Below are 144,179 nucleotides of genomic sequence, written 5' to 3' on the forward strand. Positions count from 1 at the left end.
CATACTCATAGCGAAACCTAAATCGATAAACATACCATGTATATGTAGTCAGTTTGCTACAATTAATCGATAATTGAATATTTTTGTAAAGAGTCTTTCATGTTCTAACAATTTCTCCAACATATTTGCGATAATATCTTCGAGTGTTACTATGCTACTTCCTTTCCTTTTGCTTTCTTCAATAACCGACGTATTTATATTAGGTATAGTAGATTTAGTGAATGTGAGAGTAAAAAAAAATACGACCAAAGATCGCACTTGATAAAGAACATCCTTCTTTATTAATAAATTATCAATTAACGAAATCTTCGTACAATTCTATTTCGGAAATTCCGAATAACATCAAAACCTTATGGAATGTCCTTTACGGGACCGTTAGCAGAATGATTACATCGCGTTCAGGAAAATAGAAGGAGAGGGACAGAGAGATAAAAAGACAGAAATGGAGAAAGGAAGAGAGAAAGAAAGAGGGAAAAGAAGAGAGAGAGAGCGTGCGAAATTCCAGTCGGTCGATGCACGTCTCGAGTTTGCTGTTTCTTAACAAGCAAAAAAAATGGTGGGTACAATGGGAGGAACGAAAAGTCGGGGGCAAAAACGCGGAACAGTAGAGGTGGTAGCGGTTAGGCGGAAAAAAGAGTAGGAATGATATCGTCGGTCGGAGAGAGGATGGCGCAGTGGCGAGACTCGGATGCCTGGCTCTCTCTAATACAATTGCTTCTGCAGCAAGTTTCTCGTGTATAGAATGGCGGGCTGAGCTGGCTATAGAGGTCTGGCCTTTTCTCCGCGAACGATGCTCGTTGCATCGTGACTCGAGGTATCTTGCCAGAAGTGCAGTTACACTGCACGGTCTAACGGCGTGCTGCACTCCTTATTAATAGGTGCACTTGGAGAACTGTGCACGCCACCGCCGGACTCCGGCAGCCTAGTCTGCCGAGCGAAAGGTTAACAATGGACCTGTACCAACCGGAATAGAGGAGGGCTCAATGGTTCTCGCCATTATTTATAACACATCGTTTGAGCCGAGAAATGGCCAGAACTCGCAAGTAAATCGTTCTGTCGTTTATTAACGTTATCCATGAATTCATAGCACCCCAGTGTTTGATGAATTTTCGTGCCACTGACGCGTCTCTATTATTTCTCTCGATTCATCGCACAATCCCGTTTATGGAACGCTGCTAGTTTTTGCTCGTGAAGTATTTGTGGAATCATTCTAAATGGAACGTTAATTAAGAAGGAAACAACGGATTCGATTTACTCTTGCTTTCTTATTCAGATTTTTCGTGGTTCGTCGTATTTACATGACACGCTAATAAAACTCGCGCTACTTGATGTTCAAGACATGCACAGAGAGGATTGGAATGAAACAGACTCTAGGGATATTGCCTTCAGATATTCATTAATCCTTTTCGTCGCGCAATCTCTCTCGCCGGGGTGCCGTAATACGGTTTACCCCAGCGGTGGTCCAATTTATTTTAACAGACGTACAAACCGCCCGCGCCTGTAGCTGTACTTACTGTCCAGACCGGGTCTCGCAGCGGGGTGGCTTCTTATTAATAGCTGTGCTTAGAATCCGAAGGTCCCTTGTAGCACCTTGTACCTTTGCTGGCGTTAACAATAGGTACCGAATAGAACGGTATAATGAGAGGCCACCAGGGCCAATGGCAGCGTTACCAAGAACTTACGTAACAAAGAGAGCGATTTACAGGTCAATGTTTCAACAGAATTTCACTAGAAAGTCTATTATTGATGGAGACGTGTCAGAAACAGGCTGCTTTGTCTTTATTATTCCAACCAATTTATCAGATTATTCTGACGCTTGTGTAACTTAATGCCACATAATACGCCCCTCTGTATATCAATTTTAATAAATTATTCAAGTTTTCGTTATGCGAATTTGATCATAGCTGGTTTCCGTCTACATGAATTTCATTTATTTGAACGCAATTTTAGTCAGAGTTCGATAAGAGATTTCTGCACTATACTTAAACTAATTGTCAATATCGGAAAGTAAAAAATCTTCCCTTTCAAACACCGCTTGAGTTATTTCGATACGACCATTCGTTTCTGAGATATAGCAGTTCCAAGTGAATCATAACTTTTGAAAGTTTACTCAACGCTATTGATCTACTTGAGCTCAATGCCACTGACGTATCTCAAACACCTGTGTGCTGGTCAGTGACAGACATTGAGTCAGCATTTTTTTTTTATTATTACTACATGCGACGCACGCGTTTTCAGGAAAAAATGTGGGTCACGTCGTTCTGGCTCCGATTGATGTGCTTTTTTGCGCGCGCTTTGAACGTTCAGCTTCGAAGCACCATAACTCGAAAATCGTTTAAGATACCGACGCAAAACACACGAAAATTTCGAAAGAAAGTTTTGTTCCACATTTCCTGAGTTTATTTGTTTTAAAATTTTGTTTCTTTGTAGATATACTCGCTCAAAATTGTTCTTTCTTGTTATTACGAATAAATCGGTTCATTCGTAATCTGTAATATTTCATTCGTTTTATTAATGACTTTGTTACCGTTGGATAAGAAAAGCTATTGGTATCGTCTACTTATGTCATGAAATTCAAAAATTAATAAAAAGTGAAATTTATCGATTAGGTTTCTGAGAGACTCATTTTGTGATTTACATTTTATGACATTGCATTTTATATAAATCGATATAAAATGAAAAAAATCTTCTCATTTAAGAAAGTTACTTTTTACTCTTTACTTAAAATAACAATGAAAGACGTTCCCTATATATAGTTTATAGGATATAGGTGGCGTGAGTTGAACGAACTCTCAGAGTTAATTACGCTTGGTAATTGCAACTCGGGTCTCAGGGCACTATTAATGTGCAAGTTTTGCAGGGATATTCTTTCACGAGCTTTGAATCACGCCGCTTTCAGGCTACTTTCATATACCGGCGTCGTACGTTTCATCGCCGTGTCGGTTCTTCGTCGTCCGGCTCGACACGTAATTTAATTCGACAGCGTTTGTGACCCGTTCGAAAAATCCAATCAGGAAGTTACTATTTGTTGTTGTCGGATCTTTACTCGCGGTCGCTATCATGAATTTTTGTTAATTAGACGTGGAATTCCAGGTACGCGATTTAGCTCGCGAAACATCGAGTATTATTCCAGTTAATGAGAAACCGTGTTTCATAGCTTTTGCAATTATAGTAAATTTAGCAATTGTAAGGAACAATCACAAGGTTTTGTAACGAATGACTGAATCGTGTAACCCCTTAAAGAGCTCGACACTATTTATACTAGCGATTAAACCTATTTTTTTATCGGAATAAAATAAAAATGTGATTCCTATTCGTTTTTCGAGATTTTAATAAATGGGACATCTCTGATTTCTCGTTTCATCGTGGTTGGAATTAATTGCTCATAGGTTGAATGATTCAGTATAGACTCGCATTGAAGCGGGTATTATTGAAGCGAGCAATTCGATATATCCCCGAAGCGGATTGTTTTGGTTTCGACGTGCCAGATCGGAACTGATTGACGCTCTGGGATGTACTCGGCCTGACCCGGAGTTAATTACGGAACCTAAGCGAGCCACAAGCTCACTCTAAGCTGCTCCGACCAAGTTCCCATTATAATTAATTAATTAGCCGTATGAGATGTGACTTAATGGATAGTCCACTGTATACCCTTGAAATACCATTTGGTTTGATTGTCGGTCGAATAGGTAATTACCTGTATAATCATGGTATCTCATCATTGAAGCATAAGACGCAAAGAAAATCTTCCGGGATTTATCAGGAAATTTTCCCCAAAGAAATGAAGTTGCTTTAATTTATGTTTTTATAATTTACACTTGGTACTTACCAGAGTAATGGCGTCTTTGATCGATAGGCTAAACGTCTCGAAAGGGCGCTCGATAAAGCTATTAGCATGTAATGGAATTTATTCCACAAACGCTAGCTAGATTATCGTTCGATTGAATCTTGATTGGGCCATGTCTGCAAGGCGATTGAACCAGCTAGTGTAAATTCAGCCTCAGTGTAGCGTATCTTCGTATCTGTCAAGGCAAGCCTCAATAGTCGAAACACCGGATAAGGGCGTTCAACGTTGATGGGCAGTAAGGTGAAGACGATCGATAGCTTTGGTGTATTTTTATTAACCGAAAGCCTATGCTATAATAAAGAATGCTATGTGTATACATATCTTCTATCTATATACAATAAATCCATCTTCCACAATGTCACCGTATAACACAGTTGGCAACTCGAAACCGATTCTCCGTTCTCTCGTTTCTTGGCAGGAGTGACGCGCCACTCGGTCGCGTTTATTCGAGAAAATTCCGTATGCCGGACGATCGACGACACGCGGTGGATACACGAGAGTACAGAGATAAAGGGTTAGAGAGAGGCAGAGGGAGAGAGAGAGACAGACAGAGAGAGGGAGAGAGAGAAAGAGAGAAAGAGAGACAGTGAGGGAGGAAAGTGAGACAGAGCCGCGACAGTTAGGATTTTTCCGATAGCGGTGGAGAAAAAAATACTTTGAACAAACTCGCGTCTTCTAAAAGACCGCCCTCTTAATTAACTTTAGTGCTGATCGTCGGGACTATCGATTAGAGTAAGTGTAATATTGCTTGCGCAGCACTAGAAGGACGAGTATCCTCGCGGTATATTACGAGAGCATCGTCAGTGTGAACATCGTTTCTTCTTTTTAAGTCGCGATATTTTATATGCTATTATTTACAAAAAATCCTCACGTATCGTACACACAATATATAATACGAGCATCGAAATGACGGGAATACTTTTTGGAGGATGGTGTGATTGTGGATGTTTGGAGAAACGGCGTTTAAAAAATCAGTCTTCCTAGGAGAGATTCGAATGTTTCAAAAGGGGTCGTTTACATCGTTGTTCGGTTCATACGAATGGTCGAGAAGGATCGGTAATTTGTTTCCTTTTGTCCGCTTTTGTTTCTTTTGTTCCGCTTGTTGTCTTTTTTGTTTCTCGTTACTGAGCAATACATTCGCAAGTCCTTTGAAAAGAATTGTATCTCTTTTCGACCCGCTTCGAATATCTTTTTGGCACGTGTTCACGGTCTCGTTTCTCATTGTCAGATCCATTCACGCACGCGGATTAACAGACACATCACGACGATCCGCGGAAATCAGCGACCAATCGAGACTCTTTGTTAAAACCTATGCGCGTCAGTTTTGGCACTTTCCTTAATTGAATTGCCTGCATCGATCATTGACGCCCCGCTCGATCTAGTATTTAACGGATTCTTTCTAAAACTGAGCAACCTATATCCGAGTCGTGCCCGCAAACGGGACTAAAAATTAGCGCCATGTTGACTCGTTCTTCGACGCTTCTTTTTCACAGGACTTAGTCGTCGTTTCCATGATCCTGACTAGCCAAAGATACCTACACAGCTGGGTGAGTTCTTCATTTCGATTCCACGGTGCTCAGCCTCTTTTCGAGACTCCTTTGGCTTGTGCTACGAGTTCAACGGAGTGGTGCCGATATTGCTGATGAAACTGGGACACGCGTTGTCCGCTCTGTCTCCGCTTTGCAACGAGAAATGCCTGTAGGACATGTACGCTTGCGGATTGGACGAAAGTGGCTGGTCTCTCTTCTCGGTGGACCTCTGCTTCTTCATCTTCATGTAACCTAACACGGAGATCAACACGATGAACACCACGAAGCCCATACAACTGCCAACTATCAGACCCAGTCTTCTGGTCAATATGTTCGCCAGACTTCCTCGGTCGCTCATTGTTCCGTCGCCGACGATCGAATCAGGCGCGTCTAGGGTTCTAACCTCCGTGCACTGACTGGTGAGCGAGTTCACCATCGCGGGACGGGCCGAGCCCTCGATCACGTCGTCGTGAGAAGCGTTCCATTGCCAAGAGCCAATGTCCTCTGGGATTGACGTGCCCCAGCTGCCCAGTCCCAGCACGCAGATCAGGTACCGGGTGTCCGAGGCTAACTTCGTCAGCCTCACCGAACGTGCTTTAGGATCTAACAGCTTGCCTCGCACCTAGAAGTTGTATCGAATGAGGAAATTTAGTAATTTATTTTGAAATAAAGACTCGGACTACTCACAAGGGATATTTGTGACTGATACACTAATATTTGTCATCGTTTACGATTTAGGAACATTTAGATACAAAGATGAGTCGGATAGAAGGATCGCAAGTGGATTTTTTAAATCAAGAATACATTACACATGGTGCAAGAAATAGTGATTCGATACTAGTCGATGTGAATGTCTTCCTGATAGATTCCATATTAGTAAGTGAAACTCGAATACAGCAGATACAAGGACTATATCAGAGTAAAGCACAACGTACAGACCTCAAAAAGATTTAGAAATTATACGGTGTCGAAATGTGTATAGTAAGGAGGAATTCAAATATCTCTGCATGATTTATCGAGACTTTCATGCAAGCGGAGAATAAAGATGTAAGGTTACCTGGCAATTTATGGGGCATTCACAATAGAACAATGCACAAGGAGAAAACGTACCTCATCGACGTTGTCCAGCGCGTGGTAGGCCACTTGGTAGCCATGAAGGCCGGAGTGGTTTCTGCTTTGCCAGGACACGAGGACGGAGAACGGTTGGATGTCCTGAATCGCGAGCTTGAGAATCAACGGAGCGGAGCAGAACTCGTGGGGGTCGAGATCCAGGAAAACCAGACCTTGCAATTCCGGCGGCTGTTGGCACTTGAGGAGACCGTCCTCTACATCGCCGACCCCGACACCGTTTCTTCCGCGACCGCGACCGCCTCCTACTCCACTAACCAGCTTCTGGTGGTCCCTCAACCATTCCCAAAGCTCTTGAGACTCGCAGCCGCAGACCAGAGGATTCTCTGCGGGAAGCGATGCGAAACTTGAATGTTAAGAATTGCAGTTGATAAAAGAAATACAATAACACCATAGAATAGGGCAAAAATCTATTTCTTTCAGTTTGATAACTTTAGATGAAATACATTGAATATCTGGACTGGATACTTTAGTGAGCAATTGTATGTTAAAGCAAATTGTCTGTGTTGTACTTTTATGTTTTATTCCATTCATAGATGATTATTTTCGTGTTTTTGAAATTTTGTAAATATAAAGAAAGTTTGCTTTGTGAATATAGAATTTATAGTATAGGAATCACATGATAGAGACTTGAACACGATCATAACAGAGCAAGTTTGACGGAGAACTATGAAAGCATTGATTGAAGACAGCACGTGAACAGAACTGTGTTGCACAACTGTGTGCCGATTAAATTTGAAAATCTTTGATAGTCGAAACAGAGCAGGATTAGGGAAGGTAGACGACAGACATTATACCGTAAGGGACCAGTTTGCAGACTTGAGAAGAGAGGATGAGAGAGAATGGTAGAGTGTGTTTGATTGTTCAGATGTTGAGTATCGATTCGAGGCGATTGTACGTGACCAGCGATATGATTGGATTTCTAACACTAGTAACTCTATTTGGATCGATAGCGTATAGAATTATTCTCTCTGCGTTTAGCTGGTCGCTCGTTCAACAGAAGTTATGCGAGTAAATGAAATATTGATACTGCGTTAATTCTTTCTCGGATTCTTTTTCTTTACATTTTTCTCTTGTTTTCTTAAGCACAATTTTTGTACAATTTTTTAACCCATGTATAGACGTTAGCTCGAAATGTAATTCAAACTATTGGATGAAATAATCTGAAACGAACCATCTCCGATCATTACATTACCTTCGGCGCGTAGACTCCGAATCTGCGTCTCGAGAGGCCTGAACGCATTCAACGGTAGGTTTTCCAAGTAATTTCTACTGAGATCCAGCAATCGTAGCTTCTTGAGCGGTCTGAACGCCTCGCTGGAGATGGCGTTGATCCAATTACCATAAAGATGCAGCTCCACCAGGCTGACCAAATTCTTGAATGTCACCTTGCCCACAATACTGATCTGATTGTACGAGAGGTCCAATATCTGCAAGGACTTCAAGTCCTCCGGGAATTCGTCCAGCTCTTTCAGTAGATTGTGGGTCAGATTCAGGATCCTTAGATGCTCCATCCCTTGTAGCCTCTCTTTCGGCAAAATGTCCAAGTTGTTGGTTCCCAGATGCAGGGTTAAGAGGTTAGGCAAACTTCTAAATGCCCCTGGTGACACCCTCGATATGCAATTCTGGCTCAAATACAAATGCAATAGAGCAGGGAACGCCTCGAAATCTTGCGACGTTACTATGCTGAGATTCGTGCCTGATATGTGCACTTCTTGAAGAAATGGGTATTTAGCTTCCGAAGGGAGAACATGAATCCTATTCAAGGGATTCCTAGTCAAATTTAACCAAGTTAGCATAGGAAGATTCTGGCCGGATAACGCTACAGCTGGAATTTGTCTGAATTTATTCTCAGAAAGATCCACCTTGCGAAGTGTCGAAGAATGAGCAAAGAAATTTGCAGGAAGAGCATTTAGATGGTTATGACTGAGGTCTACGGAGGTGAGACAGGATAGGTTGGCCGTGGCAAAGCCGGACATTGTCTCGATTCGATTGTGGCTGAGGTCCAATTCCCTCAGGTGTTTGAGGCTGGCGAAACTGGCCACGTCCACGTTCACGATCTCGTTATTGGATAGCGTGAGGATCTCGAGGTTCAAGGCATTGGCCAAGGCCGAATATGGAATGTCCTGGAACCGATTGTGATCCAATTTAATCTCTCTGAGAGACACAAGTCTGTCGAAGATACCCGGAGGTAGATTCCGTAGGTTGTTTTTGTTTAAGTGTAACCGGGCCAGGTTTCGATTTAATACGAAGATGATCTCCGGTAACTGAGAGATCTCTGCTCTATCGACATACAATTCCTGTAGAGATGGCAGACCGTTCAAGCTGTGTTCTGAGATTTGGCTGAAGTTATTCCCAGATGCGGCTAGAGTTCGAAGGCCTGAGATGTGCAGGTTAAACAAGGCAGGAGCCGTAAGGTGATTGTCGTCGAGATTTAAATCGGATAAGTTATTAAGTCCTCTGAAAGCTCCGCTCTCTATACTTATAATAGAACAGTTCTTCAAATTCAACGTTCTGATCGGTAAATCTTCTTGAAAGATGGCGTCGTGAAGGACAGTTAGATGATTGTTGGCCAGATCTAGGACTTTTAACTTCTTCAAAGCTGTCAGAGCGTACGGATCCAATCGCCTAAGACCGTTGTCCTGAAGATACAATTCTTCCAGTTCATGCAATTCGGAGAACGTTCGTGCTGTAATATGACTGAGTTTGTTCATGCTCAGTTCAAGGAATTTTAAAGCTTGCATGGGCTGAAAGGCACCGTCCTCTATCCTGGATATCGAGTTATTGGTCAAGTAGAGTCTCTCGACCAGCAGCAAATCCCTGAACAGCGGCGCCTGCAGGTGTGTCAATTTGTTATGACCGAGCCACATGATCCTAACCGATGCTTGGCCACGCAAAGAGTCGTTGTGCAACACGGCCAGACCGTTACTATCCAATTGAATGGAGACCAGTGAACTTCCGCCGGACGTGGATTCCGAAGCGGATAACTGGAACACGTCTCCCAGTACGGTGAGCTGATTACCTTGCAGATTGACGTGTTGAAGACTGTGCAAGGTCCTCAACGCGCCTGTTTCCATGTCGGTGATTGCGTTGTTCTGTAAATGGAGCTCGAGTAACGATGGAAGGGGCGAAAAAACACCCCGTTTCACCTCGGTGATGTTATTGTCCTGCAACCGCAACTCCCTCAGTTGATGTAATTTTAAGAAAGTGCCCGGTTGAAGCTCATGGATCTTGTTACCGTCGAGAGACAGCGAGGAAAGGTTCTCGCAGTGTTCGAGGAATTCCAGCGGCACCTTTTCGATGTAGTTGTTGCTCAGATGCAATTGGGCCAATTGGGTCAGACTGGTAAGACCCCTGCCATCGATTCTTCTGATGGCGTTCTGCTGAAGGTAGACAACCGCTAAGCTCACGCTGCCGATAAACGCGTCACCGGGGATTTCTAGAATATTATTCTCCGCTAGGTAAAGCTCACGTAATTCGGGCAACCTGGCGAACACTCCGCCGATGTAGTGGATGTGATTATTGCTCAGCTCGATGTTGCGTAATCTTTCGTTCCCCTTGAACGTCGCCACGTCGAGAAACACAATCTTATTATAGCTCAGGTCAATCGATTCGAGTTCCTTGAGCGAAATAAATGCGTCTTTGTGGATAGTTTCTATGGAATTGTAATAGAAGGATAGAGTGTGTAAAATTGGACACGATCGCAGGCAATCCTCGGACAGTTTCTCGAAGTTGTTGCTACTTAAGTCTAGGATCAACAGAGCGCTTAATAGACTATAGCCGTCGTCTGGTAGCTCGGATATTTCGTTCCAAGCGAGTCTCAGAGAGGCGAGGCTCTCTAACCTTCTTAATGGCGCCATGGGAAACAGCTTTAGCTTGTTTTCCGTTAGATCCAGATCACTGAGACTGTCTTCTAGCCCTGCAAACGCGTATTCCGAGATTTTCGATATTTGATTGCCCTTTAGAGTCAGCTTCATTAGTTTTAATCCGTAAAAGCAATAGGATGACAGGTCTTGTATCAAATTGCCTTCAAGATCCAAGGCTGCTAGTTTACGAAGGTCAGCCAATGATTTCTGCGGCACGTGGAGCAAACGGCTTGAAAGTAGAGCCAAGGATTCTAAACTGTCTTTTAGATTTGTAAATGCACCCTCGCTGATTTCTCGAAGGGACGAATGCGATATTTGTAGATGCCTGATCTGAGAACCAGGCGGGAAGCAGCCGTCCTTCAGTTCCTCTACGGTTTTGTCCAACTCGTAAACGCTCAACGACTGTACCATCGTGCCTGTTCCTGGAAACGGTCGTAAAAGGCACCGCCATTAATTTCATTAAGTCGCGATAACGCGGAATTTAGATTTGACAGCATTGGTCGGCCGAATGTTCGTTCGCAGTTTATAGAGAGAGTAAAGGATAATGACGTCGTTTGAAGATGTTGTTCTTACTACGCTGTTATTATGTTACCTTTTCGCTACGTGCGATCGTACGATAATATTTTACTTCGAAACAAGATACTGGCGCATTAGAATCGGGGCACTGACTGACTTTACAGCGTGATTCAATAGCAGCAATTTAACTGGCTGAGCGTTTGCCTAATTGCTTCTTTTTAGAAACTTTTTCTGATTATTAAATTGTTTTACTATGCAGATAACATGGTAATTTAATAATTAAAATTTCTTGAAATTTTGACATTTTAATAGCCTGATTCGTCTCTGCTTAATGAACTATACGTATATGTACGACAAAAGTTACTAGCTGATTTAATCACGGCACAAGAAACAATTTAATTGCTTCTGCATCATATTTTCCATTGTTATGACCCGCATTAGTTAATGGTTTCAATTTTGCAGTTTAGTAGTAGTTTGTAAAATAATATCGGCTGTGTTGAGAACAAAACAGAATTATTATGAACCATTTACGTCATTATCGTTCGATGACCCGCGGCGATTGCAAATTTCTATCCCTCAGGAAACACGGTGAATTTATAGCAGGTGCTCGACGTATTAACCAGTTAGCTGTTTTTGAGGACTATACTCGTCAATGAAGAGGTGGCAATATTTTGTGTTATGACACATTCATATGAAAACATTCATTCCATTGCAACTTAATTCTATGTGTGTGTGACGAGTATACTCGTCATCGTTTACTTTTTTGCGACATATTTTAGATACACACTTTTCAAAGAGGTCGCAACAGCTAACCGGTTAATGGAGCTAAAAAAATGTAAACATTACGATTCTAAGAAAGAAACATTTGTTGCCTCGATAGCATCGTTATTGAATCAGCCGGTACGTGACCTCGTCAAGAACTCGAAACGTTTACGCGCTGTCGCCGCGGCGTAGTGGCCCATTAAACCCTAATTGATCCGCTATACAGGGCTCGCGCCCGCCCCCGACAAATTGGTTACATTGTTATCTTGATTATAATAACAATCTCTCGCAGCGTGTTGGCGACGTGTTTCGATGCAGCCCGTTTTGTTAACAAATGAAAATTGAACTGCGAGGCGGACAATATCAAAAAAGTTTCTCCGACGGAACTTGTATTACCCTTTTCCATGTTCTTCGGTATAGAGCCTCGTGACGACAGTTCATGGCGTTTGCATTAGGTTCTCAGCCAGTGTACTCACCGGACGCGCTCAGAACGCTTAAGAGAGTGCTCCTCAGGGTCTCCTCGGTGGCTCCGGCGCATTCCAGGAAAAGCCCATCCTCGAAATTGTAACAGGGACAACCAGGAATTGTTTCAGGAGGCGGGCACTCAGCTATCTGGCCGGTAGTTCCCGTTGACGTAAAATTCTGGATCAGTAGAAGCTGGAGAATCAGCCTGAGGACGCCTCGCGTTGGGACGTTGGAAAGTCTTCTTCGTCGCTCTCGAGATCTCGACATCGCGTCGCTGTGAGCTTCTCCGCTGGTGGACGATCTTCCTGAAACGATACAATGCAGAGAAAATTGTTCAGGTTGCTCTCATTCAATTTACTTTTTCATGGTTTCGGTGTTGTGATTAAAATAGCTTTAAAAAGAGTTTAAAATAGGCCTCGGGTTGATTGTGATTGGAAGAAGGTATTCTAAAGTCCTAAAGAATATCTGCGAAAAAGAGAAAATTTCTTTAGAAGCGAGGACCTTTGGAGTAGCCTGTATATCGTCAATTATCGCGATCGATGCAACGTTCCGAACGATAATGAACCAGTCCGATAATAAAAGTACCGTCTCTGCCTCTTTCACGATATTTTTTTTTCCTCTCCGTTCTTATCTGTCTTCGACATCGTCATCAGACTGGAAAATATTAAGAAGAGTCGAGAAGAGGAACTACCATTACGATGTCTTCGTGTTCTGTCTTTTAATTATTACGAGCCTGAATGTCTCCTGCGCAACGCGGCTGCGATTTAATAATCTTCTTGTTAGCTTAATGATAACGTCACTCCTTATCTACTCTCGTTGACATTTTCGGAAATTGCACATCTTCGCTAGTGGATCGGCGAACCGTACGCACGTCTTTCTTGTTATTTACTTGGCGTTAAAACGATGCTAACAACGAATCCCCGTACTCGTCGTTTCTTGATAATTTGCGAGCTTTTTCGAGGAAGAAATCTCCAGCTTCAACCACGCAGAAGATACAAAAGTTTCGCAAAATATAGGTAGAAAAAAAAAAAGATTTATAAAGCGAAACAGGGTGCCTGTCAGACGACAGGATAAAGGTGAATCAAAAAGCGGATAATTATAGCGGAGCAGGCTAATGATTTTTATCCAGCGCGTCGTGTTGCTGCCTCTACTAATTAAACGCTAATTAGCTAATGTAGGGTGGATTGTCAGAATCGAGAGGGGATGGAAGGGAACAGAGAAAGAGAAAGAGAGAGAGAGAGAGAGAGAGAGAATGAATATAGCTGCGGTATCTTAACACGCGTTTCCGCTGGGCTCGATCCGTTGTTAATAATTTTGCAAGGAAACGTTCTATCAAGAGAATCATTTAAATAGTCACCCGCAGCGATGTTGTCGATGATTTCTAATGAGTTCCCGTCTGTGTGGCGTCCGGCTTTCATATAGCGGAAACACACGATTCATTTATCGTGTTGTTCTCAGTTCTCTTCCTTTCTACACGTATTTACTGCAGGATTAACATTTACTTGAAAGATTTAATACAATAATAAACTACTATGTATTATAAACAAGTAACGTAGCTTACTATAACGATGAACGATCGTACATACAGTTGTACAAATATTATAATTCGAACATGTTGGACAATTCTCAGAATTCAATGATTCCAGGGTAGAAACATTATTCAATTAACGATGGAATCGTTTAGATTTTCTGATATCAATTGGGAATTCCCCGAAACTTTCAAAATTATTAAAAAAGTGCCATTAATAGATGGTTTAGAAGCTCTAGCTCAATCGTGAAAAATGGTGTATCTACCTTCTATCCTCTTTATCTTGTTCGTATGAACGAAATACGAATATAGACGAGGTAATTAATATAACTGTATAAGTATAATTATATAGCAATAATAATAACATAACAGTATAAATGTAATTAATATTTCTTAATTACTATGTTGTTACAAAAGTTCCACTCTCGATTCGGTCGCTCTTAATTCTTGATACTTTTCCATCATCATTCACCATCCGTCACTTTCTCATCGATCATTGTGCTAAGCAAAGTTTGTTCCTATGTGGGCCTCTCTCGATTAAATAATTTCTGTCTTTCGTTGCCCGATTTGCCCGTTATAGATCGCTTGTACGCCGTTAATGTATCACATAAATAGCAATCTTCCGGCGTGCCACGCAGTCGGGATACGCGGGTTTCCGTGCGAGACACATTCTGAATACAGCGATTTCCTGTAATAACAATCGTGGAATTATGTATGCCAACTGCGTAGACCGCGGATCCGAGGCTCATTCCGTCGCATCTGGTGCATGGATCATGTCTGGGACCTGTAAGCGGATGACAGGTGCAATCATGTACCTGAAGATGTCGGGAAATCTTCTGGAATATGGAAAAGAAATGGAAAATGGATGGATCGTATAATAAACCGCGAATTATTCTGTTTACTGGTTTAATCTATTTAAGATTAACGCAATATCTCATTTGTAATTGTTTTTTTAGGTAATCTGTATAATTGAATACAGTATACATGTAACACGTACTTTTATCATTAATATCAATAAAGGACCGCCGTTTACAATTAGAAGTGCAAGGAACGTATTCGTGTTCTCGTTACTGTTACCGTTATTTCGTAGTGGAATTGCAACGAAGGAAATTACAAAATACAGACCGCTTCCCAAACCGCGAAATAAGCGGTTCCCGTTTTTATGCAGCTGCAACTGCGAATGGTTTCCCGCGCTTTTTGTGTTTCGACCGCACGAACCTCGGCGGAACACGGGTAGGCCATTTAACGCGCTGAGTGGTTAGGGGTTAGCACCGTGTCGAAAACTCGGCGTGCATATCGTGAAAAAGAGATCCCGCACCGGCACTTGCCTCTATATTGCCCGGAAATTATGCTTCTTGCGTTATAACGAACATTCAGTTTCCTGACTCTGCAAAAAGACCAGAGAAACTCTGTTTCACGAATTTCCTAATGCGGCGCGGCAGGCAAACTTGATGGAAACAGGGTCCAGATCGAAGAGAAACGAAAGTTCTTAATCACTTGAAGTAATTTAAATGCGATTTAAATTTACTACGAACTGATAGCTAAGTAAACTAACTGGACGGCACTTTAAGATGTAAACTTGTCAGATACCGCATCAGCATTTAACTTATTGCCTCCTTAAACTCCAAACTTATCGGTGGTTTATAAGCTAAACTTGTCAATTTGTAAGTTTATGCGGGTTCAAATTGTTTCGAACTTTCAATTAGAACTCACTGGGAAGGAAAATCTTCACGCGTTAAGTGCAGTGTTGGTCACTGATGGTTCGACAGTAAACTTTTCGCTTAGATAAGGGATAATACATGTATACTTCAGAAGACTTTACCCCGCAAATCAGAAACTCAGAAAAGACTTTGATCATTTAAAGGAGAAAAAATGTAGCTTATAAATTCACCAATCATTAGTTGGTAAATTATAGCGAAGATCTGGGAAACTTGTTCGGCGCTTCCCTTTTCCTATTACATTGTTCTCGATATTCAATTTCAAGAACCGGTATACAAATTTTGTCATCCTTTTAGGTTCTTGTAAGTTTCATGCAGGACCTAGACTGAATTTCTGCTCTGATCAAAGCGAGCTGCAGGAAAACGATGATCGATGCACTGGTACGAACCGGATCATAACTCGTCGTGTACTTGGAACATCTGATGGAAGACAGGCGAGTCGTGGGTGATCGTTCATGTCAGCGGACGCCTATTAGCACGGACACGTTACTTCCATTTCCGGTACCGGTAATAACATCGCGAATTCCTGCCTGCCTTGGAGTATTACTTTGTCGGAGAGAAGTTCTTGTTCCACCGTGGGGCGTACTACTACGTCGCGCTTGTAATCCCATAAAAGCCGCGTGACGACGCTCCCTTGCGTAAAGGCCGCGTTTTTACTTGCCACGAGTGGGCCACACCGCCAACCTCGTTCTCTTATAGCATTCTCTGTTCCGACGACCCCGTTTCAACATCATCGGCCGCATTAGTAACGGTGAAAACTTGCCACGAAGGGTAACATGTAATTTTTTACGAGCAACTCGTGCTATTCCCGTCAAAAAGTGCGACCAGGCGTGTGTATTTTCTTGTGAGATCGTAATTTACTGCTGACATAAGGGACTCTAGTTGTAACCGATCTTTCTTAACAGCGTTTAATTTTTCGTCTTTTCGTCTTCTACGTCCTATTCACCGATTGCAATTTATTGGTGAATTTAAAAAATTCTAAGTTTTCCTTATGTTATTGCAACAATTGATACATAGAGATCTAACTTGGACTGATCAATGTAGATGTGCTTTAATAAATAAATAGAATAAGTGATAAAAATTAACGAAGTAAATATATCGTGAATTATAGAGAGGGATTAGAAGAATTTTAGAATTATCTCTGCGATTTAGAAAATTTGTCATTGATACATTAAAAGATTGTATTGAAAGAAGTCCTTGCAGAATATTGGAATAGAAAAGGAGCGGCCTGTTAGGAGATGAAGTAAATTGCGTTCTTCTCACAAGAGATTAGACGGAATTAGAATAAGTTAAAATAGTTATAATTAAGTACATAAACTACGCGATATTTCAAGTTGCAAAATCCTCGAGATAATGGTTTGGAATGTTCTTACGATTCTAAGCATTCTATGTACTAAAGAGATTATAAGTTTGCCCCCTTGTATATAAAATAAAATGCACACAGCTTAACAATCGGAAAATCTAGCTTCCTTTAGTCCAGTCGAAAATACAAAACGAAGCTGCAAACAGAATTTTGAAGCAGCTGTTAAAACAGCTGGTCTCGCGTCGAGCTGTGGCTATGGGAAAAAATGATGCTTTCTGGCCTGGTCCTCTGGAATTCAGATCCTGCGGCGCGTTTTACCGTACAACCGTGATAAAACGGCAGAAACATTCGGGGAGGTCATGAATCTGTAAAAAAGCGGAAGTTAAAACGCGTTCGGCCGAGCAGAGTTCTCGCAAACGGGCAACTTGGTACCGCTGTCTCGACCATTCTAAATAAAAACCGTCTCGTTTTTCACGACGACGCGACGAACACGTCTTCGTCGCGTTCGATTCAACTCCACTTCGTTTGGGTTGCCGTATATTTCTTTTATTTTTTCTTTTCCTCATCTCGTTCTCCGTGTTTTCTTGTTTTTTTTCTTTTCCCTCGTCGTTCAACCTCATTCGCGGCGTTGATTGCGACCGCACAAAGCAAATATGAGATAAAAGTATTGTTTTATGGCGCGGTATTGTTCGAACGGTTCCGACGAGGCACACAACTGTGAAAGCGGAACGAACCGAATTGTTTCGAAACTTCAAACGTTGGATTTCGAATCGGCATGATGCTGAGAAAAAGCCTCAAATTGGTACTGGCGCGAGCGAGAAATTTGGAAACGCTTTCAGCTGTTTAAATATATGCCCGCCACGAGTCGCTCGTCGTTTATGTTCCTCTCGAAAACTCTGCTTCACAAAAAATCATTTGATGTATCTCCAATATTTGGAAAGGGGTTTGCACCACGCCGTCTTCTTGTATTTCTCTTGCCTCCATAGATTACAGAAACTCCAAACAGGAATCAGAGCCACAAAAAGAATTTCTGTAATTTGAAAGAAATATTTTGACGTAATAATAATACAAGATAGTTCAAGTTCTTCGAGTCAAATTGTTCAAATTCCTTTTAGCGCAATATAGTTGAAGTGCAATATAAATTCGATAAAGTTTAGTAATGGAAATTGACTAAAAGAATTGCAAACTTCGGCTCTTAATGGCTCAAATTAAACATGTCGAATATTATCTTAATTGGATCATGAAATAGAATTTCCTTCGAAAATTCTTCCTTCGCTATTCTTGCGTGTTATATCAGCCAGTATCAACACGATATTCAGCCACGAACGGAGGAATTGGTGGGACGATCAAAGATGTATTCACGTGGAAGGGACAAGCTTCGGAGTCGATCGAGAGACGCTTAAGAAACGGCGGTAGCTTCGGGGGATTCTCGAGCATCACTCGCCAGCCAATCGTACGAAGATTAATGTTTAAATTGAAAACGTTCCCTGAATCCCAAGTGATATTCTGCCTTAATCGACCACCTCCAAAATAACCGAGAGTTACACTGTGCAACGTTCGATGGTAAATAGAAAATCATCCGACCAGGGTTCGCCGAGGTTGGATCTTCCGCTCATGCGTTCGACTCAACGCGTAATAGCTCATGTATCCGATGACAGGCATTTGTCAACGAGATCCCCTTCGAGATTTTTTATGGGGATCGACTCGATGAAGTGTCTTTAAGGGAACGTTATGTGGGGTTTTATGTGGTGAATCGGACGAGATGTGTTTTGGGATAAAGTCGAGGGAAAAGGAGGGACGTGTACAATCAATCACAAAGGCCTATGTACATTTCCTAGATTTTATATATCCAATTTATTGGGAGAAAGCAAAAATGCACTTTCTCGTAGAACTTATGCAAGATGACTGTGAATTTATTAAACATATTAGTGTATCTTCAAGAGGAAATCGTATTTTGTATTCTTTTACTTACTTTTTTGAATATCGTTGAGATATCGTGTTATTTTTTAAATACGTATTCAAGTAAAATTAATACCGCAAATATTGCTAGAGTTAATGTCTTTGTTAGAATAAATTCAAATTCAACGGATGTACGTAGACTGTAGAATAGATAACGTTGGGAAGAAAATACTTTTTTAATGGAGAGTGTATAAACGGAAGGAACGAAGAGAATGATAAAGAAGAGGAAGAGGGAGGGAGCGATAAAGAAAATTGAAAATTTCACTCGGTGAAATTATTTTCTCATTTCCTTTGGATTTGCAAACGTTATTCGTTAACCGTTCTATGGCATACGTTATAACGCATTTCTCATTTATGCAGAGAGCATTTAAATGTAGTCAGAGGTTTTGATTTAAAATCAGTAATTAATAATTAAACAGCGGCGTATTTATCGAACACTTGGAAACGGTAGTTAAACTGGCATGTCAAATCGATCGGACAACGCCAGACGCGCGGCCGTATTTAATTCAAGTAACGATAACTGGTACGCTGCTTGGTGCATTCGTGCCACCGGATTAAATTACAATTCATATTCTTCAGAAAATAAATTGTACAAATAGAACTGTGTAAACATGAAGCCTCGTCGACCAACAATCCGCCTACAAATCTTGCAATACGGAATATCGGCTACCTGTCCAATCATCCTACCGTGATAAATTCTGTTTATACGCTGCTTAAAAGGACGGAAACTTCGTTCGGACGATTCATTCGAGCCGGTGTATATTCCGATATAGCATCAAAAGAAGTTATTCTATCAATAGGTTATCGAGAAAACCACGCGATTTCAAAGAGTGATATTATTTTTTGTCGAAAATTAATTTAATGGTGTAATCGAACGATAACTGAAAAGAAAGCTCACAGTCCGATCTAATTTCGAGAAGTATCACATCAATTCTGACCTGACCTGGGCTGTTTCATTTACTCGCTTCGTCCAGGCTTTCTACTTACCCGCCACGCTTTCCTGGCCGAATCGAAACTTCAAAGATCGTCCGATTCCTGGGAGCAGCTACTCACGATCAGAGAGATCGACTTCTCGCGGATATTGCTCACCGGTGCATCGGCTTTTAACCGGTTTACCTTGTTCCCTGGTGGTAGAAGGGCAAAGGCTAAGTTCAGTCGGCCCCGGGAAGAAGCTTCCAATTTCCGCGTTCTCGCGTCCGCCTATCCCCTTTCAAACGTTTTCACTTCGCCAGAGAGATCTTTCTCGGCAAGTGACTCCCGAAGAATCTCGGAAACTCGAGGTTTAAGTGAATTCGAACCGCGCCTCGGCTAAGATTACCACCTCCCAATTTCGCTTTTCTCGCGATCCCCCCGTTCTAACGGAGATCGTTTCGAATTCCTCGAACGCCACAGATCCTTTTCTCCGTCGTACAGTTTTTCGTCGTTGCCTCGGAATAGCGAACTGCTTCTTCTAACGAAACTTTTCGTATCTGCGCGAACCATCTATCGAAGCCGGCTGTGTATTCGAACGATCCTCGTAACCGTTGGTTCGAGTCATTCGTATGGAATAGTAGGCTCGATTGGAATAGATCTTGAATCGACAACGGCTGCTGCTTGACCTGAATTGCCGTCAAGATTATGATAGTTAGGAGAACGCCTTTGGAGATCTCTCGATTCACTGGAACGATACTCGAGCAAACAGAGATTAACGATGTTGCTGTACCACTTCTCTCTGATCCTCGGGTTTAGCGACGTCGTGATATCGTACTCCTTTGATTTCGAATCTTAGTTTGAGTTATAGTCGAAAGATCCACACGACCCGAGGGGTTATTTTCGAACAAAGTTTTCTACTGGGTCATTTAGTCGGGTTGTCCGAATTTGATCAAGAAGGACTGCTCGTGTCATTTGTTTGTGGGTTTCCCAAACGCTGCGTAACAAGCTTGGAGTTCGGGCATAATTGCGAGCGAGTGAAATTTTGAAGCTTTGAAGTCGCTGCTATCACTCAGGTCATAAGGTAAGGTAAGGTCTGGAATTCGATTCAAAGTTTCTAACGACGACTGTTTACACGTGCTCCGGATATTACTAGGACGAAAGATCAACAGACTTGTCTGAGTATCGGATACAAAGCCAAGCATAAAAATAAGAGGATAAAAATATCTCTAGATAAAGAATTAATAGACAAGATAAAGGGTAGAACGGCCTATAAAGAGTGGGGGCACTTGAGGAGTTTTCAAAGCCCCATTAAGCACCACGTGCAAAGGAATCCATGAAATATGTATCTGAGTTTCTTTCCATTTTTCTTTTAATCATAATCTATGATAAATAGGGCTAAACCAGGTTCCCTTGATGTTGAAAACAGATTATTTATCATTTACGGGGAAAATTCATTAAAATAGAAAGTTACACGGAAAGTATATACATTGCTAGTATTAATAACTATACAATTAATGCAAATGAGGCAGCCAATCATTATTGCGAGGCTGAACATGTAAAATATCGTAGTATTTTAACTTCCTCATTGGAACATTGATTTTAAAATTCTTAATAATTCAAGGACAGCCTATTAGACTACTGAAAACTTTCTATGCAAACATGTCATGAAATTGTCTTCTACTTCCTAATATAGGGGGGGGGGGCAAGATCAAGCAACGTAAACTGATAGTTGCGGCGAGGAATATTAAACGGTTGTTTTAGCACTTAGACGAAAAAAATCTATGTCGCTCTTTTATAATTCGAGCGAAGCGATTATTATCACGTCTGTGTATATAAAACTAATTAACTTCCTCTTGTCCTTTCCTCAACTGTTTTATTTGATTCAGGTTCATTTTAATCTTGGACAATCCGATTTCTCATAGAATCAGGAATTTCCGCGTATCAGCTGCGTTTATATCAATATCGCGGTATTTGAATCGCAGCGATCAAAGCATCTTTTTGAATTTCGACAGACAGCTGTCGAACGAGATGGCCCAGGCGTGGGGGGGATTTCGTTTCTCGAATTAACCGAGTCGCGTTCTCCGTGCTTCTTCTGCCAGGCCACGCAACACTGGCTTGGAATACCTCGATGAGCGAAACCAGGACGAGTGCAAACGTGATTTGAATATTCCCAGTGTCGATAGAGCCCAGGGACGGAATCTAGCGCGCCCTTCCTCTCTTTCCGATTCAAAAATAAGAATTCCCTCTAGTTTCTAATTTTTCGGTAACTTTATTAGACATTAATTGTTACACTAGTACTTTGTATCATTTTATAATGTCTCGTTGAAATTGGCTCGTTAAATATTATTTCACAAGTTTATTTATTACGGGAGAATATCTTACGTAACCCGAAATACTAAAATAAATTAATAGACGATCATCTTTTTCGGCATTTCAATTTATTTATTTATGGAATTAATTAGAATTGTTTGTGGGCAGCCTAAACACGATATACGCGCTTATTCGAAATTTCTTAGGCCAGTGATGGAATTCATACGCTGCTGCTCAATTTCCATTCAAGCATTCCCTACCCTTGTTGAATGTCCTTCTAATTAACTATTTTCGTTTCCTGCAGGATACCAGGAAAACTTGCGCAAACTTCCATCGAGCGATTCAAGATTCGGTGGTCGTTTCCCCCGACAAACAGGCCGATCCGTGGCGCGTGGCGCGCGTCCCGGAAAAGTGAGCCCTCTTCAAACAGCCCTTGCGACAATTCTCCAGGGCTGAATATTGAATACGTTCGTCAAGCCGGGAGCGTGAGTTCCGGCAGTGACGGCGATGGGGGAATTGGACGGAAACAAATGCTAGATATTCCGGCGGAAAGTGGGAGCGGTCGATCAACGAAAGTCCTCCCGGACGGTCGAGGCGAGGGTGGAAACGACGGTCCTACGGATTCCGCGGGTATTGCCCACATATGTAACCTCTTTTCGGTCTCGTTTCCGGAAATCGCTGATCTTGGAACAAACGAGCGTTCCATCGAACAGTCCCTTCGCTTAACCAGAAGCGCTACTCTCTAGCTTCCTTACGTGGAATAGTTTTGGTCGCGATAGCTCTCGTGAATTTACTGCTCCTCGTCGCACGTGCAGTAACTTAAGGGTGGTAGCCGCTTGGATAGGGGAAGAGGGAGCAGGACAGGAAGCACAATCGCCGCTTCGACGATTTAAAGTTCGCCTGATTCGAGAGTTACTTCGGACCCTCTTTCGACCATCTTTCTGGATACGTTTGACGATCCACCTTCCGACTGAGATGAGAAACATGATACGGCGCGATTGTCCGGAACATCAGATATTTCGAGGGTGATTTTCTGTGTGTTCAAAGAAAGTTTAATCGAGGATCTTGTATACTTTTTTCGTCACTATTGTAAACGAAAAGGGAAAAAATCGATTGGTGGAGACGCCGTGTAATTAGATTTTCCAGTCACAGGGGAATATTTCATCGTTCTTCTTTAGTTCTATCATGCTTTACGATTTATTCATATAGACTTTACATAAAGTGTAGCATTTTTACTTCGATAAGGTATTATACAAACATTTCCATAATGATAACATTTAGTATTAGGTCCTTAAGCTGAGCTAAATATTTTAATATTTCGCCACTGTAACGAAATGTAATTGCAAAGGAACAATGTACCAACAAGTTTGCTTTAAAACACACGATCTTCCGTTACAACGTCCTATGCATAAATTCTTACACGTTCCTGTATGATCCACCGCTTTCCGCAAACTAGAGGACTGCGACCACCAAGGCAAACCTGATTGATTCGCGGGCAACGACGCGACAACCGCAATCGATCAAATGCCGATATACGCTGCACGCAGCTGCATGTTATAGCCGAGTGCATTCTGTCCGAAAAATCAGCGCCAGTCGGGCACGAGAGGATTCAAGCTGATTGCCAGGTTTCTGCCGGCGAATACCGATTACTCGATGGTAGTGGAGAACGATTCTACGACTATCGAGCTGCCGTGATAAATCCTCAGAAGTTTAAAGGATGTCGTAATGGATTCGGGCTATATATCTTCATGTGGTACATTGATTCGGGGCGACCGTCCAGAATATTCCGAGTGATCGAAAATTTTTGCGGTCGGCCAGGGATCTCTCGATCCAAATCTTCCCGATTATCTCCGCTGCCTTTTCGAGTTTACGAGGCCTTGGCCAAGGAGACTAAGCGGTTGAGGGCGTTTTCTTTCGTGGGCAAATCACACGGAAATTGCCTGGCCTTGCGTGCATAAAACGGAACGCTGTAACAGGGACGTAACAGCGAGTCGTAAAACACGAATGGGTGGTGGAAAATACATACGCGAATAGCTGACGGTACGTTTTTGTTATATTTACCAGTTTTTCAATTCGTGACGAACAACCGATGTCTGTCAGACGGATGGGCGATGCCACCTCCTGTTTCAAACTGATGTTATTTTGAAGAAACGTTTCATTTCGATTAATAAACGATTCGCGGTAATATATGACGAACAAATAGGAGGAAATACAAATAGCGTGTATTATTAGTAATTGCTAAATGAATAAACAATCTCGCGTATAGAGCATCGAATTGAATTATACCAATTATTTCTTATAAATATTGACACGAAATATTGTAAATATGACGGAGATAGAATGGCTGCAGTTAAAAAATGAATTATGGTTTCCTGCTAGGAGTTCAGCGTTACGCAGGTCAAGCGCGAGAAAACTGTGTTCGTTCTCACAAGACTAGTGGAGTTTTGGATAATAATGTAACTCCCTCGGGTTTCCACTCACGGTAATCCCCTTGCGGTAAGACCCGGAGATCGATATCGCTCGCGATACACAGAAATTCCCCTGTAATCGTGAGCGATGGTGGTCTAATTGGCTATGAACTTAGCGGATTCCTTGGAATACGAGGTCTATAACAGACTGATAGCTCCAGATCTAATGCGTTTACCTATAATGAACGCAATCGAAATGGTACAAGGATCTTTCACGAAAAATAAAATTATCTATTAGGATTCTCATTCTCGTTACTATTAAAAAGAGATCCATTTCGTTCATCCATTTTGTCTTTGAACAGACAGTTCGTCAAGGTACTTACTTCTATTCAAGTCATTTCCCTGTTCGTTACATGGTATTATACAATGCTACAAGAAAAGGGATAATCCCCTGAAATTAACATGGATAGAGATCACGTATATACTGGGCCGGTACAGGTCTCCTACGTAGTTTGACTAATTAATCCATTCAGATAGGTATCTTCGTTCTACTCCATATTCCATACGCAAATCACCTGCAAATCCTTTTCATCCTACGATGTGATCTTCGTTTTGCGTCATACCGAACTTGTGACTTTCTTTTACAACGCACTACAGCTTTTGTCGAGTGGAATCTAAAGACTCTAGTCTTAAGCGTCATTTTAAAAGTTGTGCGCTGATGTATTAAGTTTATGCACATTGTGTACAGTTTTACACGTTCATTGACTTTTGCGTATGATCAGGAGCTCGATCGACAGAATCAAAACTGATATTTTCAGATTTTACACGTCAACGAGCTATCGTACGTATGTTAAAAATAGTAATAGTTAAAACTAAAAATATAAAAAAAAAGGGCACAAAATTGGCGAGCCGGAAAATGGATTTCTCTGTTCGAAACGCAACGCTCTACATTTTTCTCGTTTTACTATTTCCTTGTCGATCGATCTGGCCGAGCGGAAGAGCAAGAGCCGGCCGATTAGGTGGATGAAACGAGCGTGCCTAGGCGACACGAGAGCCGTTGGCGTTTATTAGAAACGGAATTCGACTTCATCCGGAGGACAGAGCTTCGAAGGGGTCGAATTCGTTTCACAGTCGCTTGTTCTTCTTCTTCGTGTTCCGGTTCGTTCCGACTTGGAGACGCAATGGAGATGGAATGGCCGAGTCAGGATGGAGAAAAGGGTGGATTGGGAGACGGCTGGAAGGATAAAGAATCCCCGTGGACGGGTTAAAGTATGGCGTAGTACAAAGAGCCGGAGCAGCTCAGCACTTTGAAAAGAAATATCGCTCGGGAGATAGGAAGGGCCGCTTCTTCTTGCTCTGAGGAAGCGTAGCGAGGAAAGGGGACGCCGACCAAGGAGAAACATCGATAGAAGGAGGCAGAGGAAACGCGTGTAGCGGCGACCGGATACGTATAAAAGAATGACTGAATATCGATTCGGGTGCGCGCATCCACGCCTAACCCGTTTTAAGTCTCGCCAGGGTATTGGAGTTGCGCGCACCGTGTGCGTTCCTCGCGCCGATGCAATTCCGACGAACGTTTATCCTCCCGTGGACAGTTTAATCGATTCCCCATGGTTTTAATCGGTGCCACCTCGTTGTTTATCCCAGTGAATCCGGCAACCTTCTGGCTCGGCTCGAAACAGGCTGTGTTGTGTTTCAGTATACAGAGCGAAGGAGCCCTCTGATCGATCTACGAGCTTCGGAACTGACTCGTGAATAGGCACGAGATATTCGAACTACGTATATATGGTTCGAATTACTCGAAGTTTAATCCTCATTTTACTTTCTAGCCGTGGTACGGTGACCGGTGTTTATAGTTGACAGAGTTTCATTTCGTTCCGAGTAGACAGTAGAATGCTAATACGAGGAGTCTGCGATGAGATTTCAAAGCGTGGACGGATTAAAATTCGATCGGATAACGGTGTAAGAAGAAACGGAAAGTTTTATTAAATCAGAGGGAAGCGCGAACCGAGAACAGGTAGGTTAACTCGGGACTAGAGAATTTTATTAAAATTCACCGTTGCGATTGTTGAATCGTAATGCGACGGCAGACAGATGGATTGACACGCTCTCACGATCTGCATACGTTCTCTGTGAAGCTTACGGAGGAAAGAGAGAATGGAGATTGCCGAATTTCTTCTTGATGGCGGGGGACGAAATTTTGCCTGCTCGCGCTGGAAACAATCTTTGACTTCCAACGGAGAATATATAGAACGATCCGAAAGTAACCCGCCGCAAAACTTTGCGGGACAGTATACTCGCACGTAGAACGTTTATGGAATCTTTCTAACTATATTTCTCGTCCCGCTATCTCTAGCCTCGATCACGAAAACTTGGTGTTCCATTACATTTGCATCATCGTGTACAAATCGCGGGAGCAAGTAGATTAAACTTTCCGCGGGATTGGAACGTGTACGTGGTTGAATCCGAAGCAATACTAGCGTTAAACGCCGCAACGGAAGCACGCGGCACGTATAGCCGGCCGCATAAATTAGTAGCTGCTTCGTGAAAGTTGCCGGGCAATCATAATGGACGACGCTTTAAAAGTGGCGCGGCGAAGTTTCCGTATAAATTAGAGGAAGTTCGCCGTAAACAAGATGCAGCGGCCTTTTCCACGCTCCGCTAGAACAATCGGGAAATATTTATCGTCGAGAGCGTACGCCAAATAGTGGCGATCACCGTGCAGTTTTACGGCGTTTCTGTTGCTAACCACCCTGGCAAACGGACGATTCCGCTTAGCTCGAAACTCTTACGTATTGCTGATCAAACAGTCGTATACTTTGTCTTCCAGTCGACCCTTATTCCGATCCATTTGCCACCGAACGACCGTCTGATTTTTGAAAGAAATTCTCCTTCGCCCTTGGACGTTTGTACCTAGCAGTCGCTACGATAAGAATAAATCCAAGTTTTCATTGGAATTACGGAGATTTGTAAGAAGTGACAATAGGTTGGTGGAACCTGAGAATTACAGTGGTGTGTTACTAGTATTTTTTCAAATCATGAAATCGTATCGTGGTAAAAAATAAAGTTACAGCTTAATTAATTACAAAATTACAAAACGTTTGTTTGTCAAAGTCGAAATACGTGACTAGATTCATATTCTTATGAACTGAACACTACTCGAATCTTCAAAAATCTTGTCTTGTGGAAAATTCGCATAAATGTATATAAATAATAGCATATCGCACAGAATGTTGATTTATTATTCAAAAAATATCCAGGTTACGTTTCCTGGATTCTGAATTTTATTCACTAGCGAGCAAATTAATTATTCAGCGTATTCCTGGGGTTCGGAGCGACTCAGACGGAAGTAGATCGGTGAGGGATCGTTGTTCGAGGACCGCATCGTTAATTTCGCGCCGCTCATTAATCCGAGGCTCGAGGTACGACGCCGCTCTATGGCCTAGGGAGTACAAACACAGTGCGAGAAACCAATTGAAGAAGGAGAAAGGAGAAAGCTGCGGGCGAGAAAGGTTGGAACGGGAAAAAACGAGTTTGCGAGTTTTCCTACGGTTCGAAATAAACTGACAGTATCGGATGTTGTAGAAAAACGAGAAAATATTTCAATTTTTCATCGCTCGAAAGGTATTAGATACACCTGTAAGCTAATTTCTGGCTGGCGTATCGCAACCGATGCTCGTTTTAATTTAGAACGAAAGAACACGGGTCGATGCTGTTTCAGTAAATTAACGAGCCATTTCGTTGCGTCGAGAGGCAAACGGATTACCAAAGGGAATGCAGACGATATGCGAAACCAAGACGAAAGGTTTGCGAATTTATTCGCCGTCTCGCGATCCTCTCGTCTTCTAATTGTACGAAACTCGTCCTGGAATTCCTCGAAGAGTCTCGGAACTTTGTCTGTTCGAGTTGCGCTACCAAAGTTCTATTAGCTGCCGCTTGAAGATTTCGGAAGTTAGCTGAAATCAGAAGTACCTGTAAATCACCGGAGCCCTCCAAAATGAGCCTTGTTTAACTCTAAAACGTTTGAAAACAAAGATATTTCATCGCCGGTAGTTTTGTTTAACCACGCTTAATCAGGCTTATTTTACAAGTTTAAGGACCTTCAGCTATTGAAGTCTTTTTTCAAGATAAATTGTACTCTTCCACGCGATCTGTAGTTACTTCGGTCGACTTTAGATGGGTTCGTGACACGACACTAAGCGGCAGCTGCCACGATTATGTGGCGGCCAATGAACACGCACGCACCAGACGGAGAATATTATTTTTAATTAACCGTCTCTCTGGCTGTTCGCCCGCCACACCGTTTCCATAGCGTCGTTAATCCGTACCACGCGACGCTATCGGGAATCCGCCAGGCATAATGTTATCATCGCCGCTTTTATAATTAGAATTCAAGTCCCTCGATTCGTCCTTTTGCCCTAGACGGTCCTCCGCCTCCGACAATTTCTTCTATGGCCATTCGAAGCCGCCAGGCCAGACCGTTTAATTTCTTTCACCTTCGACTTCGTTCTTCTCACGATCAGCCCTTCGTTTTCTTTTCTCCGACGCTGCTTTGTGAGGAAAATTCAGCTCTGCAAAGGCGTAGAGAACGTTTGAGAACGTTTATGTGAACATAGAGGCAGCTATGTTTTGCGAAAACACGGAGAAATACTCGAGAAAAGGGATTAAAGGTCTTTTAACGTTTATAACAGTTTTATTTCAGTATAGACAGTTAAGGGTGGTTTTCTACCGGCTTCTTGTTTTATGTTCTGTAGCTGAAACGACGAGAAGAGGGAATGTTTGGTTGACAAAGGAATCGTGCGGATAGAGTCTCGTGATATCTTGGATCGATCGGCGGATAGAGCGGATTATTTCGACAGTTGCTCGAAAAATGGAAATTACACGAATTCCCGGAATGTCACGGAAGCCTTCAACGTCTTGAAAGTATTAAGGCGCCCGAGGGATCCCAATTACAATAGTCGAAAATGTGCCCGAGGTCCAAAAGTGCAGTGTCTGAGAATCGAGAGATAATTGTCGACGTTCGTCGTTTCTTCATTCTCGATGATAGCCAGATGTTATTAAAAATGTATAACATAAATTCCTCCAATTTTTTGGAAAAATTACGAGCGATAAAACTCAACGATGAGACAGACGCGTCTAGGCGGATGGACGTTAATTTTACAAGGGTTAATGAAATTACCAGGTGAAATTTACGTTCGTGGAACGATGTTCTCGTGCCAACGCGTCGAACGCCACTCACGAAGAATTTAATAAATGAATTGAACACATTCGTGGCCGATCTGATAAATTGAACGAACGCGTGGGAAATGCCCGAACCGGTGTTAACGGTAAATTGTGGCTCGACGAAGCACATATTCTCATGAAATTCGTCAAAGCTCGTCTACCCGTTACATTCGACGTTGAATCTCCTCTCTTTCCGTCCATTCATTTACGTAAAATGGTGTAATTTCTTTTGTCGTCCCTGTGATTTATCGTCCTTCCGATTCGTCCGCGCTGCAGTCACATAAATTTTCACGACTGTCAACCAAGATATTCGAAGATCATTCCGTAACAAGCTTTTAATCCCACCCCCATTGATATCTTTTACCAAGTATCACTGCGAAAGAATGGATTTGAGAAGAAAAGATGCTGCGATAAAAAGACGACAAAACGACAATGGGATTGGATAATTCATTTCTCCCGCGAGAGTGTACGTTTCAGTTCGATTTCCTAAAATGACTCTGCTTTTCCTCGATCCGTCGTCGATCGTAGAACAATTTTTGCGTTTTCTGGCGTTCGTGGAAATGCCCCCTAGCCCCATAATATTGATCTATCCGAAGACGTGGCTCCATAAAAACTACGGAACGCCAACGAAATCGTGAAAATACAGCATACAACGCGTTTCGTTATGGCCATAATCCTGCGTTCGATTTTCACGCCACATGCTCGAAGATATTTATTTCTTATATTTATGGGATTTGCGGACAGTGTCCGTGTAGGACAGCGATAATGCGATGCGAATGGTAGACGACATCACAGCGCTCGAATCGAATTTCAAGCGTCTGAGAAAATGTATCGTCATGAGGATATGTAATGATATTTCTGCTTTTTCCTTATTTCGTTCTCTATTCCTTCGTCGTATCATTAGAATTGTGCGATTTTCATTGCATCGTAAGTATATAAATGCACAGATTATTCGATATTGTTAGAAAATATCATATGTGGCACCCCATGGAAAGAAAAATTTGTTTCTGAGACGAAACAGAAAGATTCACATGCAACACATTCAATGTTTCAACTCTCTCAATGCAATCAACGCACTCAATTCACTTAATGAACGTGATGCACTTGTGCTAATCCAATCTACTTGATCTTACCTTCACTGTTCGCACGACTATATTTCACATGGTACAATCTTTCACTTAAATAGCTCTTGATCAATTCTCCAAGATGTATTCAACGATTCACCATCTTCTCAGCAATGTACTAAAGACCAATTAAAAAGAAATTTGCAATCAGAGGTTCAAGGAATAAATATCAAACGGAGAAAATATTTAAGAGGTATTATCGACAAGAATTTTCGGACAAAAAACGGTTCGATGTTTCGCATAGATAACTCTAAACCAATTATCCAAGGTATATCCAACGATTCAATGTCTATTTTTTCCAAAAATAATTAACCAAAGATTACTTTTCTGCAAGAAATTGCACATCGAAGATTTAGGGAAAAAATATCAAACACGAAGAAAGTGCTGAAGACATCGTGCTTGGAACGACAAACGACTCGAAGAAGCTCTAATCTTTATCGAATGCATGATTACGCGAAAAATACGGAGAATAGAAAAATATTTCGGTTAAAAAATTCATAAGCACATCAAGAACGAGTTCCGGCGTGGAAAGGCGGGGCAGACACGACAAAAGGGCGACACCTTGCCGCAAAAACGTTGCACGAGACTTCCTGACCCCTCCTTTCGTTTTTCCTGAAATCTCCTCCCCTGTTTTCACTCGGGCGCCGCCGTGTCTACGAATAACAGATGCAATTACCGCGAGCGCTGCTAGCGATTGCTTGTATTGTTAGCGAGAAATCGCCGCTTAGACACCGTCGGCGCTTTCGCTAAACGCTATTCATTATGAAATTCGTGGATTTCGCTTTTGAAAGGAGATTGGAGCTTTCTTATCGAGGTTCGTGGTTCGGAAGCTGGCGGAAATTTTCAGAGGGGAGAAAGACTCGTACAGAGAAAGGAGAATTGATATTTAGAATGTAGAAAAGAGAAGTTTTTGCTAGCCGCGAGGCAAAAGGTATTCAGGCCTGCGAAAAGTGACAGTCCCTTAACAAAGGCGTTTAACAAGCGAGCGCGTCGCGCTCACGAGGAAAAAGACGGGGCTCGTTCTCGTGGAATTTATTCATGAGACTCGTCTTGTTTCGATGTTAATGACGCGTCGGATCCTTTGTGGATTCCTCGATAATGAAGGAATGGAAAGAATGGACCAGCACGCTATCGATTACAATGCGCTATCGCCCCGGGCCGAGATCGGTTGCTCCATTACCGTCGTCGAACGGTCAAAGTCCGTGAATTACGCGGAATAAAAGTACCCCACGAGGCGCCGAATCGATTTCGTCCCGCCGAAACTCCGGCCATTGAGCTTTAATTCGACCATAGGAAACGACCGGCGAATTTTAGCCGACTTTTTTCAATTTTTCGATCGCACGCCGATCAAGAGTGGATGCATGATTCAGTACACGTTAACGAAGTCGTCTCGAATAAATTGAACGCGTATCTTTGTGTAATGTTTAGATAGAGGTAAATTGTTTTACCTCTTTGCTTCTACAGTTTCTACAGTTCGAATACTCTAGAAATTTCAATTTATCGCTGGAGTAATTTAGCTCGAAGACTCGGCGAAATTTCGTTTCGTTTTGATAACGGTCGAGAATTTGAAAGTTATTTGACGATTCGCTGATCATCGACGCTGACGCGCACGCAGAAGTGTTGGAAACGTTTCCGACTGGCACTGTACATTTTAAACGGGAAAACTATTTTACTGGAAGCTATTTGGTTTAAAAAGGCCCAGGGCACAACAGTCGAGCAGCGTAGGTGGCTCGTAAACAGAGCACGGTATCGATTCGCGAATCCGGTATCATGAAACATCCGACTGCGAAGAGATACTGCATATGAGACTTGAATATTTAACACCCGCCGGTGTTCTCTTTCAAGACCCATCCCACCGGCTAGATTATCGAAAGATAAGCGTTTCGAACAGTGGAACGAGGCGACAAAAGACTCTAGACGGGACCTGTTCTCCAAACATACCCTTATCTCCTTATTTTCCATTTACAAGAAATTTTCTTTCCTACGGAGGCCTGTGCCAAACTGTAATTTGTGACGAATTTTATCAGAAGAAGATATAAAAATTGAAAGAGTAATATCGTTATTAATATAATAATAATAATAATAATGGTGTTTTTATAATTAATACTTGGAAGACTTTAGATGGTAAACTTTGAGGTAGACTCTGACAAGCTGAGACACGCTGTTATCTATGTAAAATTGCTATACGGAATGAGAATATAATACTGCGATACGGAACTTCGACCTACAAATCATCCCTGGTAATTTTTCCATTAATTATATTCAGTTTCTGGAGCCACGGGTTGCGGTTACTGCTACACAGCAGAACTTCGGAACTGGGTAGACCACTTCGGCAACTATAACTTCCGCATGGTTTGGATATCGGTAACTTCGCTACAACTTATAACGTTCAAATTAAGATTGAAGCCCGGATAATAACGAAATTACGCGGGTCTAAAGCATTTTATCTCATACCGCGAAGGCTTGTGCATTTATTCTAAATTGACGGAAGAAAAGGATAGGGCAAGTAGGGGAAAGAAGAAAGGAGACGAAATAGAATGAGAATAAAACAAAGAAGGGAAATGAGTGGACAGAGGAGGAAAAGAAGAGGAAAAACGAAGAAACAGAGAGAAGAAAGAAAAAAAGCAAAGGAAGAAAAGGAAATGGAAGAGAATTGAAAAGCAAAGATACAATTGGGAGTGCTATCTACCATTGCCCCTACTCTCTACTCTTGCCGAAGTTTAAAGAATGGCCTGTCTGATGTAGAATTTCTGTATCCACTTTCTTGCCATTCACCTCTAACTTTACTTTGTAGTTAACTTAAGCAAGATTCTTGACCATAAGTAGTCTGTAGTTCATCTACCAGACTATGGTATCTTAATGGGATTGGAAAGCTTTATCAGAACCTGTTAAACGAATCAAAATGGATTGGTTTTCCTTAACTTACATACACTGATTAACACAGATAGACTGATTATACAAGGAAATCACGTCGACGATGCGTTTCAGTCAAAATAAGCAGTCCGTTTATCAGTTAATACTCGAACAGTCGGACCATAATCATCGAGTGGAAACAGTTGGACGATCTCCCGAAGCAATCAGCCTTCCAGCGATCAATTAATGCTCAGTCAGGCTCAATTTACGTAGAACCTCAGACAACAAGTAGGTCACGAGATACCTACCAATTATTTGCGTGATCCTTCGACCTTCTCTCCAGACGACAGAACTCTGGTTTAACGTCTCGCCGAAGGCGCTTTCGGTCTAGAACCATTTGGATTTAATCGATGATTGTGTAGAAGACCCAATGCCATTGTATCGATAACAGATTCAACAAACGTTACAAATACAATGAATTCCGAGCGAAATAACCTGTACAACTTTGTAAATACAGTTAAAGAAGCCAAGCAAAAATTTGTTTCGCCCATTAAATACTAAATATCATATCGGACATTTTATATTATTTTGCATATTACGTCTATCTTTCCCCATCTTTCATTTCCATTTACGTCATATTAAAATCCACCTCTTCAGTCAAAAAGTCACATGGAAATGAAAAAATCAAGAAAAACGTACCTATCAAATTCTTCTCCTGAGATTTCCTTGTAATACAATCGCCCGGTGTAACCGGCAAAATGACGAGCGCGATATTATTGGTCTGTTCAAACACAGATGCGATTAACTGCGCCTGTCAGGCTACTTCGCTTGCAGTGTTTGCGTGTAAACGCAGGAGTTAATCCAGCAGCATGGATCGTGCGATACGCACAATCCATATAAATTGCATTTGCAAGTTTCTTGGGGGTAACGACGTTAACGCCGGCGTTGGATCGGTGCGAGATTCACACGTAGACACGCCAGATTCTCCGTGGTTGTCGGGCCAAACGGCCACGCACCCAGGCACGGGGAATTAACCTGGCTAAAATACAATCTGAAATTAGAGGCAACACCGTAAATGATGCGTCACGTCGCAAACTTGCCGCCGCAGAACATCGACCGCCGTACTTGAGCGTTACGCCTGGCAACGGCTTAGCAATTTCCATCCCCGGCCGCCGTTAGCTGGGGTTGTTCGCCAGTCGTCACGCGCGATGCGAGTATTCGCGAGCAGCGACACTTTTTCACCGTGGAACCAGACTACACAGCCGGGATGGTAAATTGTTCCGGATAATTGCTTCTTCTGTTGTCGCTCGCGATCTCGCCGTTTGGTGGGTTTCGGGATCGAGGTTGGGGGGGAGGGGGGGCGGGAGCGGGTGGTAGAAACGAGACGTCGAGAACGCGCAAACTGGAATTGTTGAGATATTTTGTCAGCGCTCGCGTACTATGATTGGAAGTTTGGAATTTGACGAAGAAACTGGTAAAGAGAAAGCTTAAGGGAGGGATGTAAGGTCGCGCAGGAGTGTTGGCTTGCGAGCTAGCTTTTACGCATTAAATATGAAGCAAAATGAGCGATATTACGTTTAAATGTAACAAAGAAATGAATCGAGGGACTGTCTGAATTATTTTACGATTTTCTCCAGATTCTATTGCTTCTTAATTAGAATGCATTCTTAGAAGCACTTTTACAGTAGAATATTAATTTCTATTCTTTTTAATAGAGTCTTTTCGAAACGTCAATATTGGTTTTGTCATTTTTACATCACTTTACAGTCGCTAATGCATAATTAGAGATTCCATTACTTTCATAAAGTATCGTAAATATATTTTTCTACCTTCGTCGTTGGGTTAATACTAAAGTCATTTACGCTTGCTACTTCAGTGATTGCTCCTGTTATTAGATGTTACACTTCCTTATAGTCAAAGGAGTTACCGTTAAGCGTTAACAGCATCATTAGCAGATATTAATCTTCTCTCAGATATTTTTTTTTTTTTACTCAAACAGTGACAAGCGTCCGTTTTCGTACTCCAACTGGCACGCCAGGGACTGTAATTATCGACGTAGTGTAGCGTCTTATTAATTTTGCTTCGTTATTCCAAACGAGATTGCCGGAGTAACTACTAAGCCAAGTTTCGCGAGAATAAGTTTCCACGGATAACGATAATGAATAACGAAAAGGAAGGAAATCTGGTCCTGACTACAAATGCACCACGGAGCGGCCGAAACTCGCGCAATAATTTGTTTCCATTCCGTTAGAAACGCAAGAAATTATTAACAAGAATAAATGTAGAAGGATACGTGTCGTCATTTCTATTTCCAGTGACTTCCCAAGACAATCTTCCTCTAGAGAGAAGCATCTTGAAAAGATCATCGAGGCGCAACAAAAGCCTGCTGCTCGATGCAATCGGCCTGAAATGTCTCCATGAAACATGCACCACGAAGCATATCCATCTTCGTCGATGTTTTCGATAACTTCCATTATTCAATATTCCCCATACAACACAACGCCCATATCTCTGACGTGGAATGCTCGAACGAGCGCGAGAAACTCGAGACGTTCTTCGCACGTTGATACAAATTTCGAGACACCCTTCGTCGTCGACGAGTTGCGCCTATCGTTGCAACGAAACGGCCGATGAAACGCACTCAGGCATCGAAGTACACGTGTCGTTCGGTTTCCGACGTGTGCGCGCGCGGTATAGAGAGACCTGGATCGGAGATACGTGACCCGGCATTCCACTTATCCGTATCACATACTCGCGTAGACGTATCGACGACAAGAGACTTTTGGTTCTTTTTCGCCGCGCGTCGTCTATTTGCTTCGCCTTCCTTGGAGCTACCGAATAAGACGGCTGAACGTCTTTTCAATCGGATCCCTTACGAACAGGCAAATGCACGCAGTCTCGCGTTGCATAGTGCACAGCCCTGACCGCGTTTCCGCTCGAAACGTTATTGCCAGCTGAGATCCGGCAGGAAGTGAATCGCGCGCTCGCCGAGAGACATCTAATCCGGCGAAACCGCAGATACCTCCGGAGCTCCTTCACGCTGCGTCGAGCCCCGATCGAAATGGAATTTCCAAGCGGAAATGAATGTTTTCGTATCGCAGTATAATTGAACCTTACCGGGTACCTTACTCGATCGGCTGAATTCATGGAAACTAATCTTGGACTTTCGGGAATTTCACCGATGCTCCCTCGAATCTGGAAATCTTCATTTCAGATAAGCTTATCTGTGCGACGGTAGTTGGTTGCGTTTCATCAGTTCGACGACCGCGATCGAAGCTACTGGAATTTGTTGAACGAGTCTCTGCAAGAAGTTTGTAAATTTCAAGTGTCTTTGCCATGTTCGAAATCGAATCCTGGAACATTATAACAACACGCGCTTTGTAATACTTTACGCGTATTTATCTTCTCAATGGCATTTTAGCTGTGTGTTATGCGCGGCTTTCAACCCGAAAACTGATACAGAACGCTGCCAAATCTGGCAAAATTGAACTGAAAACGCGGCGCTCTCGAAGTTTGTTTCCTGTGTTTGTAACAATGCGCTCGCCATTTTACAAATATTAGACATTGTTTGCGTGTACACGTGCATGGTTTTATTGACTTCATACCAATAGAGAAGAGCAGCTACGAAAGCAAAAATAGCAGAAGAGAGCTGTCGTATTATGTTACAGAAATTCAGGTATTTTGTAAACGCTGGACCAGCGAGAGCAACATCCGTTCGTTGTTTTTCGGGGAACATGGATTTTCGAGGATAGTTGAGAAAAATTTGAGCGTAACAGACCGGACAAACGGATATTTGCAATCGTGTCGTCTGTTCACGGATTGTCTCGTATGCACTGCGAAACAAAACGTGATAAATGTTTTTAATAGTTGTGTGGACACGGACTACAAGAACCGACTGCATGTCGAGAGTTTCCCGTTCCGCCTCCCTCGATCCTCTATCGTTCGACAAAGCCTAGCAATCGTAGTTTTCGTGATCTTGTTAACGAAAATGTAAATAGACAATTTAAAAAAAGGAGAAGATCAAGAACTATATCCATCGAAAGTATAAAGAACACAACTGGAACGATTAAAGATTCAGAATCACGTTCTAATCCGATCAATTTAGTGTACCATTGGTCGATTTTTCCTATTCCAACGAATTTATCTTCGACGGAGTCACGGAATGAAAAATGCAGCAGCTTGTTGCTGAACGAAATATATCCGAGGAGAAGGGGTTTCAGTCTGGAAGTTTCATTACGTGGCAGTTGAAGGAGGGAATTTTTTAAGAGATATGGAAGGGGGCCTCTCTCTTTCTCTCTCTCTCTCTCTCTCTCTCTCATGGAAAATCTAATACGATGGTAATCAGGGCCAGGACTCCTTCGATTCTTCGGTTTACCAGCTCCATCCACTAGCCAAAGAACCCAGCTTGAGCATTGAAATTTATTGGCTCTGCCTGCTGTCTGTCTAGCATTCTTTGCCACTGCTGTCGCGCATCTTTCCAAGACAAGCCTCTCGATATCATAATAATCCCGGCCTACTCGACGTCGAATCTCGTAAGCGTCTTTTCAGTTTCCCAATTGTGTTCCGCGATTTTATTCTTGGTCCGAATGATTTTACCAAGTATTCAAGTTGGAGTGTTGTAGAAAGCTGGTGTTGAACATTAAGGACATGTATTCAGATGTCGTTAGTTTCGAATTTATAAGACGTTATACATCCTGTTTTAGTTCGTTCTCGGTTCGAAGGATAAAAAACAATGTAGGTGATTAAGTATAATGATCCGAGCGTACGAAGGGAACGTGGAATTACGTTGCCCCGGTTCTTTCCACCCACACGAACTAGTTCCCCAAGCAGTTAGCGAAGGAACAAATACCATTACGCCCACCGATACGAAGCATACGCCGCTTGACGAATCGCCGCCACGCCTGTCTGCCGGACTGTTCACTGATCAGGAAGCCTATTCGCCGGCGGACAAATTGTTTCGACTGGCCGAATCGATCTCTTCCGTAGCAATCTGTCCGTAACACTGACGAAATTGATGTCAAGGCCAGCCACGAGGCAACGTTTCAAATCACCAAACCAAAATCCTTCTATTTCGAATCCGTCAATCTCGAACGGACAAATTGCTTCGAAGACTCGACCGATCCAAATATTAATCTATTTCGAAACATCGGAACTGACGATTGCTTGAAAGACTAGACCGATCGAAATATTAATCCATTTCGAAGGATCGAACGTGTTCTCTGCATTTCTATCCAACTATGCGTCGCATTATAGTTTCCCATTGTTAGAAAGTCAGATGCCGAGAGTCACAGATGCTCGATGCAACCAACCATAGATACAAGGAAGAAGCGAGCTTGCGAATCTCACCATTTTCGTCGATCTATGGATAAACTAATATCCCATGCAGCGATAGCGACGCTCTATCGCTCTGGTATTCCATTGTGCCTCGACGTTTTCCGCCAACAATGGCCATATCCAACGTTTGCAACGACGCGAACGCTGGTTGAGGCTGGGTCTGGCGCGCACGGTTATAGACTACTGTGAACAACGAGGACACTTAAGATTTTCGAGAATGCAGTCCGCCAGGTACGTTATAAAACAGCGTTTCAGACAGCAGGTGTTATTAAAAGAACGATATCGAGCGTTTGGAATACCTTCCCTTTACGTAATCGTCGGTCTATTAGCTGTTTTCCCCCGTTTCGGTGGAATGCCGCCGGAATCCGCGTTTCCTGGTCATAACGATGTTGATTATAATTCTGCAGGAAGCTTTTTATTTCGTTTTCTTGTTCCTTTTTTTTTCCCGGAAGAATTCGTTTTATCGGTTTCGTAAGATATTAATAGGAGGCTCGTCTTGCCTGTTCCATTCTTCGACGGCACTTTTCCTCCTCGCGGAGAAAACCTCTCGAACGAAGTTGGATTTAAAAATACTTCCCCTGTTCCTAGTAGCCATTCATTATTTAAAGCGAATCAAAAGAGTTTTAAGCAGGTAAAACTCGATTTAAAGGTACTTAGGTGCTTAAGCAGTGGCGCCTTAGGCGAGGAAGTTGGAAGGAAATTCGACGGGGAGATTCTTAAGTTGTTCGGAGTAGTTGGAGAACGTAGACTTGTTCCTACAAATCTGCTTTGTCAGTCGGCTAAAGAAATTAACTTGTTTAACGAAAATATTGTAAAATATTGGCAACGTTCGTGATCAGTCGGACGATAGAGAATTTCATGGAAATTCAAAAATGCAAAAATTTGATACTTCACGGTAGAAACGTGACATAGGGAAATTTATCGTACAATTTTCAATGTCCTTTGACAAGCTACCTCGATACACCATAAAACGTCGACGTTAAAAACCCGTGGGCGTTCCATTTTCCGGCGACACTAATGGGACTAAGCGATTGGAACGGTAAAAATTCCATGGTGACCTCGACGAAGCGCCGATAAAGTATCGCGATATACATCCGTTGCGACTTGCTGCAATTGCCGACGCCAGTGGAATCGTAATGAGGATGCTCGGCGATTCGCGTGACTGGGGTGGTAATTTTTATTTTAGCGTCGAAGTACGGGCGAATTGTAGAGAAAATAGGCTAGAGAATTTATGGTTATCCCGAGCAATCTAGCTACTGTGACGTTTGTCCAATTTAAGCGCGTCGACAGATAGTGAGGATGTTTAAACTTTCAATGCCTTCGATTCAGTGTTTCTGAGAAAGACATGTTCCTCCATTTCAGCGATCCAAGAAAGCTTTGTAGTGGCGAAATAGCTGTGCTTCTTTGGGATAGCTGGCTATTTCGAGAAGAGTGTCCAATAGCGTAAAGCGACGTAAAAGTAACGTAACACGTTCACAGTTTGAGATGAAACCGTATATCCTTGTTTTCAAATATTCAAGAAAACCATACACGCCTTTCATACGATAAAATGTCGAATGGGTAATATTAATCCTTCGATGATGAAAATTTCTTGCAAATACTTCAGCTTTATACAATACGTTATGCATTTACACGATGTTAGTTTCTCCAAAAGTTTTCATTTATCCAAAACTATCACGAACTCTGAGAACACCGATACCTTAATTCCATAATTTGCATACGATGATTTTTTCTTGATAGCAACGCGCAAAACAGAAACTCCAGAGCGACCAAGAAACGCTTCGGACACGATGCAGGCGGCGCGTCGGAGTACGCGGTCTCGCAACATCGTGAACGGTTGAAAATTCTATTATGACTCGGTTTTCGTGCATTTTAAACGGGCTAGAGCTCGGTTCGTTTCTCTACATCGTTATCATGAAAACGGTAAGCGTCGCGACGCCCCGGGGTCGTCATTAGAGGCGAGCAAGTCGCGATTTCATTACCGACGCTCAACCTTAGGCGCCGCAGTCAGCTATTGCACATTGTATTCCACACGTTATGCAGATGCAGCTCCGCATTACGCCATTCTAAACAGCACGCAGATCTGTATTAACTGCGAGAATTTTGGGGAACAGGCTTGCTCGCTGTTATCTCTGATCGCTTTTTAACTTTGGTTTACCTGTGTTGGTTTATCAAATCGTTTCCCATTCGATGCTCAGCGCGAAAAACAAACTTAACACAATATGGGATTGCCTGATTCAGTGTGATGTTTGAATTAAACTCAAATCAAGCAACGAAGAATCCTTAAGGAAACGTTATGTTGGAATTATGTGGCGAGTCAAGATGTGATTTGGGACAAAGTCCAGAGAGAAGCACAAATCAGTCTACACACACTTGCTAAATTTTATGCTGTGAATTTATTGAGAGAAAGTAGGAACACATTTTATCACGGAATTGTGTATTCTGCATTTACGTACATTTAACTTCAACAAAATGCAATTACTAAGTATATTAAATTTTGTACCATCTAATAGCACTCTCGTATGTTTACAAAAATTTGCTGCTACGAAAATGAGATGTATATAGAATGTGACAAAAGGAGGTTTCATCGGAAACAAAGGTACAGGTATTTAGAAATATTTTTTGTAGTCACTGTACAAGTTTGATCATTCTTAGCCAGGGTGAAGTCATGTTTGAAGTTTAAATACTAGAACAGCAACTCTATCTTAACCTAATTCCTTGCCAAGGGAGGAAATGATAAGAGACGCACAAAGAGGTACACTTGTTTCTGATTCGCCAGATTCAAGTCCCGGTGGCACAAAGGAATTATTCTCCATCCACCTGGAGAAAAGCAGCTCGAGTTCCCCTGGAAGTTGGAAGAACAACACCGTTAAGAGATCGCGCTGAACGATCTAGAAAGGTGGCTGTAACGTCGATACGCAAACGAGCTGAAGTCGGTGGGTATGTGGGAAAGTCGGTATCTGGAAGTTGGAAACGCGATGCACAGTCGTCTCGTAACCCTTGGAATGAATTTCAGGACTTGTCGTGGAAGTTGGACGCGATGATTTTGAGAACTCGTTACACTATCGAACTAGTCCGTGACCGGCGACCCGGAATTTTGATATTTCTCGCGGGGGCGAAACGGAACCACCCTGTGAAAAGCACGCGGCACGACCGCTTTATGAGAAAAGTCCTGATAGTGCTGCGAAAAAGAAAGGAGTTAAGTCCTTGAGAAAGGAACGTGGAAAGAAGCGTACAAAAGGTAAACTACGCGGAGGAAGAGCGTACGAGAGGCAGCGTGAGATGGGAAAAGAGAAAGAGCAGAAAGGAGCCAAGAATGGAATGACCCGCAATCTGCGATGATGTGTATGGCTTCCAGCTATGTATTTTACATACGCCTGGCGCATGTGAAAATGGACAGAGTGAATGGTAAAGGCCCCCGACTGACAAACTCCTCGGGGAAAATAGCTTTTTCCTATCGACCTGGAATGCTCGTTCTTAACCGTCCACATCACGGTGCGGCTCTTCTTAGTGGAACTTTCGGAGGTGGAAATTGTCGAAGAAACTCGCTGGTTTTTGGTAGAAGCAGAGCTGAGTAATAAAGCTGCATGAGTAGGTTCTCTGGTTGGCTGAATAATTGGTGAACTTGCGTGGCACATTTGGCCCACAAAAGATGCCAGGCAACTTGCTGGCAGAAATCTCTGTTTAACACTGGTGTATAGATGTCAAGGAACCTGAGGAAATTTGATATTTTCACGGAATTTGACCACCGAGCGAGAAAATTTAGCGAACTAATGCGAAGGATTTTTATTGGAAATAATTGGATCGTGAGTTGAATTCATTTGCGAATCGGCTATTCGACTCGACCCGACGAATTTCAAAACGTACGGTGCGCATAGCAGGGGCTTTCAGTATTTCAAACGTGCCACCGGATTTCCTATGCTTCGCTGAATATTAATTTATCTTTTGCCTCGAAAATTAAGCTGGTCGCGAGCGCGGCTTTCGCCCAGGCACAACGAGGAATAAGGCGAAATACAGTATCACGATTCTGCATAAGATAATAAGGACATCCGGGAACCAGGGACTTTTATGGCTGATCCATACAATTCATTACAGCCAGCAGGTATCTCTTACGAGCTTGCAGCTTTGCATGCGAGCCCTGGCTGTATTCACGGGAACGTAAGCACCGTGTAGTTTCTGCCTGCGCGGCGTGACGAGCGATCCTGTAGGATAAGCTTCGAACCATAGAGCGAAATCGCTTGAAAATTTAACGTTCTACGTGCTCTAATAATCGTCGAAGCTTCGTGAAACGCGCGACACAGCTGACTTCTGCTCACTGTCGTTGTATCCCTTGCCTTGATGAGCGACTATTATCGAACTCTCTTGCTTAATTAAATTTCCTATCTTACGAGAAGCCACGTGATAGTAAATTTCTGTTTTTCCATCTTTCTTCCCTCGAAGAAATTCAACATTCAACAAGATTTCATTTAACAATCGTATTACCGATACGTTCTGCGTTCAAAACTCTGGGATTTAATAATAAGTTTTTGAAACACATTTTTAGTATATCCTTGTTCGCTAGGAATTAGAATACTTTTCTCTTACGTGGTCTCTGCATATTACCGATATCTGAGGAAAGAGATTGGTAACGATTTCATATAGATTTTTACGTGTGGCTGTCCACCGAATAAATAAATTAAAGATAAAATAGAAAGCGGTGAAATTTTCGTTAGAACAGCAAGAGAATCGGATGTTTTGTCAGAAAATATACGAAAGAGAAAAAGGAGGAGTAAAAGAAGGGCGATGAAAGTGTTTCGGAAAGTTTGATCTTATCGAAGCGCGGCAAATCGGCTGCGATACACGAGCGAAAGTTTGGCGAATCGACGTGACCTATTTTACGAACGATCATGTACTTGGCGAAACGTAACAGCCGGTTGCATATTGAAATTTGATTCTACGTTGCCAAACAGCGGCCGCACAGCTCCCCGATGCTGAAAACTTCCCGCAAACATTCGATCTTAAGTAGAACGTAAAAACGGCTCCATACGTAGGAGGGGATACTTTATGAACGTTATTTTCAGCGCATTTGTCCTACTTGCAGCCACCCTTCGTTCCAGGTCGCTTATAAAAGTCCAACTTCGATGGTTCGCGTTCCATTAGAACGCGCTTTAATTTATAATTTACGGAAACCACCGGCTTAACTTTGTAGTAGGAGCAAACTACCCGCGTTTTTCGAAAGTTGCTACCTTGGATGAGATGTCGAAGCTTTCGCAACTTTATGAATCCTCCACTCACCACGAGGATCCTAGCGAGGTCTTTTTTGTTGATAATTATCTCCCCGTGATGCAGTTACAATTCAACGCGATTTTAACAGTTATAATTTTTTCTTCTATTATGTCATGTGATAAAGAAACTTTTGAAAGCTTCTCTAGTCGAATGACTACGTAATCAGATTATTTCGTTCTCGTACACACGCGATAATTAATCGACAATTAAAACGGATACAACTTCTATGTACTATACAAGCTTCCTGAAACTTTGTTAGAGGATAGAGGAGAAATTGATTTGCAACGAAACGGAAAAGGGAAACTGCGTCGGGGTAAATAACGGTGGTGAAGCGCGATATCAGTCGGATTAATGATACTCGGACCAACAACGAGCCGTGGCGGGCTAATAACGCTGGCAACAACAGGCTAGAACTCTCAGGAATTGGTTTATTCCCCGACGCTCGCCGAATGTTAAAGTGTATTACATAGATTTCCGCGCTGACGGCCACGGCTCGCTCCACCCTACACCCTCTACCTTCCACTCTCAGGGAGAGGCAAGATAATATTGTCGGTGGTGCTATCGAATTTACGCGGAGAATAAAAATACCGATAATCATCCCCGCTGTTTTTCAACGTGGAAACTATCAAGCTGCAACTTTCGATCGCATTCCCAGTATTTTTGATAGTTTCTATTCTTTGCAAAAATAATTTCTAACGGTGGGGCGTGGTAAAAAAATTTAAGCGAATACGGACAAATATGGAATGGTTTGTTTAACAAGTATAGGGGAGAGCACGACTCGCGAAAGAATTGCGAATTGAATCGGCTCAAAAGATGGCTGTTAACCGATTAAATTTTATATTTTTTGTGCGATGTGGTTTAAAGCCCGAGCAGCGATGAAAGTTTTTGTATCTCGATGGGAACACCGATGTGGAAATTGATCAGTCACAGAAATTGATTAAAAACGAAATTGGATAAGAGGGAAAAGTTACTCGACTGGGTGGTAAATGATTCAGGATTAATCTATTTAAACTCCTTGGACAGGTAGTAATTAATTTTCTATTCTGTTGTAACTTAATGTTCGAAGGTTAATTTCACTTCTACGTTCGGGGCATTGTCTCGTTGAAACGTTTAAAACCAGTGAATTTCATTCACGTAGCTGATACCGCTTTCGAAAAATAGTTTCCATTTGCGACCACGAGCGTCGAATTTTTTGCTAATTGAACAAAACAATACCTTGTGCGCACTTTGAATTTACAAGTACCAAAGAGATTCGTTACTCTCCTTCACAAAAGCTCGTGATGTTACCGACACGAACTACGCAAAATATTGCACGATTGTTCGGCAATCTGTGGAAAATAAACCGATCCTCGATTTGTTATCGAATAACAATCAAATGTATTGTGTCGCTAAATTATCGACGAACAATGTATCAAAATTTCTCCACCGCTTATATTGCACACAAAGACATATAATCTGACTCAAACAAGAGGAGTACACGATGAATCATATTTTCTATTCTTTTTTACAGAAAAGCAATTTTAAAATTCAGTACCTCTAAGCAGTGAATTCTATTTTATCAAAATTGTCTCCTTATTTCGTTCCGGAACGAAACGCGTTTTCTTTACACTTTCCTTATATTATCCATTTATTTCTTGTTTATTTTAACTTATTTTCATTTGCAGTTATATCATGATAAAATTCTTCTGCTTAGCCATAAAGTAGCATGACAAAGATGTACTCATCATATTTTTCTCCTGTGAGCTTTTGCATATTCTAACCACCAAGAAGGCTTAAAGCAAAAATCAAATTTGCAACATTTGTCAGATATTGTCGAAAAAAGCTGTGCGAAAGAGATAAAAACGCTCGACGAATAATTGTTTCGATCATGATCAACTTCTATTACGGCGCGTTTCCCCCTAATCCCACGGGGGAAAGCAGTTGTTTTTGGAAGGAATTGTGGACCGTATCTTTCCCCCGATTCGCGAAACCGTAATTGTCTGGGAGCAGCGGCGAGGCCGTAGCGATGGCGTGTCCCAAAACAACCACGCCGAAACCATCCCTCGAACTGCCGCCCCGAAATAACCTGGTGGCTGAAGTGGCTTCGTCGAATCATCCTATTTTCGTTACAGGCCAAGCCGGCTTACGTTGTCTGCTCCGCTCCCGATTCCTGTGAAAAACACGTTCTTCCTTCCTGGGACGCACGCGAAATTAACGACGCTAATGATCGTCGCCACCAGGGCGACGCGAAGCCGAGTTAGAAAAATAATTACTCGGCTCGATGTCCCGTGAATATTAAGTTGCCGAGGTTTTACAGCTGTGTTCTATCTCTGTGGATTAATGTCGGCGAAATAATGAAATTAATCGGTGTATCTCGAATTGCAGAGTGTAATTGAACAGCCATTCGAAAACATAGCTATATGCTAAATATATATTCTTCATAGATAGATGTGCGTCGAAATATATTATAATAATAATATATTTATATAATATAATATACTCGTATTATGTTACTTTGAAATTTCATAAGTACTGTAATGAGGAACTTTAGAAATTTCATTAGTGCTGTAAATTATCACAAGCATACTGGCAGTTTGGAAACAAATCTGACAATATATGCAGAAACTTAGAGATGTTTGTACAGTCTTAAATCTTTACCTTTTAGAAATGCAAAGCTTTGACCGAGTAATCGTTTCATGGAATCAACTGTCGCGTCTTATACGCAATCACAAGATATCTTAATACTCGTGAACAAGTGCTCGTAATATTTTAAGAACGTCATTTGTTAATTAGTTCATTTGAAGTTTCATACGAGCGAACGTTTCATTGCGGAATGCTATTTAGAAGACGTAAGGTAGGATTTCGCGAGTTTGCGCGTTATGTTCAACATCCGTATGAACGTTGTAGTTCCCAAATGCGTCGAAAAAGATGGCGTACCACGATCTTCGTTATCGTTGCTTCTAACAGAAGATTCAAAGCGCTGGCGAAATTCATAGCTCCCCGTCTTTCGTAGGCAGTTTCGTAAATTTTGAACGGTGTGTACGGAGCGGTAACAATGGGCTCGATAATGATAACGCAAAGTTATCGCAGTGAACGGGTAAGGGGAAGATGAAAACGGAGATGGAAGTCTTAGGGCGGAGATTGTTTCACCGCTGGGCAAAGTATCGCGTGTACGGATCCGTTGCAAGTTTCACTGACTTCTGCGGCGAGAGTTTGTTCACTATCGCGTACCGCTATTTCATTTTCCAAAGATTTCCTCTCTTCGTAGAATGCCAGTCGTGAATCGTCTTTTCGCTACGTTCTCGCAGTTTCACGAATCATCCTTGATCTCGGATGAAGATTGTTTCTCCGGGAAACTGACGAAACGCTGAACATTTCTTCGAAATCCATTATTGTGAGAAAATGTAGTCTTTGGATAAACTCTACTCGTTGAATCTTTCAGTGTCTTTTTTTTTAAATTGACAAGCTTCCTGGGAAACGATACAGAACCGAGTCTTTCAGAAACCAATTGACTTCACTTTTTCTTGCTTTCTTAATTTAATCACACAAATGTGCATTAAATTTTTAAGAAATAAATTACTTCCTCCAGTTCGTTTATCGCAAGAAGATTGAATAATATCATAATAGCAAATTCTAAGATAAAGTTAAAAAATATTGTTCGTAACATCGTTACTTTCCTGTATCGTTCAATTTAGGAAGTTGATCATTGCGACTTCTGAATGGCTTAATTACGAGCCGCATAAATTACATCAGAAGTTTCAGCCGTAGTTTTAATTGTATCGTAGTTACATTTCAGTCGATAATTTTATTAGAAAACACACTTGGAGGTTTACCTCAGTTTCTGCAAGTGTCCCAATACTTATGTACTTATGGTGTGTATATCTAAAACGTTGTAAGAAGATTTCTAGTTCATTAAATTCCCTGGCGACAAACCGTGTTCGTGTCATTTGGCTGGAAACGAGTGCTCCGGAGAAGCGGTAAATTCAGTGGAATCGCGTCGAGATTTTTCCCGAGGCGCAGTCACTTCGAAATTTCCCGGAGACAGAGAAAAATAATGCGAAATACGACATTCCCCGGGAGCATCGGATTATCCGTCACGCTTGGCTCGTACCGTTTGCATTTAAAGGCAACAAAACTGTTCCCATCTTGCTCCGGTTGTATTATATCGCAGAACAACGGCCTCTGCTGTTATTCCGCGTTTATCTCGCCCCTATACGCCAAGATTACGGTCACCTCTTTCGTTCGCGATCAGCTCTATCTTTTTCTTCGTTCACTTTGAGAAACGACAGTCGACCGAGTCGGTCGCGTACTCTCCGGGATTAAAAGATGAGTGTCGAGGAAATTGCTGCTGTTGGATGCTGAATCACGGAGAATCGTTATGGAATTGGAAAGAGTCGCTTCGGATTTTGTTCGACAGAATGGACAAGTTAATTCAGAATTTTCCTTTGTCATTATGCGTTTTTATTTGTATATAGAGACGAACTGTTCTTAGTAAAAGTCGTTGTTGGGTTATAGAACTTTAAATAAATTATAATAATAAATTTGCTCCAAAATACTTATATTTAGAAGTTGACAAGACAGAGCAGTAGGAAACAGTGAGTTTTAGTATATTACTTACTTTCTGGTGATACAGATTTGGTAATAAAATCATTACTAATTTCTTCCTGATCCTTGTAGTTCGGTACAGTTTTTGTCATGACAATATGAGTATTATAAAACAGATAGGCCCCAGTTCACTAGCAGAGAAGATTTTCTGACACACTTTTATTGTAAAGTTAAACAATGATACAAGCAAGCGAGATAAATTAAAATTTACGAAAACACCTGCAACTTTATGTAACGATATCTTCTCAAACATGGTCCTAACTGAAGATCCGCTAATTTCCCCGCTGTCCAAGATCAATGACAGCCGATTTACTCTAGACGAGCATAACTTGTCTATAGTTGTAAGTAGAATACAGTGTTCTGTATCTTACCGATCGACCCTCTAAGAGAGACCTTCGTTCCAATCGATGATTAGTATTCCTGTGCTCGCATCATAAACTGTGATCGTCCTGGATACAGCGACGTCGTCCGCCCCTCCCATTTGCTTGCTTGGGTCTGAAACTGGTATTCATCGCCCTGCTGGATGAAGGAACAAAAGAATCGTCTCCTTTCGTTTTCGTTTTCGTTTTGTATTATCGAGGTAAAGGACTCAGCCGTGGCAAAGACAATTACGAGCGCGTTGATCGAAGACACTTCGCCCTTCCATTTAGACCAGTTTCCTTTCGGCGACAAAGTCTGCCTCGTTTTCCGCGCTCAACGAATCCCCGTACTAGGTGCACGTGATGTCATTAAGTGGTTGTAAAACGGGATTGAACAGGAATTGAGTTTGCCTGGTTGCCTGCGCCGCGAAGTCTCCTGCAGATCGGCCTGTTTCGTGTGACGTTTCGCTATAGAAGGAAATGGCTTCGATTTTCTACCGTTTACTATGATATTAATGCGGTTTCGTTCTAAGAAATCGTTACTTTCAAATATGTAGCCTCGTTGTTCATACATATTAGGATATCTATTGACTTTGTTATAAATCATCGTGATTAACCCAAATTGTTAGAATTTTGTATTTGTACAAGGTAACGATCCAAAGTACGTGGCAACAAATCGTGAAATTATTTGCAAGAATTTTAGAACGAAATAGACACCGTTGATGTAAAGATTATGAAAAAAATTGAAGATGGATGAAACAGTTCAACGTTATAAATCAGACTTGTGAAATCATTTACAGCATGTCTTAATATTTACGAACGGAAGTGTACGTTCTTTGCTTCGAGCAGGTTTCCATTATTTACAGTTGGCTTCGTAGTTCTGGACTGCCATTCTCGGATTTTTCACCGTGCACCGGAAGTTATCGTATAAGAGAAAATAGAAAACGTTGAAATAATCGTCTGCTCATGTTTTCTTCTTTGAGGCAGGTTTCAAAGACGAACGAGGGTGAAATCTCAGTCATGTTGATCGAGGACACCTCATTCTTCCACTCGTTTGTTCCTCTAGCTGGTATCGGAGGAAAGTCTGAATTATTACATCGGTCCTCTGTCGACGTCAAGCAGGACGCTATGGGGTTTGAAACAATATCCCCTGCATCAGTTTGAAAGTCAGGTACAAAGTGCTCTCTTTCTATCTTTTCCTATGTTGAAGCTTCTTTTCCCCCGCATTATTATGGCCAGACACTGTGACTTGCAGAAACTTTGGCCCAAGTTCGGCACCGCAATATGGTCTTTTATCCTTCGCTCCTCTGTTCAAGTCTTTAACTTTCTCCTGAAAGACGACCCGAAGTTACGCGGAACGACACCCAAAGGCATTCTTTCAGAACACGTCCACCATCGGTCTCAGAATCTTGGCGAACTTCGCCCTTGTTGCATTTCTCCCCGTACAACTACCGAACGTGTTTGTTTCTTTTATAACTTCCTATTACTGTTTTGTTTTTCCGATTACCCTCATCAATCTTCGCCCTTTTTAGCCAACATTTTCAGAGTCACTAATACCAATAACATTAGGTTGTTACTCCCCATCGATGTGTAAGTGACGTTCACTCACCTTCAGCTGGTACGCGTGTTTTTTCTACAATTTTTATGCACAACTACTACTTTCCGTTTAGCGTACAGTTTTTCTCCTCTCGAGTACGAAGAAAACTTCCGCTCGAAAATTTTGTAACCTCTGAGAGGTAAATTTCGAGCATGGCAAAGAAAATAGAAGAAAACGTGAAACCTGACTAACTGGGGATTTGAGTTGAAGACTCTTAAGTTGAAAACTCCATCGTTTATGCGAAAGGCACGTTGAACTTTTTTTTAAAGTTAAAGCCTTTTATAATTTGTCACGCTGGATGCCTGTTAACCGATATACTTTCATTAAATTTAACGCAATCTCGACAAATTATTAATTTCTATTAAACAAAATGTCAATTATCAAACTTATTATATCTGATCATTTTCAAAATCTCTCGGATTCTTCTGCTTTTTTATTTCCGTGTTCTAAATCATCCTACAAAACCCTCACCAGTGCAGCGGTTTCCGCGTTTTGAAATTCACAACTCGCGTGTTTTTATTCGACGCTGTACTCGCGTATCGTGAATGCGATACGAGAATCCCCCGAACGTTCCCAAACGCGATTACAAATAGCAAACGTTTGAATAACACACAAGTCTAGCGACGTAAGGCTGGATGAAATACGTACACGCGTGTGCCTCCTATCTCGCCGAAGACAGAAAGAAAGAAGTGGAAAGGGGGATGCGCGCGGTTATAAAGCTCGGGTAATATTTTAACACGCGGCATTGTACTGACGGAATTGTAAAGGAAATAAATTATCGCGCCCAGGGGACCGGCCTCCCGCCGGTGTTTCCTCGTGGTCAGAACAATTCCGCGCAGAATCCACCTCGTCTCCCTCCCTTCCTCTCTCTCTCTCTCTCTCTCTCGTTCACCGTTTTCCTTGTTTTATCTCCCTGCCCGTTGTTTTCCAAGGTAGAAAAGTTGCAAAAGAAAAGGGGGGTGCACTCGTAAAATCGTGTTTTCAAGAACCGCCGCGTTATTCATCGCCGAAATATCGCGAGACGCTTTTTTATCGTTCGTGCTAGTAGTAAAACTCCTTTAAAGCGCGACGTGACGCTGAAATTGTTATTTATGGAAAGACACGCGCAGTTAGAGAGTGTATATGGATGAGATACTAAAACGAATATTCTCGCTTCTTCTTCTGAAACGTTGTGACGAGGAACGGAAACCTGTTCCTCTTGGATTATGCTTTTGTTATATCAGTCGGTTCTTATAGAAATTCATTGTCAGTTTTTCGTTGCAAATTTCTGTTGTTGCTCTCATGTCATATACATATGTATGAACGTATATATGATCGTATAGTACGGATGTTAGTTCAATACCTGGAAATCCTTGCATCACGCAGTTCGAGACAAACATCCCCAAAAATAACTCTATTCTGCGTGGCAATATTCTCGAATTTCATCAAGTCCATTCTAATTTTTCATTTCTCCTATAAGTTTACTTTTTTAAAACATGTGCTCGATGTTATGAATGTAGTTGGGGAACAAACGAGGCAAACACTAGGCGGAAAGTGGCGTGCCGAATTTCCAATTCTCTGTGTATTATCCCAGATTACCGTAGGGAACATGGCATTTTTTTGAGATATCCGCTGATACCATGAAGCGGTATCGGAAGAGGATTAATTCGAGCACCCTAACCGTATGATGCGTCCGTCACATTTGGGAGCCGCTACTAAGCCGCTGCGCACCACCTGTGCCGTTTGAAATTGGATAAATAGCGTGGACAGCTCTCTTTGGCATGTCCGTGAGATTTTCCGCCACTCCTCATCGGGGATATCTCGCCTAACCGTGACGACAGTCTCGCCACCCACTATTTTTTCGCCCTTCGAGTTCTTTTTTGTTTTATCTCATCGCACTCGTCGACCGTAAAATTTTCGCAATTTTATGCTTCGACAAAATGACGTTACACGTTGGCTATCAAATTCCCAAAATTGCTATTCCATTATAAATGATACGCTAAGCACTTGAGACATTTTTTGACAGACTGTCTAAGACGAACGAAAAGATGATTTATCAGATTCCGAAAATCGTGACTGCAAGTACGTGAAACTGGCGGAAGCTCTTTCTCTTTGTAGATTCGCACAACTTGGCGAATTGCTCGTTGTTAAAACCGCGCTCGTTTCTCTGGCATTTTCTACGACGTTTCGTGTTACGAAACGTGATTCAGGACGGAAAAATTGCAAACCGATCAGCATTCTTCTCGCGTATATTGAACAGTCAGAATTCAAAATTTCTCTTTATTCAAGGAAAATTTCAACGATATTATCGCATTGCCAAATGCAGTTTGACCAAATTATTTAAAACGTGCTGTTTCAATTCAGAATATTTACCAAGTTTAAATTGTAAACCAAGGAGACCTGTTTATTTGAAAAATATCTGGAAGACCTGTCCCTGACAGGAGTTTTCTGGCGTGCAATCAGACTACGTCGAGCTTTCCCACGTGAGAATTTCCGCCCCGTACGCTCCGAATACGAGCGTCAAAGGTTCCCTTTTCCGTAAGAGAAACGTTTGTCGCGCATATTTACCGTGGATTTTGAAGCGTGTGTGCCCGTCTCTCACGGCTGCGCCGCTTTCTTCGCGGCGATAAGTTGGGCGAACCCCCTCTCAAAGCTCTCTTTCATCGCGCTCACATATCTATCCACGTATAGAAATCGCGAATGGTTATGACAGTCGATTCAATGCTTTCCGCGCCTTTGGATGAGGCCAGGCGAAAACGCGAACGCCTTCAGGCTGTCGTTAATGCCATCGCGGTTGTCGACTGATCAGCGACACGGCCTGCCAGCTGCCATTGTGCCATTTTCGTGTCTTCGTACACCCATTCTAACACCCATTCTTATACGACGAAGAAAGCGTTCTTTGCAAGTAAATGTGAATCATACGAAAAAGACACGTTATGTGACAGTTTTCTGTTTTTCATTTTAAAATCCAATGCCTTGTCAACCAGTCACATATTACCAAAATTGGATTTTTATCGAATTTGGTTGTGGAGTACTTTTCGAAACGTATGTACATCAAAAATATTGATTTCTTAGCTCTTTCGAAAGGTATTGATTCTCATACGATGACTCTTACATAACACTATGTGAAATAGTTTTTAGTATTTGTGGGTTGAGAATAGGTCGTTCCTCTTTTTAAGGGAAGCGATAACTACTCCCTTTTTGACTATTAAATAACATGGAAGTTAAAGAAATCAACAAAATTGTGCTTTCATACTTCTCCACTGCAATTTTCAAATCGTCTCAAGCATAGCGCAGTGACACGATGAATGAAAGGAAATTTGTAACTTCGTTCTGTATAAACGTTCTCGCAAAGACAAACGACGACAGCGCCGAAATTTTATAGTTCATGATGGTGGTGCGATATAATAGAACAATTACCAACAAAGCTTCTCCGCTCGGCCATTTTTCCACTGGCTAAAAATTTATCGGAGCGGGCCGATTGTTGCCGGCGTTCCTGACAAAACGTCCGAGAAATCGGCGCTCTTTAATTTCTCCACGGAAATAATGACGAGGGAGAGAGGGAGAAAGAGAGAGAGAGAGAGAGAGAGAGATAGGGAGCGAGTGAAATTAATTAGTGCAGTGCAACCGGTTTTTCCTAGCGTCCAAACAACGGGAAAACTTCTGTACGAAGTTTCTCATTGTACATGATATTTTATAATTAATAAGCGCCATGGGAATTTGCGTTTTCTTTGTTTATCGTTTCTGAACGCCATTACGACGTACACCAGTTCGCCTGCCAGATGGAAATAATTCCGGGATCAAAGAAAGAAAACCCATTTGTTTGGTAATCAAGCGTCAAGAACGTTTCCTTCGCTTTTCTGCTGAAATAACGTTCGATTTCAATTGAACGTTTTAATCACGTTGTGACTTTCGCGAAATGTATGAAAAGTCGCGTATCCTTTCGAACCTCTCAGCAGAATTTCATTCTTCGTCGATGACTTGGAGATTTTTTTTCAATAAACTTCTTCTCTCTTTCCTTTTTCTTCGTTTTTTTCTTCTTTTTTTCGTTTGGAGCCTGCAAGATTTCTCTTCATCGATTTACATTCATGCAGCACCCGTAGCTCCCTTCGTTGTATTTTTACTTCATTGTGTCCTCTCGCGTGGAATTCAGTAATGAAGCAGAAACGCGGCCCTTAACGTCGACAGGCTGAAAAGCTCGGTTTCCATTCGCCATCGTTCGTCGCGATTAACCAACTGAACACGCTCCGATCGCACGTTCGACGCCTTTCGGGGAAAAGCTGCCACGGTGGGAGGAACACGTAACGCGAACGTGTTCCTATAAAATAACACACAATACCGGATGATTGCAGTGTTCAGCGTATCGAAACCCGTTGCGAGAACTTGCTGCCTTTATCCCGAGAGTAACGGTTCGATCAGAAGCATGCAGATTTATGTAATGCCTCGGAGGGCGAACCGTTTTCCCACGGCGATTGTTATCGCGGTAAGTATAATAACGGTCACGTCTCTCGTTTTCGATAGCGTTTTCAATTCTCGTTAAAACGAACGGTTTAAGTAACGTATACCGTCGTTAGTAAGTATTAGGGCACTTACTGATTCCGTATAGAACGTGCGAATTGAGTCGAACTATATATTTGCCTAAAACAATGTTTCAGAATACGTAAAGGAAAATTTACGAAAACTGTGATAATTAGTGAAACTTTTTATGACATTCTTTATATGACGAGGTTCTAAACGAAATATAATAATTGCAGATGTTTTAACGAGTTTCGAGAACTTTTTGTGGTTTATTTTATTTCCTGTAAGTGTCCTAACGTTTTTGATCGGGGTGTAAATATGAAACACGAAGATTTTTATTTTTTATATATTTCTGATTGTCTGAAAAGCGGTTATAAACTTTCTGGAAGGTTTAACGAATTCTGAAAACTTTGATGGAAGCTGCTAAAGTCACTGCGTTCGAATTTAAGAGCGGAGAGCAACAAAAAGAAACTGCAGATTCTTTTATCGACTAAATAAGAAAGGATTCCGGCTTCATTATTCTAGCATTGTTCGACGGATGCCTTTCAAGGAGAAGCAGAAAGAAATCGTTTCAATAACGATCGCGAGACAATAAAAAATATCTTTGCCTTGGAATAAAAGCGATCGATGTCGAAGAACACGGACGCGATGTCGTTTCATTTCACGCGCAAGAAAGGAAACGGACGTTAAAAGCTTGGCTCGACGACGTGAACCGGTCCGCGAATCGCGGTGTTAACTTAATTAAACGCAATTTTAAATTGGCGTCGCAGAGAGAAAGGTGAATGGCGTGCCTTCTGCCATCGATTAATTTGCTAATTTATAACGAGGAAATTTTCCGATGCAGACTAATTGAAACGTTGCCGCGTCACTGAGAATAATGTCCGCACTTGTTCCGTTTATTTCGTTGTGGCATACCACGAGTTCTCTCTCTCCCTCTCTCTCTCTCTCTCTCCCATTTGTAACACGGTAAAGCAACTTTTGCATAATTCCGAGTTTGCTGAATATTATATTTTATGTACACCACATGCGTCCCGTTTTTTTCATTCGATTTACGTCGGCAGACAGTTCTCTGCGACGAATAGAGCGCGTAATCAACCTTTTTAAACACGGATCAGAATCAACAAAATCATACGATAAATTATTATTTAAAGAGGAGTGGTCACACCTGTCTACGTTGCGAATATTTATATTTTTTTATTTGCGGGGTAAACTTGTCATATTGTTACACATGGAGTTCGAAGGAAATTAGTATAATTAAACTGCGGATGTTTATTGTACGTTTGTTGAAAATTTAAATAAGGGAAAATGTGAAAATGTGAAAATGTACATAATGTGCAAAAAAGCATACAAAGTATCCAAAGTAAAATATGTACTCGTAATAATATTTCGAGGGTGAAAGAAATTTCTATTCATGTTCCAGTGGTTTAGCGTTATGATCGTGTGAGTATGAATTTCTATAAAAATTCACAGTCCAACCATAGTACACGCCACAGAGAGTGTTTCCAAGATGATAAGGATTAACTAAATAGATCATTTTCTGACGAACGAAGTTGGTACGATTAATCATTCAAGAGCTGTATACAATATATTTGAATGTTTCTTCAAGTATATGATAAGTACAATATGTAAGCAAAATACTAGAATGTAAATTGAAGAATATACAACTTAAAATATGTTCTTGAAATTGAAATGTCAGGCAAATGTAACCGATGTGACCGAGAGTGCTAAAAATTCTCACTTTTATTCATTTTCCATTTCTTTAATATACCTCGAAGAAGGATTTTTCTATGAAATACCATTACCACGGGATAACATAGATATATCCTGGAAAGATTATCGAAGAATTTCTATGGTCCCTTTTGTTCGAAGATAAAAATGTCGTGTATGATGAACGGCTGTGCTGATACGTGCAAGTTTTATTTCGTTGACGTTTTGTCTCACAGACATAGAACAAGCAAACCAATTTTGCATAAAATTTATGGGTGGAGGAACATCCTCTCTAGAGAAATTCCCGTCTGCATTTCCGGCGAGTGCTCGTAGAGATAGATTTTACAAGGGAATAAGGTTGTCTTCTTAAAAACTGCTGCGTTTACAGCGAAGTAAAAGCAGGTCGCTTTTACGATAGAGCGAAGGAAACGAAAGATGATTTGCGTTTCCTCTAATCATCGATTCGTTCGTAAAAATGTTAAGATTCCTAGTTAGAACAGAATAACTCGGATAATTACGTCTCATGACGTGTTCATCCGTGTTCTCGCGTTTCTCCTCTCTTTTTTCCCGCCCCATTATTTCTCGCTGAAACAAGGAGAAATAATACATTTTGCGAAGAGCAGGATGGAAATATCGTCAAAATTGTCTCCGTAGCGTCGCAACACAGGAAATTCGTGCAAGATCAAGAAACAAATTTCACAGAAATTGCTCGTGACACGGATTGCGAAAAAATCGAATCAGGTCAAAGGAGTAGTTGCTTCTAAGGCGCTGTTTGACTGGTGCTACTAAAAATCGAACGACGCGAGAGGAAAAAGTTTCTTACGGTTTATTTTTCTATCGAGGCGCCGAACTATTCAGCTCCGACTTTCTTTGACGCTCGTTCCTCTTCCATCTCCTCTTCGTAATAATGCAGAGAAGTAATCAAACGATACAAAAACCCGAGTATACGTAAAGTCTATTATAGAATGCCTGTGTGATGTTCGATTTTTCGATTGGTCGATGGTCTGATTTTTTGCCAAGTGACATTAAAACGCATTGACCAGCCCCTCGCATTAAAATAATTCCTCAGTATGCGCCATGTGCGTGTGCTCGGCCCCCAGCCTATAAACCAGTATCCCGTCCGATGGTGGACGATAATTTATATCCGGGAATAGAGGATCCCCGATAGAATCCAAAGAGAGAGAGAGAGAGAGAGAGAGAAGAAAAGAGAAGAGGAGGAGAGAAAGAGAGGGGAAATTTACACAGCAGTCGTAGTAGATCGACGCGCTTCAGATCTCCCCTGCTCGCGCTCGAGAATTTGTGCAATCTGATTTCGGGCTGAGAGAGGGTTATTCCTCTCCATTATTTCATTAAAAGGCTGAATCATGCCTGGTACGACCATACAGCCGATTTCCACAATTGAAATTTTCCACTAAACGTTAACTACGATCCACTGACTCGTATGGAAATTTTTTTCGGACATGCGGTGACCTTTGTCGACTTTAAGATCACCGAACAAGAAAATGATAATTCTCGTTCATTTCGCAGATGGCAAAAAGATAGCGCGCGAGACCTTTCAGCGGTCGATTCGCATGGAAAATCACGCTTAATCGTGGCGCGATAATGTGATGTATCACGAAATATCTTCGCGGATGACGTTCCTAGAGACGATATTTCAAACCGGCTCGTTTATCAAACTTTTTTGCAATAAGACAATGCCGCATCTTAACGGCTCCTTGACTAATATTTTCACCGTGATTAATGTCTTCCGAGATATTATTCCTCTGTGCGCTGGCTACGATGCTTTCCGTTTTTCCCCTCCTTTTTCACTATCGTAAGTACTTGCAATCCCTCACGTAATCATTTTAAGTTACGTTAAAATGGAATGGCTTATTTAATTCGAATGAAATGTTAAACTTTTCGGACAGAGTGGAACTTTATTTACACGGACGAAATGTTACTTGTAATTAGTGCCTGATTAATTGAAGTTTATGATTCACAATCTTCCTTGTTATCTCAAAATATATATTTTGTGTCAGAGTTAGTTAAACTTTGCAGGTTGCCTGCTTCCACTATGAGTCTGTTTGTCTCCCGCAGATTTATATAAACGGAGTTCTACTGTATCTCGCTAGAGAAAGGTGCCAAGAGTATAATTAAAAATATTTCATGGAAAAAATACTTTAAAAGAGCAAGAATTGGAAAATAAGGGAGGGGAAGAAAAAAGCACTTCGAGTAAGTGACAAGCGAGGTAGAAATACGCTTTTTCCAATCACAAGTTCATCAAAAAGCGCTTTGAAAATCGCGGTAGCTGGCAGGGAAAACGTGTGACGAGCCTCGGGACGTTGCGGCTAGCGTTCGCCGCGTCAACCAAAATTGAAGAAAAAGCGTGACGAAACGGTGAAAATGCAAATGACAATGGTTGCTCTCTCTCTTTCCCTAAGTCTTTACCGAATAATAGCGTATTTTTCAATTAAACACTACCTATTTTTGTTTCCGCGCGACGCAGCCCAACACAAAGGGTGTTCCATTAATTCGAGATCACTTTGTCCTCTCTTCTAGAGCGAACGCACGATGAAACGAGGCGACGAGAAGAGAAAAGGTCGATCAGGTCCGTACAGTTAGAAAAACTGCGACGACCAAGCAGGAAGCTCGCGAGCATTAAGTTTTTGTATCGTTGGAGATTGGCGATGGCATGAAGCTCGCGCTGCGAAGTACAAAGAGCCCTCTCTTTCTCTATCCATTCGGGCTTCTTCGTTTCTTTCTGCCTCTGTAGCTATCCAGTGGGCTGAATGACGGGCTATGAGCTCTCTTGCAAGGCATATGTTAATAGAACACGCGTGATATCTGATGAGTGCGAGAGTTAAGTACTTCAGCAGCCAATTTCCACGGAAATCACGGTAGCATCGAAATCAGAAATAATTAGTTCCTCGAGACGATCGGTTCGTGAACAGCTTCGGACCAATAACCCGTTTATATCGCTTCGGAGGAAGAGATGATGGACGTTCAGCCTTTTTTCCTTCGAATATTTCGAGTGATACTCGAGCGCTATTAATGGAAGTGCTGTAACGAAGTATTGATATGATTTTATTCACTAATCCACACGCGCCGTTGAACGGTTTGCGATAACGTTATTTCTGATATTATATCGTCGTTTTTCATTACACGCACGTACGACTTTCCAAACACGGGATACCGTTCCATTCGATCGAGCACGAGAGAACGTTGCAATGTTGTTGGTGAAATTCTGATGATTTTGCGCCAGATGTAGTTTCAACCAGCATGTCCTGCGTACATACACACGCGAAGCATCGTCAGCTTTGATTCGCATTTACGAGCTGACGCGCTGAGCTGCTTTCGCCACTTCATTACGATATTTGATCATGCAAAGCCAACGTATCGACGAATCTGCAAATTCCGGACGGAGGAGCGCAGTGTCTGCGAGTCTGAGCAGACTTTTCGCGGTTTCCAGTTACCAAGCTAACGATGCCGTCCCGGGATTTCCAGTGTCTCTGCTCGTTTTGATCGAGCTCGTCGATATTCATGTTTAGCTGCATCTAGATATCTGGAACAACGCGTTAATTAAAAAATAGGTAAAGAAGGGAGTTATTTTGAGGAGACGTGTTCGTCGCGCAACAATACCAGCTATTTTATCAACAATTCCTACGATTCCGCTACCATTTTCGTTGCCGACGACCAAGTTAAATTAGATTCGAGAACTTCAGAATTCAATTAAGAAACAACAACAAAGTTTTCTCCGCTGAATCCAGGTGGAAATTGAAGGAAAATATGTATTTTTTCGCATTCGAATCATCAGTTGCACTTGAAATTGCAGAAGACAAATCAAGAGCGCGTGCAAAACTACGAGAGGGTGATAAAATCGCAAGTGGATATACGAGACACGGGAACGAATTTTTCGCAATGAAAACATCTTTTCGCATCGTCGTCGTTTCTTTCCTGAAAAAGAGAGCTAGCTTCGGCTAATTTAATTCCGATAAAGTGGCAGACGACTTAATGCGATCGCCTCTGGAGCGTCTTAAAGTTTCGAGAAATAGTTAGTTTCGCGACAAGGACGGGTAGTATCTTTCCCCTTCGTTCGTAACTCTTTGTCGAAGTAAGATAAATAAAAAGAAGAAAGAAATAATGATTTCTCAGCTTTTTAATTGAATTTATTTCTCTCGCTCCGTTGATTCGTGTCGCCATTGACACGATTTTCCTCGACGAAACACGCGTTCGTTGATGCGTTCGTTTAATATCGCACGGAGATATTTTACAATATCGTAACGTTAAACGATCTTACATTGGAAATTTCTCGGAAACTGAACGCAGTAGTAGTAGAATAATAATAATCAACGGAGGCTTCAACATCCACTCTGTAAAAAGGAACATTTAATTTGCTCTATAAAAGACAGCTATTCCGAATGAAAATTATACGAGAGAAAAGTTTGAAACACAGAGGTATGTGTTCGACAAATTCTTTTGTCAGAATTGATAATAGCAGCTGTAACAAATTTCCACGCAGTTGAAAAATTACCACCCAATCTCATTTCGTCAGTATCGATGGATTTTTAGAACAAAGTAATCCGTCAAGCGTTTTCGAAAATGAATTCCAAGATGAGGCAAATAGGATAGGAATTGGTGAGTATGGACAAAAGCCAGGTTCTTCGAACAAAGGGGTTACAAGTGACACGAGGGACGGCGTTTCACAATGGCCTGCGGCCACGAACGGCACCATTGGCGATCGTATGTCGAAGCATAACCAAGATACGAGGGAAAGGGGAAACACGACGGGTAAATACGAGTAATAGTTACCTAACTCGGGACCGACAGATATGGGGGACACTTATGAAACAAAGTAACGTCGCATTAAGTCCCCTCTAGCTTCGCGGCCAGCTTTGTCTGGGGCAAACCCTCCGGTTCCCTTTCATCTGTTCATCGACCACTCCCGCATTATCTCGCGAGGAAATGCCTCTCGGAGATCGTTTGCGCGTGGTACACGCGATAAGCGGCCAGGAGGACTCTGGAAAGTATGGAAAAGCTTTTGTTGCGTGTACGTTTATCGAACCTTCCCTACTACTGATTCCAAGCTTTTCATCGATTCTCCAGACTTTCGTATTATGTATCAGGGAAACGTTAAGAGCGTTCGGGACACCGAAGATACCAAGTTCGATACACGCCATTCTTCTCATAAGATCCAAGTCTCTGTTCGATAACGAAGCTTATTTCCAAGGGGATATCGGCGGTCAATGCCTTTGTAAGAATAATGAATCTTTAATAATCCGATGCCGCTAACGAGGAGAGTAAGGAACGAGTCTTTTCTCGCTGTGATGTCGCCCCGAGGTGTCGCGTCGCTTCGACCTAAATACGACGCGGCGAGGCTCGACATACCGCGCGTGCATACACCTCTCCTTTTTCTGCTTATCATCGGGAGGCGAGACATCAAAAGGGCGGACTTAGCGATGTCGCGCGAATCACGCGCTTGATACGCCTGAAACACCGAGGCCAGGTATTAACGAGTCTCCTCGCGAGACCGAGCGACAAAAAGTCGGATGCGACCTCGCTTCCGGCCTTTTCACGATGGGGACAGGGGCACGTTTTCTTCTCTTCCAAGCCAACCCGCTGGAATCGGACTCTGCTCCCTTTCACCGGACTCTGTTCCCTTTCACCGGACTTTATTGTGACGTCTCTTTTCAAGGGGAGTGTCTTGACACTCGCCGACCCGTCGCCTGACTTCTGAGTGGCATTTCGTGTCGCCGCCAATCCGGATTCACCTCGTTCCGTGTCTCTGTCTCTCTCTGACCGCTCTCCCAATTTTGATGCCGAGCCCGTCGATTATTCTGCTCCGTGAATCTTAACACAGTTCATGATAATATATAGGAACGAACGACGATGTTGCATGGTATGTCGTTTGTTAGTTGTAGCTAATTTCACGGCACTATGAACAAGCGTGGCTCTCTCGTCGGAAATTCAAGAAACGTTTCGAATTTCACAATTTCATAATTCGAAGACAGCGACCGAGCATAGCGCATGTGTCACGCGACGACACTATTTCAACGCCCGAATTTTGCCCGGCTTAATCCCATGATCTTAGGATTCCTCGTTTAATACCGCATCAGAATAATTCCTGACCCCGGCGATATTTCCCGTTGGCAAGGAATTTCGGGCACGATTCAAAGTTGGGGTATAGAGATTGCGCCCCCGTTCTCTTACCATTCTGGTTCTCGCGCGCGCGCTGCCCCATTCTTCTCTTGCTCTGCTCCCTGTGTCAATTATGGAGAAATTTCGTTCCGCTCGTGAGAAGTAAATGAATCGAGATGACGCCAAACATTAAAGCGGTCTGTGATAATGAACGATAGATGATACGAAATAGGATATGGGTTAATTATCAAAGGAAACATCGCGAGCAACATCGAGGCTGATCGAATCGAAACGAATTAAAATGACAGTAATTAACAGATGAAAATATAAGCTGACTGGACGAAGGGCTAACGTCGAGGGTATGTTAATTGCAAGAGCAAATTATTGTAATTTAGTATTGTGAAGTATTGTTTGGAAACGCGAAATAATAACGCACTTGAATGAGTTGACTGATAAATCGATACGATCGTCAATTGGATATTTACATGATAATTATTAATTACAGCCGGTAACCATTAAAATAACGAAAATCACGCTGCGATATTGAACATTGTGTAATTATTATGTAATTATTATGTAATTATGATCTGCGACAGTGGTTGCGCGCTTGTCACTTTATTTCGCGTCATGCTCACGTTGATCGGGTATAAAGAGCGTGCTCGGGTTTCGACACCGTTTCTAACGAGTTTAACAGACTCGTAAACTCCCTCGATATCCTCTCGAGAAGCGCTCGAACAGATGCTTCACGTTTTTCTCACGTTTTAAGCCCTCCGTTTAAAGTCGTTCGAGGAAACGCTGGACGCGGGACTCTTCCCCTCGAAACGTTCGGTAACGATAAGCGAGAACGCGTCTTCGCTATAACTTAAATCTTAATTGCCCTCGAGAACAATGAACGAGTTCCCTTTCCCGCGAATAGACAGAAAAGCGCGGTGACAGTGACGGAGGGACGAAGACGAGCAGAGAGTTTAGCCGAGGGAGTTGATTAGTAAGGAGACTGGAAGAAGTCACGGCACTTTCAGCCGGTCCTGTGAAACAGAGCTGAAGGAGGCCGAACTCGCGACAGAGTTACAGTTAGCTTTTCATAAAGTTGCCTCGTTATATAAACGTCTGCTTTTCAGTCGTCTGACGCATCACGTTGAGAGCCAGAGGTGTAGACGCCGGACGTGTATACGACGGGCCAGCCTGTCTCCTAACTGTGTGCGGCTAACAGGTCGAATTCGTGGTTTGCTAACGCAATATATTCCACACAGACTCTGTGATATAGCCTCTCGTAAGGTTTACGGCCACGTTGAATCCACGACGTACAACAACTCACGAAATTGTTCGAACACTTGTTGATACGTTTTATGAATATATGAAACGTGTTATACAAAACTTGGTCGCGATAGAACAAAATTCTTTTGCCATTTACTAGTGTCGTTCAGTTTATATTAATTCTATTTGCAATCGTTTTAGTTGCTTTTAGTAGCCACAATTTGATTTTATTTTATAATCAGAACTCCATACTGCAAAGTAAAAAACGACGTTACTTACAGAACGATATTACGATACATACTGCATCGATTCGTAAAATGAAGCAGGAGGATATTTGGAAATAAAAATTCCCGGATTACAACCATAAATAGCTTCGTTTAATCATTCAAAATTAAAAAGCCGATTTGCACGCGTACACGGTATTCTGCCTTCATTATTATTTTCATTCCAACCGAAATGCTTTATAGATCGAAAAGCATCCTTTAATTTTTCTCTCGATTTGTGTTACACGTTCATTCGCGAATCGAATTATCCGATGGAAGCAGCGAGTAGTCACACGACGACATTCATATCGCGTTAATGCGCACGAATAAAATATAGGATTTCAAAGCGTGGCGCATTAATTCAAGCCAGTAATAAAAGAAACATGTCATTGCAATCAATTAGAGCGGCGTTACAACTCGATAATGAAAATGATTAGATCTGCGTGCATTGACACGGCCGACGTTAGCCGTGATACCAACAGAGAAGCATTGTGCGCTTTTGCGAACGCACTGGACAATCCCCGAGCGTGACAAGCGTGTTATTTTGCGTGTCATTATTCCTGTACACCGTTGGTTTATTCGAATTACAATTTTCATCGAGCGACGGGTCATTTATTTTCCCCGGAGTGACGGTCTTTCTTTATTACAGGCATTATTTTTTCGCGGTAATAATTGTCAAAAAGTTTGATTTTTTATCAACACTGTGACAAACTACGTCGTCGCTCAATCATCGAAATTAATATAGCTATTCTATTACGCCGTTCAATGTTTCTCTCGTTCTGTCATAAAATCTGAATCAGTTACACTCCAAATTTTGTTGACGCTTTTAGAAGTGGACTAACGTACTGTTTTTAACGTATACGAAACACGAGTAACTTAAGAAGATATTGGATCATTTGTAGCAACATTTCGTACAAGAGATTTATCACAGTCGCCTAATCTTTATGAATTTTTGTATACACAACATTTTATGAATTTGTGTAAATACAAATGAAACCTAAATGGATATTTGTTTCACATTCTAGAAATAAATATTATATCACTATCAGAAGTTTACTTTTAGACATTTTGTATGTGTTTGCACATTATGTATCCCCTAAACGCTTTCCACGTATTCAAATTCTTCATAAGTGCATAACAAGTCTCGGTATACCCATAAAAAACATATTGTATCCATAATAGTTATCCACGTGGTAAATGTGCAAATATTTTCTTGAATCACAAATCTAAAAAACACGAATCTAACCCAGAAGTGAATGTAACTACTTGTTTTAACGTCTAAGAATTTCTATGAATTTACCACACCACAAATCACAAATTAAACGAGGCAAGAAGTTAAAAGTTGATGGATCCACTCGAAGTCGTGTCATTGATGATGACAGATGAACAGGGAACTCTGTGAGGTAAGGAAGTTGTGATAAAGCCACGGAAAATCCGGAGCGTGTCACAATATTGGTCGAAAGACGGTGGAGTGCAGTGCCCTCGGGCACGTCACCGAGTCTGCGGCAGGGCTGCTGCACTTTCTCTCTTTCGCCCTCTCTGTTTCCCCGTTTCCCTCTCTCTCTCTCTCTCTTTCTTCCTCTGTTCCTCTCTGTGCAAGCATATCGCGTTGTCTCGCCCGGAGAGATATTCATAGAAGAGAGGTCTCGAGCGAACTTACGAGCTATTCGTGGTTTCCCATAAAGGACGATAGACGACGGAAGGGAGAGGAGATCGTCACTGACGGTGGAAGCGACGTTTTATTTTTGACGCGCGAAACCAGAGAACGACCGATCAGAATGAACCGCTTCGTTTAGTCCGCCTGGACTACTCTTTGGAACTTTACGGTGTGTCGTTGATAGAATGGAGATCGCACACAGGTCGTTAGAACGATCGATCGTTGGCCGGTTGGTGATTTGCAATTGACGATTCGTTTTTTCTCCGGACAGATTTATGTATTATTTATTTGTTTATTGACTACCCACTAGAGATCAACGTTGTGTCACCGAAACGTTTCATTTGCAATTTTTTTTTTAATTATCTTGTATTATCGAATTTTGCTTCTCTAATATTGTGACTGTGATATGAAATTTTACAGATTCATTTAATATTTCTCTTATCATTATTTGTTTCGTATAGATGGTATTAGAATTTTATGAAATTTACAGAAATTAAAATGATTATAACATAACGATGAAGCGCTATCCGGTCCTTGACGGATCAATGAAAAAATGAAAGTTAATGAAATAGGACTATGCTTTGAAGATTTTATCAAAGCTTATGTCTAAGATTGACAAATGATCCGTGACTTATGGTCGAGAGTGTAAATTGAATCATTGGACTCGTTCTACTCTGGATATGTCAGATGTTGTTCGCTTTGAACGCGTCAGGTCGGAGTTCTGCGAACTCGACAGGATGGAAGTGCGATGAATGACTGAGTAATTAGCGGTTAATTGCTTAAACGTCAGCCGAACGTTGCGCATCTCGATACTGCTTTTAAGAAGTTTCCGCAGGGAAACTGGAAGTTTCGACGGCTGAACGTACACACAAGAAGGTATCCTGTCTGTCTGCGAGGGCTTTATGGGCGCAAAATACCGAAAGCAATTAACCTTCTGCGGCAGCACGCGGTTCGATACCGATTTTGCTCTGTAATTACTTGAATACTTCGCCGAGTTTTAATCGTTTCACTGCCGAACACTCGGGCAACTCTTCTGGGTTGCGCAAAGTCTCTAAGAAATGCATTAACCGTAGTAAATTCAATTTTCCAATCACGATAGTTCGGTCTCTTTTACGTGTACCGCCAGTAATTTATGTGATGCACAAAGGAGAAGATCAGTTAATTCGCACGCGTAACGTACACCAAATATTCTATATGTATATTAAATCATATAACTTTCGAAATATCTGTGAAACTTTGACGACACACACTTGTGTCTTTATCCTTGTTAATTACCAGAGGCACACGAATCGTCCATTAAAACGAGAGATAGGTGGGAAAGCGTGTAAAAGCGCCTGCAAGCGCGGTGAACATTTTAATTCCTTGGATACGAAGATATAACGTCGGCCACAATGGAGAATTTGAGTCACGTATATCCCCTTATCACCGAGCACGATGCTCGTCGCAAGGAAACGAGGGCTAATCGTCAGTGGGTATTTCATTAACTCGATAGGTTAATTGACTTTATCGGTATACGCCGGGCGTTGCTAATTGCGCGAGGAGTTTCGCTCTCTTTAGCCTCGACGTCGGCTGTCTTTGCTGCGGTTGAGCAAGAAATTTGGCTTCGCCGTCTTCCAGACTTTTTGCCAGCTGGTCTCTTAACTCCTTTTCCACGGCCTCATCTCGTCCATTTGCGCGATCTACGCTTCACCATCGTTTGCGGCTACTTGCCCCCTTACAAATGTCTTTCTTTCTGCGAGAAACCCTCTTGATATTGTTGCGTTCGGAGAACGTGCCTTGATTTACAAACGATGATAAAGATCAAAACGGATTAGCGAGTATTTCAATGAAATTGAAAGCAGTACCATGTTCGTGTTTTATTAAAATAATCCTTTATTAATTCAAGTAGCAACTTCTTCGTGTAATCTGAATGAACGATTTTCGAATATCGCGGTACTTTATATATCACAGCCTAATAAAAGAGGAATGAAAGTATCAGGTCGTAATAAATTTGTTTCCGATTGTTAATCCGTGTAAGAAAACGTGTACGATGAACAACCAGCTACAGGATTATCGAAGTTTCGCGAGTTCAGCGAATAGTGCAGTTAGAATTAATTAGCGATGCAAACCAGCCGATTTCCCAATTTCACTCCGGCACACTCTATCTTGGAATGCAAAATTGCTTTCCTACTTAGCATCCCTACGCTAGGGATTGCTTTCTCGTGGTTCAACCGTTTCGTGAACCAATTTCGAATCACCGTCAGGGTCTTAACAAATCCGTTTAAGAAGCCGCGATACAGTCAAAACTCGGTTAACAACGAGGGGCGATGATAAATTTGATAAAAGTCTCATTTCAACGACAGATCCAGTCTCCATAACAAAATTGGCCATTTGCAACCCCTAAATTGAAGTCGCGACGATTCCATATTAACCAATTTTTCTTTTGCAGGAATGGCTGATAGGATCCGCGTTACATCTGTACAAATAGCGTTCGAAACTCCTAGAAGCAGATACAGAACAGAAAGTGGATTGGATAGGGATTTGTTTGCCGGACAACTACCCCAATCAATTGAGCCTTTCCAGACCGCCAACAAATAGCCTCTGCCTAAGCCTACTATCTATACCACAAATCCTGAGCAGAAGTTGCTTTGATCCACTAGGTGTTTACCTACGGACACTCTCTATTTGTCTTACTTCTTTGCAGAAAGTCCTTATTCAATTCATAAGCATAAAAACCTCGACAAATCATCTATCCGTAAGAAAAGAACAAACGTCTTGAAACTCTCTGCTAAAGGAACTAATTTCAAAGATAAAGTAAATGTCTCTCATGAAATATTCGAACAGTGGTAGAAACAGTTCATGAATATATCATGTAAGTTATATGAAACGTTTTGAAATGTAATGGTATCATTACGAGACTCGATAAATTTATATATCGCTAAATATCTTGTAGCTTCTATACACATTTTCAGATTGCATTCAAATTACAGTATCAAACCTTCAATCACAGTGGCAATGAAATTTAGAAACGTCTCAACGCACACGATACATCTGAAAGTTTTCTATGATAAATGTCGAAATATTTTCCGGAGCTCACGGCTTTTCACGGCTCGTCGCAACCCTGACGTCTACAGATTCAGGATTTGATTAGCTCCGCCGTTTCTAAAGCCGTCTTCGTGAGCTCGCCGCACAGGCAAGTCTTATTGTATCGAGAATTCTCGAGTATCGAAGGATGCGCGTAGCTAAACGTCGCATTCACCGTTACTCGGCGAATCAATTTCCGTCAGAGTCCCATTAACGATCAGCCGGGGTGGCGACGAAGGGCAAAGGGCCTCCTCCGCTTTTCCCTGAGAGATCTCCGGCGACCCTTCGTGAATTTATTCGCACGAACGATCGCTACGTCGCCGAGGAATTCCATTAATCGACGCGCAGGCACTTCGAGGCGACAGAGCAACCGCTTTATAAATGGCGGTGAGCGTCGTTTAAGCTCGGATTTATGCCCCGCTGCAAATCCGAGCTTTCTCATCGATACGAACGACTAGAAGGGCGGAGAGACAGAGTCGAACCTTCGATCGATTCTCTTTCTCGTCGTTGAAAACTTGTTGCACAATCCGATCGATGCGCCTGCAAAATTGAGCCGCCCTCCATGAGCCTGGACTCACTGTAATTGCTCGTTAGCACCGTGACGCCAATGGAAACGAGTCGTCTGCGACCTTGTGGACGATTACACGCGATTCAAATCATCCTTGAATTTCATCCGTGCATGGCTTGGTCGGCTTCTGTCGAGGACGGGCGATGTGGGTAGCTTGGAAAAGATATTTCGTCGACTTGGTTGACGGATGGATTAACTACGCTCTATTTCGGGTTTCATTGTGTGAGAATACGAGAAAGTTTGGCTAGCTGTATCTAACAGTCTTAGTATGCCAACGCATGATATTTATTGTTGTTATTATTACTATTATTATTACTATTACATTTATCTTTTACTTTATCTTACTTTATCATTTGACAGATGAGCTGCTATTCCGTATTACAAGCTTGCATAATTCAAGGATTCAGCGATTATTATTATTATGTCTTGCTCTGATGTTTCCAGTAGAGAAAATATAGTATTTCTTCTAGTACGTAACTCTAGTATCTTGGGACATAAGTATCAATCTTGTTTGATAAAGTTATTTGATCTATATTACTCCCAATAATTTTAAAGTAATATTCACCGAGCTTTTTCGATGGACGTAGATATTTTTTGAGAATTTTTTGGTCGGTCAGTTAGCGTGCGCAAGTTGAACGAGACCTATCGTGTTTACATTCGTCACTATTACAGTTGTTCTCTTTTTAAAATTACATTAATTGTAAGAGTTTTATAATCCGTGTCTTAGTATTATACGTTACATATTTTCTATTTAATTGTTCGTTTACGAAACGGAACTGTTAGTCTATACACGATTAGAATCCAATATTGGTCGTTTAGCAGGGAAACGTCAGAGGTTATTTGACGCCATTCGCTCGAGAAATCTTCCGTCGAAGCCCGACGACGCGGATCATTGTGTGCATAATTCGATGCGACACCGCGAACTTTTCTAATAAAAGTTACCGTGACGGATTCGCTCCCTTTCGTCAGCCTACCTTCCTTTCCGATTCCGTGTCATCGTTGCGTCACCATCAGTCGTTCAACACCGCCATTGGAAAAGATTCCGCTAACACGTCCATGAAAGGAACGCGTTAACGATCAATTTCTCGAATCTAAAGAACCCTGGCGCTCCCTCGATTTCCTCTCCGAAATGAACGTCTCGATTCAGCAACGCAGATGCAGAAGTAGAAGTTTTCGACGCGACGAAGTCGCTTTTAGAATGGGGATCGCCGTCCCCCCTGGGAGTGTACGACAGCAAGAAAAAGCACGAGGAGCGCGATAACCATTCAGAGCATGTAAACAAGCGTGAAAATTGCAAGGAATCGAATGGCGGGCGTGCCAAGAGAAAAGGCATTCGGCAGCGTTGAAAGCGTTCGTGGGAACGACACGAATCCTCACGGCTGTGCAAATGTTTAATGTGTAATTAAAAACTAACATCGTCTATTATGACGTATCTTCTTGTTCTCGACGAACGGACCGGGCGTTACACCACAGGCTCCGGCTAATAACCCGACCACTTTTGCCACGCGACGCCAGAGAGAGAACCTCTGTTTCGACTTGGCGAGAAATTACTACCACTGGGACAAGTTTGCATAACCGGTGGAACTCGGAATACTCGAACGCCCGAGGGGCCAACCGCCAATGTCTCTGAATTATTAACGGAAAATTAACGTTTGTGTTTCTTCACGAGGCGGAGGCAGACCGTGGGGCGCGCAAGGGGTTGCCTGGGCTTTCCATCTGGAGCCCGGGAATAACCGGTTCGACTTGGTCTCGACTTCTTGCCCGCGAAACACGGAATCAGTGAAACGATTTGAAAGCGTATCGAGGCGTTCTTTTGTGGTCGACCTCGTCGTACACCCTCAGGGAATTTTTCTTTCAGTTCGCGCACATCTCGTCCTCTCGCACTAGCACACGCCAGAGAAATCGAGAGGCATTGTGCGATCGTTTCAGGTGGAAGGAACCACGCTACAAAATTTCACGATCAATTTTTGAGAGACGACTGTAACCTCGTACGCATTATCGATGGAAAATCGGGGATTACCTATCTTCTTTGGAAGCCGGTGGTTCGGTGATGAGCAGCTTTGTTGTTCGAGAGTGGAGCCTCGTTAGACTCGCTTTATGGTCCATTTATGCAGTGACCAATAAAAAAAAAAGAAAAAAGAAAAAAGATAGAAAGAAGCAACTGGTCTATTTATATCGAGAATCCATTCGAACAGAAAGCGATCAATATCTCTCATCGCTGAGCGTCCTACATTTCGTTGAACCTCCACCGCTTATAACGATTTAACGCGTTGTTATACTGCCTAATTACATGCTTCGGCTCGCGTTATTCAAATAGAGTCACGATCGCGTTGACACAATTGCGTTTATACAGGCTGTTTAACAGCGAAGCTTGGCCGTTATATTCCGTGGTCATAATCAAACAACAAAAATATATAAATATTGCTGATTTAAAATGCTCTATAATAAATATAATGTCGTCTCAATATTTCTCGTAGACACTGTAATAATTTTTGCTCGATTATACCCATAGGATATCGCGACAAATTTATCCTGTTAATCCCTGGGCGATACTCTGCATACGCACACGCAACTCTTTTGTCCGTGAAGATGTGTTCTCGCCACGACATCATAAATTCTTGACCTTTGTTTCATCGGATGAGAACAATATGAGATGCAAGACGCAATGAGGCGTGGACGAAATCTAGCCGCTCCTAGGCGCTCCTTTTCTCCAGACACTGGACGCCACAGTAATGTACATGCTCACGAGTAATTACCATGATTGCCCTAGTACCGTAGCTGATTTCGCTTCTTCCCTCCTCTGTCTCTTCTTCCCGCGCACAATATAACGCGTTCTCTTCCTCTGTACTTTCACCAGGGCAATTACTGCTCTAATTACAGCGTTTTGTCTGACGGCGCTACTTTCGACGACTGACGCAGTTAACCGAAATTTCGTCGACGGCGAATCCGCGTACCCGCCACGTGCCAAATTGCTCACGCGTTCGTATGATTCGCGGACATCAGGTCGCGATATTCGGTTTGCCAATATTGCACATATAGTAGCTCATGTAAATATTCGAGAACTTACTGTTAGGTGTGCAACATATTCGTTATTGCTTTGGTACTAATGCCAAAACGCAAATGTTGTTTAGTATTCGATATTAAACATGTAATTAATACTAAAGATCATCCCACTAAATATCGGCATATTAACGTAATCAATAACTAAATGTAAATAATATATAAGCAGTAACTAATATAATCAGTAAAGAGAGACCTTCATATTTTGCCAATATAATCACGATGGCCCTGTCTTATTACGCTACCAATGAAATTCCAAATTCTATTTCGTATCACGCTTATAGTATATTGACGAAAGGTTTCTATGAGATTTCGTAAAACACATTAAATTAATTTAATGTAGTAAATTTCGTTTCTGAATTCTCTAAAAATCGTACCTTCTCTGTTTTATACCGTTGAACATATTATAAAGAATCGATACAATGCACTTATTTATGCATCGAAATCTTCTTATGACAGTATTTCACGCGTGGACAAGATCCTCGAGCAGAACTATGACAAACCACACCGAACCGACTCCACAATAAATTATTCGAGTGCGCCTCGATTGCGAACGACCAGATTGCACGGCCGAGCACGCGTGAAATTTCATTTTAATCCGATTTAAAAGGTAGCCGCTGTGACTGACATCGTCCACTTGTCAGTTAATTTAATAGAGACATCTGTTTTTCCACTGTTAATCAGCAGAAATTTCAATTTCCCGACTAAACAACTAAATAAATGAAATTCATGTTTCCGCCACATTGTTACCTTCTAAATCGTTCAAAATAACACTGTAATGGCAGAACAATTCAGGCGGTTTAACTCGCTTCCCAAAATGTACAGACTCCCGCAAACTTGAAGCTATCATAAATTTAAAAATAAGACTTCATCGATTAGCAGCATTAACGAACACGCATAACGAAAAAACGCATGTGTTGGTTATACAAAAAAAGAAAAAAGAAAAAAACATCAATCGAACATGCAACGAAGGTGGTTAACACGTATCATTTACTCTGGTTTATTGAAATATTCTGTATTGAATTATTTTAGAGTCGTAACCTCGCCCAGTTGCTTCAGACTTTCCGCATCAATTCTCCTTCGCAACTATAAATTTTCAATTACATCACAGTTATAAATCTTCAATTACTTTGCGCCGCTCAAATTATAATATAAATTTTCAAGCAACGGTGTGCATAATCGAATACGGAATAGTTCCACCCCAATGGAGAATGCAACTGGCCGTGACAGCAGAGCCGCATGGTGGGGTCAAAGGTCCCGAAGGGATGAAAATCCATCTTTAGAAGACGGACGTGCCGAGATCAGCCAAAACTCGCAGCCTCTGGAACCTGTTGGCTACGTTCCAGGATTTCTTTGGCCATTCGAGCCGGCCGATAGTCTGCAAAACACACGGCGGATCTTGCGATATCTCTGGACAGGCAGTCGCGGCTCGTAAAAATTTCACTTCGGGCCATTTAATCGCGTCCACGAGACGGAACGATGGATGTATCGGATCTCTCGCACGAGTTTGTTTTACGTTGGTGATACAGGGCCCGATTTGACGGTATTCCAGGATTTATAAAAGCCCCCCCCCCAGGCCAATTTAAATGCATGAATGTAGTCGGATTGAAAAATGCACAACGATCGTGGATCGTGAGCGAGGAACGCGTCAAGTCTATGGAACGACAGCAGCTGCGGTGGTTGGTAAAGTTTTCAGCATTTTTCGCCACTTTGACGGCTAGTCCGCGTGGCGAGCACACTGTTGCTGTCTGAAAGGGATCTTAATCCAACGTGATCTCAGCTTTTTTGGCACTCACTGCTGGCTGCTCGTTTCGCAGGCGTCGATCAAGTCGTCTACGCGAGGAAAGAAGGTCCTATAGGAAATTTGATAAGCGAAGATATGCAGAGATTCAAGAACTTGGTTTGAGTTTAATTCGCCAGTGCTACGCTGCAGAAGTAATGCTCTTCGTAGGAAGTTTGAAACTTTGCGATCCCCGAGTTTCATACTATACTATAACACGATGAAAAGAAGCGTCTCTGATATGCCTATCATCGATTTATCTCGGAGCAATTTGCGCAGCTAGTCTCAGTCGTTCTTTGATCACAACCGCGGCGGGTTTAAAGACTTTCAGCGCCCCGGATAGTGAATCCATAAAAGCGGATTCCCCGCTGAATATAACCTTCATTATAATATTACCCTTTGTAATGTGTTGGTCATTCCCAGCGGGGTTTCCGCGGTAATACAGAGGTGTGTATATACATCTATATATATGTATACATATATGCGCGCACTATATGAACATATACACGAGTAGTCACAGAAAAGCTATGCGTACAGTTGCCGTGAAACGATATAACCCCAACGTTCCACTCGTGCCAATGAGCCTTTCCGCTTTTTGTTCCTTTTCGTCCAGGCGAAACCGTGGTGTATCTATTTTTCACTCGTTATTGATATTCCTCGCTGGCCCCCTTTCCATTGTTCGCATTCCTCAATTTATGATTCTGCCGAGCGGTAATTTTTACGATAACAGCACATCAGCAACAATACTAACTATTCGCCCCCTCTTCTGCTCGTTTACCCTCTCCTCTCTTATTTAATTCTCTCTCTCTCTTCTCCTCTTTCATGCTTTCTTTTGGCCTTCGTCATACTATATTTTCGTTTTTTATATCTTTTTTGGGAAATCGTGACTGGACTTGTGTCAAATCGAATGAGAAGGCTTTTGTATCCCAGACGATATTCCGTGTCCGTGCGCTCGCACCAGCCACAGCCACGAGCGCATACAGCGCGATGACTGAAAGGGATGACACGACGTGTACCGGATAACGGTAGGTGAAAATTCGTGACAACGAAAGAATATCCGATAGATAGCGCCGGGTTCACGTCATGCGTGAAAGCGTATCGCGCGGAAACAGCTGTTCCGACACAGGCACACACTCACTCTTTCTCTCGTCACACCCTCGCCAACACGGGGCTTTCCGTCTCGTTCTGGCTGACGTACTCGTTAGCACGTTCCAGCTGGGTCAAAGGTGGCCGATAGTGGCCAGGTCGTACGGTTGCGTGGCTCACGATGCGCCATTGCTGCGAGGTAACCGGTGTTGTAGCCTGTCGTGGCTCACGATGTTTCGTGCATTCGGATAATATAGAGGAGTCGTGGGTCACGGTTCTTAACTATGGCGGAATTGCTACGATCACGGCGGTAGGTTGTAACTGGCCAGGGTAATCCACGGTTAGGCTGTTCACATGGACCACAGATGAATTAAGGGTGGGTCGTATGGTGACGTAGATCACGGTGTTACGTTGTAACTGGACGTTTACACAAATCAAAATCTAGGATAACGTAGGGTTGTTCGAGGCGAAGGGACATTTGAGTGTAATTAAGTAGTTTGTCATGTAAATCGATAAATTTCGCTATGACCAACTTTCAAGCTATCATGTACGTTTGAAAACGAACTATTTGAATTATTAGTGACGCGATAAGCTCGATGTATATTGAGTACTTACATTGACAGCTCATCTTGCTAATTTATATAGCTCTACCATCATTTGATATTGTTTTTAAATATCATTTTCTTGCTGGAAATAAAGTACACGATATATTCTCAATTTTCTCTTCAACAAATTTGATTATTTTCCCTAAAGTTCAAGATTGGATTTAAAAACGTTAAATTTTAGGTGACTAAAATAATCACATGTTACGATAAGTTTCTATAGATACAATCTGAACTACTCACACTGCGGTATCATGTGCAATTGTATTTGCTATCGAACGCAATTAATTAAAACGATATCAACATCGTGTTTGTCACGGTGGAAATTGTTCGAAAGCTGTTCGATTTGTTGTTCGACACCGATTTGCCATCGAAATAATTGCAATCAATCTCGATTTTCAATTCGTGTCAGTCTTATCCCCCGCAGGAAGAACCAGTAAATGATGTAAAAGTATCGTCTCTTGAATTTGGTTTAACCATTCGAGCCGCTTAACGATTTCGCGTCCATCATTGTCATCGAGGACATTTGCTTAGCGCTAGCATTAGACGGCTAATAAAACGAGGAAAGAAGTGGCTCGAAGGAAGGCAGGTTGAAAGATCGTCGCGAGCAGAGTGTGATCCATCAAAATCAAAAAAGTGCTGCCACGACGAAGACGCGTTTTACTCTCTCGCGGCACTCCACAGGTACTTCGTTATTTTTTGAGATCACCCGTTGCTTTTTTTCTTTGTTCGCGTCTGGCGATAAAGTTTGCTTCATTAACTTTGTATATATAAATTCTTTTAGAGAACGTTAAGAAGAGACATCGAGAGAAATGAAGAGAAATACGAACAAACGAAGGAAGAGACGCTGATAATGAAAAAAGGAGCGAAGGACACAAAAGACGGATTTTGCAAGTTTACGATCGTTGAAAATGTCCTAACATACCCTGTTTGCGCAAACACGCCTCTCAGCTTTCCTTGAATACATATCTGACGAAGAGGAGCAGGTTACGCGCTAAGATTAATACCTAAATAGCATTTTCCGCGGCGACATATACGAAACGTAAAGAGATTAGGATCGTTCATCTCACACAATACAGCGTTCCCGTTTTTACCATTTTTCTGCTAGTAAGTTAATAGTAGGCTGACAATAGAACGCTTTAAACGTATAACTTGATCGCGGCGAATAGTTACAATAGCAGAAAGATTATTAGAATCTCGTCTTTTTATTTCGCTCTTAATTGCATTTTATGCGCACACAGGCGGGCCTTCAGCTTTTGCGCGAGGCAGTTCGCGGAAAGCGATGAATGAGCAGATTTATGATAACATCGGTAGCCCGCTTATTTCTTTCGCAGTCGTTAAATGAGCCATTCGTCAAAGGACGCGAAAGGATTCAAAGACAGCTGTTGGTTATTTCGCTGGAAACTCGAGCAAAACCATTTAGAAAAAAACCGACCGATATTGTGAGTTCTGATCTTCCACCGCGAACACGAACCACTGTCAAACTTATTACTTCTCTGAACGAGATAACGACAAAGCGAAAAATATTTGAGGCGCGTACACTGGGCGATCCTCGTTCCCTGTTCACAGCGAACCGCAAAAATTTTCGTCCAACGACGACGATGAAACTTATTCTGAAGAACGACGCGTACTCTTCAGAAACGAATTGCAGAACGCGACATGGACAGAGAACGCCGGGATTATTTCGTTGTACGTTAGAAAGAGCGTTTCGCGAACATGAGTATTGCTCGAACGACAAAGCGTTCCTCATTAAATTACTTCTCTATTTGCGGAATGTCGTTCTCAAATATTAATTACGCTATTCGGCCGTTGAAAGTTCTCGACAAAGGACGGCCTAGTAATCGGAGAGACGTTTTAGCAAATGAAACCGAGGGGTTTGGGCGAGAGAGTGGAGAAAACTGACAGTTAAAGCGGCGACGAGTTCGCTGTCTCGATTAGTACCAGCCATTATAAACGGGACATCCGGGAACGTTGAAAGGAAGAAAGAGAAGCGCGGGCGACGGGAGTACCGGTGAAAATCAGTTTAAGCCGGCGAAGAGAATGCGAGGGCCGCGCCGCGCGAAGAGAGGACAGAATAATGGATGGTAGGCCCGTAGTGTCACGTGCAGCATGCCGAAACCGCGCCGTCCACACACTCTCCATGGTGTTAATCAAACGGCGTATGAGGTAACCTGCTGGAAAGGCATTTACGTTGCTGGAAGCTGACTCGTTGAAAAGCCAGCGTTTGCAAAGGAACATGTATAGAAGGTACTTTGCTTAACTCGTTTTGCTATTTCGGCTTCCTGTGAATGAGCCTCGTTCGTTCGTTTGGTTGGTAATGATATTCTGTAGCGCTAGAAATAGTCGAGACTGAAAATTCCTATGATATGATTTTTCTATCGATATAAAAATATCGAAAATCTTTCAAAGTCCTGTTTATATTTTCGTCGTACTACTACGAGTACATGAGCATCTTCTCTATCGTCTCGCATCGAAACGATTCGATAGATAACACGTTTCAATATCCACGAACAGAGATTGAGTCAGCACTTAAGGGAAAAAATGCCATTCAGGATCAGCCACGCATCCATTCCCTTTTCTCGGTGGCTCATTCATCATTACAGTACATCTTGTTCGCATTTCACAGTGAAAGCGTCTTTGTGCTAGCTTTCCACGATACCTGATCGATATTTTTCAATAAATCCACGCATTGCATCGCATCAGCCACGTTTCAGACGACTCACGTTTCAATCATGTTCTGGACACTGATGTCTCGACTGTAAAGGATGCTACAGCTTCGACAGCGAGTTTCGGCACACGTGGCACATTGTATTTCCTTCAACAGACCGTCCATCAAAGCGTTAAGAGACGGCATACGTGCGGCGAACACGATGGGAATCATTTTCCATACACGAGAGAACAGTCTACTAGTAGCGAGGCGAGAGAGCTCCCGATTCTGTAATTCGGAGGCCCGATCATCTGTAATCCTCGACCATCGTTCTCCCGAATTCGAGACTCGATTATCACACGCGAGATATTATGCTAGTCTCTGCTGACAGGTCTCCGTTGGCACTCAATCAAACCGCGAAACGGATTGATGGAGTTCTCGTTGCCCGACCATTCCGCGTCCCTACCCCTCTATTACGGCCAATATGGCACGCGGTTTAAAGATACCCCGATGGAATTCCATTATCGATTCGATCAACCTAGACGGTTGTAAGGCCGATTATCGAATCGTTGTGTCTGCACAATTAGAAACGTGCATTGATATTTGCATCGATTGGATCCATGTCCATTAAGGCACTCTTATTTCCTTCGACGAACTACATGCTTTACGTGCTTGTAAAGTTTGCCATCACCTTTACGAGACATTCTCTGTTTAACGTATGTCGTGTTTCACCCATCATTTTCGTGATTTTCAAATTGCAGAGTATTCGTGCGAATTTTATTATCGAGGCAGTTGTATCTCGATAAAACTTTTTACGCCATCCAGCGAATTTATTCCAACCTAGAAGAGACGTGATCGTGAGTCTGAAAACGTGTTTGTTGGCTCCGACCGCCTGTAAAAAGGCAGCCGAACGAACAAGACGAATGTATAAATAAAAACACAAGGAGAAGAATAAGCGCAGGTGGAAGAGTTAGGAGTTCCCGGAGCGACACGACGAATACGCCGACGTCGTCGATGAGAGACCAATCGACGATGAAACGCGAACGCCGAGACGCGACGTCTCAGAAAATTTCCACGGCACCGGTTTCCCGTTTATCTCCACGAGTGGCATTTTATCAGGATATTTTGTAGAAAACGGCGCAGAAAGAGGTAAAAAGAAGGACTCGTACACAAGGCGGACTCTTTTGCTCCATTTTCTATGCGCCATAGTCGAGATAAAGCCAAGAATACGATTACTTAGGTTCCATAGAAAAAAGAGAAAATTTTGTTCTCAGCCATGACTCTAATTTGAAAACATCATTTTATTCGTCTCTTGAGTGTGGAACGCGATTCGTAGACAGTTCAGAGAAAGAACTTATTGCTTTTACCACCCGTGCACCCGTGGCTCCGTATTTTCCCTGAAATTAATGGTCGATGTAGCTTCGAGCGTAACTCGTGTATAGCCGCGCCAACCGGGCAATTACCTCGAAGTAACCCGCGTAACGCTTCTAATTAATTAGCCCAGCCCGTTCTCGCGAGAAGGAATATACTTCCGCGTTTCAGAGATTATTTTGTTCATGAGTGCTATCGGCTACGGAGGAAGCGCACTCGGCAAAGATTCCTCCACAGAGCAGCGCAAAATTAAGGAACCGAGACAAAGAAAGTTCAAAGCTTTCCACTAGTTTTACTATCGAGGATGAATATTATTTTGGGGAATATTTCGTGCTCGCGAGTAGCTTATATCCATCGGTACTTTAGAGTGCGCGAGCTATTTCGAAATTAACATTAAACCACTCGTAACAACGGATAGAAACCCGAGAACGTATGATTAAATGAACTCGTAAATTCAGTAATGAAATATTGAAAGCATCGCACAGCTGTTTCTTTACAAAGTATTTACAGTGAGTATTTACAGTATTTTGGCATATATCGTGGAATAAAAGAAGCAACGTTTCACGTAAAATCATTGTTCCGTCGTGATTATGAACGAGACCGTAGCGAACACATCGTATCGCTAGAGAGGGATATAATTTTCATTTGTTTTGTTTTACGTGGAAAATAAGTGCATACTTGTTAACTGACGTAAATGGTGAAATTCTGCTCTGTCTGCACGAGCAACTCTCGTCGGCTGTTTAGCTGTTCTTGGGGTTCCCCTTTGTTCCCGACTAATAACCACTCGTACCAAAATAATTTTCGAAACTCGATACTGCGGATTGAGAACTACCGGCTTCCGGAACAATTCCAATCATGGCTACTTCTAATGACCTGATTATTGTTTCACGTGTATTGGTTTTTAATCACAACGGGCTGGGATGCATCTCTGGGTTTATCCAGAAATAATCCAGCAACGTAGGACAGGCATCGATTCGTCGTTTATTTTCCGCTTGCCTTTCCAGAAATAATCCTTAACTCTGACTGAGCTTTTCGCGCGAAACATCGAACCGATGTACTGTTTGTACGATTGCCAGATGAAAAGCGCATCGCTGAAAGAAAATGCGGTTATGCCCAAGTTTGTTCGTTATCGATCAACGAATTGGACCAGCATATAAGTCTAGCTTTCGCGTTGTATTTGTCGTGGTAAAATAAACATTGTTGCGTTTCAAATTGTTTTAGTTGCTGGAATGATTCGTTGTAGCGTTCCTCATGATACGTCAATATTTGCTCGATTGTCGGATGAAGTATGGATCAAACACTTAATGCTTGATAAACGTTCGACTAACCGTTCCTGCAACGTTCCGCTATTGGAGTATTTTAGCTGAAAGTAAAACAATTTCAGCTGCAATTTTTACCATCTCCAATTTATTGTCGTACTTTGTTCTCTTGTTTCGGATGATATCGTCATTGGTGGAGATTACGAAGCTATTTCTATCGAAATCATTAAAAATACCGGAGAAAGAATTATGCGTCGATAACTAGATTGGTCACAACATCCATCGTGCGCATTATCGGGATGGCGGAACCGAACGATCCCAGATAACAGCGGCGTAGAGCGATTATAAAAATCCGTAGCCGCTTTATCGAGACCGCGTGGATGGATCGTGGAGTCGTTTCGGGCAGGAATCGCGGCGATCTGACCCCATTGTCGCGCGATAATGAAGCCGCGACGAGTACTCGCTTATCGGTGGGAGCGGTCAGGTTATCTGGCCAACGCCGAAGCGCGGCTTCGACGACCCCGCGATCGCTATTTCCGCGAGCCGTCCCAATGTAGCAACCCAGTCGGACCAGACCTAATTTGTTACACGACCGCTCAGCTCCACCTACCACTTAATCGGTCTCTGACGACCGAGACAGCTGTCGCGAATTAATTTGCCTTGCAGGTGTCAGACGCAGGTCTGCCATCGCGTTGTCGAGCTAATCTCGACGATTCAACGACTTCCGGCATAGGCTGTAAATTACATTCGCTTTATTTTCTCTGGAATCTTTTTAGCTTTCGAGAAAAATTCAGAGGGATTTGTACCAGCGGTGGTCAGACTGTGTCTCGTAAATCCTATACGACCTTTCCATACAATTGCTTTCTATAAATTTAACACGTATTATATAAATACATCATAAAATATATCATATTCATGTCATATAAATATATCATAACCTTTATCGACGAATTCCAAAGACTTCTAAAGACGAAGCAGTGAAATAGTTCAATAGCTTATCGTTATATCAAGGTTAGAAGATATATTAGAATATATTATAGAAGTTCATTGCACAAATCAGGAACGCAAGGGAAAGATTCCATAATTGCCAAAATAAGTGCCGTCATTGTACCATAAGTATTTCCTCAACATGGTTAAATCGTAGATGTATCGTAGGAAATCGTAGGCGAAGAAAAATTAGCGTGTGATAGAATATAAAGCAAATGACAGTCCTAATTTACAAAACTTGATAATAAGAATTCATCAAAAACTAATAACAGTCGATATTTTTTAGTGCGCGAGGAATTTGCGACACGAGCTCTATTTCGAAGTTAAGTTTGTTTTATATAACAGGGAATAGTTTGATCCGGAGAGGAGTAACCCGAGAAATCGGATATGACGATAGAAGGTCCCGCCGGTGCTCGAAGAGTAATCAGTCGATGCTCGTACACCGCTAAACGTTTCACGAACAATATCTGAACTGTTAATAATCGAACAATGAGCCAAAGAGCTACAGGCAATCATGGAGGGTCGTTAATTTCAAACTGAGCGCGATACTCTAACGAGCTCGTCAAGATCGCTTTGTTAAAGCATAACTTATATTCGTTAGAAGTTGAGTAATTAATATTATATAGTATCGGGAACAATGGCTCGTTGAAAGTTCGAAATTCCTGTCACTTTGATATTGTTTGTCGGCTTGCATACCAATCACCGGAAACTGTGTCATCCGTATCGCTATATTCTGCCACGTTTTCTCTGCATATTCAACGGATAATTATTATAATTGATGTTGCCCGAGAGCTTTTCCATCGTGTGCCACCTCAAAGGTATTTGAATTGTGACTTGCCTTTGATTAAATTGCTTTTATTTTAATTGGCTGCCCCCGAAACATAATTTCCTAATTCAGATCATTGGTATTGTTCTTTCGTATAGAAAATAACGATTGCACATTAAAAGGTGTTGGAATCGTTGAAATTCGGCAAATAGCTTGTTTGGAAGGGCGATACGCGCGTAAATTTCGACCTTGGCAAGCTGAGATTCGGGTGGGATGGTAATGCTTGTGGTCGTGGAGGAATGCACCGAGAAACCCTTAGAACGCCGTTTACAACGATCTCGTGCAATTACCATCGCGTTGGCCCCTGCTCTCTCGAGGAGATCAGTCGACTGACAGGCGTTTCGCTTTGGTAATTCGCCCGAACCGTTTCGTATGCCAAAGAATGTCATTAAAGGCGTTGCTAAAGGCTTCGAGCCAGCGTTAACATCCTGGGAATTTTCTTGACCAGCCTCTACGATAAAGGCATTTCCCATTGGAGAACGGGAAAAAAGTATTAAAAGCTTCCGTCGTTAACGTTCGTCAGTAACGACGCGCTCTCAAACAAACCGGAAATCCCTTTGAGCTCCGCGGACCTTTTACATCGCGTATCTTTGTTTCGAACGAAAGGCGAATATCGTCGACTGTCAATATTAATTCGGGGCCGCTCTCGGTTCGTTGCACTTCGACGATATAACACAGGAAGTGCACAATGTAAACTCATATTTCGTAACGCACGATGCAACGTACATAAATCTTTGCCATCCGTAGATAAATTATACGCTAATGCATCGGAATAGTCGGACGTCTTACGGCCGGACGTCTCTTTGGCCGAGTACCAAAAGTGCGCTGCACTTTCGAGTGGCCGGCAAATACCGCGTTACCAACCGCAATTCAAATGTCACCAGGCAATTCTTCGACCGATGCCAGCAATTGGATTAATTAATTACAGTTCCGCGTCCCACTCTCATCATGCGAGACACACGAGAGAACATCTTTCTCTTGAAAGTATCGAAAACGCATCTTTGACCGATGGTTTGAGTTTCTTAGTATTTTGTATATACACAGGTTCACGAAAGTGTACCAAGACTTGTGGAAACGTTTCTAGCATTTATACGAAACATTTGGACATTTCATTGGCACTCTTACGAGACTATGATTATATTGGAAAAGTTATATCGTAAAGTTATATCGACAGATTTATATGTTGTTAAATATCGCGTAGTTTCTATGTACATTCTCAGATCGCCTTCAGATTCCAGCAATATAATCGTGACAGTCGTGTCTCATTATAGCGCTAATGAAATTTGAAGACGTTTTATACGATACATACAATGTGGACGTAAATGTTTGCCATAGAAAATGTTCACGGACTTTCGTGAGCCAGTATGTCTCTCGGTGAAATTTCACGAATTCTCTTCCACTAACTTTATCAACACTACATGTCGTTGTTTCGACTCGAGACAATTTCCATAGGTCGGAACAAAATAAATGCAGACTCGTGTCCAAATATTGACAGAAGTCAATTATTTGCACGAAGGGGAGCAGCTTCCCATAACTTATTCGTATTCGGCGCCTATTTGTCCAATTAGGAAAAGGAGTATTTATCGGGACGCGAAATTGCCAGACAGCTAAAAAACGTTAGACCACTCGGCGATTTTCTAATTGTTCTATGTACATTCACCTCGGCGAGCTTTTACGATTCTAGTTGAAACGAGCGAAGAATCTGTAGTTTATGAATCGTTTGGCTATCGAAATTCAACCTAGTATAAAAATATTTAATTAGCTGTTTCGTTTTTGACTGGAAATACGACCGTTATCTCGACTCCGGTATCAACGCGATTCGGTAAAATAAGCAAATTCTCTCTGTTGTTCGCGGAATTCGAGCCGAGCAATTTTCGCGCTGCCGATCGTTTCTGCTTGAACCGGATCATTTAACGATGTAATCAGGGACAATTAATTACTTGAAGGATTTTCAACTATCGGGTAATTCGTTTTGTAAATTTGACGAGGATGCTATCGATAGACGCGATGAAATACTCGTTTCCTTCTCTAATTGCCATTGCTTCTGCGAATTTCGGCCAATCATTGTCATTTCAAGCATACACGTTACGTAACGATATATTGCGTTCTCTCTACATTTTCCCTTCTTTCGCCCCTTCGTGGATATATGAAAAGATTTATCAAAATAGACAAAATGTCGAATTCCTAATTTTTCACAGAAACTGTATGGATTTAAGACGACGCATTTTTTGTTGATTTGAGTGGTTTCGCGTAAAATATATCGATAGAAAGCTTGTCGCCCTTCTTGTACTTTATATTTTTCAATATTCGTATCTTTCATTTCGATCTTTTTAGAACACGCCTTATGTCGTTGTCATAGCAGGTAAACAAACAGATAAACAATAATTGCAATTTCATATTATTTCATCGTATTCGGTGTGGTAACGTTGGCATGCTGGAAAGGGGAACGAATGGTTTAGGAGAAGAGAAGCGTGAAAGAAGTTGGCGCATTCCCATACACTCGCCGAGACTACGACAAAGTTTGAAGACAAATAGCGTTTGTCACGCGTGTAAAGTGTGATTACGTGCTCCCGATCGGCTGAACGGGGGCCGTGTGATCCGCGAACAAGTAAAATGTAAAACAATTTCCGACACTTTGATGCATGTGCGTACACTTTCCTCGTGAATATCATCGGATGTTACCTTTGAGACGGCTCGATTATGTTCCTCTCTCCGCTGGCTGTGTAAATATTTAAGATCTTCTTTATTCGAATTTTCGTTCATATCTTACATCCGCGTGAATTTCAACGACACGTTCTACAGTTACATTGAACAGTTTCAAAATTAGGGAAAAGTCAGGCGATTCAAGTTTGGTGTTTCTTTTTCTAAGTACGGTCGAACGTGGACAGCGGAACTTTTTTGATGCGATTTACATTTTCCCCGATGAGCCGCCGCGTCAAACGCATTTAGTCGCGGTGGTTTGCAAAGAAAAAAACACGGACGATGGAAAAACAAGTAAACGCAAAGAGATTTTAGCCTTATTCCGGCTGACGGGAACGCGCGGGAAATTCGAGCTCGAATTCGCAAACAAAGGGAAAACAAGTTATCCGGCAAATGGACGAGCGATCCGTTGATTGAAAATTTCCAGCCGCCTCCCTTTCGGTAGCTAGCCTCCGACCTCGCGGATATAAACGGATTAAGCTCTATCAAAGCAAAATACGTCGAGAAAACAGAGGAGAATCATTGGACCATAGGCGTGGCCGTGTTCGAGAACGAGTCCCGCGATGATTCCATACATGTCCGAGCTCCCGATCTTTTGATACTCGACACGACATTCGACGCGACACTCTGCAGGATCAAATCGGCGCAACAGTATCATCCTGTCCGAATACGATGACAGTTAACAACGTTTTGTAACTTTGTTGGTGTCGACTCGTTTCGCAACTGATTCTATTCCTAAATCCTTTTTAAAACAATCAACGAATGTGTTAATTCAACATGAAACTTTGCATTAGCCACGATTCTTTATGCTAACGAATAATTTTCACACAATGCCTATCTTTATTACGAAGCTTTGCATACGTAATGGGCACGAATTATTGAAAATAATTGGGTACAGGATGCGCTAATATTAAATTGTACATGATATTGAAATAATCCAATATTTGCGTACAGATTGATTGGCGAGTCAGTCGTCGCAAAAGAAAAATTGCAAGCGCAAATAAAATGACACTTACCCTTAGAAGCAGGCAGAGAAGAGGGCGAGAAGCGCGAAGCGCGCCGCAGAGACGTCGCGATGCACACTAGCATAATTCCACTTTGACACTGGCAAGTCACTAGCACGCGCGATCACCAAGATCAATCGTCCCCGGATCGGCAGCACGACGAGCCATCGCCGTTACCGCTCTAGTAACGATTGGCCAGTTCGATCGGCATGATTGCTACGCGACAATCGCGCGCGATAACCCGGCCGGGTTTGCCGGATCGATTCAACGAGCCAGTCGAACGTCAGTCACGGTGCTGCTCCGAGCAGAAACACTCGATGGAAGAGCGTCAAGCATCGTCTACTTTCGCCAAACTATGCAGAGATTAAACGTTGGCGCGCCTTTGCCCACGATTTTCATCGTATCGCGCGGTCCACAGCGATCTCTGTTGAATCTACCTTGGTACAGCCTTTCGTTTATCAGATTTCGGTCCACCGTGCGACTGAATTTCAGCCGAGCCAGTCGAAGGTCACGGATCTTCGACGCATCTGTTGGTCTTCGCTGCTTGAATTGGCAGAAGACTGCTTAACCCAGATATTTCCTTTTTCCCTTGGTCTTTCCGGTAGATTCGTCGAATTCCTGGGATGATTGCCGCGGATATGTCGTGGTTGTTCCCGGCATCCGCCTGTGGGATAAAGAATTTGGTGATTTTGGCAAACTACCGATCCTAACGATTAATTGCGCCAGAACGGAAAAATTGCTCGGCAGACTGGGTCACACGGGATGGATGTTCCTTGTGAACTTTTTGAGATGGGGATGTATATAGGCTCGTAAAAGTACTTGAACGTGTAACATAGAAAATTTCTATTCTACGTGTTACGATACATTTCGAAATATTATACGTTGACACTAGGACAAGACGCGTTAAATCGGTAAAGTTTGAAACAAATCTGTACATAGAGAATGTATTATAGAAATTGAGAGATATTTTCATCGCGAACAGATATTTAGCAGAGAATTAGTATATAGCATGAATAGCCATCTTAAGCATACAACGAGTGTTAAGTATTATTCCACCGAATATTTAGGTTTATTAATATAATATTGTCCGTTTAAATAATTTTCTTTCAAACTTTATCGGTATAATCTTGATAGCGGAGTCTCATAACAGTGCAGCAGAAATTTCAAAATGTTTCGTGTAACATACACGTTATTGACAGGATTGATTAAAGTAATATGATTTTACTTATCGAGAGAGGGGAAAAGAGTGGTGGAGGAGCAGGGGTGGAAAATATTGAATGAAATTCGTTGTTTTCCATTGCGAGGTTCCCGAAATTGTTCCACGAAGGGAAAAATGCGGGAAGATAAATCGGCGACATGTACATGGCACAGAGGGGTGGGGAAAAATGGAGGTGATAGGGGCGGTTCGATCGGTTTAATCGTTAATTCGCGGCGTATCCGCTGTTCCTCCGAATTTTCGGCCACGGCGAACGAGTACCGTGTACATTGTTAATTGCCAGCGACCGCTAATTGAAGTTCGCGCGCGTGCGCCAACGCGTCGAGGGATTTCTGGCATCGAAGTTCGTAGATACGTTTGTCGGGAAAGAACGGTGAATTATTGAAACATTCCGTTGCTACGTTAATCAAAATCTCGTATATACGTAAATCGGAAGGATCAGCAGAACCTATCGTAATTCCGCTCTAAACATAGCCAATTTCTCGTTGAACGAGCAGCTACTTCATTGTACCACTAAAGTAGGCTAATGCATTTCTAAAGCCACAAGCGGTTTATTTTATTTGCCCTCGTTTCTTCGCGCATCGATCCATCGAGGAAGCGATCTCGTGCTGAGAATTCCATCGGTCCCACCATTATCTCGGCTTTTCGAATTTGCGCGGTAATCTCGCCAGATACGAGGACCATCCTGCCATCCCAGAAATGATTAGCAACGATCGTTAAGGTTCTCACGGTATTCATAAATCGGCGCGGTTTATCGCTGCGCCGCGTTCAGCTCACTTTGTTCAGCCTCTGGTATCCACCTCGTAACGGCAACTTAATGAAGCCGTAAAACGCTGGTGAAGTACGCAACCCCCCGCCCCGACTGCCACGGTTTTATGGTTTTGATCGCTGATCGTTTGAAGAGCGATGCTTCGACCGGTATCGCTTCAGAACTAGGAAACTGGAGACGTTGTAAGGGTCGTCCCAGAAGTTTAATGGTCCTTGGTGGGCTTTGCAAGCACCACGTTGTCGGATTTACCTGGACAAATGATTGACTTAGCCTGGTTTTCTTTTCTAATACGCGATAACAAAGCTTCCTCGTACTCCTAAGGTACCTAATATCCTTCTCTACGAAGAAAATTCGACTTCTAAGAGCTGATGTTAGGAGTAACTCGAAAGATATTGATTTTTCGAAAGGAATTTTCACACGCTATCGTAGACAGAAAAAGAAGATATCTAAGCTTCTTCCCGATATCTCTCACTGTTCTCGGGATACATAACAAAGAAAGAGAAAATTCTGCGTCTTCTTCAAAGCATGATTTCGATCCCTAAAATCATCAATAAAAGATACGTATACGTTACAGATCACCTATTTCATTTGCATGCGAGATTCGTAATTTTTTCAAATTTCTGGCTTCTTTGTGAAATTCTTCTTTAGCGAGATCGAGATGGATCAGACACGAAGGCGAAACGAAATCGACGCTGTCCATCTTCGAGAACCGTGGAAGTAGGTGGTTCCCAAGGGTGCAAATCGAAGGAGGAACAGCGGGTGAGAGATATGTCGGAGGAATGCACGCGCGTGCACCGCGCACGGTCGATGCCCAGCCGTGTATGGCTGCGCATTAAAATGTGACAGAAGAGAATCAAAATTCAGGCTGCAGCGAAATACCGGTGGCCTGCTAGGGTTCTTTCGTTCGCAGAATTCAATCTTGTGACGTCAGAGTGATCGGTAGCGATCCTCGGCGATCATCACGATATCGGTAACAAAGATCGTCACTGCGTTTGCCATGCAAATAACGCGTATACATATTTATGCCGCGATGCCGTTGATATTCCTTTGATAGCGGTTCCATCGACTCGTCTCGTCTTTTTTCCAATTACGACCTCTTTATCTTATCCATTTCCAAGACTGATTCTGTAGGTCACGGATGTGCTTTCTAAATAGGGATTCACAGCAATTTTCTTCTCAGCTTCTTCCGACGCAGGTTTTGAATTAGTCGGCGAATTTGTCGGCGAAGTGCATAGCGTGTGTTTCTAGGAATAAAATCAGGATATCGTGTCGCTTGATTTGTCATGATGCGTCACTTGCACGCGAGAAAACCCGTGTGACGACTTTGATGGTCGAGCTCCGAAAACGAATGTATCCAAGTATCGATCGAAACGCTTATCTCGTGATCTCTTTTTACGAATTGCGGCTGAACGTCGGCGAAAAATCGCGTGGACGTTTGTCATAGGTGACGTCTCGCGCCCACGCGTTTCAAGCGACGAAAATCAGTTTCCTGGGCGAAGTCGATAATCGAACGACACTGCTCTCGCGGATGATCGTCGTTGATGATGCGAAGCTCGCGTTAAAACGTGAAACGAATCGCAGTGAGTACGGTGTTCCTCGCTCGGAACAACGCGTATTATGTCTGACGTCGACCATCGATTTTCTCTCGATTTCAACAATCGAGGCCTTGATACTGACGTGGGGTACAACGTTACGGAAGATGAAAAGTCGAAGTGTCTATAGCGAGTAGCTTGGCTGTGATTGTCATACTTTTATTCTTTATCCGTGTTCCTATTTCGCGAATTGCAGCCGAGTGCATTCTTCTTCTAGAAGCGAAAGCTTGGAATGAATACTAATAGGAATAGAATTGCTACAATTGGAGCTTCCGCTACTCGTTAATGTTTCTGACACTTACGTTCGTTTCCTTGACGAAAACACGAGTCACCATGAATCACTTACTCCGAGGACGGCTCTTCATCAACTTCTCATCCTCCAATCACTCCACTTTACACAAAGTGCCGTTCATAATCAACGACGTAATTGCACCATACATTCACTTGTTTATCGATATAATATACATGAAAAAGGAGCACAGCTTCGTGATCGTCCAAACAATGTTATATTTTAGCGAAACAACATTCTTCTTTTTGAAAGGCATATCCTTCACATCGTAAATGGAAATATTTTTCGATCTTTACCAGAGATTGAAAGGAATAAAGAGACTCATCCGCGGAAATTTTTCCATAAATATAAAGTCTGCCGGGTATAGAGATATTTTGTTCGTGGCCGAGACGATTTAATTAGGCCGCGTGTACGTCGGTCTCGCAGCTGGCGAAGGGTTAACGCACGAAACTCACCCCTGGCTGCCGCGAGGGTTGCGCGTTTTCACGTAACACGGAGGACGGTGCGAGCCGAAACGACGCGTCCTCTCTCGTTTCGTCTCTGTCCCTCGGCACTCGAGATTGATACGGGCCGACGGATCACGAGATTAAAAGTCCTCGGCAAGAAAGTTGGACTCGTTGCGAACTACCCTCTACCCGACTGCCTTTATTAAACTTGCTCGCCCGTACTTCGGGAGGTAAACGAGGTTCAAACGTTTTTGAAACGTAACTACCGTAGCTTAAATTTAGATTGAACAAGCGGTTTCGCTTTGTCTTCGCACGACCAGAATCTTTCACCGGTCCACCGATCTCTTTCCACCCCTTTTCGACAATGTTCAGCGATCTTTGAATCGTTTTCTCTCACTGACTCGTTGATGGCTGGCTCTTTAATTAGCTTCCTATTAACGCAGACGAAGAAATATTTAGAGATAAATTTCCCTTGCAACTCGTTCAGCTTTTTTCAATAACGTTCACGTTTTACCGTTTGCACGAGTGTTTCTGTAAAGAAAAACGAGAGAAAGATTGCAGGTATGAAGCGTCCCTAACAATTATTCTATCAAAAGAAAGCATAAAGTCAAAACTCCGGAAAAATGATCGCAACGTGCTCCGGTATTCCTACCTCGAACGATGCAACCACAAACTTGCCGAGATTTTCCGGTGAAGCATAGTGCAACCGCGAAAGATACTTCACCCTACGTTTCCCTACCGCAACACCAACAAACCCATCCAACCTCACACCCACGGTTCGTCATCAATCAATCAATCCTTCTCTTCACTACCTATCGCTACGAATTCTCTGTTTGCCCAGCCGCGTCGCCGAAATCCCCCTTCAAACCGATCAAACAACCCATCCACAAACACGGAACAATAACTGCGTACCGATAGTACTGGAGTCTTCGTGGTAGAATTTCTGGATCGGATGATCGATATTCTGAAAAGCGTAGATGGTAGCAGACAACGCTTGCAGTTGCCTTTTTGTGACTGACAGCCGCGTGTAATAGGAAGCGATCGTGGTTCAGAAGCGACGAGGCGCGGCGTTGGAAAAATTGCCACGGACCGGCACACAACGAGAGTGGAATTTCTCGTGGACGATTCTCCCGAACGATCCTAGGGACGGGACGACGTAGGGCGCGAGCAGGGACACGCACTTCGGCACACGCATTTATTTCCGTCGACGGAAACGTGACACCCGGTGGAAACGCTCGCCCAGCCACGGAACCGTCGTCGTTCTCATTGAAGAGTCGCCGGCGGACTGCGAGCCTCCGACTGGATGGGAGCGGTGGAGCCGGCGCGAGACGCGAGGGGCGGCGAGACACGGAGAGAGAGAAAGGGAGAAAGAGAGAGCGCACGTCGAGAGAGAGGGAAGAGGCTCGATTGAACGCTGGACGAGAAGCGGGGGCGGCGTGGGAGGGCGTTTGGATGAACAGAACGTCGACGATGGGTCCGAACCCGAGAGACGGAGAGAGTCGAGAACCGAGACGACGAAGGGACGGGATGAGTAGTGATGGGCATTCGATCCTCTGTGTCGCGAGTTTTCGAGCGATTTAGTCGTACAGAGGTTACAGTCGCTTCGAATTTAAGGGTGTCGAACGCCGAGAGCTTGTGAAGTTTGAACTCTATCGTCGAGTTGCGGAGAAAACCCTTTCTCACCCGATAAAGGCACGTTCTGACAAATGTTGTGACTAGGAGATCGCTTGCAAGTCGAACGTCTCATTGTTTTTGGCAAATGGAAACGAAAAATTGTTCTACCGCATCTGCTGTGTCACTTTTTTACAGGTTATGTTATGTTACATTTTGACGATGCTCGTTGACTTTTCTCCGTTGCTGGAAGTTCTTTGACATTTCTAATAAGTCGCCAGAGACTTGTATTATCCAGACGGATACGTCTCGGCTATGAAATAACTCAAAGCGCTCTTGAGTCCATCGCTAGCAAGATGGCAGAGGGAGAGTCGAGAAAAGAAGAAGCGCGATATAGAAAGGAAGCAGAAGAGGACGGATACAAATAACATTCGAAGACGGAAAGAGAGACTCACTGAGAGGGTTCCACCTCGCTTTTCCTCCGTTTTCGATGCGTCCTCTCTTCCTGTTGCCTTCCACTTTCCTCTCTCGGCACATCGTACTCCTTTCCAACGCTCGCGCACACGTCCGACCCCACTTCTTTGCCCTTTAATGCGTTTCCTTTCTTGACCATCCTCCTCCCTTCGTCGCGTTTCCCCGACCACTGGCAGCAGTTTGTCGGTACAGTTTCATACGATATACGGAAACCGTTACCAGTCTGCGGTTCCACCGACGTTGCAGGCGAGATACTTTGATTATCGAAGGAAAACGAAGTCGATGTAATAGAGGTGGAACATCCTGTTCTCTAGGGGATGATCTGGATTTCAAATGCTGGACAAGCGTGTTTAGCTGCTCGCAGGAAGCTTTTGCGCTTTTCGAGAGGAGCTGCCCTCGAGATATACGGAAATCGTAAAATCGGTCAAGGGTCAAAGTTTAAATATTCCAGTTACTCAGCACAAACGAGTTAGCGAAACTATGAAAAGATAAGGTTTAAGAGTTTACTTAGGAAGGAAAATTGGCGACTGGTACTTGCCAATTTTAATGAAACTTTGCACAATTGCCCATTAGGCTAACCCAAGGTTTTTGCCGTATTTGGTCCGTTTTCATTTCAAAGGGTACTTGCATAAAAAAACAATGTAATTGTATAAGGAATTTCACCGTTTATTACGTCACCAATAACCAATCACACAATCATTTTGTCACAAATGAACCTATCTTACTTGACAGTGTTAATCGATGGACTGAAAATCGTAGTGGTGTAAATCAAGATTTTAAGAGTTGGAATTTAATCGTGTATTCCAGCTTTCAGAAGCACCATCCATTTATGTTTCCTTCAAGTTTGACAACTACCTCCATTTGAATTCAGCGACAGAAGCCAACGTACGTTCCAATGTATACGTACTCTTGCAAGCATAAAGACCAAACGCTTGAACGAAAAAGAAAGAGCCTGCCCTGATAATCCTAGGCAGCATACAAGTCTTCATAAAGTGCTATGATTTAATAGGGATCTCGTGGTCGGAGTTCTCGATGGTGTTTAGCCGTCTTATCGTGCTCCTGAAACGTGACGGTCGACGGGTGATGGTATCCGGAAATTTTATGGTCGCGGACTAAACGTGTCTTCAAAGCAAATTCGCGTGCACACGTGCTTCTTCCGCTCGTCGATAACCGATATTCCGCGAGAATTCCTCGAAACGTCGTGTAATTTCCGGCTTAGATTGCTCCTGGATGTCAGCCCGATGCAAATTGTCTGTCTCTAAAGTATATCCCAGTTCGCAAGCCATCGTTGATCCTCTTCTCGCCTAACTTCTCACTAATTGCCGAAAATGTCGATGTTAACAGCTTTCGTTCTCGTCTCTGGACTAGAACAGGGTTTGTACGATAGAAAATTCTCACGCGCAGCCATATTAGTGAACACGCCTCGTTCGAGCCGAGGGCTTTCCCGTTGCCGGCAAAGTTATCGCGTTAATTCGACCGTGAATATCCCGCGATTTGCACGACTATAGCTTTGAAAATGCGTTAAAGCGATTCACCAAAGGCACTTGCGCTTTTACACGCCGTTGGAGATACATTTCTGGTGTTCGCAGTTCGATCGTGTCGACTAATTTAGAATGTTTATAAAAGACTTTGGGATATTATCAGCATTCTTTCATTCGACATAACTGACTGTTTGATGTTTAAAGTCAAGAGGATAAAATATCCACTGATCTGTTTATTACCTAAATGTCCGCGTTTATTAACAATTCGTTGTAAAGGATAGAACATTCGCATTTCAACCGGTCTTTATAACAGAATCGCGCAAAGTTTTTCAAACACAGTTTCCATATGCCTGCATACGTCATTTCGTGTATTTTTATTTTACACGTTTTACGGAATTACGTATCGTTTGCATCTACTGAGATCGATCCTTGGAGTTGATTATTGTCGAGACTGGAGTTATAACACGAACACACAGTAGTTATCAGAAGACAGTTGCATTCTCTGGAGGACTTTTGAGAAAGAATTCAAATGCAGCCGGACAAAGTCACATGCATTCGCAGCATGTCCAAGCCAAACTGGCATGCACTGGGCAGCAGTCCCGCTCGATGATCCAAATCGAGAACGAACTCCGATGCAAACATATACATGGAATTAATGAAACGATCCTGCTCGAGGCAAAGGGGAGTGTTCGTGAGTTTTCTAGAAAGGCTGAATCCCGGTTCTTGTCCCGAAGAAGACACACCTATCGCACATCGATTGACGTGGAAGCTTTTAGAAAGCAGCGCGGAAAGGTGTTCAACGGTGTGTGTGCCTCGACGACACGCACACCGAGAAACCTGAAAGACAAGAACTTCAACATGAGCCACAAGCTTCGAATTTTCCATGGGCTGCTCGAAAAGCTGCGCCAAGATTAGGTCAGCCGGCAATTTCCGCGCCAGTCTTTCAAACTGCCGCCTCCGCGACGCCTGGGGCGATACCAAATTTTCTGGCTTTAAGTTTGCGCAGGATCCCTACGCCGAATAACGGCAGTTACCACGATATCCTTTAAAGGCAGTCAGTAAGACAGAATTTCTATAGAGTTCCTCTTTGAATATGGAATAAATTGGAGATTAACCGAGTGTGATGAAACTAGTGGTTAATCTAACATTAACCTGCAGGGTAGATCCATTGTGTATGTACAGCGTATCGTAAAAGAAGCGTTATCTTTTTTCTTCTTGAATTTGATTACTTGACTTATCCAGTTTTCCTAATTGTCGATTCATGCAATTTTGTCGCGATACGTTTGACGCCTCAACAACGTATTATCGTAATAGAAGATTCTTGTCAAAACAGATTATCCGAATTATGTCAACGGATAATGACATTGATTGATTAAAATTGTAATATGGCAGAGGTGTATTTTATCACCATTTATTATGATACTCCAAGTTAAGAGAAGTCCCATAATAACGCGTGCACGAGCTTTTTACCATGCAAGGTGTCTGTGGTGAACAACAATATTTTCCGTCTATCTGCGAAACTTGGCACAAAGGCATCGTGTTTCAGCGAGACGTGTTTATGACGCGTCGAACGGAGCATCGGGACGTTGGACATTGGACAGCCGGCGATTATGCAGACGTCGTCCGCTGGGATTCGCCGATATAAAATCGCACCCGTTTTACCCCTGTCGTCGTCGTCGCGTACGTGACGCTCGGACAAAAAGTCGTCTGCTGGCCCTGCGAGCTTCGCTGGATCGGAAGTGGCGGACATCGGGTGAAATACGATTGCACGCTGTCGAATGTGTGGCCGGCGAGAAAACGAGAAAGTGCCTCGACGAAGAGAGAACTGGCGTCGAATGCCAGCTGATTCAAACTTCGACAGTGTGCAAATTCCTCATGCTTCGCAGTAATTCTTAATTCCTAACTTCAAAAGTTGGAACTTGGCAGTGCTCGGAGGAAACTTAAGAATATTTCAAGGTGCAATTAAGGCGTAACATTTCATTTGGAATTTTTTTCGATCGATTGCACTGATTTCTGAGAATTCACCTAATATTTTTTTTTGCCACCTGGATTTCATAATTTTTTTAAAGGAATTGTATTTGTGATATTATGATAAATCAATTGCTCGATCTGCTGGTTGGCGAAAGGGAAAGTTACGAATCTTTTGGAAAAGAAAGTGGAAAATTAAGGTATGGAAGAGGGGATTGCAAATTTTTTAGGCAAAAATTAAGAAACCAGGATTATCAACTACTCCTAGAACATTTAGAGAGGTGTAGCATTGAAAAGAGGCACATGGATCGCTCACTAGTTTGATTAATTCCTGATCGATTAGGAAGGATTGAAACGGGATTGCTAGGAGAAGAAAGCCGCAGCAATGATTTGCATGAATATTCCAGTAGGCGCCTGTCTTCCTTTTCTAGCTTTGTTTAACGAGTCTCTGCTGTTTTGTTATTTACGTCCATCAATGAATAACAATGAACGAGTCGCGTGTACATATAGAACGCGTCTATAAATCCGCGCATGGCGTGACAAATCTCGAACGAGGTTGGTTGCAGGGCCGACTGTTACCGGTTGCTGCGGAGGACGCATTAAAAGTGGCGGAGCGATGCGAAAACCGCGCGATCTCGTGCATACGACCGCGATTCATGGAGATTGCCCTCCACCAGGTCAGGTTTTTCTTCGCGAGCCGTGTTTTTTACGTCCCGAAGGAATTACCTCGTAACCAGGCAAAAGCGCTTGATAAGCAACCACTCGAATGCAGAATCCTGCCTGTATCTCCGTGAAAGGATTTGAAGTTGTTTGATATCGGGGTGCTTTATAAAATCTTGATACATAATGGTCACGATAGAGCTCTGCGAAATATCGGTAAAGATGAGAATATACAATAGAATTTTGTAGAATTAGTTCATCTAGTAGAAGCTCTTTTTTTAATATTGATAGTTTAAAATGAATACTTATTAATATTATTAATCTTATATACTTCTTAATATTAGTAATTCTTGTGTCAGGCACGTCTTACTATGTTGGTAACATTCATTTTTCCCAGACTATATAAGTACTATGTGTCCATGTCTTGCTTTTGACAAACATAATTGCGTCTTACAAAGTTATAATAATTTTATACATGCATGGATATCGCTTATATTTTAAATCTTTTACCTTCCGCCATTCTAACAATAAATCGATTTAATCCACATGATATTATAGCCCTCGTACAGTATTGGAGTTCTAGTATGAACCAGGTTACCTCATTACCACCAGAACCATCTCGATCGCGGGGGTAAAATTCCGGTTCGTTACAGTGGTTGGGATGGATGAATGCGAATCGTTGGTAGCTGCGTTTACACGTCTTCGACCAGTTGATATGTACCATTGCCGGCCACTTCACGGATGAGTTTCGATGGGGATATTCCACGGATTGGCCACGGCCCGGCGCGGTCGCGAACGCAAACAAACCAGTCCATCGAATATCGGCGTAACATTGTTTCACACCGGGACGAAAGCCCACGGGAGAGGAGTGGCGTCACAACGCGTGACAATGTTTTGCAATTCATGCACGTAGGGAGGCGAGCCCGGTTCCGGCGCACGATCGAATAACCATTGAAATTTTACTCGGGGATACGGGGATACATACCTTGGGCGCGACAGCTCGCGGAAAAACAACCGATCTAACCCGCAGGGAACTATTACGGAATGAGCGGACCGATTTTCAGCTCTGGACTAGCCAGAGTAATTGAACCAATACATACGTTTACGCGAATGCTCGGAAACTGTTTGGGATTGTTCACACTTTGATAATGCAGTGGCGCGGTGAAGAAGGAAAGAAAGTGGTGGAATGGTCGATAAAGCGACCCAGCACACCTGTGAATTGGAAATTTCCTCCTTTTTTTTTTAATGTTCAATTGATATCATCGATTATAAATGTTTGGATCGGAGGATCAGATATTCCCTAATTTTATTCTGCATTACATTTAATCACCAAAGTACAGGGTGAGAATTGAAACGAAATACTTTAAAATTAAATAACGTAATTTAGATTCTTGCGGATTGGCTACCAAACGCTGTTGTCCACCTTCTCAGCGTAAGTTCGACGGATAGCGAGCATAGAAGGACCACTACAATACCCGTCTGTATACTGAGAAACTGCATTTCATACGAATTTGATTAATTTTACGAAACTTCGTGTTTTCTGGTTCGTCTTTCGCATTCAACTTGATACCGCGTATGTACCAAACAAATACATACGACTCAGATGCACATTCAGTACACAGTGCTAATTTAGCGGACCAGAGACATGAAGCAACCCTCATAGTCAGCATATTAAGACCGTCTCCATCGATAGCAACGCGTTACAACAAATTTAATCGAGTCACACAGCAAAGGAATGGTAAGCTGATCGATCCACATCGGTTCCATTGATCCGCAACAGTAGAGCTCGCGTAGGTGAAACGCGGTTCCGGAAGAGGTTGGCGGTTCCTTTCCGTTTTGAAGCTACGGCTGTACTCTGTGTGCACGCTAGGAGCCGAATAATAAGCAGCGGAGCGGAGGAAGCTTCGGCCCTGGTAATATTACGTCGGATCGAGGCTGGTAGATAGTGCGCTGGCTCCTCGTCTGGCAAGTTCCTTTGCTTCCAGAGCAACGGGTCGTCTCGCCCGGAGGGCGGCTTATCGTGGCCGAGTACAACCGCTGTTCGAAATTTCCTGGAACGCCTACGACTTCGCGAGCGAACGAGAGTTCAACATTCACCTTGGAGAGCAAACGAGAGAAAGAGAGAGGAAGAGAGAAAGGGACGAAGAGAAGTTTACCGGAAACGTGGCAGGCACAAAGCTCGCTTTCGGGCGAATTGCGATTGAGCGTTCCGGCCCGCTACTCCCTCGCAAACACGCCGCGACGATATCGTCGGGATTTAATTCCGATTCTGAACCATGCGAGCACCTCTTGAACCATACATCGTCCTCGTTTCCTTTTCACGTACGGAGAAGGAATGCGCGTTATTTCGACGTGGGACGATCGCCAAGACACGGGGACACAAGGAAGATGCAGAGAGCAAAGGGTAGTTTGTTGGAGCAATTGATAAATTCAATCGCATCAGTGGAGAATTTGTGGTATTTCTAAGTAACAGAGGCTTTAAAATGGATAGTGCTGGGATACGTCGATATATCGGCTGAGATACACGCCGATTATAAGAGTTCGTTAAAAACAATAACTGTTTTTTTTATCTGTGGATTAATCGAGGCTGATGCGCAAAGGTACTGTTTATTCTCAACAATGAAGATTTTTCTGTACATTGGAAAAATCGCGCACCAACGTCATAGTTACACTTTCTGTAGTGATTACTTCATAAAGATAAATTAGCATTAAGTGTCTCATATAGAGACCATACGATAGAGTGAAAAATACGATAAGCACATTTTTGTGGATTTTCGATGTTTGTATCAATTCTTGGATAAAAAGGAATACGGGAGAAGAGAAAAAAAAATCCGATAGATTCGAAGATATAATCCTTTTAAGAATAGGTGATAGATGTACAATGTTGTGTCATAGTTTGAGTTAATTAATATCAATCTACGTAAATAATATTATTAATGTTAAAAAATATGTTTGCTCACGGAGGGTTGACCGTTTAAACGGTTGTGTCTTTATGTTTCGTTCGAAGAATCGTGAAGAACCAGGAAACTGGAACTGATACCAGGAGAACAGGAGCGTTAAGCACAGACAATACCAGCAGAGGAAGAATTTCAAATTAGTGGTGAACGAAGCATTTATTGCCTGGTAGTGATAGCCGCATAGATATTTCGTAGCGAGTGAGTTGATGGTTTTCTATTAGCGATTATTACCAGGAAATTTTCTACGAGTAATTGTTGTATAACTTGAAATTCACATTAATTTTCCGGAGCCCGATCTGTTCATTTCATAACCGGAAGTTTGTTATTCGATGCATGAATAAAACCGATAACGAGGGGTACTCAACCTCGCGTAATGCAATTCAAGTAGGATCTTCGAGATTATCATAAATTAAGGCGGCAACTTTGCCGGATACAACATAGTTCAGGTTGCCACGGCAAAAAGTATGCATGCCGTGGAATTAATATAATAGAAAGATTTCTAGCCTGGTCTCGAGGCTAGACGATGTCAAGTCTGTGTCGAGCTGTATATTAATTATACTTAACACTTCTAAAGTTCTTCTTCTCATCGAACTAAGCACAACTTTTAAGAGCTAAAGAGCTTTCTGGTAAAAAAGTCTTAGACATCTATAATAAATAAATATATATATATAGATATGGAGTGAATTTTCTAGTCAAACAGTTGAAATACTATCTTGGTTACATTTTTTTTAATCAAGTACTATAGATAGCCTAATTACACCCTCATTTTTATGTATAACGAAACTTTCAATAGAATTTACCCAATGCACCATTTCCTCGTATGTTTTATCTCCTTAATTGCACATTTAATCAAGAGCTATTCAACAAAGTATTAATTTTGCTATGTATTCTTCTGTCAATACGATTTCATGTATATTTTGATTTCCGTATAAAATCGTAATTGGAAACGTGGCATAAATTATATTGTCGCTTTTTCGAGGCTCTCCTTTTAATGCTCCTAGCATGGTGATATTTTCAACGCGGTAAACAGCAGGAGGCGGGGAAGGGTAGCACCGCATTCGATATTATAACATCGAAATAACGCGTCGCCAGCAGCATCCGTCATACGAACAGCTTATTAATATTTATACGAGCTGCTGTAGGATATTAATACATTTCGGACAAACAGATTGTTCCGTTCACGTGGCGCAGCCTCAGAAGCTCATAATGCTATGAACTTAGTGTATCTCTGTAAATATTCACGAGACTAAACGGCACGTATGCGGGATTCGCTTGAGTCCCTTTGGCACACGTCATATTCAAAGAGGGCCGTTTTTCTCTGTTCTAGCGTTAGATTATTCGTTGCCAGTTACGAATATTTTGAAAATTACTATGAAAATTACCTAGTTTATACTAATATTATAGAATATCCATATAGAATTTCTGGAAATTACTGAAACATTTCCAGGATTAAAGTAACAAGATTGCAAGAATGGAAACATATAAATGGAAACATATAAAGACGGAGAATAATTTCTTTAGCATATTTACTTTTACGTAGGAATTCTGTGAATGACTTTGCAAGAAAGGGAGGAAATAAATAACATTCAAGTGTAGTTTGTTTAATACGTATGATTTCGTATGAAAGTTTCGCAGAGGAGCGCGAAGTTACTGCGTGAAGAGCTACTCGGTGAGGAATATCGCAGAAATAGCTTACCGTGAACGAAATTTAGTTAAATGCATGCAAATTCTGGAAACGTTGCTTCATATGAAAGAATTAACGCAAGATTATTATAATAAGTATACAATTCGCGTACAAAACGTTTAATATATTATAACGTGCGGTATATTTACTGGTAGAAACAAGATGGTCGCTCATTTGCACCCTCTAATGTATTTTAAAATCAAGAATTAAAGTAGAATATTAATAATTGTCGCAAATAATTGTTCATAATATTAATACATACTGTGTTAAAAACAGCCATATTATCAATATTAACTGCAATCCTTGATAATAACCAAAAATGACTAAAATTATAATTAATATAATAGAGTGAATTATAAAAAGCAATATAATCAAAATATCTTCCCAGTACTACCGAAAATATATACTACCTTGTGAGTTTCCCTTGTGTCTCGTCGTATTTCGACATTAGTTCGATCGCGATGCTCGTATCGATCAGACGTAACACAGTTCCGTGTTCGAATACGAATACATACATCAGTATTTCAGTATACGTGTGCACGTGGATGTTGGTTTTCAAACAGGTTCTCAACTTTATATTTTATTTTTCATTTAGTATCTTCCTCTAGCGTGCAAGATGAATCTCGATCAAAAGAATATTTCTTCAATTCGTTTTGGCGAGGCAGTGGAAGTATAGTTGCGCGGTCTACAAACGATGAGTCACATGCTTTTTATTCGTCCGGTTCGCTGTCATAGCTTACGGTACATGATGGTAGTATTTTTTCTGTGTAATACGAAGCGTAGTAACTACGAGTATTATTCTTATAGTGTAAAGTATTGGATTTCGAAGAATTTGAAATTATAAATTATTTAGTGTCAATTTGTTGGTTCGTTGTATACTTGAAACTTACTAGCGCCTGTCACGATTACTTGTATATTTTTAATTTATAGATCATACAGCTTAACTTTTTCTTGGCTACGGTCTGCAATTATTTGACGTTTATCGTAATTATTTAAGCTCTTCTCGATTGCAATTTCTAACTACTCAAAGTCTAGAGTCGGATAATTTAAGGATACTTCAGATTCTTTCGATCGAAATTACGAATTTCTCCGTGACAGTCCTATGGTGAAAGTCAAAGACTTTCTCAATTATAATTGCGAATTGTTCAGCGTTTGAACATGATATTGCTTAGGATTCTTTTAATTAAAACCGCGAATCCTCCTTCGCGTGCGATTTGTTCGTGGTATAATAAAGAAGATTGTAATTGTCAATCGTCTTCTCGAAATAATACATAATCGTTCGCAGAACTTCGATTATTGTCATCGTGTTCGCAAACGAGAAGTAAAATAAACCAGGTCTGTATACTTTAATTAGTTTTCGTTTTGCGGTTCACACTTTTCACTTTCGGAAGAATTTCGTTAATAACAAAGTGACCGCGGATTGGTTGACCATTTTGGTAACGATGTTTATACTGACCTGGATAATCCACATCGTTTTTCAAAAAATAGTTACCGTAAAACGATATCGAGCTAATAACATAACGCATTATTCTACATTATATTTTTCTTATTATTTTATTAGTATTTAATCATCATTCATCACGACTTATTTCAATTGTTCTGACATAAACTACCAGTGATTCGATATTTCGTTCCTTCGTTATATCAAATCAATATCTTATCTCACAGTAAAATGAATTCCTCTTTGCTCGTTTATACTCCGGTTCTATTTAATGTACCATCGAACAACCATTTATCAGTTTACACACGAAAGACAGATTCACATTATTACTCGCTAGCGATCATGCACAATACTGAGGGACAATGCCGCATAATACGATGCTCTCCCTTTTCAACTCTAGCGCGCACTGCTCTCCCTTTCTGTTCGTTTCGAGCGTGACTGCGTAGTGTTGCGACCGCAAACAATGAACTCGATAGGTGCTACACACGCGAGGTTAAACGTCCTCCTATAAAGGTCCATTGTGAAAATCAGTTAATTTATGCCAAACTGTTGCCGCTTGACATCTGCATTTCGGACATCCCTTCTTTGTTCTTTGATCGCGACTCAGATTCTTTCGATTAATTGGAAACTCGCTAATGTTGCTCGTGAATTATGCACGGTAAGAGACTATCGACAATGATTTCACTGCTCGTCGATAAACCAATTCTCTAAAATGTACTCGATAATAGAACCGCTCGAAATTAACTTTATTAATGTCGTATTAACTTTATTAACACGATATTTGATAATTAGATTGAAGGAAACTTTTCGGAGCGGCAACGCTAAAAAGCTATCTTTTAATTTTCCGGATATTCGTAACACAGCAGCAGTTACTTTTTATGCAAATCGGGTCGCAATTACGTTCGCGTGAAAGATGGTCTCGCAACAAGACCAATTAAAGGATCCGTGGTGCGCTCGGTTCTCCTAAGCTGCATTCTATTCGCAACCATTCCGGAGGATAACGGTGTATGATCATTAATGGACTTCGATTATCGATTCCGTGGCGCCTGGAACACGGAGACACTCGGCAATGAGCGCAACCCAGGAATAGGAAACAAGCTGTATAATCTTGTCAAGCGACGTTTGCGTTCCGATCGTTCCAACGATGCATTCTTAAACGGTTCAATGAAATGTTATCGAATCCAGTGGCGGGATTTCTGACGGTTCGATTATAAGCCACGTTGCAGTTCAATTGATAATCGAAACGCGACCACGAGTAATCGCTGAAGATTTTCTCGATCCGATGAAACGCAGTATTCCGTCTGTTACGTAGATACACGAAACATGAACTCGAATCGTGACAGGTACATTCAGTAGTTAGAGTTTCCCTATACAGAATAAACTTATTAACGTTCCATTGTTTCTTGCCACTCTCTCTCTCTCTCTTTCTCTCTCTAAGAGACAAATCAGATTGCTAAAAAGCGGATTTCGATTTAACGATAATCAACTCTGAATATTTCTGCGTTTTAGAATTTCATCGAACAACCGAGAACTTGACAGCATTCGTTACCACTCCCTCTCTTCCTGAAACAATACACATTCACTCTTGGTCGTACAAAACAAGTTACTCTGTTGTAGAATTCATAGCTTTACCACGCTGTACGGAACCAAGGGAACAGTGGCCAGGTCTGTTTTGTCGTGATTCCGTCCGGTTCACAAGAGGTCTCGGTCGGATCGGCGGAAACGCGCGGAGAGTGCCGGGCTTCGGTTCGCGTCGTCGTTGCAACGACGGAACGCTTAAACGACGACGCCTGGACGTAGCAGAGCCACGGTCCTCGAAGCTCCATCCGCTTTTCGTGCGGCCATGCGTGACCGTATGCGGAGCTCGGTCAAACGGCCGCTTTGTAAACCTGTATTTGGCTCTGTACGACCATTGGTTGACATGGTTCCGGTGGCTTCTGCCATGGTTACGCGTTTCCGTTCCGCGTTGCGACCTGAAATCGACGTATCGCGCACTGCGCCGACCACCGGGGAACCCAGTGATGCAATCGGCAATGCAAAGAACCGATGTTTCCGCATTGCAAACGAGTCCTTTAAATAGAAATTCTGCCTAAAAGATTTCCGATCGAGGTTTGCGCTAAAATGAATATTTCAGTGGGATAATTGGAGGCTTGTATAATGAAATGAAGAAATTAACAAAAAGTTTTATATATATATATATATATATATATAGCATCCGATCGAATCTCGACAAAAGGATTCTTCGTTTTCTTTTCGTAAGATAATTAGTGCGAAGTTCGATGGAATGGTACAGCAGAGATTCGAAGAGGAGTAGAAACGCTTGCTAGCAAATTTGTGTGGAATTCCTTTCGGTTAGGACGTACGAACAGATCCAAGCGATATATCACGGCGTTGATTTTGGCCAACTAGATGGCAGCGAAAGCTGCTCTGGGTTTCCAACGTGCGCAATATTTTTACGTTAATTCGTTGATTCTCCCCGCCGAGTACGGAGATTTATAATGAAAGTTTATTGGCGTTGCCCACCAGTGGCTACGTGGACAAACGAACTTTCCAGTCTGTGGATCTCCTCGTCTTCTTTCTTTTCTCTCCTTCTTCAAAATATAATTCTTCAAAACTTGGAGCTTTGGAAGCATATACAGCTTTGTCAACCGTTTTCCCAATTTTTCTTAGATATTTCATGCAGTTCTATACGTTTAAACCGCTTGTAAACTCTAATGACTGGGCAAACGTGTTGCATAGAGGATCGTTGGATTCCCATCGATATTTGTCTGTGGCGCAAATAAAATTACCAGGTGGAACGTGTTTGTAATTCGCAGCTGATACGTAATCAGAGGCGCAGCGTTTCGGGCGGCCTCATCAACCGCGGCTTTCCGATCAAATCATTTCTTCGTTAGACGCTAAACACATTCCCGGCTGTCTATCCATTATGCGCATAATGCAATCAAAATTGCACGTCGAACGAGGTGCAATCGTTGCCCGGTAACGCACATATCGCCCTTTGCGTGGCACATTGTATTACAACGCGTGTTGTTCGCGAAAAGTTGTTTGCTTTTTCCCGTTACATATGTCGGAATCGTCTGCCATGGTTCCTCTATATTAGGTCATGCTGTTGCTGCTTAAAAACCTTCGATTACTTCGATGAATCACCGAATTTATCGGAATTCAAGTCGTGAAGAAATAACGCTCGTTACGATTGACGAATGATTTATTGAAACTATACTATGCGATTCTGTGAATATCGATTTTATACTCTGTGTGCTTCTACCGTCTTAAAAATCTGACTAGTAATTCAAAACTCTTCGTTTTTCTATGCTTGTCAAAACTCCGTTGAATTTTTGTAATTATATAATAAAGCGAACTGTGTGCTCGAAAACTGTAAAGGATCTCTATTAGTATGATCGTTGAAAATTACGAAATTTGTGACAAAGGTACTTGCTGTCGATATATGCGAATGTGAAACCTAAAACCGTATATCGTCTAAATCTATTCTACTAAAATATTTCAAGTCACGTATTATCTGAGCGTTGGTATACAGGCGGCCAAACAGTTAAAATCTGCTTTTCCAAAATAACTATCGTCTCTAGCCATATATTAAACCTCTAACATGCAACTCCAACAAACTAGGATCGATGGTATCGGATACTCGCGCGGTATTTTCGGGAATCTTGGTGGAAAGCAGAGCTCTTGGAGTAGCGATTAATCGCGTGAACAATTACCGGAGAAACGTCGCAGAGGCGCAGCGGACAGTGAATTGAAAGTAAATCGAACGCGGCTACGGAATTCCGCCGCCTCGTTGCCCGGCTCTATTGTAATCGATATTGAATCCGCTCGGACACACCGCCGCTACGCTAACGACGTAACGAACGAAAGAGCTGCAATTCGGGAATCGATGGAGTTTGGTCAGCCCTCGGTCGGAACTATTTTATTTCGTGGGGACGCGGTCGCCTCTTTTCTTTTTCTTCCATTACCATCCGGCAATTGCTTGCATGCGCGCTATCCTGCTTCTTTGGTCGCTATCATGGATTTTTTTCATGCGAGTAGAAACGATTGCGATGGGATATTTAAAAATTCGAGAGATGCGATTTTGAAGCTTTGGTTCGAAGAGCTTCGTAGATTTTTCAGACCTTAGGAATGATTGTCGAGACTTTGAAGTTTTCTGTAGATGTTGAAACACATAGAAACTTGGATATTCGATAAATAAATCACTCAGAACTTATATCGCTCGCCTCCGTAAACCGAAGAACAGGGAAAGGTGATGACGTTACGGGTATCTTTCTATTTATTTTTTATTAATTTTACAAAATTCTTGTATTGGACGAACTAATGAATGTAAAAGATATCACTGAAAACTTAATTCGTACAGGATGAATCCAGTTGACGAAACGTGTTGTTGTTACCCGAGCGGAATGCCGGAAAATTGAGGAACCGATGAAAGTCAGCTGCCTTTGTAATTTCTCTTTTGCCGGGTGCAATTAGTGGTTAACGTCGGTCACCTTGCATGCCTCGCACGTCTGAAAATGCTTCATAAAGCGTTCCACCCGTTACACGCTGGCTCTGTCTGCCTTCTGTATCTTCCTCCTCTCCCTTTATTCTCGCGAGCTTATCCACTCGGACGTTACACAGCGCTCGAAACTTTCGGTCGTGCTAATGAGAAAGAAACTCGTCGCTCGAAGATTTACGGTGTTCGAGGAACAATTTTTAAAACGTTCCTCCAATGGAATCTGGATCTGTGCTTTCTGTTTCCACCTCGGAAAGTTTCGAGAGCTTCGTTGGTGCTTCTATTCGCGCTAGTAATCTTGACAAACGTCGTTTCGATTTTGAAGCACGTTTCCTGATGTCTTCATCCAATTTGTCACAGGGGTAACACAGCAGGGTTGGAAACACAACGGGTGGATTTCTGTTTCTCTTGATCTCCTTCTGTTGATTTTCTTTGCCGCGACAACGATAGATGTCGCGTAATCTTAGAATCATTCCGAGCCCGACGAAAAGGTCAATAGAATTCACACGGCAAGAAGGGAAGCAGAAATGGATCGATTACGCGGAATACACGTTTCGTTACGACTAAGCTCTTTCCAAGGAACAAAAATAACCGCACATTTCACGCTACATTACCCGTAGATACGTGTTCCTGGTATGTATCCAAACTTTTGATTGATAGTATATGCAACGCCTCTTTTCAGCGTTGCCTTACCCTCAGTTCCCTCGCGCAATCAGCTATTTATTCGCTCACCCTCTCGCTTCTCCCTTTCGTTCCGACGGCAAAACTCGAACTACCGACGTCTGACGTGGCGGACGATGGTATAAAAACTGGGAGGCGAAGATCGTGGATAGATTATATCGCGAGAAGATTGGCAGTTAGCGAAACCAAAGATAAGTACGAAGAGTTTTGTTTTCGTTGAAGCAGGTCTTTCGGTTTGGAATCTTCTTTCCAAGATTGGAGAATGAAAGGAAGACTTACACTCGAGACGTGAGGTTGCATTCGAAGGGTTTATCGGAATAAGCTTCGAGTAATCGATGGAAGCAGCAAACTTGAGATCATCGAGATCGAACACAATAATCACCAGACTGCGAATGTTTATTCAAATTCATATTTTTACGAACCAAAGAAGCGAAATGCAAATAGAGATGTGCATATATCAAATGTGTACTCCTTTGAATATTTTATAGAATTTTGCATATTACGTCCATTCCGCTCATTTTTGCTCTCTTAAATTTCACATAAACGCATAAATATTCGCAATTTAATATTAACATTTCTAGGAAATAACCAGGGAGAAAGTGAATTATACGGCAATAGCAGCTTACAGTTTTCAATTTCCAATTATTCGACATACATAGCAGAAAGAATCCAAGTACCGAATCAGCAGAAATGAAAACTACGTAACGCCACTTACTTAAATTGCCAAAGCAAACCAACAACTTCCCGATTACGAAGCTGCCCTTCTAATCCTCGCAGCCGACTAGAATCAGCGATTAAACTATTTGCAGCAATCGAAGGAAACTTACGGCGGCCGGTTTAAAAGTTGCCCCATGCTCGATTTAACTTCTGCTTCATAACTTGGGCTATTTCTCACGGACGAAGACCGAAAAGAATAGCCGTGAGGATTCGCGGTTACGGCTTTATTCACGTTTTACTTTAATTCGCTGTTGTTTTTTGGCAAATGCGCGAGCATCTCGCATGAATTACGATCGCATCGGAGATACGGAGGTTGAACTGATACTTAATAACAATTACCGCGAAAATTACGACAAGTCGAGGTGCGCTATTTTTATACCTCTTTTCCGCGTCCTTCGCCAACTATTACCTTCTCTCTCCTCTTTCTCTTCCTCTGTTTACTTTATTTGCTTTCGCGTGGCAACAGTAGCCACGAAATTTCTTTCTCTTTCTCCGCAAATCCTTCGTTTCTTTCGTTTTTAATTGTGATTTATCACGGACTCGTGCTCGGTCGTAAAATCTTCCCGGTAACTCCGTTTCGCGGGTCGCGAGGTGTTCCGTAGCTTTTCATGTAATTAGAGCAACTAATTAAAACAATTTTGCCCCGCAGACATCAAAATGATGATGTTTGGTAGTAGTGCGATGAGTCCCCAGGCGATCCCCTTTGTTCAAGAATTTTTCTCCTCGCGGAGACGAAGGAGGGAGATTAACAATGTTATCGATAAATGAATAATTCATGGATGGAAAGCTTTCAAAGATACGTTTTGCCGTGATGGTAATAAAAGATCCTCCGATTCGAGGGATCGTTAAAGCGGTCGAGTTCCTTCGCTGTCCATTTAGACACGAATAAATTATTTTAAAGTTAAGAGCGTCGTGACAGTAAAAAAAAAAAGAACGGCTCGTTCATTTTTCACAGGGCTCACTGGAAGACCGGAAGCTACTCCGTGTCGAGCCACTAATATCCGCCATCCTTTAATTTCCTTAGGGAAATCGTTGGTAAAGGAGTAACAAATTAGAGAACGCTAAATATCCAATTTTCAGGATCTTGTATTTCATCATTAGTTTCGCGAGAAGGCGAAATGCGAAAACAAATGTGCAATAGATTCTACCTACAACTGAAGGTTAAAGGATAAGAATCATCCTTTCCTTTGGCTATACGCGAATTCGATAGACAGAAGGGTCTCCCAACTTCCATTATTAAAGCGTATTCCGCGATATAATTTACAGAATCGATGTCGATGTTCGACAACAAGAACAGGTGGAATCGACGACGCTCAATGGCTATCATTTGGGCTCATCCTCGCTCCGAGTCCACTTATCTTCCGTTGAATACGGCGTTTCAATTAGTCCCTCTCGCAGGGTACTTGTTTGCAGAGATTCAGTGCACCCTGCCGCTTCGAAAAGAAGATAAATTCGAAAGAGGATTTCGTTTCTAGTAAGTCCCGAGTATATTCTTCATCGTGACCGCTCTTCCTCCCTTTTTTTCTACTCAGCTTCGTTATACCTTCTGGGGATCGCTTCTCCCCATTCTCTTTCCCTTTTTTCCTCGTTTCAGCCACGGGTTCCCTTGGAATACAGTGGCCGCGAGATTTATCGCGGTTATTAAAAATTCGCGGACAAGAGTCACCAACCTCGGTGTTCTTGATTTCAGAACCGGGATTGACCCAGCTACAGAAGGGGATCGCCACGATTTATCGGTGGATCGACGTATCGAGCTTCGGCCTCGCGGATTTATCGCGTCCGTGATTGCACGACACGGTCGACCCTATTTTCTTTGTCCGGAACCCTTGCGTTTTCTGGCAGATTTAGTCCGCGCGGTTCATGAACCGAGGGAAAAATAATGAGTCTGCGGGTTCGAGGGGGAGAAAAGAATCTTTTCGCCGCACCTTGCTCGCAAGAGCCGCGCTCTCGTGAAAGGGGAAGTCATGGCGGGAAACCGTTTGCGCGGACCGAACATTAATCCTGCCCCTCTCAGTCCATGTTTCGATTCTGGTTCGGCTAATGGCGGCCTGGTATGTTTCCAGGCTCTTGACAATTAATGAAACATCTCCAACGAATTAGTTTTACATCTTTGTTTCTCTCATATACCCTTTATTTAGCCCTCGGATCCATGGTCTTTTTTTGCCAGAGATTTGGTATTTCGCATCCACCACTCTGAAATTGTTAATTCATCGATGTGCTGTATGCAATTAGTTGAATTCTTCAGTTTTTACCTTTATTTTCCAAGTATACTAGTCTCTTGTACGTTAATTATGACGTTTTTTGCCTGACCTGCAACTTTATTTCAACTTGTCTAATTAGCGTGTTGCTACTCACTCAAATGCTTCTTTTCTACCAACTACTCCTTGTTTCTACGCATTAACGCAGAGCTGCCTGTGTAGCCCACTAATTATGCAGCTTTTCTCGTGAACCTTTGTTACAGCTACTTTTACATGCATCTCTGCTCCTACTTTAGCGTTAATTACTCTGTCTTGTGTAAGTTCTTTCGTAGCGTTTAACTACTGCATTTCTACTAGCTTGATTCCCTTCTCTCTCTTTCTCTTTCTCTCTTCCCATTTGCTATACTATCTTCATTTTACGATCGCTCTATTTCTGCTTGCCTGACTACTTCGTATCACAAGGTTTGGTTTCGCTTCTAGTCAACCTACTTCGGTTTGACTTCGCGTCCGGCCAGATAGCGTCCAATTCTACTTACAACGAGTTACTCCTGGTAACGCTCTCCGCTCCTTGATTTCCTTCGTCGACTTTACACCGATATCACTGCTTCTCATAGTTTAAATAGATTACATTGAATCGTATTGAATAGCAGTGAATCGAAAATTCAGCAAAATCACAGCTATAGGAATGATTTCATGTCAAATCGGTCGCATTCTGATCACAACGCCAAGGATTGTGATTAAGACGAACTATTATATAGTCCACGTGAAGTTAAAGGGAGTTAAAGTCACCATTTGTGTTGGTTTCCAATATGTTTAATAAATACGAATTATTTAGCTTTGCAATGTTTTCCCACTCTGACCATTTTTTCCTAATTTTTTCCCAATCAAACTACATTTCGGAATTTTTATCTTAGAAACTATTTTGTTGTTCTTTTTTTGATCTTAATGTAGGGGGTTTGAAGTATTGGAATAAATATTATTATATTGTAAAATTTATTTTGCAACATTGAAGATTACAAATAGATTCTTATTTTGCAAATTTTCACTGAGAGATCTGAAGCCAAAAAAGACATGTGACAGTGTTCGTATATGTTGATTTATCAGTAATTTCATAAACAAAATACATATTGTCAAAAGTAATGAAGCATTTGAACACTTTTGTGTAATGTACGTCGTTGCAACACATAGATTATATAGATGCTAATGAGAAGTGTACTTAGGTGTATGATATCCAGTTGAATGTGAGAGGTGTGATCGAAAAATCACGAAATTGTAAATTAAATTAAGTACAAGATGAATTCATCAATCACTTTACCAGTTGGTAGTAATATTCAGATGAAATAGCTTTTCCTATAGTTGTGGCGAGAATTTCATCGTCGTTGGATGAAAGAAAAATCGCCGACAAATGTTGTTGAATTGCGTTTGTTCGCCAATTTACGAGCGTCGGTTTGTCAAGGAAACTATCCCTGACGTCAACCTCAGAATCTGGAAAGTTTCTCGCGACGAATCGTATGGCGTTTGTGGGAGGTGGCGAAGAACCGGCGGAACAGGTGTAGCTTGGCTCGCGGCGAGATATTTCCGCGAATTCATGCCTGTTCCCTGTGGTATTTTCACGGCTCGCTGGTCTCCCTTTTTATCTGTACCCGGAGGAAAATCGGTAAAAGCGAGAATGCGAGGCGATCGCGCCCCATAAGATATTGGCCCCCGTCGCTTTTCATGCCAAAGATGAGAGAAGCTGGTTCTATTTTTGCGGCCATGGAATCGCTTATAGAACCATGGAAGAATTCGTTTGCACACGGGAACGTATCGAGAGACAGAAAGAGAGAGTGAGAGAAAAAGAGAGGGGCATATTCCGGGCATTTCGTGTTACTCTGAGCGGAAATGGTAACGTTATGGTAAGAATCGTTGAGGATTTTCACGGTAAATTCGGAGCTGGTTATAGGACGCGTTGTAGAAGTATTGGTGAAGCAACGACATTTTACGGGAGGGTTCTGCCAGTGTAATATTCTGGAAGGGAAATTCCATTGTGTTCTCGTAAAGTCGAGGCCTAAAGATAAAACATCAGCTTGAAAACGTGATATTCCCACCAGCCGCGTTTTACAAATATTCGATTTCATTGTACTAAAAAACACGACTAGATCATTTGGAAATAATGAGGAAATTTTCAGTGGAACTAATTATCGTGTTTATAATTTTATTAAATGCAACGGTGATTGCATGAATCGCAGTCGCAGATCTCAGTGTTTCCAGATGATTTTACGTCGATACGCGGCGAAATCGCGGCGATTTTATTCCGAAGGAAAAGCTATAGCGTGTAACGGATATTTCTACATGCATGTTGCACCAGTATTCACGCGGCCGCTGCGTAAACAATAAAGAGCTTTCCAAAATGATCGGAAATATCGTTCATCGGAATGACGAAGGTTTCTGAGAATAATTGGCTATTTTATTTTATTTGTTATTATCATTATTTATTTATTATATGCCGATAGATTAAACGTTTTCGCATAAAAGAACAAAACACGGATCAACATTTATGAGTCACGTTACAGCAGCAATAAGTGTAGATTGTTTAAAACAATTTAAAGGATTACGTAAAAACTTGATTCTGCCTGAAGAATGGTTCGCTTTAAGGTAAAGACACGAACCGAAACACAATACGAGGTTTATAATACGGAAAGGAATTTCGTCCAATCGATCGTACACGACTCGATAGAACGTCAACGATATTCCAGTGTTCGAAAATAAATTTCAATATAAACGATCATGAGAAACAAGCTCGATCAATTTGCCGTGGAAATCGCGTAATGTATTCAATCAACCGGTAATTAAGCTTCTCCGCGCTTAAAGCAAACGGTGATTCCGAAAAAGGGCTTGTCAATTTCCAGACATGGAGCGAGACTTAATTACGAAAATCGAGGCGAGCCGCGGCGGCGCTGGTCTTCGTTTAATTAACCGGGCATTATCGTTCCAGAGGATCGATTTGTTAAGCCGCGGTCGAACTTCGTCCTGTCTTTGATCTTCTCGCATAAATGAGACGGGATACCCGCCCAAAGTAGGAAAGTTTATTCCCCGTGATCTTCTCGCTCGTTAGAGTGGAAGTTTGTTAGAGTTTAAGCTAGAGTTTAAATTAAATTAAAAGGCTGACAATATGGCTGCCGTCGACCGCTATCTGTGATTTTTCGAGAATCCAAAAGCTCTCTCTCTCTCTCTCTCTTCCTTTCTCTTTCACTCTCCGCTTTGCCAAAAGAAAAACAGCTTTCCTTATGATTTTAAGATTACTTCGGAGAGTTTCTTAGTCAAGAAAATACAGACATACCGTTCCTCGAATGCGCTGAACAGTATTGTCCCAACAAACAACTCTGGACTTCCTGATTACTTGTTTCACGCGCTTTTTGAGATCATCCCCGCTTTTGATCAACTTTTACGTCGAGTAAACGAGCTTTTCGAGTATATACTCGTGTACATACGATCGCACAATTAGCATCTTCGTAGCATCTGTAATATCTTCTCTGCCGAACGATGCTTAGATTTAGATTTTCTGGAAGGTGCAGCGGCAAGCTGGCTAATTTTTATAAACGACGTCGCCGAGCATCCTTTTTAGTGATATCGTGTTGCCCGACAAGTCACCGGTTCGCTTCACTTTTTCCAGCGGCCACTCCGTAAACATGCAGACGTCGGATCTGGACTGAAAGCACCTAACTTCGGGAAATGTGTACGTTTTTACGGCGCTGGTACGTGACATATGAAACCACGGGAAATTTCCACGAGCTTCTTGGTTAACGAACGCTGGCAAGGAAGATGGAGACGATGGTTGGTTCCTTGTCGCCAGAGATAAGCTGCAATTTCAGGAAACCTGGGAGTTTGCGACGCAATTTTCGCCAAGGGGGAACGGCGGATAGAACGTAGTGTTGACCCAGAATTGAATTATTGAAGAGCCTATGTTGTTTATCTATTTAACCAACGAGAACGTGTATCGAAAGGGTGAGCCTGCTCTGCAAATCGTTTCGAGTCGACAATCGATCGACGAGTGCAATGGAATTGTAATTTTTATGGTTTCGGCTAACTGGTTTTCAATCCCCCGAAACAAAGTTCCGTCTGACCAACTTCTCATTTCCTTGAACGAGAAACCTACACTGTTCTACGTTGTACAGAAAAATTCATATTTTCATCTGGATGGCGTGTTCTTCTCAGCCGCCACTTGCAATAACCGCGCATCGGATCGCACATTCGTGACGATTGATTTCAGAACTCATTACTTCGTCCATTCTGATCGCACGCCCCCTTCTCGTTTCCCCGTTATCGAAAATGAAACTTATTTCGAGCCAATGGATGCTGGGCTGCTTCGTTTCTTTCCTCCCCCTCCATCTCCTACTCTTCACTGTTCCGTGAAGCAGCCGATCGGTCCTCGACGAGGGCAAATTTCAATTTTCACCCGTTGTCGCCGCGATAATCGTCCTCCTGGCCTCGCTCGCTTGCTCGCCGGGCGCTTGGATGTCTGCTCTATCTCTCGACTCTCTGCTTGGAAAGAAGAGAAGATACTGTCGTTGCCAGCCGGTCGGCCAGCGAAATGAACTTTATCGCACAGCTGGGATCTTCATTGGAAAACGTGCGCGCTGCAGAGCGCGAGAAAACTTGCTTGACATTGCGGCCAGAATTCATGGTTTTCGTTTCCGTCGGGTCACTACTCACCTTTCTACACCTTCTTTCTCCGTCTTTCATACACGTATGCCTTCTACTGATTTTAACTATGCATTTGTCACCATTTTTCAGAACTGTTTTATTCGTCGTTTTCAATGGATCAACATGTACAATCGAGGCTTGTTGAATGTTTTATTTTTCGTTATCGGATTTTTGAAATTGTTTTTCGCCCCTTCCTTTGTCTTGTTCTTTTTTGCAGTTTCTTTTATGTGTCTTTGTCGGAATTGTCTCTAATTCCTGTCGCCAAATTCCATTCCTTTCTGTTCTCTTTTCTTTTCTTTTGTTTTTTGAGCCGTTTGCTCGTGTATTTTGGTGCATTTCGTATTTGGGTATAATAGCTGAATTGTTCACCGAATGGTCAGTTTCGTTCACCAGAGGTAGTTCGTGCAGCCAATTGTGGCCACTAGTGGTCATCGAATTTATCCGACAACGGAAAAGGACTTGGAGAAGCTCTTGAATTCCAGATAATGATTCTAATTTGGTTCAAATATTTGTCATCCTTTTTTCTTAAAGTTGTTCCACATAATCCTTTTCTTATTGCGAAATGAACTTCCAAAATGATTGATTGAAATAGACAAAAATATAGAAACGAAGAGTCAAGGAACTGAACGTTGGTCAAAGTTTCGAAATCAAATCTACTCGCTTTACCAGTTAATCTTGCTGGATTATTTTCTTCGTTTACGATTACTATTATCGAATGATTGCTTGTTAATTTCAGTACTAACAAATAAACTAAGTTATTAATTTAAAACATTCATAAAACACGACAGTTCTTTATTATCTTTTCTCTCTATCTTAGTTACACGTTTATTATGTAAGCTTTCATCGCAGTGTTCATATTACGTCAGTTACGCTCTTCTTGACCCTACGTTGCACTCCCTGTCAGTTGCACTTGCGTTAACCCCTCCTACCTGCAGAAGTAGCTCGACAACTTTTTACTTTTATTACAGACGTTCCATTTTCGTCGTTGCCTTAGTTTATTCCACGTGTTCGCATCATCCTATGATAAAATACGAAGAACGTATATTGTATACGATTTATGAACGTCCCTCTTCTTTCGTATTATAGACAAATTTTATTTTTCTCCTCGATCGCACAATTCACGATTTGATCTTTCTTTCCTGGGGTAGGGAAAGACACGAAACGACGAAAGTTTGAGCACATCGAGCCAAAGAGGCTTAGTTCGACGTCAAGAAGATCTCAAAGCGACTTCTCCCCTTTACCGAGCCATTTTTTTTTTCTCACCGACCGAGAAATCTATTTCTCACCGGCGAAACTTCTCTACTTTTGCGTAAACGGCCCGCTATAAAAATCTGCATGCCATCATTCCAACGATGGTTATCCCCTGGATTCGATTCGCGACTCGATCAGCGAAAACCATGCGAGATTCTTTCTCCTTTCTTTGCCGAGTCGCTGAATATCCTACAAAACGTTTCTCGGCAGACGCAGTTTGGAAACTTTGCAATTTATTCGACCTTCGATTTAATAGATTAGCGTTGAACGATCTTTGTACGATCCATTAGATCGCTGAAGATTATTTAAGACGTTTATCTTACAAGCTCGTGAAATAATTTCTGCTTCTATCATATTCGAAGTAAATGGAATACAAAAGATTATATTTTCAGGATAAATGTAATTTTCATTTTAGCTGCATGCTAGCAATTTATAATTCGTCGGTTGCATTATGCATCGTACTTCTACAATTTACGGAAAATAATCTCCTTCGGTAATTTAAAATTGTGTTCCGCGCCGCGAATGTAAAAGCTTCTGTATTATGTGGTATACAACGAGTAATCTGATTTCCCGCATCCGGAGATTTAAAAAAATTCTTCGAATGGCTGCTCTCCAGAAAATTTCGTTCTCTTTGAAAATATTTCAACCTTGGATCCGCCAACGAATGGAAACGTTTTCGAGCCACGATTTTTACTCGGCGTGTACGAGCGCAAACCGAATCTGCGAAAGATTGTTCCAAGGCAATTAGTTTCGGCACAGGTCGTCCTATCCAATCTCGGCAAACTTTGTTTCAAGAATATTCCTCAGTGTTTTGCATTCGAAATGTGAAGTATATTTTTTAACGAAAATCGCTCTTCAACGCGCCAGCACATCGATACCTTGAAACTGGCGAATTATTTCACAATCGGACAATGGGAATAAATTGTTCGGCGATATTCTTTACTGGTATCAATCAAGCCAACTCGTTGTCGTTTCCAGCGGCTTTCCGGTGAACAGACAATTCCGTATCAACTGTTTAATAACGCAAATTGATTTTGTTTTAGGTTCGATTCATTCCCGCGCGGAATCGTCCAATAAAAAGTTTGTATCTCTAGACGCCTGGACAATTTCAATCTCCGCGATTTTATTATTGATAACAAAGTGAGAGGATCTTGTTACCGATGCAGAACCAAATTAATAAAAGTTACACAGCTCGACCAGTTAGGCAACGGAAAAGAACAGGCGGAGAAGGAGCGGAGGGAAGTCGAATAATTATTTATATTCATCGTACGATAAATCGAATACCATTTAATTTTTTTTAATTAAATTTTGGAATTAAATTTCGTGGTCAATCAGCCAAGGTAAATATATGAAATGGAACATCGTTTATTTACCGATACATATCTATACGTTAAATTAGGTCGTTTCGTGAATAAAAATTTTACGGTATTTATCGATATATGATATATTTTTTACTGATTTCTGAAATTATAGTTCACCTCTTTGATGAATTTTTAATTTCCCATTTTAAAAATTATCAAGGTTTTGATTTACAATATTCGATTGCTGGTTTTAGATTCGGTTAAATTTCGCTCCGTTGAATCCTGTAAAGGACTTTTTTAACGATCGAGATAACTAACAATATCTTCGCGCTGAGTTTAGAGAACAGAGTGAACGACGTACCAATATTCAGCTACATGTACACTTTCATTCCACCTTTTATCCTATCTGCCCTACAATCATGATAAAACAGAAATCCTCCCTCCATTCCAAGTGGCAACGATATTTTTCCAAAATGCGCGACCATTCTACCTTTCCCTATCCCAACTCTGCTAAAAAATCTTCGACCGTTGAACTCTGGACGTTGTGGAGGTTGCAGAGAAAGGGAGAGAGGAGAAGCTCCCGTCGCCGGAGAAATTTTCCAGCGCGTCGAGAGGCGGTTAAGTCGCAATCTATATGCAAATCCCCGAAATCTCGGGTTCTCGTTCGACCACAAACACCGTGATTACGCAATTAAGACGGCCCTCCTGGCTAGTTACGCGAGACGTTCCGTGACCAGAGGAAAGAATGGAGCGCGGCGCAAACCCCGAACCAGCGAGGAGATAAAGTCGACGAAGAGCGTCGCGGAAGGAAAATTTACAGGGGACGCTGGGACGCGATATAAGTCAGCGCCATAAAGGGTAAACGAGATCGCCGGAGTCGTTGCCGGTTACTACCACTACCCTCTCTCACGGTTCTTAGTTTCCGGGAAACGAAAGCTTCTTCGTCCAAAGGCATCCCCCTTCGTCCGCGTAACTTTGCCGGTGCTATCAGTCTCGCTGACGCACGGTATGACCAAACAGAGAGCGGAGAATAGAGAATTGCAGAAGACCAGCGTGGAAGGTGGATAACAGAAGAGAAAAGGGAGAGACGAGCTTCTTCTCGGAAAGTTTCCAGCGGAAAAGTGGTCGATGCTTTTTGCCGGACAAGAAGGACGCATGGATGCGCTGGCTTCGTCGTTCTTCGACCATTCGCGTGGCCATTCCCGTTGTCTCGTTGCTCTCGTTCTAGGTTAGTTACGCGGAAATTTCGTAGCCGCTGCAGGTAGCCATCGCGATTAAGAAGATATCCGGACATTAGCGGACGAATTAAGCGCGCAAGAAAGAATACCAGGGCGGAGAACCGGGGAACAACGGCGGAAGAGAAAGGCGAGAGAGGATCGTCTTTCCTTCGGCGATAAAGGGTCTATGGTCGGACGCTTCTCGATTTTCGAAGGCAGACACCAGGGGCTGCGCCTTTTGTGATTCAACGGGACGTGAGGCGATGAGAATCTGCCGCTGAAAATAAGGCAGCGCACTGTGAGCGTGAGGATAGTTCCCTCGTACGGACTCATTTTACGCCGACTGGCTCTAGCCCCAGCTCGAATTGCACGAAGCTCGATTTGGAGGCTTATTTGTCGAACGAACCACCGATCGTGATGACGAATGGCGTGTTCTATTAATCGAAATTTTGCTCGTGCTTTCGGGATGTTGGCGTGCTCTTAATATTATCTTACTTCACCGAATCCTCAGCAGTGATTAGAAATCGAGGAACGGAGCGCTTATCGACAATTTGCGTCTCCAGAATCGGTGAAGGAGCATCGAGATTTGGGCGAGTTTCATTCCATAACGCGGGGCGTTATCGCCGCTGACCATTTGGTCGATACGTTACGCGAGTAATTTACGACTCGTAGGTGGAAGTTTATGAACGGGAAGCAGGGTCATCGCACAAAGCGTTAGTCCGGCTGTTTGCAAGGTAAATACATATAAGCCGGGTCGCACGTTGACCCACAATAATCAATGCGAAACGCCAGTTAAACGTGTTCGCGATTATTCCCGGGCGTTTGTCGAAACGAATTTACGTTAGCTTATTATAATGTTAATTCGCGGAGGGCTGTGCCGAGTACATAGGAACCGGGATACCGCGGTAATAAATTCTACCGGGTTCTGTCACGCCTTTGTGTCCCCCGACGCCAAATTGAATTTCACCCGCGTCGTTTATACCTCGTGGCCTGCCTCTAATTGCGCTGGCGCGCGCGGTCAGAAGTCACGCTGCTCGCGGACAAAAATCTCAACCCGTCTCGTTTTTCAGATATTCGTCAGCACGTATGTACTCGCTCCTCGTTGACAGTTCTCTGCGCTGTTTAAGTATTCCGTACGGTTTACTCACACGTGGTCATCCGACAGAATATAAAGAACAACTTTCGCTTCAGAAGATCGGTGAAACGCGTCGCGATGGACGCGCCGTTTGCAAGTGCAGCTGGAGAGTATCGGGGAAATGAAGCGTCAACTCGCATCTCGAAGAAAGGAGCAACGGGGAGAGCGTAGGACAGAGATCTTGGAGCTGGATCTCCGATAGACGATGCAGTTTAGGCAGTCAGACGGCAAGAAGGGGACAACCAGCTATCCAAAGCAGGGAGGGACAGGCTAACGATAGAAAGAAAAGGAAGAACAAGGGTTACATGTGACTGAGATATCGGGGGAAAGACTGTGACAGGATTCGGCGAGAGGTTGAAGCGAAGGAAGGGGTTGCTGTTATTCAAACGGCATGTGAATCTACTGTTGGAGTCGCACACCCGGCCCCGCCGACAAAAGACATTCTTTTCGTTCGCGATTGAATATGCGATTCCTTCTCTGGCTCCATTCACCCACTCTGTGCATCGCTAGAGGCACCTTTTGCCTCTTCTTCTCTTCCCCCTCGAATCCTCCCCACCCTCTGACCTATTCTCCTATTCCTCCGTCTCCACTGTTGGTCGTCCCTTTTTTTTCTTCGTTTCCGTGCGATGACCCGACCGGTTCGTTCCGTTTTGCTCACTCGGAGGAGGATAGACTGGGAAGACGAGCCCTGGAGAGGAAACAATAAAGCTCGCGACCACGTTTATCATACGCTACTGGATACCGTGTCCCACCACGGACCTCCGTGAAACCGAGATTCCTGGTCGTGGTTCGCCTCGTTGAAAGACGTTCGTTTCGGCCACACCAGCTCATGCATACATTTTTAAGTTCAGCCTGGGATGCGTCGCCGTTTCGTTTGGCCGCGTCCCCGGGAAAACTCGCCGGGTGGCTTTTCTATTTGAGAAAAGCGTTCCCGATACGCAACGGGGTTCGTCATTGTAGTGCCAACTCTTTTTATACACGTCGTGTCTATTGTTCCTCGGATGCCCTCGAGATCGGGAGAATAAAATAAAAAAAAAAGGAATTCGCGCTATCGTAAATTCGAGGCGTGTGCACCCTAGGATTTATTATAAAATTCCGCAGTCGGTTTAATCTCTAAATCAGCGAGACACGGACTCTCACCATTGTACCGTATCGGGAAAACACGCAACCCTTTATTTCTGGCTACATGAAAGCCAGAGTAATTTGATAGATATTGGACAAAATGGAAGCTTGATTCCGGGAAATCATAACTCTCCGCTTCGAAACTTGCTATTGTTATAACATAGTGTTGGCAATAAGGTCGATTCTCCGGGTAAAATAAACGAGCCTCGGAACAAGCTTTCGGAAAACACGATAACAGGTGAAATTTGAGAAAAATGTGCGTGGAGGCTGGCTTCGATGTAAAATTCAACGTCCGTGAATTTCCTGTCGTCCAATTTCGAGTAACAAACCGACGAAATTGTACCTCTGGAAGCTGGCTCTTATAATTAATTCACGGTGCACGATGGTTCACAATTAATTCGGCCGATGGAGCGCGATCGAATCGACGACCATCGACTGCCAGGCCCGTCCACTATTTACCCGGCCATCAATCCAACAGAATCCACGAGGTAAGAAATCCTGGGGAATCACGATTTGCGAGCCGACGAGAACGTCGTGGGCTATATTCCCTCGCGGAGATTTCCTCCTCAGCAGTCACGTGCGCGGAAGAAGTTTAATTGCCTCGATAAGCTCGCCTGAATCGACAGTTTCGAAGCCGTTCTAGCCGAAGTGGTTTTCTTCCAGCCACTACAAAAAAAAACTGAGTCTCGGAATTCCGTTAACGGCGAGTAGCCTCTCGGTACTTTCTTCTGAGACGTATTCTCATAACGAGACTCAATCGACTCAAACGAGATTTAATCTGTTTGATCCTTTTCGAATTCTCGCGACGTAGTTCTCGCAGGCCGTTTACTTATTCAGAGAAGAAGCAATTGGAAAATGTATACATTTATGAGATACAAAGTAAAATATCATATAAACTGTTCCACAATATGTTGGACTTACTTCAGCAGTGGACAGGGAACACAGAAACCATGGAAAAAATTTGTATAAATTATTGTATTTTATTTGACCTTATTTCAACGTTATGGCAACTGTTGTATTATGATAATCCGCGAAAGCTTATTTTCCTAGAAGGTGCTCGAAATGATAATCTTCGGTTTGTACGCAAGCAAATGGTCGTCGCGTCAAAGAATTTCTCAGTGTTTCAAGAATTCCAAGTGTATGTCGAACGATACAGACCGAGGACAGCCATTTGGAACAATTTCTGTAGCGGATTATCAAAACACGAAAGTTTTGCATAATATTGAAACAAGCTTAAATAGAATACATGTTTGTATGAATTTCTTTTATTGTTTTTGTCCGCTCCTGAAGTGAGTCTTACATGAGACATGTATATAAATAATATTAACGAGATGTGGTCAGGAAAGTGTCCATTTAGCGACTGATTTAAAAATCATCGAAACAGTTAACTGTTAAGTCGAACGATTGAAATCGACTAATACGTTAAAAATGAGCATTACGATGATATTTAACTCGCAATAATTTAGAATGACGTGAGTTTTTAAAGAAAAGTGAAGTTTCTCTGTAATATCAAGTTATCAAATCATTGAGAGTTTTATGTAGGAATAAAACATCAAATCTAGAAGACAAATTACCCAGAAGAAAGTCATTAGGAGATTAAGAATGTAAGAAAACGTTTTATTACCGCGAAAAAGACACGAGTTTTTCCGCCTTCGTAGTTTCGAGAACCTGGTTAATTTGCATTTCTCCGCGTGCCGCTTGAACAACCAACTTGAAATGAAAGAACATCGAAAAATATGCATGAGACACGCATTTGAATGTTCGGTCGTGGAAAAGTGACTTTCGAAGTGATGTCGGATTTTTTAAGGAGGAGAAGTTTCCACTTTGGGTGGAAACCGAGAAAAAAAAAGAAACGGAGAAAAAAGATCTGAATCGAAAAAAGGAAAAGTCGACTCCTTGGCGAAGCTTCTACGAGCCGATCAAGCGAACCGAGATGGTGGTGCCTTCAATTTTCGAGGTGAGATTTATGACGCAGTTGGAGAAAATTGAACACGAACCCAGGAATCTATAATCTATGACGATGTAATAGATGCGCCCTTAGATAATAATCCACAGCGAACTTTATGTTCTCTATCAATAACAGCCGCGAAGTGTATTCGATTCGGGGCTGATAGAAAAGCATAGGCGTTTCATCGACTTCTGAATTATCGGTGTAATAGGCATCCCAGTCGATTGAATCTTTCTGTGTCTCGTCGACCCATTCCTTTCATGGACGAATTCTCTGCAAATATGTCGTAACAAATTTTTCTGATTCGAATCAGAATAAAAGAAAAGAAGCCGTAAATTATGTTAAAAAATGTTTAAAGGATGGGATCTTTATGTTACAATGGATAGGTCTAAGTGTATCGAATGGTGTCAAAGACTAGACATGTATACTGTTTCGAAATTCATGGCTTCGAATACTGTAAAATAAAAATGAACGATAGACGTTTCTAAAATCCTAAAAAGTTAAAGTTTCACGTTCGATAAGACGAATCGGACGGACGATTGGATATTCATCTCGTTTTTCGGATTGAAAGCGATACAAATAGAATCCGCGTAAGCGGAAGCAAATCGACCTGGAAGTAAGTCGAAATTAGGAATGCTGGATCATCCGATTCTAGTCGATGATCGCATTTTGGATAGATTCGGCGGCTGGCATTTGAATCGAATTATCGTTCGCACGTGGAACAGGCGGATTTTCGATTCGACCCAGAGCGTGGCGACTATAACCGAGAAATTCTCGTCGCTTTAATCAGCCAGATGTGAAACGCTCTCTATGGTCATTCTTCTTCGTCTCATTGCGGCTTATGTTTCATATACATAAGCGCGCTATTGCAGTCCGAAATATGCAAAGGCAGGAGGTAAGAAATTTCTAAATTGAGTTTAATATCGAGCTCGTGTTTTCGCAAGCGGCGTGTTTTCAAAATTAACATGCGCCTCTTGAAAGAGTGGTTGCAACCAGGGGAAAGAATTTTCGAGTGTGCGAAAGTTTTCAGGAGATATCCACGGCGGAAATAATTATTATCTCGCGAGCGCATTCTTCCGATATTTGGAAAGTTTCAAAGATCGGAGTATAAAGACGAGAAGAGTGAAAATTATGGAGGTTCTTTTACCGACTTTATTTTAATATTTGCCTTTTAATTCATGATCAGGTAAAATAACGTGGCTTTGGGAAAGAGTGTCGTTTGAATGGCTAAACGATACCATGCGTTGAAAATATATTTTTGATAACAGAAAATCGTAAAGTGGAATTTATGTTATTACTGGTAACATGACGTTTCAATTACGAGATGCGTTTGTGCGCGGTTCAATTTAATTTGATCGTACCTGACTGATCTCGTTCTATGATCGATTTAGCGAAATTGTACGATAAATAAAATTCCTCAAACATCAAACGAGAGCCGAGTCTTTTCCAATTAGTGTAATTGTGATGTACATATTGACGCTGTATCGGATCAATGAAAACAAAAATGCCATATTCACAGAGAACGTAATTTCTGTTCGAATTATCGACCCGTCAAAGGGGTCGTTATTTCGGAAATTCTCAAAGCGTGGAAAATATCGAAGATCATCGGTATTTATCGATTTGTAAATATCGTCTGAATGGCGGTAAATTTTTAATCAATAGCTTGTCATATCAGTACACTGAGAGAAAATCTCGAAATTAAAATCAAAACATTTCTAATTCAGTTTGTATCGCATCGCCGATCATAACGTATGATCTTCGTTTAACGGCAACGTTCCTATAGCAAACTGAATTTTATATATACGAACGATATACCAGAAAATATACGCTACCGTCGATAAGTATTTGGACATTCGGAACAATTTCGTCAAAAGGTTCATAATTTTGCTACATTTCCAAATTATCGTAGAAGAACGTTTCTCTACAGTTAATTCTTTACCCCTTGCCAGGCGATTTATATCGAATGCCACTAGATATATATTAAAACAAGAAATATACTTGCATCACTCAAGATTCCTTCTATAATAAAATGTATAAAATGTATGTATAAAATCTACGTACTTCGTATCACTGTACAAAATGTATATAAACTTTTAGAATGCATACGGATCTAATATCAACTACTCCTTCCGCCGATATCTACTAACAATTCAATTTGTCTCAGATAATATCAGTGGCCAAGTTGGCATTAGAGAATCTCATTTGAAGTGTATTTCGTATATTTAGAATAACTTAGAACTATACAAATATTTATGCACGATAATATAAATAATTTAATGCTCACGATCTAATAGAAATCGAATCACTTCTGAAAGGAACAACGTTATTTCAAATAAAAACTTAATAGCGAGGAATCTGGAATTGTACATTATAGCACTATACCGAATGCAATATAGTCGATTACGAGGGGAGGCAGCTAGACGCTAATAATACGCGAGAGAAGCTAACCGCTTCCTGAAGATGGAGCAGCAGCGAGAAGGGTGGAATACGACAATAATTAAGAGGTCTCGAACCCGTGTTCATGGAGGATCCGTGCAGGAAACCAGGACCATCGACATACGACAGGTCCTGCCGGCATTGTAAGTGGAAATTAATAATCGCGAGGCACATAATAGCCGGATCTCGAAGGGAGCGAGGCAGTCTCGACGTAACTATGTCCATGCACTCGAGAGCCTGTAGAGTTTCATCCTGAGGGTCCTTGTTCGAGATACCTTGTCCTCAGAATTCGATCGTGGAACGGAGATCGTGGAACGTTCCCGAGGGACGATCAGAAAAGCCAGTGTTTCAAATTTATTTCGAATCGCCTCTGAAAGTAAGCAGGCGAAATGTTCCAACGCCTTTACGCCGGTTGTCGAGATAACGTTCTTATCTCACCTGGTTATAGGGCTGATAAAAGCCGGAACGAGAAGTCTCGACAGCTGAGTCGCGAACGAGTTATTTAGGCAAGAAATTGTCGGACGGCGATATCTTTTCCATCGCAGAAACGGTGTTAACGGACCGCATGACCTGGTTTCTCGATTACATTTTAGGAATTTTCATATTTTCTTCTTATAAAATATAGCGAATAACAGTGGGAAAGAGATGGATCACGAAAGAGGGTTGTTTCTGATAAAAAAAAAAAAAGAATACATCTGTAGGAAAGAAGATTTATATTTTAAGTCCTTCAGACTGGCTAAATACCAAACGGAGGCGGGAATTTATTTGAAAAGCCAGCGTGATTCTTTCCACGATTTCTTCCGACCCTTCTTCCATCCGTCTTTGCCGTGGGTCTTCGCTCGCGCGTTTTTCTCCCTCGCTACCTGCTTTTTCCAGCTTCGAAAACTCTCGCCACGAAGATATCTCTCCACTTTCGATCGGCTCGTTTGTTCACGTCGTACGTCCACGTAGCATTTGGATAATTTCACGTCTCTTCTGTTTTAATTCGTAACATTTCACCCTACTCGGTGGGAGAATGGTTTTTGGGTGGACGAGAGCTTCTCTCTCGCTCGCGGTACGATTTTTCGAACATCAATAATCGTCGGCTCCGTTAAATAGAGATACGAAACGAACGCGTTGGGGCGGCGATAATTAAACGCGAACGAGCCCCTGGCGCTTATAATTAATGGATTTTTTAGCAGAGCGCTGGTCAAAAGTCTTCAGACGCGTATGAATTCCACGTAGCTGCCCTTGGTGTCGCGTGTTCCTCCAGCTGCATTCTTTCAAAGATAAAAGGAAGAGGGTGTGGTCGTCGCGGCTTCCGTCGAAATTCGAATTAGTTTCGTTCTTCCAGACAAATTTGCTACAAACAAACTTAACGAAACATTGTTCCTCGTTACGCCCTGCGTTTTCGCGTTAAACCCATTATCTGGATGTTATCGAACTCGTTAAAAAATTCCTTTCGTTTGGTACTCGCGAAAGCCTGGTACATTAACAATCGCAGTAATTACCTTAGAACGCGAAAGTTATTGAATATTTATCATTAGTGATGATAAAATGTACGATTCTTTAGATTTTTACTTTTTTAATATAATATTCCAAGCTTTATTTTTGGTCAATAGTTTAACATATATCACTTGTTCTGTAACACGAATGTCGTTGTATATTCCTATAAAGGTAACGCTGTTAATAACTTCTCTTTCCAGATTAAAAAATAAAATCGTTTTTGCTATATTTTTATTTTTATAATACGATATCATGCATCTGATTTTTGATTAATATCAAATTAACGATAATGAAACATACAGTTTACCGTCACTGAAATGGTTGTCGTGCGTTTAACAAAATTTATGAATTGCTTTCTAACTTTAATAAATGATTCTCGACTTTAAAATTACACACAACACGGAAAATCCATTTTTATCGTATCTCCTTTGAGCCGATCTCTAAAATCATATTCGCGATTAAATAAATGGGAATACGCTCGATAAATGGAAATTTAATTCCCTGCTAGAAGATAACCCAGTGGAATTCGTGAGATCGTTGGGTTGAATTTTTCGACCAACTCCGGCTCGGTTATTATTCGCTCAGGTCGTTTTGCCGGAACGTAAGGGGTACATGGTAATTTTTCAAGGGAAAGTGCACGATCGTATAAAAAAAAGCCGTGCTCGTTCCCGTGAAAGTGCAACACGTCAGCCAGGGAATGAGCTATGAATATAGCTTAAACAAGGGCAGCTTTAAACTCGCGCGTGCTCCACCTCGGGGTCTCGTGTCTACTAATTTATCACCCGGCGTTCATCCAGTTCAGCCAATTCATCTGGCCGTCAATTACAAAACAATCGATGCACGATTAAGTAATCGTTCCGTGCAATTAATTAAAAACAGAGTGAACCGGAGGCGCAAGATTTACCGTGCTCATCGACCCCGGCCGCTTCATGGCTAACACACGTCTTTCCTGTGAAACCTGGCCATGATTTAACCAATATCTAATTTAAAGTTATCCCAAGTCCAAAGTGAATATAATCAGCATCCAACGACCGTGTCTCAATGGGAACCTAACTCCCGCGTTTTGCTTTCTGTAATTAGGTTTGACCGAAACTTGCCGCGAATCTAACTGAAACGCAACTAAATCGAGCTAAAACTTAACGCACGCTTGGCGAATGACAGAGATACGCTTTAAGATATTCGCCGGAGACATCCCCTGCATATCACTGTAATTTCTACATACATATTCCCTTCAGTTTCTAATTTTGCCAACATAATCGTGATAGTCGAATCTCGTAACAACGTCGGTTTTCAAAATGTTTCATATTACAGACATTAATATATTCATAATGTATTCACATCTGTGTGAATCTGTATTCACATTTCGAACACTCAAGGGAATAAACCGTTGAATTTTCCATCGGCACAAAGACGACGCGATCCACGATGACAAGTTAATATCGCTATAATTCCTTTAGTTTACGGACGACAGTATCGGGGGAACTTATCGATGCGAACGAGGGACGCGCGAACGGCGCTGTTACGCGCCGACCAGGCACCAGTCTATCGTCGAAAATTTAAACGGCGCGTATTCGACATCATATTTCCGCGGGATGATCTATGAAGTTGGAAGTTACCAACGAACTCGCTTATCCGATCCCTCGGCTCGTGAATCGAGTTCAATACGCGTTCGATTGGATCCGCGTGAGGAAACATGCCTCGCGTTATCAGATAACGCGGCCGAAATCTGCGCTCTCGCAATCTCGCGCTCTGAATTACGACCGTTTTCTACATTCCGCGTAGGTCGTCAAATTATTTCGATATGGACTGGGAATAAAACGTTTCTTCTCGTTTCGAGGATCAACGAATACCGCGTTCGAAAAACGAGAATAGGAAGAGTCTAGTTCGTGAGATGGGATCGAGAGACGGTGGCTAACGAACCGATGGCGTGGAAAACTTGATTATGTTTCGCCGCTTCGTGGAAAGGACGTATCCGGTACGAAAGACGTGCTTCACTTTGTCTCGGATAAAGAAGCGCGACCCTGTGAACCAGCATATTCTTAAGAATACTTGTTGCTACCCGAGCTAGGTAAACAACGGCCACGCGCTAACTTGTCATCGTCGAATCGCTCTTATCGCACGGGGCGAGTTGTAACGTCGTAAAACGGGATTCGCGGGGCGTGCCACGTGATTTCCTTCAGATAAAGTCAAAACTAAAATAACTGGCTGACAGACATTTAGATTTACGGTATGTTGGCGGTTTTCTATGTTTCGAATCGTGAAATTTTATCGAGCGGAGAGAGGATTTTCAGTTGGCTGTTGTGAAATCAAGTAACGCCAAGGTGACAATCGAGAGGAGAACAAAGGCAGGGCAGGTCGGAGTATCGTGTTGCCGCGTTATGGGATTGAATATCCATTGGCTCGGCCAGGTGCAGTTTGACGCAGCAATAGTAACGGTAATCGTAGCAATAATTTCACCGAAATGCCAGGCTGGCAACTCTAAAGTTTTAATTGGAACCTGTCATACGTTGAAACTATATGCCGCCACGGAGCGTGCGGACACTGTTGGAGGGTTTACGAGCAACCAACCAAGCGAAGGACAATAAAGAGCGTTTGTGGGACACGTATGCGCTATTTTGTGATGAATTGTCCGCCATTATCAAGGAAATACCCGAGAAAACATATTGGTTGGTCTGGATAAAGAGAAGAGTCTGTGGTCGCACAGTTCTTTTTTGATATAGCACACAGACGAAAACTGTGTCTTTTATTTCTGAAAGATGGCCAACGATAAATTGTCAGAAACGGAGAAAAAGAAAAAGAAAAAGCGACGAGGAAATCATTATTGCAAATTAATTACAGTAGATCGAAATTCGGTATCCGAGATTACTCGAAAGATCCGACAATCCTCCGGATTTCCAAGGATATTTTGAAAACGAGTCGTTGACCGATATATCGGCGCTCGATTGATTTCCTTTGCTGGAGGCTGCTACCGCAGCCGTATCTGTTTGCGAGAGGAGACACGTTAAACCGAGGCAGACTAATTAAACTGCCTTTCGACGTTGCGATCGATTTCAATCACTCTCCTTATTCCGTTCTCTACGCTTGGCCCTAAGTATTTCCCTCGATGTCGAGCATTTTACCGACCTGTTCGCTACACTAATTGACTAAACGACATCTGTCGCTCGCTGCTTGTCTTACCGTACTCTTTCCCCGCTTCCTATTCGTGGCATTCGGCCACGGCCACTCCATCTGGATCGTTGTATCTGTCTTCGTTCGTGTTACATACGTATGTGTATATATACGAGCTCGGGGCTGAATATTTTTTAGCTCTTATCCAGTCTCGGTAAAATGGTAGACCGAGGAAAATAATCCATGGTTGGTTCATTTAAATGTAACGATTAAGACAACTCTCACGAGCCAAACCGACCAACTCTACCTTCTTCTAATCCCGCAATTGCATTACACAAGTCTACGATTTATCTTCTATTATTAAGAAACCAATGACTTATTTCTATAAAATCATTTGTCACAAAAAAGATGTAAGACAAGTAATTTTAACTGCTAACTGGTGTCAATTGTAGCTAATATTCCAATACTTTTTATTCAAAACTAATTTTGCTATACGATCGGATTATGAGATTGATCAACGACAACTTTCGACGACTATTACTTCGAGTTTTCCAGCACGGAACACTATCCCCTCCCGTTTTATCTGCCTTGTTGTTCCCCCCTTTTCCTGTCTTCCTTTTTCTCCAGTTTCTCTCTCTCTCTCTCTTTTTTTTGTCGTAACCTAACATAGCTCGTTAATTCGGTCGCCAGTGTCAAAAGTCACCGCGACGCGGTTGTCACGGTGTTAAATTAATCCCAGTAGGAGTCATTTCACTGCCCCCGTGCTAATGGCCCGCCACCGGCAGCACCGTAACGCAGCCATAAATTAATCCTCGCCAGTCGTTACGTTGCCTTCGAATGGTGGTCCATCGCCATATAGGGACGCGTCGCACCATAAACGGGTCGACGCGACGCCGTGACACGTATGTAATCCTACCAACGATTCGCTTGTTTCGCCGTTTTTAAAACTGCTGACGAGTCACTCGGCAAACTCAGACCATCCTCGTGTGCACGATCGTTCGGCTCTACTTCGTTCGTTCGACGCGACTATTTCTATCGACAGAAAGAACGAATTTGGAAAGAATGTATTAGGAAGGATTTAGGAGTATAGGTTCTCCTATTTGAGATTATAAGGAAAGAGCTGCTTTATAAGTCGTTCTTGGTTTGTGCAGTCTATAAGCTGCTATCGATTTCTATATTATGAAATATCGCAAAATGGTAGTGATAGATGGAGTATTTGTATAGGAGCGTCCTATTTAGATGGAATTTGTTTTATGTATTGCGTTGTCGTAAAGTACACTCTCAACAATGAATAATAAGACATCTACAGAAGGTAAGACAAACCTGAGAAAACTACGCGGGCAAAATATAACGAAATGCGAAATGAATCTATGTTTATGGATCTTTTTATTTTTGTGTCATTTGGCGGCTAAAATGAAGAATTTTAACACGCTAATTATAAAGGCATAACCGTTGCGCAAACATTGTAGTTCATCTTTGTTGGTTCTTCTCTACAGATACAGTTGTAACACGTGTTAGTAATCTGTAATAACTAAAATCCAAGTGGCAATTGTATTGTCCTGGTCGCGTTTAGCCCTTAATCCTCCAGGATTATGGCACGTCTATCGTTGCAGAGCAGGAAACGTCCAGCTCTTGATTGTCAATTAAATGTTCGAGACCTTCTCGAATAGTAACAGGGAAATATTTTAATTGTCAAAAGTAACAGATATTTGCTTTGAACATTTGCGATGAATAAATTCTAGAAATTGTTAGAGTGAGCCGAACAAAAAGAGTTCATATGACTGTGTTTGGATTTAGATGTGACGTTGTATTAGCAACGTTTTACTGGTGACAAGGATAGTGTCTTTTCCTCATTTTGTTAGTTAAAAGCAGCGGAAGATGCAGCGCGACCGAAAAGGTTTGAATACCCGTCTAACTACTCTGCACAAAGGAGAGCCTCGTTCCAAGGGATCGAAAAGGAGGGAAAAGGACGAAAAGGAAGGTTTGATAGCTTTTTCGAGCAAAAGGTGTAATTTATACCAACTGCTTGAAACTTCTTGAAACGAACGATTCGTTTAGAACGCTTTTCACCAAAAAACCAAGTCAAGAGCGTGGAACAGATTGAAACAAATCTTGCGAGAATCGTCTCGTCGCTTCAGCTTCGATGACGTAAGGGAACGTAATCAAATCGTCCAAGGCATGAACTCGATTTTACCGACGTTTCGCAATAGTATCATTGTATAGGGTCCGTGGAAAGGACGAGATAAATTGTTTACAGCCGGCGATATCGCACGCTTGAAATCATCAGTCCGTGTTCAAACAGCTTTCTCAAATTTACCTCAAGTGACGAGATATTTTGATGCATAAATTCGCTGAGAAAATAAAAGATGTTGAAATCACGATCATTATTCACGTATGTAAATATTGTTTCCACGTACAGAGATCGCGAGAGGAATCAGGAAAGCGAGTAGAAATACCGTGACGGCCAACAATAAATAAAAGTTTGCGCGACAGTGCTGCGTATTGTCTCACCACCGTGGAACACGTTATAATCCGTACACAATGGATCTTACGCGCTTTATACACCGGCGAGATCGACGAGCGCTTGACCGACGAAATGAATGAGATTAAAATACCGTCGCGTTATAAAATTCAGCCGGGTGCATCTGGTAATCTGCATTTCGTCGTGACGAAATTTAAAATTTCGAAGACAATGACATTCGATCGTTACTTAACGTTTAATCAATCTCTTGCGAACAGGGCTTTAACTTTGTAATTATAGATCTTGAAGTGAGGTACAATGTACAGGCCGTGCCTATGTATAGGGTAACAGCTATACTTTATCGATATACTTTATAGGTATCAGGAAGCAAAAAAAGGTTACGTAAATGTAGGTCATTTAGAACTTCGTTAAAAGGTTATAGCATGGAAATATACGGAACACAAAGAGGACGGTATTTCGAACTTTAATATTGCCCCTAATTTTACATTACAGTTTTACGTTTGAATAACTGTTTCAGTGAAGCGGAACAAAACCGAAGCGAGCTTCAGTTTTACGATTGCAACAGAATAATAAACTCAACTTTTTGATAAAATTTTTTGTGTCTTACATTTATACGATACTCATGGTTGATTACATATACGGGATACGCTTAGAAAATGTGCGAAATGCTGTGAATATCGTGGCGAAAGTAAGTGCAAACAACGTAGATGGGGAACGTTAAATAGAACGATTAAAGCAGTGATACAGTGACGTACGGTTATCCCGTGTTTGACTAAGGAAAAGAAGATAGGCGGCCGCGAAGAAGTTTCAGGGGCTGAAATAAACAGGGGGCGTACGCACGCGAGCAAACAATTTCGAGGGTGGGCTGTTTGCATTACGCCGAATCCCCTGGAATCCGTGGGGCAAGAAGTTTCCACGATATCTCGAAACTCCAGGGAAATATGCTTATCCCCGGGAAATACCGATCGAGAGATGCTAAAACGAAATAGGGCCGGTCGTTCCGATTCGTCCGTTCAGCTTCTCTTTCCATCCCCCGGTCACCGATGTTCATGGAGCACGCCGAAAATCGGGTCATTCGAACTTCTTCGTGTATCGGTTGTGATCGAACGACCACCCGTGAACGAACGAGCCTTCTAATCAATTTGGCTTGGCCAGGGGTAAAAGCACCCGCCCTCCTCCTCGTTGCCTCCCTTCCACCCGGCTGGACCAGCTTGTTTCTCCCCGACTCTCGGCAAATTGCTTATCGAGTCAGCATCTTTTGTTTTTTCCTTTCTTGCTCGCGCGAAGCACAGCTCGATGTGTTTTCGTGTTCTTTCAGTTTCCGATAACCTGTTCGCTTGTGAATATACACGGGCAGAAAAATATACGGATCTTTTATGAATATACCATGTGTTATAGGGAAGAACTTGAAATTTCGTTAGATTCGTTATGAGACTTGACCGTTATGATTATATTGCCAAAGTTTGGAACAAATATGAAAGATCCTTTTGTTTTATATGAAACAGTGTTTCATAATATATACGTTTGATTATACTCATATTGATACTTTATCGCATTACGCCGTAAACACGTTTCTCTAGTTTTAGTCCATTTTATCAGCGACATGCCGTGGACGCTGTCAAAAGAGTAGAAAGACGACAAGCATCTTTGAGAATTGTCTACGTCGATGCTTCAGTTTGTTTTCTAAGGATGAAGCAGAATTTTGTATTTAGAAGAAAGCAAGAGTCATAGCCGTGGACGATGCTGAGTAAACGCGTTTAATTTTCCCGCAGGGGAACAGATTGACTGGAGGAGCGTTTGCAGTCAGCCAGCTGCCAAGTTTCGAGATCGCGACGGCGCCACGAGTCTATCGAACTATTAATTCCGTAGATGGAAGAAACCGTATTGACACGAACGGTACGAACTGCGGAGGACAGGAATCAGCGCCCGATTTCCATAGGATAAGACTCGTATCCGATGACCAACGTCCTCGAATAATCGACCGTTTTATACCTCGATACACGAATCTCGTATGGGCATCGAGAAACGAGATAAAGACGTAGTCCGATGAGGATAAAAAGAGTCTGTGAGCGAACGTAGGAGAGGAAAATGGCTAGATGCCAATTCCATCAGATATTAGCATGGAAATGGAGTGTGATTTGTGGGCTGGGACTAGCTGCGGCGTGGACGCATATTTTCGCGTGTGCACGTGCAGGAAAAACGCGGCGTTCCGTTCGTTTCGCCTCGGCCAGGATCCAACCAGCGCCGGTAACAAAGTTAGAGCGACGCCAGAGGGAAGGGACGACGATGATGCCCGGCATCCTAGCAGCTGAGCCGACAAACACATCAACGGTGTATACCCTCGGGATTAAACGGGAAATTTATGACTCCTCTTTCACGTGGATCGTATATCGATTCGGCGCTACGTTGACCGAGAGATTGTCGCGAACAGGGAGGTCTCTTTCACTCCTTCACCGTGTCCTTGGCTTTCCCAGATGAGATCTCTCTTCGTTTATCGCGTTTAGGAACGAATCACATTAACCCATTCGATATTGTTTTTTCATTAACGCTTTGGCTACCACGTGAATTTAATATATACTCTTTTTCTAGAAGAAATTTCTTTACACGACGCATGTGTAAGTAGGACCGTCGGTAGTGGTTTTTTTTTTAGGAATGGCTAGAATATGCGGTTAAATAAATTGCTAACGCGAATACACCATCGGTTTTCCACTCAACCGAGTCACAATATCGGAAACTTTACTCCCATGGATTGATTTCTTCTACTCACGCACGCTAGGAGCTCTTCAAACTTCTGGCAGGCAGCTCGTGCCAAGGGTCTCTTATTTTTCTCCGCCCCAACTTTAAAAACAGCTAAACGTGAAACGTGTCCGGCAAACTTACTATTTTCGCGCGAGATTGATGAAAATTCGTGCGATTCTTAATGCGCTAGCCACACGGATCGCGTGAATTCTGTCTCGTAAAACTCGCGGAGCAACGACCTCGATAACGTAAGTACAAAATCGATTCGAGTGTGTATCCAGATGACAGAAGATTGATGGATAGACTCGTAACTACTATATTGGCTAACTTCTCCGATAAACACACGCCTTTATAATCTCGTATCTGTGGCGAATAAAATACAATGAACACCTTGGAACATCCTGCTTCTCTCAATAAAAATACACGTCGAGAAAAGAAAATGAGAGCCGGCTGGTTGAGAAAACGGGCAAGAGCGATCAGTATGAATGGTGTATCTTCGAAGGAGGCACTACGAAGTCTTGTCATGTTCAACACGGTACCAGAGAGCCGGTGGGATGGGATGGGAGGGGTGGCATACCAACGAGTTCCCGCAGCGACTCGTTCCATGGAACAGCGGCACCATCCCTGTGTCCTGTGTCCCATGTTTCGTAGCAGAGAGGAAGAGAAAGGCGACTGTTAACCGCCCCCGCGCGGTCCGTTAATATTAAAACCCCTTATGTGTGGTTCGTGCGGTCTCCGTAGGCCGCCGACAGCGCGTAGATTTACATAATAAAAGAAGCCAGCCGGATGACAAAAGGAAAGTAAATCCGACGCAGAATACGTCTGACCTAAAAACAATTGCCTGCAAGAAACAATCGCCGGTGAAACTCTGCAGGATACCCTAAACCGTGCGCACAGTAGTCTTCTTTTGGACACGGATGATCGATAGCGTCGACAGTGTCTTCCGGTTATTTAACGGCAGCACGAAGAACGGGTTAACCGATAAGGTTTATGCGGAAAGCGGTTAACAACCAGTCCAAATTCGGATCGAGGCTTGGAACGGTGTAGCTGATAGTTGTCAGCGGAAGTTTCTCGCTTTGGTTTCAACGGATGCAGTCGATCTCTGTTCAGGCTTCGTCACACAGTTCGATGAACTTCTAATTCTCGCCAGAATTCGGAATGCTCGCGAGAAGTACGAACGTTCGACGAAGTCTAACGAGTTTCGAGTTCTCTGTAATGTCTCGCCGTGTCGGAGTTTTAAGTCTAATGGGTGCAAACGATCATCGTACTTTACGATCGACTGATCCCTGTACAACGTTCCCTGGAACTTTGACGCGGAAGAAAATGTTTCGTAACCTGTGTCACGCGATCGTTCTGAATTCAAATCACTGTTTTAGGGAGTAATTGACAGACGTTGACGCTGTCACTGGGCGAGGCGCATTATGCAGACTCGCAGAGAGAACTACGCAACGCTAATACGTGCACCTCGAGAATCGAAAATTTCCAGCATACCACGGAAGCAAAGTGAAATTTCATTTTTCCATTGCGAGCACGGCCACGCTGGTTTCGTATAATTGCCAAACCGCGTCCCTGGCTACTCTCGTGTATTTGCGTGTACATCTAAATTTATTTTTTTTTTCTCTCCTTCGCTCGCACAGCCGTCGCTGTGCACGCTTCTAACGTCAAATTGCATCACGTAACTCCGGCCAGATAGGCGCGTGATTAATGGGACGCCATGAAAAGTAATATCATCGCCGGTTCCTGCTCGGTCATACCGCGGAGATACTCGCGGAAATAGTAGTTCACTGACGGCTAGGCAATATAAACCACGGCTATCTGCATCAATCTACATGCCACGAAATATCCGACTATTCTAGCGCGGATGAAATTGTGGAGAACTTGTTAAAGAAACGTTTATTTCGAACACGGATACTCTCTGCGCTTTGATTTTACGAAAATAATAAATTATTTGAGAAATCGGCGAGCCTCGGTTCTTGTCATTGCCAGGAAATATTCTAGCATTCTATGGTCGATGAAACTCCGATGAATCAATTCTACGAAATATTTTACGATACTCGTGTCGATGAAAATCAGAAGAACCAATCGTACTGCGTTTCCATTTCACGGAAATGGCCAATCATTCGAGAAATCAGCGATGCATTTGGTTAATCCGTTTATTTTATTCTCGCGGATATTATTATACCTTTATTTGGGTCATTCCTTTATTTGACATTCCTCCGCAAATATCAAAGGATCGAGGTAGCATCGTAAACTTTCCGAAGGCTTCTCATTTTCAGTGATCCCAAAAGCTGATCCGTTCTGGAATATTTCATTCGCTTCCGAGGATTATATCAGCACGTTCAAGCGTCTCGATAACGCGATAAGTCCGGATAGATTTTGCAGCTCTACGGAGAGAACTGGAGTATTTTCGAGAATTCTGCTTTATCGGAAGGTGAGCCGGAACTATAACCGATTAAATAAAAATTTTCTCGATATTCCTTCTTATCTTGGCGCACACTATTAGATTTCCGATTAATTATCGCAACGAGAGACCGTTCGAAAATGCAAAAAAAAAAAAAAAAAACTGAACACGGTATAACGGTCGCTATGGAGGTGTGAGCTTTCACTCGTCATTTTCAGGGAAATACGAGTTTCAGAGATATTTCTATGTTTAATTCCGTTGAATACGAGACGCGAATAATGGGAATAATACTCGCTGTTGGATTAACAAACGTTTCGTTTCTGTTACGCTTTCCAAATGATACTTATTGCTAGATACAATTAGAACGTTGTGGTCGGTCGTTCGCCTGATGTGAACTTAAAAGTTAAATTTTATTCCAATGGCAGTTTCGTCTCATCCTGGTTCAAATAAAAATCCCTTTCGCTTCTTTTTCGTTTGAGCTAACGACTTTAGCGAACCACCATTAAAGATGACTATGGAATTCTACATCCTTGCCCAAAGTATCGTCAGTCTTGCCTGAAATTAGGAATTATTCAAGGTATAATAATGACTCGACGGATTCCTTTTTAACGGTATCTTTTTCGTAATCGTTGTTATATCGAATAAGAAATTATTTTGTATAATTTTGTAAGCTTTTTCATGAGATACCTATGGTATTACAAAGTAATTCTCGAAAGTAACAACTGTCGAGTTTTCTATTCCATTCGCATGTATAAAACTCTAAACGGAACAGTCTTCGTACACAGGACGTAGTTTCGGAAAATTCTGGTCGAATTGGTAAGAATCCCGAAAAATTGAACGTATGAAGATACAATAAGTTTATTATAATTATTCACGCAGTATATTAATTTTAATTTACTATAACTTAATTACTCTGTGTATTTCCGCGTCACTCGTAGATTTTTGATAATTGCAAAAACTAAAAGTCTTACGCCAGCCACTTTGACTGTTTTGATACGTCTAGCGTTTATAGTCAACAATCGTCATCCTATCAAATAACATTTCCCGGTCCTAACTTCTGCACGCATGTACACAGCGGTACAGATTAAAGACAAGAAAAGAAACAAGCTTCATTCAATTTGCATGCCCGGAATTGCAACGGCACGCCGCCAGGTGTATTTCTGATGAAATTGAAGGCGAGGAGTGTAGACTGGCGCGCGGGCACGGCAGCTGCGGGAGCATAAATTCCACGGTGGCGCGTGTGCTAGTACGTAAGCGAGTTAAACGCGAAAAGTCTATCCAACCCGGCGGGAAGGATGTCCCGGACAACGTCGCAGCTTAGGGGATTACATGGCGCAAAAATAATTCGACCCGGCAAATAATAAATTCAGAAGCTACGCTGAGTGTGTCTGAAAGGAACGTGCAGAGACAGGAAAGGAAAAGATGAGGTCGCTGATCCTACGATGGTTGGAGATCCCGGTTGGATTTACTTGGGAACATTTATAGGTTTGCTCGGTTATCGGAATAAATGTTATTTACTCAATACGTTCGCTTCGATTTTTTCAATGTCGTTGATACATTAACATTAATTTAGATTTAATTATGAATTATGAACGAAAGTAGCATCTTTCCGTTTCATTTAGAATTTTTATAGTCGTATAAAAATACTACCAAGCGGTAGAAAATTTAATATATTTAGATGTACATAAATTGTACAAATTCGTTGCTACTGATACATACGATGCGTCGATGCAACTACTTAGTGATACTGTTGATTCAGCTGTTGTAATTTTGTCTTTCACGTCTTGATAAAGTAATTTAAAAAGTTGACAATCCGTTCAAACTGGATCATTGTTACCTAAAATAAAAACATTTCTATTTAAAAAGATCTGCAGTCCCAAGAAATTTATGAAATAAAATTTGAACAGCTGTTTATTATAACGCAGTCATAGTATCGTTAAACATATCGAACGTATTCTAAACTTTTGCTCTAATCTTCTGTGCACCGAACGTGTTAAGAATGTTTTCAGTAGATATCGCACTTTATTGACTCGTACTCCTTCAACGTGTCAAAATATTCCGAATATCAACATAGTGTTCGACCGTGAGTACACGATGATTATGTACAATTATACGTTGATTACCGGTCAGCAATCATGGTCAGTAAATTCTTGCCTTTGTAAACACCGTAGTTTACTGCATCAACGTACCGAACTGACACTGAATCGTCGCGTCTCCTAAAGCATGTCTCCGGTCCTACAGTCCGTCAATATTGTCAATGTCAATATTATATTTATATCAATTTCCCGCCATTAAGCTATTTAAGTTACGAATACTAATTCGAAAAAGAAGAGAATGTTAGATGACCACCATCAGTAATCTCTTTTGTAATTCATATTGCATTTTTCAGCAACAACGCTGCAATTACGCATTCCGTGTTACGGTGCATTTAAAACGGGTCCGAAAGTGAGCGCGCAGAAATTACAAAGCGTAACACGTTCACTGAAACATAGACAACTGTCATCGTTTCGTAAACAACGGGCAAGGCCAGCTCAACAGGCCGACACGCAACCTATTTCTCTGTTTCTGCTGTTGTTTCTGAATTCATCAACAATTTGTCAGGTTACGTGCACAAGCACGCACGTAGGAGGGAAAATTGTCTGGAGCCGCGCGTTTTTCAGACACGATATTCTATTCGACCGTACAAAACTCCGTGCACGAGAGGTCGAGCCTAGTTCCTGCCTTTGAGAGTTTATCGAATCAACGTTTATTACGCGCCAGAATCCAATATGATTTACCTGTATGCGACGACTGCATGCAACAATTAACCGTTCGTTTTTCCTCTTGGGAAAAACTGTTCTATCGCTTTTTTTGTTTTTTCCCTTTTTTAAGTACGAATACACGCATCCACGTAGGTGATTTGCCAGTTCTTTGTTGACTGAATTTCTATCGTTTATCAATTTTCTCCGTGACGTCGTCGTTTTTCGAAGTTCTGTCACCTTCCAGAATTCTAGTACATGCGTTTTCACCCAATTTCGAAAATTCTCAGTCTCCTCTCTTTTTGCCCGATGCAGTTATGATATCTCGGGATTCGACACACACTTCAAAAATTTAGGCTACTCGTATTTTTCTCTTTTCCTTTTTTCTTTTTCTGGTTCGAATATTTATCCGTAGCCTGTCTAAATTCATTATATTTGAATCTCTTTTAATTGGCATTTGAAGATTATATCTATTGGTGAAATTCGAAATTTAGGTTGTATCATATTTCTTCTCTTTCCTCTTTCAAATTCTATATTTTTATATTGTAACGATATGTATACACACACACATATATATGGAGGAACTAAAAGAAATCTGGAAAGAAATGTCAAAGTAATGAAAAATCAGAAGACGTTGAGAAATCGCGGATTCGAACCCGGGACCTCTGATTCGAAGGAAAGTGGTTCAAGCACTCGGTTAGCGAAAACTCCTGTACGACAAAGGACCTATACGATACCCACAAGAACTTCCAATTTCCTTTTCTTCTCTTATTCTAGTATTTTAGCATGCTGTTTAGGAACTCAATTTTCTTATTACCAAGGATAAAAAAAATATATGTATTCTACTTTCTCTTCGCATAAAGTAAATATACATTTCTTATTTGAATGTATTAATAATTTATTAAAAATCCTCATAGAGCATATTTCATTGCGCAGTCTTCGTTTGACACAAAGGACCAAATTCAAGCCGAAAAATGCGAGCAATCTACATCTAATTATACCGGAATTCCATTCGAGTTTCGTATTTTCATAGCGTGGAGGTTTAAATCAGGTCGACGATACTGGAAAGCTAAGTTATTATTTTAAATTGAGGAATTCTCGCAATTAATAGGCTTTGTAGCGCTTTTGACAAACGTGATCCAGCATTTAATATGCAACAACAATCGTATCGTTGTCCGACGTTGGACGTACAAAATGATCAAAAGGACGTGAGTTTGACGTTACTATGGATCGTAGCCGCCTCATCTCGTAAGCGGAAATTGCGATTCGATGATGTATACTCGTATTTAACGATCGAAGAGAGAAACGCAGAAAAAGAGGAAGAGAGGACGGGAAACGAAAAATGAGATACTCGTAAATATTAATCGAAAAAGAAGCGTACAGTTGAACGGTCGAAAATCGTTAAAGAGGCCATTTCCATAACGCGAAACGATTTCGGCGTGTCCTACAAAAGACAATAACTTGCCGGGCCGGATTTTAAATTGAACAAATGGCCGGCTGAAATTATTGCGACGCGCCGTTTCCGGTTTAAATCGAATACACGCGAGTCAGATAGTGATCTACACGCGGAGAGAGCACGGTTTAAACGTGCGGCCACGTGTGATAATCAAACGGCAGCAATTATGCAAATCGAAGCGCATGCAATTTACTTATTCCGGCTTCGACGTGTTAGGAGAATCTAGTCCCCTCGATCGGCCAACATCATTCACCATTTCCAACTCTTTAAATTACTTTTCTCTTTTTTCATAGAGATACACTGAACCGCGAAAGTATTTAAAAGTATTTTTATGTAGATATCGCGTGTGTGTTATATAAAATATTCTAATATTTTATTAATACTGTAACGACACACCACTATCAAAATTATATTAGTAATGTTCGAAAATGTATACAGAAGTTGCAAGATATTTATTACATGCATATATTACCATACCGTGGATATTTATGCAAATTTGTATTTTTACGAGTATTTGAACGCTTGCTATAGAAAACATTCACGAATATATCACGTATGTTATATCAAAGATTTTGAAATTTCTTTAACACTGTAATGGAATTCAACTATCACGATGATATCGGTAAAATTTAAAACAAGTCTGTAGATATATTTCATAAAAGTCTTCTATAAGTTTCTGAATAATTTTGCCAGCCTGTGTGCAAAATTTAATTCGTTGAAAAGCTTCGAGCGAATATTGTCGACAGTGTAGATCTACCAGGAACATTTTGTTACAGAAGTAAATTCAACAAAGGAATTTCTACGAGATCAAATAAATCCGATATTTTACTATCGTGACGGGTTGGCTAGGGAGTCCACTTGCTCGATTTTACACTGTATAATTTCAGTGCACGTATTTTTCGTACGTGATTCTTACGGCCGGCACAGTTAAACCTATATTTGGCCCGGTTTTATTCGAAC

General features: G+C 42.1%; 1 protein-coding gene across 2 annotated transcripts; it reads right to left on the reverse strand.

Moving 5' to 3' along the window:
- Positions 1-5,026: 5,026 nt before the first annotated feature.
- LOC117216049 (chaoptin-like) lies at positions 5,027-92,653 on the reverse strand. Of its 2 annotated transcripts, none has more exons than XM_033462580.1 (6): positions 92,260-92,653; positions 87,048-87,699; positions 12,125-12,418; positions 7,700-10,792; positions 6,487-6,830; positions 5,027-5,998 (listed from the first exon to the last, which is right to left on the reverse strand). In XM_033462580.1, exons 2-6 carry the CDS (start codon positions 87,118-87,120, stop codon positions 5,456-5,458), a joined length of 4,347 nt encoding a protein of 1,448 aa, XP_033318471.1. In that variant the 5' UTR covers positions 87,121-87,699; positions 92,260-92,653; the 3' UTR covers positions 5,027-5,455. The 2 variants fall into 2 exon arrangements, with proteins under 2 accessions (XP_033318471.1, XP_033318473.1); XM_033462582.1 differs by lacking the exon at positions 92,260-92,653 and adding an exon at positions 90,915-90,938.
- Positions 92,654-144,179: the final 51,526 nt, after the last annotated feature.

Source organism: Bombus bifarius, unplaced genomic scaffold, assembly GCF_011952205.1.
Source record: "Bombus bifarius isolate JDL3187 unplaced genomic scaffold, Bbif_JDL3187 scf7180000007973, whole genome shotgun sequence".
Classification (NCBI taxonomy): Eukaryota; Metazoa; Arthropoda; class Insecta; order Hymenoptera; family Apidae; genus Bombus; species Bombus bifarius.

Coding starts and splice junctions, on each gene's coding strand:
- LOC117216049 (XM_033462580.1), bottom strand. CDS start 87,120: ATGCTAGTGTGCATCGCGACGTCTCTGCGGCGCGCTTCGCGCTTCTCG. Junction 10,793..12,124: donor AAGCGTTCTGAGCGCGTCCG/GTGAGTACACTG, acceptor GACCGTTTCCAG/GAACAGGCACGATGGTACAG. Junction 5,999..6,486: donor CGCTGGACAACGTCGATGAG/GTACGTTTTCTC, acceptor TACAACTTCTAG/GTGCGAGGCAAGCTGTTAGA.